The 144,179-nt window shown below is 37.8% G+C and overlaps 1 long non-coding RNA gene across 2 annotated transcripts; it reads left to right on the top strand.

The window, feature by feature from the left end:
- The first annotated feature begins 28,718 nt into the window (after window positions 1-28,718).
- LOC121647850 lies at window positions 28,719-129,659 on the top strand. Of its 2 annotated transcripts, XR_006011896.1 has the most exons (5): window positions 28,719-28,807; window positions 29,919-30,000; window positions 32,333-32,400; window positions 94,508-94,614; window positions 129,349-129,659. It is a non-coding gene; the product is annotated as an uncharacterized LOC121647850 (long non-coding RNA). The 2 variants fall into 2 exon arrangements; XR_006011897.1 differs by lacking the exons at window positions 94,508-94,614; window positions 129,349-129,659 and adding an exon at window positions 64,079-64,385.
- Window positions 129,660-144,179: the final 14,520 nt, after the last annotated feature.

Raw genomic sequence — 144,179 nt, 5'->3', positions numbered from 1 at the left:
GTTTTCAGACTTTTGTTTATCAATACACATAGTAAATTCTGTGTGAGTGACAGAACATTGCAAAATGCCAAAGTCAGAGAGAGCTTTCAAGTAGAAGGAAATTGAGTATGCAAGACTGACACTGACTGATTTAGCAAATGTCAAGCAGTTATCTTCAGCTACAAGAGCCACAATCATAATCGGAAAGGCTCACTTTCAAGTAGCTGTTGAAAGAGAAGATTTTTTTTTAAAAAAAAAGATGTTTCATCTATTTTCCTGTTCTGCTCGATTCTATAATTCTGAAGATTCTTGCACCTCTATTTTCATAATGATAGATATAACCTTGATATTTCAGATTCCTCGAATCACATGACTGAGAAAGAAATCTGCACAAACTTTGGATGGCACTGAAAGGAATGTGCACAACAACATTCTTAGTGTATTTGAGCTGTCACTGAGTTGTCAGAGTACAGTGATGCTGACAATTGATTCATGTGCAAATGTCTCCGCTCCCCGGATGGCAGTCAGAGTATATAAAACTCACTTTTCCCTCTGTGAGAATGACAGGATGCAGTGAGTCAAGACAACAAAGCTGTCACAAACAGCTGTCGGCGCTGACAATTATCAGATTTATTTATTGACGATGATCGGGCAGAACCACTTCATAAAAAACAACACCATCTGAAGACAGGGACATCCTCTCCTGTTAGACAGGATGGACAACTATGATAATACACCACACACTTACACTGATAGGATGCTGTCAATCACCATGGCTTTGAAAGGCTGTAGACTGATGGGTGAAACATTCTTTGAGGCACTCGTTCATTACCTTTCACCATCCTTTAAGAGGAAAGTGCTGCCAGACAAGTCAATGTGAAGTACCAGATATTGAGCTGGGTCAGAGGAAAATACTAGTCAACTAAGTGAATTCATTGAAAAATAGCCTCGATAATGAAGATCTACTGTGTTAAGCCCATAATGATCAAAAGGCTAACACCATTACAGAGACAGACTCACCTCAGTGTTATACTGGCTCTCTGAGCACAGCTACACGTGCATCTCAACAAGCACAGAGTGTAGGCCACCGCCCCAGAGTGGCTTATGTACTTCTGGTCACAAATGCAGTGCCCTGCGGTTAATTTAATGATCTCTCCATCCAAAACCTTCTCTGAAAGGTGAGAGTAATAATACTTGCAACCCTCCTTGTTTTGCAGAGAGCAGCGGATGCATGTGACTTGGCTGTGGGGGACGTGTTAATCCTTACAGCCCGACGCCACTTACCTCTATCCAGAGGCAATGGCCCTTCATGTCTCATCATTTTTTTTGCTGTGCCCCACTGCTACCCATTACATAAAGAGGCTGCACTGTTTGTTCGCCACTGTAAGTGTCAGACCTATCTGGAGAAGTTCATTTGTATTAGTGGATGCACACAGCATGCTCTGGCACTCACTCCTTGGGATAGAAATGGGATAGATGTATATTGAGGGCCACCAGCTGATTTGGGTAACAAGGTTTTCCACAGAGCAAATATTTGGTTTGAGGTAGTTTCCAAGAAGAGCTGAATGATGAGTATTAGATGAGTTATACGGTATTGGATTTTGGATTTTGGACATGATAGCAGCAAATCCTTCTTATATTGTTAAACATATAACGTATCCAGCATTCCCTAGAATATTTGCAGCTAAAAATAACATCTAACTAATGATTCCAAATATCTGTAAAGCATTGCAGCTCATTTTTAAGATAATAATATATGACAAGAGTTTAATAACATCTTTGCTAATCAAAGTACCTCTCTCTTGATAATTTACTCTCATTTGCCATCTGTTCCTTTGAAATGCAGTACAAATACTACTAAAATTAGCAGTTAATTTTTTCTAATTGTTATTATCATTTTCTGGCCCAGGCTAAATACAAGGCAAACAATGTGGAACAAAGACAGATATATGAGACTCAATTTCTTTATTCAAATAAGAAAGCATCAGTTAAAGGAGCTATTTTTCATCTAATACCTGTTTTCTGTCACAAGAAGCAATTATTCCTCAAAATGCAAAGGACACCTGCATGTGGAGTCTGAACATCAAATTGCTCTTTGAAGAAATGCAAGTTGAAGAACTATTATAACAAAATCTAATTTCTGCTATTCTTCTGTATTTACAGAAAGTAAAGCAAATATCTCAAATGAGCTGTCCCTAACCTGGCTCGAACCACTAAAGGTCATTTGGCCACCTCAGATATTTTCACCATCTTGAAGAGGTTGTTTTTGCACGGAGAAAGAATATTTCTCAACACAGAGCTGGTACCGAGTGCCAGCAAACATTTGACTGTTTCACCACATCTCCTGCACCGCTGAAGTACACAAGTGAGGTCTAAATGCCCTGAGAGGATAAAGTGATGCTTTGAAGCCCACGCAAGAGCAGAAATTATGCCTGTGATCGGTATATAGGCCATTTTGTGTGTGAATAATCCCAGGTGCTTGGAATGCAAATGTAGTGTTGAAAGTGTGACATTTTAATGCATATTCTTAGATCACAAGCAGTTGATCCATCCTGACTGTGGACCACATACCCATCTTTACAATACTGTTTTAAATTTTTCTGTTTTATCCTGAGAGCAAAATAGCTTTCTCTAAAAATTCCTCCTGTCATTCATCTTATTCTATATAAGACATTATTCCAATTATGATGTTTACATGAGTCGTACACAGGATAACCCATCCATATTCCAATTTATATGACAAAGTATAATTTTGATTATTGAATCGCACTCATGGTAACTTCACTTGCACAACTGCAACGTTTGTGCTTGTTCAAAGTTTGTTATATTAATGGCTATTAATCAGGATTCCACCATCATTACCAAGGTGTGATTGCTTTTTAACCACAGCAATCCTGCTCTGCCTGGCTTTGCTGCTGAAGCAGAATTTGCCAGATCTTGTGACAGAATCAAGCAGAACTATTAAAAATAGTCCAAAGCAAATTGTCTGGGTTCCTAAAAAGTAAGGCCAAAGCTGCTTATAATAAGCCGACCTGGAAACTATGGAAGGAAAGCATGCTTTGTGAAGCAGCAATGTATGTCACTAGTTGCCATGAAAACTGATAGTTTTTAATGTTGTTATTAATGCAACTAAGATTGGCATAGTCTACATATAATTTGATTATTGTTTTTGTTAATTGTTCTAAATCCTACTATTATTAGAATAGTGCTATAAATGTAGAGATAGCTAAGAATTTTTTTTCTTTAAGAAAGCCTAAGTACTTTTGGTTAGCTGTAAGACATTCTAGTGAAATGTGGTGCAGATTGCAGTTTTATTTGCAGCCACAAACCTCTAAATCTGATTTTCAAGAGAAGAATATTGCGAATTCTGTTCAACTTAATTTAAAATACAGCACATCCTTTAAAGAATGAAGTAATTACACATCATTGTTCAGTCAGGGGCTTCTTCAGCTCAGCTGCATAGAAGACCAATAGAACACAAATTCCTGCCTAAATCATCTATACCTGTATATCTATACCTATATATATATATATATATATATTTCATTATGTGATATTGAACAGAGCTGAATATGTCAACTAGTAAATCCTAAAGAAAAAATGTACTGTAGATTATATATATATATATATATATAATCTACAGTACAATATCACATAATGAAATAAACAAGTGTTGGTGCCACAATGTTGAAGAAATAGAAACTAGTTAAAGGAACAGTAAACTCTAACAGCCAATGCTTTTAGAAAGTTACTACTTTATTTCTATTAACTGGAGTCAATAATGATTGACTACTGAGAAAGTAAAGAGTTTTTCAGGATTTTTTAATATTATTTTTCATCATGTATGTTACAATTCTTCTGTTCATGTCTTCTCTGAGGTCAGAAAGAGCTGATCCTTTCTGATCAGTCAGGTGAAAAACATGTTCAGCGTCTTTTAATTCAGCTTCTGACAACTTTTTCTAAGGTATTACTTCAATTGAAAAAAAAATGATGCTGTGGAAAACATTGTGCACAAAACCAGGACCCGTAGACTGAAGCAAATGAATAGTCATACTGGCATCTGTGTTTTTCCTGCAGTAACATGGTATGACCCTGGTGAAGGAGAAGTGTGTATAGAATTTAGAGATACTCTACCAGCAATGTTGCTGTTGGCATTTAACTAAAAAAAAGCCTGCAGGTGAGCTATTCTTCAATTAGTCTTTTCTGAACTGGTGTAGATGCATAATGGTTCTCTGTAGATGATGACCTGTAGATATAACTCAGTCATCTTAGGGTTGTTAAGATACAGTTCTTATTACCATATGATTCCACACTCATGAAAACATTCTTTATTTTTTTTTCTGTTGTTTGGCTTCCACCATGAGGCTGTGTTATCTCCCATAACTGTAAACATTTAGGGTCTAAATATGTAGGATTGTCTTAAGCAGAACAGTCCGTAGGCTACATAAGAAAGTTTGAAGTGAGGGCTTAGTACATTTAATACATTGCACTTCAGTGACTTTCGTCTACAGGTGTATGGATTGGAAAACAAATCATTCTCAAATTATGCCAGGATGGCTCATTTTCTTATTGAGTCCCAGGTGCCGCTATTTTAATCATTACCTAATTGTCTGGCTGCTCTATCGACAGCATGGAGGCCTCCCACTCTGATTCTGCTGACACCGGCAGGGCCTCCAAGATATGGGTTAACCTTTCGATGTCCATTGACGCTCCGCAGGCTGATGATGATTGATCGAGGTGGCCCTTGCTGTTAGATAATACCTAATCAGCGTTCGGAGTAATTTGTGTAAATGAGACCTCATTATTGATGGTAGGCAACTTTAGGAGCTTTCATGCACGCTGAATCTAAACAGGGATTGGATCAGCAATAAAACTTTGCTTTGTGCCTCCTGCATCTCCAGCTTGAGATTGAGGGCAGGCCGGCTGGTTGAACTGTTGAATGGGAAATAAGTGGAAGAAGATGAGCTGACGGAGAATGAGAATGAACTGCATGATATACTGTAGACCTACTACAATGCTGTGATGCATTCAATGGTCTGACTATTCTTACAGTGGCAAACAATTTAGCAATATGATGAGTTGACAAATAATTCTTGGTGCTTCCTGGAATTTTGCTTTTCTATGTATTCTACATACTCCTATGACTTAGATTTTTTCCTTCTTATCTTAATTAAGTAATCTGTAATGAACAGGAGGAAAATAATTTTTTCTTTCCATAAAATGACAGACTGCCAGAAACTCTTCTGTCAGCACCTTGGCAGGATAAGTCCATGCAGGGTATTAAAATGGTAATAGAGCGTGTGGGTGCTTGACAAGGTGGCTCTTATGGAGATTATGAAAAGTAACTATTATATTCAGCTCTTTGCAAATTTAATCTCTGGTCGAAATGACTGCTAAAAGACAGACAAAAGTCAGCATCTGGACAGTCTCCATGGATAATGAGCATACAATGAATATACAACAATATAATCATACACGGTACCACTAATTATATTTTGATAAAAAAAAAGAAAGAAAAGAAAAAGAGAAAAAGAAAAGAAAAAAACCCATCTGTTCCATAATGTGGTTTACTAAGGTCTGATCTTATCATTAAGTGATTATCTTCAGAGCGTTTTAAAAATCAAAGTGAAAGTGCTGCTGTTTTTAGATGTTGATGCTGGAGAATGGATGACTGCCCCAAGGACATGGCCAGTCCTGGCCCCTGCAGAGGGGGCTCTGCCCCACTACTAACAGCACGAGGCTCGGACTCTGACATGACGACACCAGGCCTTGATGATGATTGATCATGTTGTTTTCTTCATTACTTTAAACCCAATCAGTGCTTGCTGTAATTTGAGCGATGATAGCTCATTATTGCAGAGTTTAAGGGCTTCTTTATTTTACCCCACCAGTGGACCCTTTGGGACAGCATTACAGGATCAATGACTTTCTTCTTTTTTGCATAAGCACAGTCAGCTTGGAAATCCTACCTCAACTGTGAAGTTCAAATGAGTAGCCTGTGTAACACAACACATTCAGACAACTTTGTTAGTTCACAATGATTAAATAAAAATACAGAAAATACTTTGAAGCTTAAAAATCTATGATCAAAATGTGTCATTTACTTTGAAGAAATGCAAGATTAGGGGGTCATCACACTGTTTATGATAATCTTCTTTTTTTAATTGATTAATACATTATGAATAAGAGAAAGATGCAAACATAGCAAAAGATAAAGAACGCATATTTTGATATCATTTCATTGTAATTGCAGTAAACAGACCATAATAAGAAAAAATCATAAACAGACAGCAAAGCAGTTATATTGATAACTATTACAAATGTACTTATTTCAAATCATTTAGTTAATTATGCAATTATGTATTATGATAAATAAACTGGTTCAGCTCATCATTTTCTTCTAATTTAACTTCTAATGTTAAATCACTGCAAGCAGACCTTTTAAGTAGATTTAAAATATTTATCATAAACACATAATACAAAGGTATTTACATGTTTTAAGTTACATCTGGATCCTCATAAACAACCCAGAAAGAGCATTACCATTTTGAAAGCTGGGTGTAGTCCACCACTGTCTACGGTGGCAGCAGCATATATAAAATGTCTAAATGAAGTTGTTTCTCCACTAGATTAGGATCATATATTTTTAGATGGGAAGCCAAGGCGATGTGACCTTAATAATAAACCATATACAGGATTTTAACAAAACAGTCACAGCAAAGTGCATTTCCAATTTCACTCTATGCCAGCAATCAATCATATGGGTCCAAAGATGGGACATAGCAATAAAGGCACCTGCAGAACCATTAATGAGTATTTCTAGTGCTGACGGACACAGATGTAGAGAAAGAAACAAGCAAGGGAATTGTAAAGAAAGGTCATGCCACAACTTCAAACGCACTCTGATCAGAATCAATACAAAATTTGGAGACAGAATATCAGCAATCCTCTAGGAATCACTGGCAGATAGGGTGATTAATCATGCTAACACTTTTTTATTACTCATGTCTCTCTTAAGGTCACAGCATGTGCACATGGAAATTTCTTCAACACATCAAAAAACAAATACATTAGAATAAAATGTGCTTAGAGGACTATTTCATGTCTTATTCCTTCAAAGTGTTCCCTATCTCTTTGATGATCCACAATGACCCTGGTATAACACACTGTTATGAAATGTACTGCATATGAGAATGCTGTAAGACACATGAAAGAATCTACAGAAGTGAAGTCTGTAACAATTCTTGTTTGTAGCCTTGACAATGTTGATCCTGTGAGGCACTAATGCCCTGAATTAGAGCAGATGAATGGGCCACTCTGCTGGTCATGACAGGGTTTCACTAGCCATCTAGCCTCTCCCTTTTCATCTTATTCCCTTTGCTGGATCCCTGGTCCAAATGTTGTCCCCTTTATTCTGGTCTCAATTTCTGATCATCAAAAGGTAGGTGAACATATGTTCAAATTCTGTGGCCTTAGCCTCAACATACTGTATTATTAGAGCTCAAATGGGTGGGGGATGATGCAAAAACACTTAAAAACACATATATGTACACAGACTGAAATGTGAAAATACACAAATGTAAAACCCAACCCCGCACCCCCCAAACAAAATGAATAAATAAATAAAAAATAAATAAAGCACAAACCCAGTAGGTGCACACACACACACACACACAGGTATTTGATGTTCCCTCCGTTTGAAGCCAAATTCTTGTTATCACTGCTCGCTATATGCCGTGCTCCATTTCCAAGGTTTTTGAGGAGAGTCCATGGCTTTCATCTGTGAGCCATCGTCTACATCGAAGCCAGCAGTCTTAGAAGCAATGACATACTGACTGATGGTTAACATTTCAAAACCCTCACTTTAAATTAAAACATGACAGGTAACACTGAAATACCAGGTGAGCAGAAACCACACGCAAGCACTCAGACATGACAAAGACACAAGGATGTGCACCCTCACTTTCATGAAGACCAATGAAAATCCAGCTATGTCTCTCCCTGATGGTTAAATATGTTTAGCTGTTAGATGTCAAATATCATCACTTTTTGTCTTCCTACCCCCTTAAGCACTCCTCTGCTCCCTGTGCTGACACCAACTCCGTGAAGCTCTATAAAGAGCCACTTGCCTGAAGAGTAGGCAGATATTAGCTATTAAGCCTCGTTGCTGCCAATTTTCCTGTCTCATGTTAACAGCATGTTGGGCTTTGAGCAGCAGAAACATGGAGAGGGAAAAGGTTCAATTTGTCTAAAACATGAGGTGTGAAAGTTAGTTTTGAGTTCAAGAAAAACAAAAGAAAGAAACAAGGATAACAAAATGAATGCGAAGCTAAGTGAGCTAATATGACTGCAATGCTAAGTGAGCTAATATTCCAAGAGCGATAAAATCAATGAGAAAAACAATGCTGTCAGCAAATAAAATAAATAAATAAAACGATATAATAATGTTCAATCACAACAGTCCTATCAGCTACTAAAGACCTTCACATTAGTTCATATTTTTGTTGTTTTGGTCTTAAAAAATGGTGCGCTTGTGTCCCTTAAGGGCCAACATGTACCTTGATGGTCCTTAAAGTTTGCTTCCTACATTTTAAAGTTTTTAAAGCTTGCTCAATCAAAATAGTGTGTACTTACAAATCAGATTAACTAAATGTAAAAATGAATTTACAAACAAAATCCATTCATTCTTATCCACTCTAATGGATGTTTTAGACCATACTTTAACATGCTTTGGTGTGTTTGTAAAGGTTTTCATTCACATTTTAACAATACCCAGTTATGTACAAAATACTGAATGTACCTTAATAGGTCGCAATTGGTCACCTCAGGAATTTTTGTGACAGTTTTAAGATCATTTTGAAGAGGACCTAAAGCCAAGGAACAAAATTATTAATATATATGTGACTGAATTTAAACTATGTGAGCTAAGCTTCTGCTGTCTTTGAATGAAAATAGGAAGAAAAAAAACAAAAAAACCCCAAAAAACAAAACATTTACGTCTTTAACTTAGAAATATGAGAGTCAGTTGAAAAAGTAGCAATCCAGCTGCTTGAATCCTTCTTTCTTCTAAAATGATGCACAGGGAAGCATATATCAAAGCCAAAACCCCGAAGTACTTATTCCCATTTTCAGGCATTAAATGTTCTTTTTGCAGGAACATCTGTTATTATTATCTATACCTCATGTTTCTCCTGGTTCTACTGCCTGCTTTGTGTCTGAAATAAGGACAGAGAGACAGAGTGTGAGGACAGGGTGTGGGTTGAGGGTGTACTTAACTCTATTGTTCTAAAAATGTTCATTTCCTTTTTGAACACATATTTGATTTACTATTTGGCAGGATTTCAATGCACTTTTACCCTCCATTTTCAGCAGAGGAGGAGTTAGTTGACACTCTCAATTCAGAACTCCACCAAAAGCTGAAGGGATCCCTGGAGGATCGCTCATTCATTCAGCATTCCCATCAGCCCATTAGACTGGCTATCAGCCAGTATAACTGCTTCCTGTTTCTCTAAGACACCTTTTTTTCATCCTCACTTTACTTCAGTTGTTTTTCAAATTTTGTTGCAAAGAGGGGCTAGATTACTTCAGCCTGAGTATTCTTGTACATTTATGAAAATAAACTAAATATAAGGAGGATATGGGTACATTTCATCACAATTCATTGCCTGTACAAAAAAACAAAAAAAAAAACATAAAAAAAAAACAAAGACTGGATGTAGAATCTATGGTAAGAGCTATACTAGAGTTGTAAAGTACTTTAATAAGCAATACAAGTGAAACAGGAAAAATTCTGCATTCCTAGTAGAATTTCACTGATGAAACATTTCCACACTCTTTCGCTCTAGTAGCTGAAAAAGGATGATTAAATACAAACACTCTGTAATATGCAGGAATATCATCTTATTCTGGCTAATTATGACGAACATGCATATGTTGTATTTTGTGAAAGGTTTAGACAGTCTCTTTGGAAAGTTTTACTTTAAATTGACTTTTGAATAGTATCATTTGCAGCTCCTGATCCTATATTAGCTGTGTAAGGAAACTTAGAAACATATATTACATGTACACATGTGACACATTAACAAAACCGAAGTATACAAGGTGAAAACGCAGAAACAGGGAAGTGTTTTTATACATGTAGGGCATAAATTATGTCTGATTGTGCAAGCTTGATGCCACCGTTGAACAGCCAGTCAATGGAGAGGGCAGGGAGAAGCAATGGAGCGATGTAATGTGTAATCTTACTACTCAATGGGCTGTGCCCAGCAACGGGCCTCTGAATGCTGGAAGTGTCAGAGAGATAAATAGCAGAGTGTCCCCCTCGAAAAACATGATTAATACCCCGCCTGGTGACGCTGCTGAAGATGAAGTGGGAGCAGCTGGCTCAGGCAGCGTAGGCACGCAGGGAGAGGTGGGAGGGGGGACGGGAGCGAGCGCAGCGGAGCAGAGAGGGCAAAGAGTAGGACACACTGGCAGCTAGGGGAAAGGAAGGCAAGGCAAGGGCAATCTGGGCCACCACAGGCACCGGGACCCTTACCTCCCCTTATCTTCCCATGTATGCAGCTTTCTCTTTTTTTTCCCCCTTCTCGTTTCCATCAGAGTTTAACACTTAAATAATCTTCAGCTACTTACTGCACATAGTGTCTGTACTCATTAACACAAGCGCTCATTGCTGTGTTTATGTCATCCTATAAAAGTTCACACTTGTATCCTTCAGTTATACAAATCATGAGTGTTAAAAACCCGAGGGAGCACAAAGGTGAGAGCTGAATGCAGGAATATACTGTATATCATTAATACAGATTTCCATACAACTTCAAAGAGCTCTTGGGTTTATTTTCTATCACATGTGAGCATTACAGTCTTTGAAGTATTTGCCTGGAAAAAAAGTTTGCCAGTTAGTAGAAAACTGTACTTACTGTTCAGTAAAAGGTCTCCTGCAGAGAGACGCCCGTTTCGATAAATTGGTTAAAACTCTCAAAACACAGAACAGAACACACAGAGTTTTTGGATCTGTTCTGTTGTGGAAGTAAACATGTCGAGGGGTGGGCTACTTTTTCATGGTTCAGGGGCCCCAACCCTCCCCTCACACAATTAACTTTTCCACTGTAATGAGATGATTGATATGCTGGAAGTGTGTGCTTTAAGGAGATATTAATCATTCCCTCTGGTAATTTTAATCATGCGTTCCATCATCCCCAGCTGCTGAGGATCACCTTCCTAGCAAACAAAGGGCGGCCATGCCACTTGCATAGTCATTCTGTTCTAGTTTAACTTTATTTTATGCTGGTTCCTCCCATCTGTTCGCACAAGCCTCCACAGCCCACGTTGCACGTTGACAAGCTGGGTAAGCAGTGTGTGGGTGGGTGATTGTGTGAGTGTGTCTGTGTGCATGTATGTGTGTAAACTTTAGAAACACAGGCATCTTTGAAATGGTAAATCTAATCCTCCAGGTCCGTGACTGGTTGGTACATCGCCACCAGCCACCTCCACTAACACGCACAGTAATGCATACAAACAGCAGGCACGTGTGCACACATAGTCTTTGAGACACAATCAATGTGACACACATTCTGACGCACACACAGAATCATACACAAGTGCATATACCACATGGTGTGGGCAATATGTCAGAGCAAAGCATAATTTGGCATTTGAACTAGTCACTATTATTGGAAGTCTGAAGAATGCTGCAGGGGAGATTTATTTAGATGACAAACAACTTGGAAACTCTCTCCCTCTCCCTTGACTACGTTGAAAGTCAAAGAGACTTATATATTCCCAAAGCACTGATTAGTTCATGTTGAGTGCCTCCATTGTGCTGTGCTGTACGTCTGCATTGTTGTTCCACGTTTTCCACCCAAGGCTATGTAAGATTTGAAAGGGTATCCCAAAATCAAAGGCATTTATCCTGACTCTGGGTCAGGTGCTGTGTTGTAACAGCCAAGGCCAAAAGGAAAGTAACAGTGATCCAGCCAGGCCTTTAAATACAAAACAAAAGCCATCTGAGCTTACAAAAAAAAATAAAAAAATAAAATAAAATGCATAAAAAATTAGCACTTAAGAAAAGTAAAAGAATAAAAAGTATATATAAATGAGAAAGTCTTAAAAACAGACAAGGTTAGCCAAAAACTGCTGCTTCAAAACATGCTCAAAGTAACAGCTTAAAACTTCCAGTTGACAAGAGCCACAAATGCGCCTTTAATCATGTACAAAATTAATGACATCCAGCTGACAGATATTCCATCATCAATGCAGAAGTTTTTGAAAGTTATTGAAGGGGGCTTGTCTGGGTGTGTGCAGATTAGCATTGCCTGCATGCAGTCAGAGGCCAGTGCAAAGCAGTTAGGTTAATCCCCAGGACGAGTTGATAGGACACCTCCCTAAATGCACAGAGCCGCACTGCTTCTAAAACCCATTAATTGCGACCAATATGAAAAAAGTAATTTAATTTTACATCAAGCCTCATCTGTTATCTGTGGCACACTTCTGTAGAGTACATAAAGGTAATAGAGGTTTTCAGGGGCTATTCCCCACTTATTATCAAATAATGATGAATGAATATGCCAGGAAATGACAGCTGGTAGATGTTTTTTTCCCCCCTCTCTTTTTAGAGTGGTGGAGGGGCTGGAAAAGCATCCAATTGCAACTTTTCAGGAAATTTTCTCCTTTTCACTTTGAGGAAAAGAAGGAACTTTGGGGCTTTGTGTGTGTTTCAATGAGAAGAGGAAATCCTTCCGTTTACTACTGCTGATAACATATATCTGCTAAAAAGTGGTATCAGTTGTAGGAATCTGGAATCAAAATTTAGAAATCAGAAAGTTTTTCTGCAATAATTTAAGATGAGTTAGCCTTTTGTTGAATTTATTAGGAGATATGGAAAAACATCAGGTGTAAAGAATACCTGAGATTTGAGGCCAAAAATAAACAAAAGCAAATGATGTAAAACCTTTCCAACCCGACAGGTGTGTTTTTAAAGGCTGCATGGTATCTATCTTTTAAACAAGCAAGTAGCTTGTCAGCACGGCTGATAGACTGAATATCATCCATTTAAAAGCATTTTATATTTTATTATGACTTCATGCTTATCTATTCTAAATAGTGTTGATAGCATGAAGTGCCTTAAAGGAAATGTTTCGTGAAAGGTACTCGTAAAGAAAGCATGACGACTGCTGGCTGGCCCTCATTATTTCCACCTTGCTTTACCCTGGCACCCCTGCTCCACTGCATGACTAAGAGACAATTAATCCTAATAATCAGGGCCTTAGCCATCATTCCTCATTCTGGCAGGCCTTTTTTTCTATAGGGGCACAGAGGGAGTGCCTGAGCCATGGATCTCTGCTGCACAGATGAACCTCATACAGATGTTGAATGAGCAGCGTGGTTAATGGCTTAGCCTTCTTATGGCCTTCACACATGTACAAAAATGGAAAACTGAAGGTGGCATTTTATCATGTCATGTCTGCCACATAATAAAAGACTGGCCAGACTTCTCAGTGTTCTGAAAGGTGTCATGCTTTCTGCAAAAGAGAAAACCCGAAGAAATACAATAATGTGGGCGTCTTGTAAAGCTTGGAAAGCATCGGTCCAACATGTTGGCACTGAACATTTTAGCCAAATTTAACCACACAGATCAGCCAAAGCACTATAAAAACTGACAGTTGAAATGAATTGAATTCTACATATTATGACAAAACAATATAGACTGAAATCTGATTTTCCTGGCCAGACTCTGGGAAGAGTGAGCTGAAGTGAAGAAACAAAAACTTTTTTCTAATATCTGAGCTTCATTTCTCACTACAGTTTAGCTAACAACACTGTGCATAACCTCATGATCTGAATTTAAAAGTTAGGTCCAAAATGTTGAGTTTATGTAAAAAATTTAAGCACTTTCTCTGCAATGTATAAATCTAATTCAAGAACTTTGTTTTTTGTTTTTTTTTTTTTTTTTAATTTCAGTCAAGTGCATTTTTAGCCATCCCCAAGTATTGTTTTAAGCTCCAAACTGCCCAGTGTAAAATTTAACCAGTCCTGCTGTTAGCACCAACTTTATAAGATAAGAATACACAAAAATAAAAACAAAAAACATGTTGACTACAAATCATTTAATTTCTTTTTCTTTCTCTCCATATTGCATCTCTTTTTTCCTGCTGTGTGGAATTTTGAGTTGCATTGGTTCTCAATGGAAACTTTTTTTCACATTCTGTTTATATCAGAATTTTATGATACTTACCGGAACTCACTTTTGTGCCGTCGCTGGCGCCACGCAAGCACAAACTCTAACACTTTGGCCTGCGTGCATGATGGTTTGATGTGTGATTTCCATCAAATGGTGAACTTTTTTTTTATACAGTACCTATCAACATACTGTTTCACATGTCTTTGGCAGAAGAGCTGGGTTTTAACTTCATCTGTCCACAGCTTGTCTCCAAAAACCATTCTGGCTTATCCAGATTTTGCTTTGCATTCCTGAGACACTGACTTGTGATGAGCTCACAGGTAAGGTATCTTTCTGATGTCCTCTTTAATGCAGATTCAGTCAGGGCCCTTAGAAGGTTTTATTTTCTTCCTGATCCTCTTAACTGCAGTTTCTTTTTGATATTATTCCTACTGAAGATTTAGAACTGGAAGGACTTTGGTTTAGTTTATAGCCTTCTTCTGCTTTGCTGACATCAGTTCAGGTCTGCTGTTGATGTAGCTGCCAAGAGGATTACATGGTTAAGCATTAACACAATATTTGAAGGTTCAAAAAACTTAATCAAGCCCAAGAATCTTTTAAAGTTCTAAATGACATACAGGTAGAAAGGCTGCCAATACTTTTGCATATAGCACTGCTACTACATTTCTTAAAAAATATATTAAGCAAATGAGTAATCAACCACAATTTTTACATGGAACCATAATCACAGTTTTTGCTCTAAAAATAAATACTCATGCCACACATGTCCACATGCTTTTGTCAGCAGTGCCAGAGCATTGCAACACCCTTTCGTATCACAGCAGAAAGGCTGTGATGTAATGTTTGACTTATCAGCGTGGGGACCTAATCTTCTCAAATTAGAGCCCAAATGACTGGTGAGCGCTACAGTCCCAGCATGGGGAGGCAAAGGGAGCGCTATGACCGCCCCAGACAGGAGGCCCAAGCAAACAGCAGATGCTAAGGGGCTGTTTTGGTGCCGAAGAAGAAAATCCCTATCACAATACACCAATTATGGCAGTCTCAAATTCACCAAGCTGGAACACGGTGTGTCCTAACAGCTTCTCGGTAGCACTCACAACATTCCTCACAAAGAGCTCATTAGGCCTCTACATCCTCTCTTTGATTAAGGGTGGAGGAGTAATTGCACCAGCACCTGGTCTCTAAGAGCTATCCATCCTGCCATCCATAGCCTCCAATGCTCAGGTTATGAATTATCTTCTTTAAAAACACACAATGTGGCCACCCCTTTCCAGTTTTAAGTTACTCCTTTCTTTTTCCAGGGTGCTATGTGAAGGGCAGACTTATTAATCATACTCACAGCCACTAAAGCTAACAGTCAGTCAACACCGTTGGCCAGGCTCTCCATCTTTGGTGACATAAAGGTTTGTGCTAAAACCGGTAGATTTGTCCTGCAATTCTACATGTAAGTGAAAATATATAACACATACAGTCTTTTCCTTCAGCAAACCGTTGACATCATAGTCTATAAATTAGATTTAAACCTAAAAATGTACAGTAAATCTAAGTGATAACCTCCTTGTGCTTTAAAATATGCTATAATTTTCAAAAATAATATAACGCAGGGGCAGATAATAGTTTGGGAAATTCTAATTTGTTATTGTAGTGATTTTCTACAGCATGGATACAACATATGTCAAACAGTCAAGCTTTGAGAAACAAACAGCTGGCTAGTTCAACTGAGAGGAAACTGCCTACTGAGCAAGAATGATCTCTCCCTGAGTGTCATCCGCCACCAGCATGAGGCAGAACCAGCATGTTTGGATTCCTACTGAACAGCAAGAATATGGCTCCTCTTGTCAACTTCACGCTGACAAGTGTAACATTGACACAAATTAATACAAAAGCTGCACAATTAATTTCATCCTGAGTTCCAGTTAAACAACAAAAGAAAAAAAGAAGTTTGCAGGAAGTCCTGTATTTGTGTGTTTGTGTGTATTAGGTTGTTTATGCAAATCTTATGGTGTTCTTTCTTTTTTTTTTCATTGCTCAAAAAGAAATGCTAATTATTGGGCTTCAGGTAGCGTAAATTGTACAGCTGTGGCGACTGTCAGTGCTCGTTGGACTATTGAGCTGGTGTACAGCATGACAGTGGGTGGTGTCTCTTGCTTTCATACCAAGAATCACCCGGCACTGTTGCCATCTTTTGCCAACGTCAATCAGCAAGTTTCTTTTGAAGCAGAAGGGAGAGGGAAGAAAAAAATACTGTCTACATGTAAAGATTAAATGTATACATCAGGGAAACAAAAGTAAGCCCTAACATTTATATTAAGGGCAACACAAGCTATGGTACAAGTGTACAGAGAAATAAGCTTAAGACTTGATATTTATATTTTCAGATCACCTCACATTCATTATTAATAGCCAGATGGCAGCAATAGTCCATGCACGTCTTTTTAAAATAGGGTCTGCTGACAACAGCTGCATACTACGTTTCGCTGCTCTAGATAGCCACAAACCATAATGAGTTAATAAATAAGTGTTTCTTTACACTTTGTATGAATACTGGGCATAATGCCACCACTTCAGAACAAATTGGGGTATAATAATATCATGTAGTGTATCTCCTAATTTTTATAATACACACTATATGTAAAAGAAAGTGACTTTCATATATGAATGGTTTAAAATGACTATCACCTGCAGCTCCTCAGCCAAAATGAGCACTTCTAGTCCATTGATTCAGTTCTTTGGAGAAGTTTTGTTTCCATTTGGCATGATTTGGCCACCATTTTCTTTTGTTTGTTTATTTGTTTGTTTGTTTTCAATCTTTAAAGGATCCTGTGTCCATGGTACTCACACTTTCTAAAAGAATTGAAGTTTACCTCAACTGTGTCAAGAGTAAAACCAAGGAACAAGTCTAGAGTATTTGACTACGTAACCACAGTCTTGCAAGACAGTTAAGATTTCACAGGTGTTCCTTTGTGTGCAGATGGTAGCATCAGTGTCTCTGGCTACTCTGTAAATTTAGAGCCCTGAGGAAGTGTGAGGTCAGATGTGACACATTTTCCTCTGGTGTTGCAGTCTCTATTTCAGTGATCCCTGTGTGGCAACTCTTGGCTGAACCCTGAGGTGTGTGTACGTGGTTGAATGTATGTGTGTTTGTATTTCTGATGAACTTGCATGAGAAGGTTTTTTCTTATTTTAAAAAAAAAAATCTTTATTTAACCACAGTGAACACATTTCAATTACCATTACATTTTATCCCAAGACTATTTGTTAAACTTTAACCTAATTTGGATTCAGTTGTAACACCCCTGAAAGTGCGAGGTCAAACTGGACAACCTTTAGCTCCACTGTTACTGGACACTTATTAACAGGGATTAAACACAAGTCTCCTTACCCTTATCCTAAGAATACAATTTGACTCTACCAATTCTCTACCAATAACAATTGCTCTGTAATATTAGTTATGTTTATGTATCTCAAACCCTTTGAATGCCAAAATGGTAAATGGTAAATGTTCTGTATTTATATAGCGCTTTACTGTACCTGGAATAATACCCAAAGCGCTTAACATTATATATCACATTCACCCACTCACACACACATTCACACACTGACGGTTGAACCTGTCATGCAAGGCGTTCAACCATGACCCATCAGGAGCAATTTGGGGTTTGGTGTCTTGCTCAGGGACACATCGACATGAGCTTGACAGGCTGAGGATCGAACCGGCAACCCTCAGGCTACAAGACGACCACTTAACTTAATGATTAAATTAAACTTTTTAGCCAGTTGAATCGTGTGCTTCTTAGAGGGTTTCTTTCTTAGAAAACATCTCAGGAGCTGGTGAAGTGCTGGAATGTTTAATCAACCTCTTCGATGATTGGTTGATCTAACACCAGGATCCACCACCAGGAGCAGCACCACCAGCTCCAGGGAAGCCACCTGAGCCACGCCGCCCCAATGCTCAATGCTTAATAATTCTTAACTCTTTCAGTTTCCAACAAAAATTCCTGTTCTGTTTTGCCCTTTTTCAAATTTCACCCCTCATGTGGTTCAAACATGCGCCGAAACAACACAGAAATGAGTGGAATGAATGTATACATGGTTATTTTTCCTGCTGATCCGATTGTGAAAAGGTTTAAACCACCCTTCTCTATCGGATTGAAAATTCTTTTCGATCGAGACTAATCGAATAAGCTGAGGTGTTGACATTCGGCATTTTTATTCTGAGATGAAGTTCAGTTGGATCAAAAGTGCTCCATGTAAACGCAGCCACTGAGTCAATCATACTGAAGATCTGCAGTGAAGGGCTACACATTGCATTACAACATAAACAAAGGACAACAAATGAGGGATTACTCTTGTATAATAAATTTGAATGTGTTTTTGATTACAGTAATAGATCAATATCAGACCCAGCATGTGTGGTGCAAAAAAGGTTAGACTGCCACCCAGACCTGATTCTGAAACTTAACTATAGCTGCGTTTCCATTATCCTTAGAAGTGTCCAAAACTTTAATATCACAAAAAAAACTGGTTATGGAAACACCTACAGTAAATTTAGAAAAACCTCTCAACTTGCAAAAAAAAAAAACAAAAAAAAAACAAACAAAAGAAACAAAATAAAAAACCCCTAATGAGTTGGTTGTCAGACATGTATAGAAGCATAACTCAAAAGTGTAATGGAAACACTTTTTCATATTTACACATCACTGGACATGATGTAAGGGGTCACGTGACCAGTACATGTCCAGTAAAGATGGTACGGTATGTATGCATGGAGGAGGAGACAGAAATCATTTTACAAATGAGTAAAGAGGAAAAATATAACCACCATCCTTGATAGCAAACAATAGCAAAATGCAGAGTTTTACATGGAATTAGAAATCTCCATCCTTCTCAAAGTAGTCTCGCCAGACGAGATTTTACGAGAATTGTGGCGATAATCCCCATTCAGTGGAAACACCTGCAAATCGCAATTGTACTTGTCTTAAGAAATACCACTTTTATTTTGAGAATTGAAAGGAAACACAGATTACGACACATTTTTCTTAAAAATGAAACAATATGGGCACAGAAATGCTTCTGTCCTGTTTGAGACCAGAGATAATCCTAAGTATTTAACATACTATTAGTCTGAAACTAATAACCAGGAAAGACACTGTTGTGATGGGGCGTTTGCATCTGCAAATGCTTTTCATTGCTGCTTTAAATTACCATGAGAAATCCTGACAGTCAAAATCACCTTCTAACTCTCTGACTCACTAATTACAAACTTCTAATGAACTGTTTTGGCTCGACTAATTGCTGGATACATGTAGCCTTCTTCATTTCAAATGTAAGTATCAGATAAAAGATAACAATAAAAACTTTGATGTTAGGAAACATCCCCCAAGGTGGTGGCGAATGAGAGGGCTAAGACCCTGTGGGATTTACAGATACAGACGGACAAAATGGTGGTGGCCAACCAACCGGATATTGTGATCATGGATAAGCAGGAAAAAAAAGCCATAGTGATCGATTTAGCCATCTGAAACAATGGAAATATCAGGAATAAGGAACATGAGAAACTAGAGAAATACCAAGGACTCAAGGACGAGCTGGAGAAAGCCTGGAAGGTGAAGGCAACAGTGGTACCAGTAGTCACTGGGGCACTGGGGGGCCGTGTACCCCACACTGGAGAAGTGGCTCCAACAGATAATTGTAGAAACATCAGTCATCTCCATCCAGAAGAGTACAGTCCTACGAATAGCTAAGATACTGCGTAGGACCTATATACTGTATATATATATATATACACTACCATTCAAAAGTTTGGGGTCACTTTGCCATGGGATTCAATAGGGAAGTGACCCCAAACTTTTGAACAGTAGTGTATATATATATATATACATATATATATATATATATATATATGTATATATGTTATTATTATTATTATTATTATTATTATTATTATTATTATTATTATTATTATTATTATTATTATATCTTGTCATAGGACAACACTATAGAAATTAAACTTGATATACAGGATATAGATATATATATAGATCATGTTCTTAAGGTGAGTTATGCTTAGTCACACTTGCAGAGTCAAAGAGCATAACAGGGAAACATCAAAGCTAAAATAGTATAAAAAATAAAACCTAAACAGAAAAAAAGAAAAGAATGTGATAGATGTAAAATCTAGCATATGTAGTTGAGCAGCACTGAGAACTCACTTGGCTGATTTTGTTGCCTCAGGGAGAGCTAACACTAAAATGCTCTTTGACCATGAAATGGCCCTGCCCTGTAATGGTGGTTAATGGCTGTATGGTGCAGGGGAGCTGAGCCTACGCAGAGGGGAGACCTAACAGGGGCATCCTGCCTGCTCCAATAGACACCAGGGAAGAAAAAGGGGAGGGCTGGGAAAAGAGTAATGTTTTTGCTTTAATTTATTACTATCAATATGCCACTTTTAGGAGACTGCATACAAAGGTGTAAACAAGCTCAAAAAGTGAGAAACATCACATTAAGCAAAACTCACATAAAACTAAATTAGATAATAAACAATATTTAGTTATTAAATAATTATGTTTTGACTGATTTACACAAGTATATTCTAACAGTGGTCTTCATGTATGGCCATTTGTAGGATTATTAGTCCTAATTTATTCAAACAATACTGATATCATGGACATAAATCAGTTTTAAGATATGCAAAGTGAATCATATTTATTTAGTTTCTGGGTTTCATGTAGACAGAAATATTGCATATATGCACTGATATCAGATATGGGTTGACTGTGGTGACCTTTCCATATTATAACATATATTTTGCCATTTGTCCTTTGACTCCATGACTTCTGAACTACAGATGATGTAAACATAACTGTCGAGCTGTGCTATGACTGGAAGCACTTTTGACTGATATATTGCCCTCATCACTGCAAGGTTTCAGCAATGTATCCTCCAGCTGAAAATCCAAAAGAGCAAAAGCCACCAGCAGGATGCAGTATCAAGACTCCAGCTAAGGAATGGCATGCCATGGGTCATCCAAGGCCAGATGATGTTAGTATTTAAATTCATATAGCAATATAGTATGTGACAGTGTAACCTAAAAGTGTCCTTTTTTTATAGGTCATTGCTAATCCACAAGAAATGATACCACCAAATCATGCTGTTGGACTTTTGATAATAGATTTTCTTTTACAGATAACTGTTTTTAATATTGTTTTAAGGCATATGACAAATTTAAACAGTAACTTAAAATAAATTAACTTTACTACCGTCATTTAAAAAAAGCCTTCTCTTTAAAACATTTGTTCCATAATTTTTCTAGAAGATTTTTAACAAATGAAGAGTTGATACCAGAATTATTCCAGCTGATAGGAGGCAGCTAAACATTTTTTCTGGCCAAGCAGTGAAGAGTCAACAAGTCTGATATTCACGCTCTCTTTGTATTTGGTTTTCATGATTTCTTTGGAAATGCACACTTAGCAGATACCTGCTAAAGGACTTGAATATATTAATGTCTGGTCACTAAAATATCTTTTTGCCCAGTACCTACTTGGCTTTACTCTATTTGACTTGACTGAACTGGACTCAACTCTAGTTGGTTTAGGTGATATTCTATTACAATTGAGTACCACCTCATTTTGGGTGGGGTCGTTACAGCAAGGTGGTCCAAAATTCCCATGATTTTATTTGCACAGACATGACACAACAATGGAGGACATAGAGGCAATCATATACCTGCTGCTTGGTCTATGGCTTTTTGTCAGACTCAAGGTGAAAAAGCAGAGCCAGAAAAAGGCTCCAGGTGATGAGACTAAGTACTCTAAAAAAGTACCGGAGAGTCTGGGTTAGATTCTTATGAAGTATTTCTTCTCATGACATCACTCCCTGGTCAATCTGTGGCCTGCAATGTGTAAACACTACATGTTTGGCTCGACTCAGCTCATTTGGAAAGTAAAAAGTACCCGGCAGGTGCTACTACTGAATGGGAAACCCTGAAAACAGAGTCCAGTCAATTGGAGGTGATATGACCTGAGTGGGTAGTAGTGGGAAAGTTAAATTAAATTTGTTAAGTTAGGTTAAATTTGCTGTTGGGTGCAAGATCAACTTAGACCTCAGAATTAAATATTGGCACAATATATTTCTTCTGAAGACATCCACTTAATGTTTCACTGAAAAGCGTAGTCTCACTTCCAGATCTCCATCTTGTTCTCAGAACTGTACTTTTTAACTCAGCATAAGCTGTTGTGAATTGAATAATTTAAGCTAAGCCATGATCTATAAAATAAATCTGTGGTTATCAAAATGAACCATCCTATCTAGTCGTGGAGTTCGTCACTCACTCATAAGTCCTACACTCCCTAATGTGCCAAAACATTCAATCTGTTTGTCAAATATTGCATGACAACACAGGAGAAGTAGGACAGCTGCACAGCCTTTTTGCATCCTGGGGAGGAATATTGACAGGGTGGAAAACTGATTATACCTGGATGTAAACATCGACAACAGACTGGACTGGAAGACCAACAGCCTGGCTGTGCACAAGAAGGTGATGAGCCAACTCTTTTTAATGAGGAAGCTCAGATTGTTCAGTGTGTGCAGCAGGATGTTGGAGATGTTCTACCAGTCTGTTAGTGCCAGCATCTTGTTCTTAACAGTGGTCTGCTGGGGGAGCAGCATCGAGGCCAGAGACAAGATTAGATTCTGATCAGAAAAGCTGGTTCTGTAGGCCGTGGAAGAGAGGAGCTGCAGACAAACTTTTATCTATCATGGATAATCCGACAACCCTATCCAGCACACAGTGGACAGACAGCAGAGCTCCTTCTCCAGAAGACTCATCCAGTTCTGCTGTCACAAATAACATTATCTAAAATCTTTCCTGCCACAGGCCATAGCACTTTTCTGTCAGATAGAGACTTCGGACTCACTATTTACATAGTTAAATTTTTTCTCTCTGTCATTCTTTAACACAGAAATTTCCCAGTCTGGGATTAATAAAGTACATCTGATCCTGCTTCTGAGATGCTGATGGGCATCTTAAGTTCATTTCAGGGGTTCATAAATGGCTTCCAGAAAAATAAAGTGCTAACTATTTACCTCGGCGACTCAGATGTGCTGGGAATTGCATGGTGGAATTTCAGAGCTTTTCTTTCCTTTTTTAAATTAGCATTGTTGCCACACTTTCCATGGTGAGAAAAACATAACATAGATATCCTTTTACAGTTTTCTGTAGTACAGTTTTTGCCTCTTTACTGAGTTGCAGTAAATTAACTCATGCACATACAGTACATGCAAAGAAAAATCTCATTTATATCATTTTAGATAAAATAAACACACAAAAAGACATTTACAGTACATAGCCCTTAAATGAAGACCCAGATTTTCTTTTAGCTCTGTAGAGCAGATCTAGTTTTAATTAGATCTGGCGATGAGTCAGAATAAGTAGCTGAATCATCAGCTGTGGAGACAGTAAGCAAAGATGAAGACAACTGTGGGTTAAGCTGCAAAATTCTTCTGACAAACCTTGTCCGAGAAAGCTTTAGGTGACACAATGACAAGTGAAATATGGGGTCAACTATCAGTCATTTATCAATGAACCCATCCTGTCATCATTTAAATTTTGAGCACTAGCCGATATTAACCTTCATAACCCTGAGTCACGTCAGACAGCTTGGCGATTCCTGAGACTGACAGGCACAGTATCAAAGTAACTGTTGGGTGTCAGTATAATAAATGCTTTCAGCCACATAAAGCCATGGATGAAATGGTACCAGCATGATGATGGAAGAAGTAGCTCTTCATAAACTCTTATTCTAGTTGCTTTATGCTGAGACTTTGTGGCTGTCTGAACTACAGCAACACAATATTTAAGTACTTCTTTTTTCTTTCTATTTTGTGAGTATATTTTAAAATAGCTACTTTTGTCTGGCCGACTGTAACTTTTGTCTCAATGTTGCATGTCCTTAATGCTCTTTAAGATAGTTCTGCCAAGTAAAGCAGCCGGGGGCAACGTCAAAGCTAAAGGCTATTTCATGTAATAATTATAATCAATTTGTGTGAACAGAACCATGTGCCCTCCATGTATAGAAGGTTTCACTGTGACCTCTGCTGACTTAAAACTTCTATGGCCTAAAGTAAGTCTGACCTAAAGTAACATCTTGGTGATATCTGCTTACTGACACAGCCTGGTGGAAATGACTGTGACTGACACATGGAACTCAAATTTTTAAGCTGTACAATACTTCCAAAGATACACAATCATGTGGCTCCAAATATACATGACAGCTTTATCACATTTGTTATCTTTTAAAATAAAAACATTGCACTATCATGCTTAAATTTAAAATGGCTGATCCTTTTTATAGAATTTAGCTGGATTATAGTCTCTGTTGGTAAATTGCTCCCTTTGGAGAGGAAAATTAACCTAGATTTCCATATCAAAGCTTTATGAATTGAGCCATTTTTCCCTTCCCACCCATTCTGGTGCAAAGAGAAAGTGGAGGGAGTCTGAAGAAGTAGCCTGCAGTGATATACAGGCCATACAGGGCTCCTTTCTTACAGGAGCAACACTGTAACACAGAGAATCAGCAGCTTTCATCTGAAGCGAAGAATGAGATCACTGGGCTTTTTGTGCAAGGTCAACTTCGAAGCAAGAGATGACGTGCTTAAAATTCGGTCATATCCTCACCAAACACTTGAAACACACTGTGCCAGCCAGGGGACCTGCTTGCCATTATGCAAAGAAGCGGCGGGCTTTGAGTAAATACGTAATCTTAATGAATGCTGAGATCTATGGAGGTGTGAACCCAAGTCAAGTAGAGAAGAGGCAGAAACACAGGGGGAATAATCCTGCATGTCAACAAGACAAAGCTGGCTATCTTAGACCTAATATGTAGTTTAAAATGAATAGACATCAAAAGTTTTCTGACGCTATAAAACCAGCAAGATCATACTAAAAAATAAAAAAATCAGTTTTAAATATTTTTATTTAGATAGGTGGTGTTGAAAATCAACAAATTACAAGATATTTGTAATAAATCGACAGATGCTAATGGACCTTGGTGCTGGAAGACGAAAGTGGGGGTTTGAGCTTTTAATTCTAAACTATTTCACTCTTTGCTCATTTGTGCTTTTAAAGAGCTTCTTTGTTTATTTTTCTTGTGACCTTTGTCACTGGTCCCAACTGATTTCTGCAATGCAAAGATCTAAAACAAAAGGACAGTCATTAGATGACATGTCACACAATATAGGGGTCTTATTCTGGACCCATGCCTGCTGGCTGTGTCCTTTACTTTGCCCACATTGCTCTGTGAGGCTGCCAGGACATTGAGCCTGACACATCAGAACTGCTGCTCTCTTGGTGCCCTCTTTCATTCGCGCTATCACAGAGTCAAAGCCTGCAGAGACGAAGCTGTCCAGAGACTGAGCCCTGCTGGGTTTGACTGGGCCAAGATCCGATCAAGCCTCGAGGAGAGGGTCATCCTCTTCTCTGACTTCTACTTGCTATGATCTATGAACCGGTTCTATAAAGGCCTGTGACTTGATTTGAGCAGACAGTCCCCCTTGAAAGCTGCCTTTGGTTTGGCTTCTGTAGCCTGGAACGGGAAGAACAGGGTCAGGCTACACAGAGGCAGGAGAAAGCTCAAGCAAAAAGCACTGTAAGGGGGGTGGTGTGTGGAGGAGGGGGGGCTCAGAACAGAGCTGATAGTCATGCTCCAGGTGCAGATGGCACACTGTTTTATGCGTGGCCTCAGTGGATTATGTCAGCGAAGCTACTGGAGGCATATAACATGGAGAGATCACACAAAAACATTGTCAACCAAAATTCAAAGATTCATTAACAAAGGTCATTTCCATGACAGCAAACACCTAATAGATGGCCAAGCCTTTTGAAACCAGAATGAGGATAAAAGCAGGTTGAACAAAGACAGCTTAAAATGGGGAGAGAAATTGTGATTTTGCAGATTTTTAATTTGGACAATAAATGCCAAAACATTGTTAAAGAGGTCTCATTTAAATTAAATTTAAGCAAACAATTTTAGAATTGATCACTTTACATAGATCTTTACATTACAACATATGCAATTATTGACATATGCAATTTATTTTTGCAAGAAAAATACATTTTGAATAATTCTACAGACTATTTTATTCAGGGGTTGTATTATTTACTAATGACATGATGACATGATCAAGGCAGACACTACCCCTAAGGAGCTAGGGTTGCAGCAACCCTAAAAACCAATAATGGTCAGAGGTCAGACAAGGGGAAGCAAAGATCCAAGTCCCATCCTATTGTGTGACATGTTTCCTTCGCCTGTGTGCCCCAAAGGCGTAGCATCAGGGTTAACACTTCAAACACTCAATATCTTCACAAAACACAAAGGACACAACTGCTTGCCATCCACATCGTTTCTTCCAGGAACAGAGATATGGATCCTTCCCAAAGGTCACTGTCAGCTGAAGTTTTAATGATTTAGCAACGCTTTGTTGTTTGACTTTTTTCCCCAGTGCAAATCTACTTTTAGGTGCAAATGAACTATTTAACTCAATATAGTGAAATAAAATTGAATCATGTTTTATATGTCAGTTTCATAAGTTAACTGGTCAGCTGTGACTGATAAAATATTATAATTTAAAGATTATAAAATCAAATGTCAATATGTTGAATATTCCTCTCCAGAAAAAAAAAAAAGATTCCATCAGTTTTTGGCATGAAATGTTTGTTTGTTTTTTTCATAAAGAATAATACAGCAATGGTGACTCAAACAGTAATAACGTATAACTATGCAGAAGGTTATTTTAGTGGCTGACTGTTTAACACACCTACATATTTTTCTTGAGTTCTTTTTTTTTTGTTTTTTCTATAGGAACTTTCTTTTTCCTGCCCCTCTCGAGTCCTCAAATGTTCTGCCTGCAAGCATTTCAGAAAGCTTTCCTGCTACTGAAGGAAGTCTTTAGAATAAATCCAAAGACAGCATTGTTACCAGACAACAGTCCAGGATCTACTCTGTTACACATTTATGAAATCATGCACCAGAGCACAGACTAATCTCACAAGACCGGGATCTGATTTCCAGAAGATGATTCAAGAATCAATCTGGTTAGCTTCCTGTTTTCAGCCTGCTGCAGCTGTACTCTGGGTGCAGCTCAAAGGGAGCTCCACTTTCCAGGGATACGTTTGTGCTGGTGATAGTAAAACACCTCATGTTGTGGGTCAGTGAATACCCACTGTCCCTGATCTGGCTGTTGAAACTGTTGCAAGCACAAATTATAAGGAGACTTCACATTTTAAGCTTCCTCCAATTTTGTATTCTTCCCATTTCTCTCTACAACCACAAACATAAGAAAATAAATAAAAATCTCACATGTGCGACGGATAAATATATAATTGTTTGTTCAAGTGTGTTTTGCACAGTATGAAACCTTCCGTTTGCTGCACCAAGTAGAATGCACTGCAGGCAGTCTCTTGAGGGAAGGTCTCATTTTCTGCCTCCTGCCGTGAAATATTCAGTCCGGCCTGAAATAATATGGGACTCGTTTCAAGGCTTAGCACTTTTCAAATATGCTGGCAATAATGGACAGGGCATCAAATGAAGCACAGACTCTCACAGAAAGGGGAACAGAGGTTTTGAATCCACAGCCAGGGTTTCTCATAACACCAAAGACAGTTGAAGTGCGCTCTGCATATACAGTGTAGTGATTATTATAAGGGGGAACAAGCCTACAAATTCTTGCCAACACTTGAAATTCTGTCAGATTGCAAAAAATCTGTTTGGTTTTCAAATCTAAACATAACAATTATATCCCATGTTGCTATATTATTTTAAAGCACTTAAGTTTGTATAAAGATCTTTAAATTAAATTTTCTTATTTCTCCCTTACTTTTTGCATGTCATCAAGAAATCTGAATTTCATTTGGCTCTAAGAAGGAAAAGAGGCGTAAATCAAGAGAGCACCATAAATGCACAGAAATAGAGTGCAGAAGAATGTTAAAGGACAGCGGGGCTTTGGTGAAAGGATTCAAGAATTTAACAATTCCACATCCTCTCAGACTTTGTCCTTCGTCTCTAATAACCAAGCTTGGCCGCAGAATATCCCTCTGAATAGAGAAAAAAAAAAGCATGTTCCCTGTCCGCCTCTCACTCATCTTTAGACTGCCAGTCTTGGGTCTTTTCTCTTGAAGTCTTCTGGCACATTTATGGCTTCAAACACAGAGCACAGCCTTTTCTTTTTTAACTCACAGCCATGTCTTTAATGCTGGATATTTCTTTGTATTACATTAGCATGAGATGAAGGGGAGTGTGTGTGATCTATCTATCTATCTATCTATCTATCTATCTATCTATCTATCTATCTATCTATCTATCTATCTATCTATTATCTGTCTGTGAAAACTTAAAGAAGATTTACTTATGTCTTTCAAGCCTGGAGGGCTGCAGGGACTGAGAGCCACCAGAAAAGAAGCAGAAGCTCCAGACACCGAAGCGGCCACTGAGTGGCGCCGCAGCCCGCAACTTCCACGCAGCACCGGCAGCCAGCCGGCGTTTCCTCCCCGCTTCTCTGCCTGCGGGCTACATCCGCTCACTCACTCCCTCCGTGTTGGGTTACGGTGACAAGGCCCCTGTCTGAACCACGACTTTTCGAAAGATATTATTACAGGTAGGTGCGAGCCACGGACCGTGTCACTATCGATAGACAAATTAAGCATTGAAAAACAAGACCATGACCCAGAAATTCTCGCCTTAATCGGGTCACCGTGCTCGTTTTCATCACTGAGTGATAATGGCACCTCTCACTGTCCTTAACATTGGAAATCCCCTTTACCACAACCTGTGGCTTTTCGGGGGAGCAGAGAAAATTGTTCACCTTTGGTGTTTGTTTTGTGCCAGTCCTGCCTGCTTACAGCTTTAATAGTTTTCCTTTAAAAAAAAAAGAAGAAGAAGAAGGAGAAAAAAAAAAAAAAAAAAAAAAAAGAATAATCTAGTTGAAGGTCAGTTTACTCCAATAATGAGCTGCAGTGAAGATTTGTATTAGCAGAGATAACCAAGAAGTAATATTTTGCTTTATCCTTTAATTGACAAAGCAAAACGAACTGGCAACCCTCCAGGGTGGTTTTTTTTTATGTTAAAAAAAAAAAGCTACAGAATTGACCACATCATCTTGTGTGTTTTGTCATGTTTCTAGGATTATGAACTCATTTATGTCGGTGACTTCCTCTTGCCATCTTTATCTTCTGCCTTTCAAACAGCTTGAAAAGTCCTAGAAGGCTTGTCAGGTCCTGAGACAAATGCTGAGATGCAAAGAGAATTTTTTTGAAATAGGCCAAACACAGAGTCTAGCTCCAACAGGGTTTTGTTCTTGGTTCCACTGAGGAAGCCCAATGCAAAGTGGGCCTACAGCCAACTGGGATGAATTCTGGGGTGGAACCTAAACAGATGGGAAATAGTATAAAGGTGAATGCAAGGTCAATCTGAGCTTCACTGATAATGCTGTGGGCAGTGCTCATAGCAGTGTTTTAAAAGTTGACTTAAGAAAACAGATTGTGTGGTCAGAGTAAACTCTTAAGACCATATTGGGCCATTTTTTTTCCAGGCTCCCTTTGTCTGGATTGCCACAGGCGGAAGCAGCAGACACCAAATGGTCAAAAAATTGTTATCATTATGTTTGTCTGGAAATCAGCAGAACGGGGGTGCTGATTTCCAGCGGGTGGGTTTTTCTTACCCCCCCCTCCATTTTATTCTTTCCTAACCAAGATTTTCATATCTACCAGGGCTCACAGCTGATCTGTTCTCTAGTGTACAATTGAGACAGAGAAGGTTAAAGCACTCTGAATGCATGGGACCATACTGCAGGTAATTAATTTGTCAGCTCACTGATGAACTTCATTAATACATCTATCACCACATTTATTTGTAACTGGAGTAGATTATGTGGGATGTTTCAGAGGACACAAACTGGGAGTACATTTTGTCCATTAGTAAACACTTCATGGCTTGTGTTGTGACTGAGGAGGTAGCCTCAGAGTTCCTCTCGGTCCAGTTGCAGTCATTTTCGCCCGTCACCTCCTCATCGCTGTAAAAACACTCGCTCTGGCTTGGGTAGATTAACAGAGAGCCCCCTAATGGAGTAATTACACTGAGCCAAACATCTATTTTTCACCTGTGCTCTGCCATTATTCTCTGTCCCCTATCCACTCCATTGGAAGTCACTTACTCTCCTTACAATGAGTTATCATTGACTGCCATTTAGACGTTCTGGAGCAATTTGTCTTACTGAGGCCACGCGCTGGCCTCATTGCAAAGAACAATCATTCTCCCTCCAATATATAAAACATTCATGGGGAAAAAGGAAGAGAAAATGCCCCACAAACAGATAGTAGAGAGTGGCTAATAGATACTATAAAGGTGACAGACAAGGAAAATAATGTAGGCGATTACTGGAGCAGGAACGTGTGCGCACCACCAGTACAAAAGCTACAGGGACTGTACTACTGGAAAAAGAAATCCTATACGAGACAAATGTGTTAAATGGCTAGTGTGTCAGCTAGTGGTGGTGGTAAATGTTCTTTTTACAAACAAACTATACATCCCAATCTAAGCTCATTTCTCCATTAAGCTCATTGACATTTTTAATTAATACACACCAATAAAATGACAGAATAAAGTCTATTTAAGTGTATAACAATATTTTATTGTGAAGTTGAGATTTTTTATCTTTTTTTTGTTGGTATTACTATGTCTTTATGTGTGTTATTGATTACTATTTTTTTCATACAGTATGTGCAGAAGAACCTTTCTCTCGCCTATAGCTCACTACAGGCTTACTCAAAGTCTGAGCACCACATAAAACACGTAGTTATGAATGGAAAACCACAACACACAAACAATGTAAACTATATGGCTCTTTTGCATTTATGTACACTGTCCTTTTTAGCTTAAAGTACACGAGTAAAGCTTTGTCTTGTACAGAATCATATTTATCTTATGACCCAGACTGACGTGACTCTCCTGAAGGCAAACATTCCAGACAGAGGCATTGCTGCTGCCCTCAGACCAGCACAGATCCCACTCAGTCTCACCAGGAAGGGTTAATAGTGTTCTTAACTGAGTGTTTTGTTAGATTAGTCTCTCCCACTGCTTAACACAATGACAAATAACCATTATTCTTTTTCTTGCACTGATAATCAGGACAACTTGAACATTTCTTACTAGCAGAAGTGAAACCATTAATCCTCAGTGATACTGCTGATAAGTGGTGACTTTGGAGTAATGGCCCTGTCACCTTAAAAAAGGAGTAGAGAAAATTTGAACAATTAAAACAAGATGCCCATTATATTTGCACATCCCATCTGTTCATGTCATCAGGAGGAATCTACCAGTGGTAATAGACTAAATAATGGAACAAGGTTTTGTTCATTATGAATATTAAGAAAGATATCCTTTGTGCTGAAAATGATCAGTTTGAGAACTTGCAAGCAGCAGGAGGCATGGCTTTGTCAGGAGAAAAAAAACATAACCCATTTCTGATGTAGCTCTCTTCTGGTGCTGGCTGATAAATTGTATAATCATTACAATAAAGAAATATGCATTAACAAAGACTTTCTGAAATGTAATGATAAGAGAGTAATTTTATTTAGATGTAACATGCATTCAACCTTAGCATGTAAAAGTTTTACCTTATCTATCTTGTCTTATTAAAGTGGACAGACTGGGATTGGTATAGCAAATAAGACTCATTTTAATTGTGAGTCTTATCAGTTCAATATTGACTAATGTTACGGAACATTGCGGATTAAAGCCAGTGATCAAGGCTGATTTGAACCCTGGGTGTTAGTTATAAAATATGTATCCCAACTTAAAGTTTGTGTTATACTTTAAGTAAGTTACACATCTTATATTTTAGTTTCTAGTAGTTTCTCTTGTAAAAGCCACTATTAGTTTGTCCTCAGGACTTGAAGTTCATTATTAACTGTGTATTTTTAACAAAATTGCATAATTTCTCACTTCCTTTTCTCACTTCCCACTTCCTTCCATTTCAAACTAGTTGCATGAACACAAAAACAAGCTGTGAGGGCATCATCTTTGGCCCCAGGAACTCGTGGAGATCATTTTCAGTTTTTTGATATTACGTAGATCAAAACATTTTCAAGAAGGATTTCTTTCTTTCTATTTTTTTCTTTTACAGCTGAAGCTACAGAGTCAATGAGGCAGTCAGAGTAAACATAAGCATCATAGCTAGCAAGAACATTAAAGGTAAGTGCTGGAATTCATGAAAACCACAGTCGAAACGATTGCTAGAAGATAACACTACCACTGTAACTGCACAACTCTGTAGAAACAGAGGTAGACAAGGATTTATATAATTGTACAGAATGATCATATACAATACTCTGAGTAGTACAGCTCTGCTTGAAATATCCTGCTCCATATACAGCAATTTATGTCCTTTAGCTGCAGTAGCATTAGAGCTTTCTGAATATCAGTGTGTGAGTGTTTCACCAGACACACTGCATGAGTCATCATGCACCTTTTGAGTATTTTTAAAAGTGAACTGAAAACAACGTGACAACTGTTTAACTATGAGCTAGTAACCAATACCACAGGGTCATATTCAGAGATATTGTAGACTAAATAAATTTCTTGCAATTTATTTATTCACAGGCACTAATCAGTTATTTATAGATCCCCAGAGGTCTAACACTGTAACTGGCAGGATTCATCTTTTTGTTTGTAATTTGAGATGATTTGCTTCTTATTCAAGGAACAACTTCCATTCCTCTTTATTCAGCATAATTTTTCTTAAATACATCTTTCATTTCAAGAACTGAGATTTATCAAGTGTATTAAACAATTGTTCTGGTTTTATTGTTACTCTATCATCAATTTGGTAATAATGACTGAACACAGTCCGATTCTCCAGGAGGTAATTGATTTATTAAGAGAAGAAGATGAAAACATGCCTATTTAATTGCTCATTGCTGCTCAAGACGGGAAAAATCTGTTCAAGTTTAAGTTTGAGTCATTTTTCTTGTTTGTTTCATCAAGCACATGGACATTGACTGAGAAGCAAAGTAACTAATTAGGCAGTTGAATGTTTTTGAGTTAGCCCTTAACGTCTTTAAAACAGATGGTGAAGAAAATCTTGTTTATCACAAGATTTGATCTTTATATGTAATTAGTTTAAGATGCAAAGCTGTAAAGAAATTATCCAAGTATTAAAACCAAAGCAAAGAAAGTCTGAAAAGTATAACATTTGAACAGCAGTGAGTTTTATTCGGCTTGCTGCATTTCTGCCCTGTTTTTTTTAAAAATAAAACAGCCTTGCTACTTGTACATAATGCTCTGTCATTAAAATGTCAAAAAATATCTATCTTTTTTAATATCATCTTCTTACCTTCCTTTTGTCATATATCATGTTTATGTGCTTTCAAACATACTTTTTTTGTGGCAAACACATGATTCTTTGGCAGCAGTGTAGTCTCAGCCACTGGATACTTAGTATTTCTATGGCTGTATGTCTGTTTTGATCAAAGGGGACCAGGGGCCTAAGTTTCAAATCCTCCAAAGCCCATTTTGGCTACTCTTTGTTTAGCCCATTGGCATTCTGACCCCATGCTTCTCAGACTTTGAACTCAAAGCTTGGAAAAGCCGTATCGCTTCTTTAAACACATTATCTGTAGGCCAGGTTTTAAGAATATCACTAATCATCTTAAGGTTTTAGTGCAGTGTGGCAGTAACGCTGAAGCTCCTGGGTCCACTTACACATATGGGCACTGTAAGGAATTTTCTCCTAAATATACGATAACCTAGTAGTAGCAAGTCTGTTGAAAGTTTATGTATTTTGAATTAATTTTTGTTGTGTTCGTAGTTTAAGTAAAATACTAAAGCAGAATCTTAAAAATGTTATATACAAATTTTTAGTCATCTCTGGAAATAATGGCATTAGCATTGAACAACTGCCACATGAACAAGATGCTCCTCTCATATTCAGCAATAACAGTGATCATAAAACTTTTAAAGTTGAGAGATCTTTGCCTGAGCCCATCTGTTTTTTCTTACTTATTTCCTATTTTATCTTTGATCTTCAAAATGTAAATTTCCAGTCCCCTGAAAACAGATTCACTGATACATATTTGCTTGCATAAAAACTCAAGTTAACATTTAGTCCACTTTGTGTTTCGGATGAAAATGTTGTGCAACTGTACACATCAGAGAACTCAGTATAGAGTTTAATGTCAACTCTTAATGCCGCCCTTTAAGAGATAATTTCACTGCCACGGTCAAGAAATTGATGGACCGCATACCTTTTGAGATAATAATACTCAAAAGAGAGAGTTTTGTAGAACTTGTGTAACGGTAAGCTTTGCATAGTGTGTTCATAAGTTCATTTGTAGTTTTTGAAGAGATGCATTGTATTTCTAAAGTCATTAATTGTGTTTTTTGGTAGCTGTTATTTCAGAACCTCTTTTGGTAAGGTGGTAAAACATGAAAAAGTTCCCCTACCACAGCTTGTTTATTCTGTGTGAGTCCAACATTTTAAATAAAGCAGTATGAATTTTGTGAATATTTGATCACATTTAAATTTAGATGTAATATTATGTTTTTTTTTCCCCTAAATGCTGTCCAAATTTACTTTAAGGTGAATTTGCCACATCCAACCGAGGACTATAAACTTGCTGCTAGGCAGCATTTAATGAATATTGATGATAATAGCAGAGAAAGCATCTAGCTTTATCCTCCAGGTTGGATTTAAACTATCTTAAAGGTTTGTACACTCTTGAAAATTTGTGTATGCACATAAGACTGCATTCAGGTTGGTTTGTGCCCCTTTGCTCCACTCACATCTCAATCCCATCAGTCCCCATGATGAAGATTTGGCACCTTGAATATTGGTGGCTTCATCTGGAAATATTTCAGTTGCATTGCTGCTTCTCTTAATAGAGATGGAGATAAAGCAAAAAGAGGTAAAAACCCATCCCGTTGTGTGAATCCTAGAGAAGGCCTTGAACCCTGCCATTCATCCCTTTCACTTCATCAGCTGAGTCTAATTGCAAGAGAGGACAGGATACCCAGGGCCCAATTGTTCTTTATCCTCTTTGGAGCCTCTGAGGCATGAAAAGCGAAAGGCCTGCTTTTGATCTTTTTTTCTGTTAGTTTTTTTCTCTGTCATCCCCTACTATCCTTTTCCTTAGAATGAGACACTCCTTTCACACTGTGCCCTCTTCTTCATCTGCGCAAAATAATTATCAAGCTCTGCCTCATCAAATAATGGTGGATATTGGGGGTCATGATAGGGAGGGCCAGAGGTCTGCTGGGTGGCCCTAGGATGTGGTGAAGCCTCCATCTAATCTTAGAGGCAGTCTCCTTAGCCGTGGCTACCTTTATATACCTTGACCTCGGTTTTCATTTGTCTGTCCTAATGAGACCCTCTCATGCATCCAAGGCAATAGAGGTCTTGCAATGGCAGGGTTGGAAGGCCAAAGTACAATGAGACACAGAGCTGTTGTGAGACAAGGGCGCATCTGTGCCATCTTATTAAGCCTCGGAAAAGAGCTCATGTGTTTCAACGGCCCACCGACGCTGAGAGCAGATCTATTGACACTTACTTGTCCTTTGCGGTCAACACCTTTCTAGGAGGAGGCAGGCACACCCAACTTCTTGTTAGACGCAATTCTTGGTAGAGCATTTTGATAGCAAAGTACTTAACATGGTTTAGGTGACCATGTGGAGGGAAGATAAAAAGTGCAGCTTTGCATAAATGGAACATTGCATTGATTTACAATGGATGTCAAAAATCACTTTCTCAAAAGAAGGAGCAAAGGCCACCAAAGTTTATTTTAATACTTGATTCCACAGCCACCCCCCCTCTTCATTTCATATATGTATTCTTCTCCAAAGGCAGGCTGTAGGGTTTTTTTTTTCCCCGCCAGAATAATAAAGAAATTTTTTTCTTGCACTTGCTACAATTAGTCAAAAATAAATAATAAATAAACAAAATAAAACAAAATTGACAAAAAAGAAAATAAAACAAACAAAAGAATAAAAACAAGAAACAAACAAAAACCTAGCTACCCATCTAACAACCAGAAGGTACAGCAGGAAATAATATAAGTAAAGAAAAATGACAAACAAAAACACAAGTATGGGCAAACAAAAACCTTTAAGCAATCATGTTAAGCACGCCTAACATCTGAGCACTGTGCCAGAACAAAGCAGGGCCCCTGTCAGAGCATCGATCCACTCCTGAAGGCATACATCCACAGCTCTCTGATTGCTCCCTGCCTCTCGCGCCTTTCTCCCCCGCGCCTCTAACGCTCTACTCTGGCTCCTTTCTGAGAGTCTTCTTATTGATCTGGCCTACTTGCTGGAGTTAACTCACTGATAAAACCAGACCAAGGGCTTCCCATGGCTAGAAAGAATCTCGTGAGCTGTTGATAAAGATCATTGAAGAAAAGAAAAAAAGTGTTGATATGACAAAAATGTTTTTTCATAATAGTCATGGGTTTGTTAAATGTTCATTTGGAAGTTGTGACGTTTGTCATGAGTTATTCTCCTCTCACATGATGATGTTTTACTGAAGGGCGCTTAACAGCATAGTTACTGAGTTCAGAATATTCTTCACCCTTTTTTCTTTTATCTACAGCATTATACCGTATTTCTAAAGCAGCAAATAACCTTCCAAACTGAATAGGGCTGCAAAACCTGCTAGACTGGTTAGACCTTGAAAATATTGAATGTAATGTATTGCAGGGCATGTTTTGAAGGTAAAAACAAACTAACAAAAAACATAAAATCAGTGCTCTGCATTGCAAACAGCTTACATTTTTTCATTTTGTTATTTGTATATAGTTATGTATTAAGAAATTACATAATTTTTTAAAGAAATCCATCAAGCATGAGTATATACTTGCTCTCTCAAGGACCAGTAACAGCACATAAAACATCATTTCATTCATTCATTCATTCATAAACTGTAGCTTAACAGTGTAAAGCAGTATATTATGCCTCTTCTCACAACAACACAAGAACAAACAAACAAAAAAAAAAACACAAAAAAGTGAACTTTCAGTCAGCCAAGTCCAGCTATCTGATACAGTTTGCAGTTGTGTGAAAACATTGGTTTTGTAGTATCAAAGTGTATAGATGCTAGCAAAAATATTGTGCTGGTTTCGGTGGACTGGGTTTTTATGCGTTTTCTTTACTCTCATATTATATTTACAGAGTTCTGACATGAGTGGTGCAGTGAGCTGTTGCAATGATCAGAATCTTCACATTAGCACAGATAGATAAATACAAGACTACTTCCAAGGAAACGTTCATTTTAAAATCAGAAATATATCTGACAAAGCTCACCTTGAACCATTCTAATAAAATGTGATGATGGTGAGCAAGTAAGTAGATGCATTTCAGTGCTGGTAATAAAGTCACTGAATGTGATAATTTAATTGGCTGGATCACATATTGATGCTGCAAAGCAGTGTAGTTACTGTAACTTTACTACAGCTCTGTTATTCTGCAATGAAATTTAGGGATTAGGGATTGTGCTACTGTAAACAGGAAGACTTTTTTTTTTTGTAGTTAGAGCAAAACTATTCCAAGTTTTTATTCTACAAGGTTTCCAGAATCAGATGAGTGTGTTATTGTCATGAGTCAAATTAGTCTATTTACTTTACCAGGAGTTTAATCATTGTTTTATTATGTCATAAATCCTCTGGGATCAAATGGGTCAAGACGCATGAAGAAAAAAATGAACAGTAATGACAAAATAAAGAATTTTAACTTGTGCAGTGTATTGAAGATCTTAATAATTGTTTACTGTATTTTGAAGAAAGCTTAAAGAATCATCCCAAAAATCAGCGTATCCTAAAAGAAATTACTCATGTTTGTGTATCAGTGTGTGTAATCTCATCTCCAGTGTATTATATTGTATGTCAGTTTGTGTATATTTTTGCAAGTGTGTCGTGCTGTCATGTTTGTAGCATTCCATGTGGGAGGGTCTGTTGATAAGTAAGCCATCTGTAGTGTTCTGCCGAACGACATGTTGTAAAGTGCGATTTGAGAGTGTGGAGAGACTTGACTTGACAAATCTTGGCACATAATGAGACAGAAGGGAGTAAAGGCAGAAGTCTGTCCAGAGATAAACAATTAGATTTGTCCCAGAGGTAAAGGCCATGCAATGTAAGGACTCTCAGACTAACAAAATCAATATGGCTTCCTGTAAGAACACTCAGGGGGTAGAGTGATGAAGAGGTTATCATTCATTTCTCCGATTAGGACACACATACACAAAGAGATCTCACTTTAAAAATCAATATAATCACTAGCATGGAGGCTGCTTGTCAGTGATGTATACATTCCAAAGTATGTATTCAGCTGTCTGTCAGATATGACCGGTGTTCTGAGACGTGATAACATAGACCATCAAGGATGCTGAACTGAGCTATACAAGCCAGTTTTCATCAGCAGCCAATTGTGAGAGAAGCTTAAAGGAGACAGCTTTTGGGAATGATATTTTCACACCCACAGATAAAACCATAATGGAGCATGAGCCATAGACGGAGTGGGCAGTCCCTATGCGTTGCATCCCCTCTTAGGCCCTGCCCAGACTTGCAGGTCTAATCTAACATCCCACCATTGTTCCCAGCAGGCCTCACATGGGTAGCACTGCCAGGGCAAGAAGGGTTTCTCTGTTAGGGGAAGGCTGTCCTGTGCTGTGCTTTAAAGGAGACAACAAAAACGGAGAGAGAATGAATGGTTTTGGGGTGGGAGTGGGGGCAATTACAACTTGTGTGCAACTGCTGTTAGGCAGGGAAGTCTCCTTGGAGACGCTGAGTCGCTGACCATGAAGGTGTGAGTCTGAGCCGCGGCCGGCCTCTCGTCTCATCTCCATGGAGACAGCGGCGTGGCACCCCAGTGGGCTTGTCTCTGTTGTGGCCTGAAGCAGCAAGATCACTTGGGGATGTGTCCTAGCCATCACCTGGGCTTCAGGGGACCAGGAGGCACAGCTTTGATGACCTTCAACAACCTGCCAGTCTGTCATTATGGCCTGGGGAATCGCATGAAGAGAAATCGGCAGGGGATTTGTGTGGTGACATTGTTCACTGGGCCATTGTATCTTTAGAGAAGGCTCTTTGTTCCTGCGAGAATGTACTATAGTGGAAGACATATGTTTCACAACCTTAACTCACTTCATGTTCTGAAATTTCTTATATATCATCTCTTTTATTGTCATGGTAGATGTAAAGGCTTCAAGATTAAACTGTTGTTATTTTTGTACCTGGCTGAGGTAAAAAGAAAAGTTCACACTGGAAAATTTGAGTTTTGATTCAGATTTTATTTTGGACAGGACAATAGAATTAACATTCAGACATAACCTACTATTCTGCTCTATTCTACAGTCATTTAGCAGACACTTTTATCCAAAGCGACTTACATTTGAGAGTAAGAACCTGCAAAAACAGTTTAGTCTTCCAATGAAAACTTGAATGAAGTTTCATTATCTTCTAGTCAGGTGGTATTGTCTTGAGAAGGAAAGCCTCTGTTAGGGAAACATCTTCTGTGGTGGGGGTATGAAGCCAACTAATGTTGCATCCTTGTGCAGCTCACATTAATTGCAGAAAAAGATATTACCCCCTTTCTCTCTGGAATAAACATTTGAAAAATGGTTATAGGAGAAACTAGCAACACATTAGGTGAAATAGGGAAGAGGCAGAGGGTAACATAGTGGAGACAGGAGGTAATATGATGAACATTAATGCTTCAGTGTGATTTATCTCAGTTCATGAGAATTCAATGTAACAAAGCCCCTTTATGGGTCTTTTAGAGGTAGTTGTTAAAGCTGCACTACCAGTAAAAAATTTAGACACACCTGCTGATTAGCTTTAATGGGAAAGTGTGTCCAAACTGGGACTGTACATCTGAAGACGGAAGGTGCTTGTATTTGTACTTATGTTGAAGGTACTTCTGTAACATTTGTTTTTAGAATAACGTGCAATTTTGTGTTTCCTCAAATAGACACAAATCTGCAGATGGCATATTAATTTTAAGTTAACCGACTCAAAAAGTACAGTGAAACCATACCTGACATTTTGGAAGCGGATAGTCAGAAACTATCTTAAATTAGTCTCAACTTTTATTGCAACAGAGATGTGAACAATATTTTGTTAAATCCTGTTAAATTTTATCATGTCCCTTTAGTGGATGCTGCTTCTTGACTGCAGATTTATTCAGTTAGTGTCTTCATTACAGTTGACTTGTCTGTAATTGCAAATAGTATGCAAAACAATGAAGTATCCAAGTTATTTTTAAGTGCAATGTATAGAAAGATTTTTTTTCAGAATTTACTTATTTTCATTTTTTCAACTACTTAGAAATATGATAAATTAAAATGATTAAGTTGTCCAGTTAAATTCCCATCTGTTCCCTAACATGTAATGCTAAAAAAAAAAAAACATTGTAAAAAAAGTTAGTGTACAGATACACACTATGGCGTCTACAGTTTATTTTACCCTGGTAAAATTCAGTAAACTTTAGAAATAACTAAACTGAAATTATATGAAATGGAGAAAGACGTTTGTCTTCCCCATGAATTATTAAAAATAATAGATTGTTTATGGTCTAATTGACAAGTTACTTTAGTTTCTCAGTACCATCACAGTGTAATCCACATAAGTATCTGGCTATTGTACCAAAAAAAAATTAAAAAGCTGATTATGTTTAAAATACACATTAGTGTGTCATCTATACCTAATTTTAGCATTATTTATGTGTCAGCTGCAGTAGTGGAAGGATTGTAATGTGGATTTGTAAAGTTAAACAATCAGAAAAGTTAAAGGCAGAATTAATTTGTTGTCAAAAAACATAAAATAACAGTGACTACATACAAAATCAGGGACATCAAAGCAATTCCTCAGTAGTGGTATAGACTATTGTTGGTAACATTGTGATAAATTTTTGCCAAATAGGATCTCAAATCTTCTTCATTTGAGTGTAAAGCAGCACCATCCAAACCATTCCCTGGAGACACTCGTGTTGCATTATCTGACAAACCAGTACAGGAGATTGTGTGGAAAAATCTGTGCTTTCTTCCTTTCAGCCAAAAAGAAAAAGAGGATTTTGAATGGAGTGGTGATTCTTTATGCAGAGCTGAGACGCGACACCTTCCAGACGGTGAGAGATGGCGAGCCCTAATAATACAGAGCTGTACAATGGTTCTGACAGGCGAGCAATAAAGCAATCAGGGTCCCAGGCATTCCAAATCTCTTTACCGCCCACCCTCTAACAGACTGAGAGATGGGCGGCTGACCTGTGAGCTGTCAATCATGGGGGATACCTGCTGAAGCCTGATCAGGGAGAGCTGAGGGCACCAGTCCATCAGATCTGTTTTCACACTCCAGACACTAACATTGCAAGCATAACCACAGACACAAAAAAGCCCAACCGCCTCACTCTTAATTAGGATATGTGTGTGCATGTGTTGGTTTGGGGGTAGGGGGGGTGGACTTGTTTGGTTTAAATGGGTATGGGAGGGTCTTAGATAAATGAGGATAGTAAGTGGAATCCCAGTGGGATGGAAAATAACCTTTTCCCTTGATTTAGGAATCAGACATTGATCTGTCATAGTGTTTAGTACGAGCAAGCCCTCTCTCAGCATTGCCTCTCAGTGTGTGGATATGTGGTGTGTATTTGTGATGGGGTTGATGGGGTGTGGGTTGAATGAGTGTAGGGGGTTGAGTCTTGTTCATTAGCTGTCTGTAGCCCATCTCAGCAAATAGATCACCATAATTCTGTGGTTAGTTAATGGCTTTCTGGTGTTTCCTCTAGAGTCCTTCTGTCTGAGGGCTGCCTGCTAAAACTCCTCCAGAGTTTTCTCCTCTGTCTTCCATGTGGGGAGTCTTGTGTTCTGCTGCCTAACTCAGACAATTGGCTTCAGCCAGTGGCCCAGTCTGCAAGCAGTCTGCCTGCATGGACTCGCATTAGAGAAGTAAAAGCAACATCACAAATAATATGCTGATTTGACATTCTGTCTGACTGGAACTGTGCTTGTTCTCTTCAGTTAAACCTTGTCTGTTACTGGAAAAGTTCTTACAACAAGAAGTTTTATTTTACTGCTCTGTCCTCCTTTCTTTTACACATTTTTAGTAAACATTTAAAATCATTTGAAGGGAATTTTAGTCATCCTGAAATTATTTGTCTTAGTTATTTCCAAGTGGAATTACTAAATGTTTGCAGTAGATGTAACTTGAGCGCCACTGAAAAGATAAAAAAAACAAAAATTTTTAATTTTGCTCTGAAATTCAAACTTCAGTTAAGTACTATGCATAAGATGTCTGAACAACTAGCTTTGATTGGATGGGCATAAATTGGTACATTTAGTGAGGTTTTCTTATACAGTTTCAGACCCCCTTTAGGAACATGTTCTGTTTTTGGTCACTTGATGAGCTTTCATGTAGTTTAACCTAAAGGTGAAGTGGGATGCCAACCCATATTTGGTAAATTACAGCTTGTCTATTTGTTTTGGATGTAAAGCTAATTAATTTTTTTTACATCAAATCAAATGACTGTATGTTATGGCGATATTTCCCTATTTTTAATCAAGAGTGTAATTCTTCTTTTAAAAAGGAAGATTTCTTGTTTTCTTGCTTAAATATGATAGTGCTCTCTCTTTAAAAACTCTGCTCTGACACTCAAAGTCCCTTCTTACTCTCAAATAAATCGTTCTTCCCTTCAAAACTCTGCTCCTCTTCTCAAGTTTAGTGTTGCAGCTTCAAATCTCCAGCACTCAAGCTTGGTCTCAAACCAGAAACTAAAAACTCTGACCACAGATTTTCAATAGCATTATTGTTTTTGGCTTTGCAATGCAGTCTGCATATAAAAGATGGAAACAGCCTTGTTTCTAATGAATAAATAAATGCATACATTTCTAAAAAAAACAACAAAACAAAAAAAAAATAAAAAAAATAAAAAAACAAAAAAAAAAACCACTGCAAAACTTTTGTATCTAAAAGCAAACAAGAGATGACTTTTGGTGTTAAACAAAAATGTTTTTTTTTGTGTAAACATGAATGACAAGGAAATCTGCCTCTTGTTTGATCTGTTGTCACTCAGTAAACGGGAGTTTAGGCTTTTGATAAATTTGATAAAAAGCAGTATGCTTGGGGGGAAAAAACAGTTTAGCAAAAAACTCTTGCTTCTCGTCTATCTGGGAAGGCTTTTAGCAAATTTCCCAAAACTTTTAAGTCCATTGGTTTACACTGATGGGTAAGAGATTTGTAGTTTGTTATGAAATCCAGTTTTATCTGTAGACCACTAGAAACACAGCAAATGTAAAAACTCATAATAGCTCCATATTAAACATATTTAAACATTAAGAGTAACAATAAAAGCCAACATCTCGGTTAACAGCCAATTTGAAATTATGTGTTTTAAGAAAAGATGTAAAAACAGGAAGTGAATCGGCCTGTGTTATATGCAACAGTAGATCATTCCACAGTGACTGAAAATGCATGCTCCCTTCTGAGCTTCTTCTTGGTCTTAGGGACAACTAACAATAATTGATCTGCCTACCTGAAAGAATGGGAGGGGGCGTATGGGTTGGAGCAGATCAGACAGATATCATTGAGGCCAAGAAGACATTTAAAAACAAACTAAAAGGATTTTAAAACTAATCCTAAAACTAACTGGAAGCCAATGAAAGGAAGCTAGAAGTGAACTTCAGAGCATCATGGTAAACTGCATCAAGGGTAAGTCTGCTTTGGAAAGAGCATGGCAACATGGTTCAAGATTCTAAAAAACTACAGGACTTCTGGAACAATGTCCTTTTGTAAACCAAATGTCTAGCATGTAGATATATATTAGCATATAGATTATACCAGCATATTAGGAGTGTATCATAATTTAAAGTCAAATTAAATTTTATCAGATTTGATTTATGCTGTCATATACAGTTGATCTTGAGAGTCTGTGCACCCTCAAGAACCCCCAGTCATATGTTTCTGCTCAAATATGACTTAGCAGAAAATTAGAGCTCAAGAAAGAGTTTGATATTCTGGCAGATTATGAGAAAAAAGTAAGAAAAAATGTACACAATACAAGCTAATCATATTATATAATTATCATATAATTATTTTAAAACTCTTGACAATGGTTTTCTTTCAAAATTTATAAATGCTAGCCATCTTTTTAAACTTATATAAAATGTGGTCAGCTGTTATGTTGTTTTTAAAGTGCTTTACAAATAAAATGGTATGGTTTCACAGGTTTACCCTTTTCTGGAACACAATACAATGGACATCAGATTTTCTTAAAGTCCTAAACGTAGGTAAAGAGAGCTCAAATATACAAATGGTACAAGACCTCACATTTTGTCTTTGATTATTGGGACTTAACGATCCTTATTGCACATCTGTAACCACTAACTGTTTATTCAGTATTTTTCTTCCCATGTCCAGTAATTAGATAAATAGATAGGGACAGAGAAAGAGAGAGAGAGAGTGACAGAGAGAGAGATACCCAATGGCTAAGTGTTTCCAAATATATATATATATATATATATATATATATATATTTATGTGTCCAAATTTTTCACTGTTAGTTTATATCTGTTACAGTTCTTTGGTTCTATGATTTGTGTATATTTGTGAATTTTTTTAGTTAGACATGCTGGATTTTCCTAAACAATTTACTGCTCAGAAGTAATTGTTTCATCTATGTTGGCAAGCCATACTGTTTAAACTCGTATGAATCAGTTTGGGGATTTACATTACATGTATGATTTTTACTATATTGTACCCAAGAAAAGCTGTACTTGCTGTATTTTTGTGATAGTAATATCAGCATTCTGTTGCAGTGTCTTTTCTGAATGAAAGAAAAAAAAAATGAAATCTTAAAACTGAAGCTGTAAACTTGCAGTGATAGAAGATGAAAAGAAGCATACTGTGTTTTAAGGTGTTTTATATCTCAACCACATTTGACAATGAATAATGAGTAATGCAGCCGTCTCTCCTTAAACTGTCCCTCAGGGGTGCTTTGTAGATCCCTCACCTCCCTGCATCTGGGAAACTAGCTGACTTCTGAGGCCTGACATCCAAGTCTTCCTTCCAAAGAAACGTTTGTCTTGTTCCCTCCAGATCTCTGATGTCACCCTTTACTCAGAACCTGTATGTGATCTTCTGCAGCTGGAAGAGCAGCCCCATATGCATTTTACACGCCATTGAAAAGCAGGGTTTACTGGGTCATTCTCCATCTGACATCACAGTTGAGTCTGGTTGAAACTGGATTTTTCCTCCAGTACGTCTGTCCTTTGACAGCAAAATCCCCAAAACACACTGTCATTCACATTTTATATCATGCTGTATGACTAAACTCAGATGTCCATATTCAATGGTTTCACCTGACCGGCAGACTTATGGTTTGGTTGTCTGCCAGTGTATGTGGATCGTTGCATAAATATAAAGATCACTTCTTTACAGCTAAGTGATTCAGCATATTTACAGAGGTTTAGTTCACATACTGTAGATCAAAACATTGACTTTTACATTCAAAGATTAGGGATGTTAATATCTAAAAAGGAGCTGTTTTCTTCATATTTAGCTTCTTTGTCTTTGGCATCCAGTTAGACATTGGGATCTCTAATGTCTCACATGTGAGCTATAATGGTCCCAATGGTGTCCCAGCTCTTTTCCAAATATGATTAAGTGTCCATAAATGAAAAAGGTGAAGAATGAAAAGGAAGTACACCATGCAGTAAAATATTGGTTGCTATCTCAGTGCAGTGTGAGTAGCACTTTTGTTTATTTTCCCATTTTCCAACTTCAGCGTTAATAAGCAGCAAAACAAACAAACGGAAAGCGTGCCTGGACAACATCTCCTCTTTATTGGCAGCTGATACATGAACAAGAGGTTGTCTTGGCTGAAAAAAGCAACTGCTAAGGCGTTTCTGGACCTCCAGACCTTTGTGACCAATGGCGTGTCATCCCTCACTTTGTCATGTTTAAGAAAAACCAATCCCCATTCAAAGCAGCATCCATCAGTGTTAGTTGAGAACAATGACAGATTGCCTTTCTGCTGCACTCAAAGCATCTGGATCCTTTCTCTACTCCCCCTCTTTTGTTTATGGTACACAGCCTGAACAACAGCTGGGCAATGGGAGTTTACAAGTTAATCAATTGTTTGTTAGGGAGCCACATCGTTGCCCCATACCCAACCATCTGGGTATTAATGTTCATTTACCATGCTAATTTTTCCACAGGCAACAGAATATCTATTGATTACCTTGTAAGAGATTTGTGCATATTGAGCACTGTGAAACACATGTTAAAAAACTGCATTTTTTTAGGTGGATAGATTACAGTTGTGACCTCCTATGGCTTAACTAAAATCAAAAGGAAGGATAAATCCATGTGTTGCTGATGAATACAAAAGCAGTAACTTTGTGTTTCTCATCTACATTTTATTCTTGCAGTGGGATTCCTTGAAGTCGTATTAAGTTTCACTTTTTAGTGGTGGATTTCGGTAAACTATGTTTATCCTGGACACTGTGCTTCCTGTTAAAGAGAAGTAACCTTTGTTTGTCTTCCCAGGTATTTGTTCCTTTGGCAGGGTTTTGGCCTTTTATTCCTTCCTGCTTTTCTTCAGTTCTACATGACAAACCTCATGATCACTGCCCTCTGAAAGGTCAATCATGATTCTTTTTTAACATATGGTCGGCAGTTCACTGTTCATGATTAACTCATCTGAATTTTGCTCAGATTCACAAATCAGCAAATTTGAGAACAAAAACAAATAAAAAACATTAACATGAAAAGTTATACACGTTTTGCTTGCTGACAAAAAATGAGCATCCACTTCCTTCTGCCTGCAACCTTGACAAAGCAAAAGACAAACAACAAAACAGAAGAAAAACAAAACAACTTGTTATTGCAGAAAATATTGTTACCAGTCAATAATCAAGTAATAGAATATTGACAAAACACACAAACAGTATAAAGGTAAAAAATGATAGGTGGTCTGTTGGATCTCGTGGAGGTGAAGGTGAAGGCGAAGGCAGCCAAATAGACCTGGTAAACTCAAATAGATTGTGAACTGAGAATGGCTGGTAGAAAACCCCACCTGTGATGTCTTTAACACACACCTCTGGGATAGTTTTCACATGTTATGGGGAGAGTATTGACATAGAGTCTGGATAGGCCATGTTTAGAGCCTCCCTACTGTATGTTGCTTCCAGGAGCTGTGGCTAGAAAGTTGTTGGTGCCTATTGTGGTGGCAACTGGAGGAACCATTTGTGGACACCAGTGGTGAGGGAAACTGTCACGCTTAAGAAGGAGGACTTTCAGACTTTTTTGGGGAGGGGATTTCCATAAGACCCTTAAAGGGCTCAGAAAATGAAACCAGGATCCATCACAGGTATTTATTGGCCGTGATGGAAAACTGTTAACCCAAAATGGACATATTAGCAAGTGATGATAGGAACAATTTGAGGATCTCCTTAATCCGGTTGCTATGTCCTCCTCTGAAAAGCCACAATTTCCATGTTCTCCCTGTGTATGCATGGATACTCTGGATTCCTCCTACGGTCCAAAGATATGCTATGTTAGATTAACTGCTCACTCTAAAGTGTCTCTAGAAGTGAGTGTGAACATGAATGGTTGGTTGTCTCTTTTTGTTGACCTGCCATAGACTGGCGACCTGTCAAAGGTGCACCTTGCCACTTGCCTGCTAACTGCCAGCATAGTCTCCAGCTTCTCCACGACCTTGAATTGGAATATGTGTTGTAGGAGATGGATCCATATTCCAACCCTCACCTATGGTCATGAGATTTGAGTAGTAGCCAGAAGAAGGTCACTGGGCTTAGACTGAGACATTGGGTGAGAGGCTCATAAATCTGGAGGGAGCTTTTGAGCAACGTCATTATTACTGCATGGGTGATTATCTTTCAGATGGCAACAAGTTACCAACTGATGCAATGAGTAGCTTCTAATTTCTTAAACAACCATGATGGAAGACATATCCTATAGTCATGGAAAATATGTTAGTCTTTTTAAGAAGGGTCCAATCACTGGCATGCATGCAAACAGAGAAAACATCTAAAGAGATTTCAGAAACTACTAAAATTGGGTAAAGACCCAGCTCCATTATTATACTGAACTGACTGCATTATTAAAAACTTGAAGGGTAGTGGTGATCCATCATCTTTAAGGAAAAATTGTGGTTTGCAAAAAATCTTAAATGATTGTAATCGACAATTACTTAGTCGTTTGGTGAAATCAATTCAAAGTAAAACAACAGTAGAACTCAGGGCTATGTTTAATAGTACATGTGAGAACATTTCCACATGCACATTATGAAGAAAACCCATGGAATTGGGACTTAAGACTGTGGACTGTGTAGCCATAAGAAAACCCTTAACCAGTGATGCCAACTAGGGAAAAAGGCTTCAGTTTGCTAGGGAGCATAAAGATTGGACCTATTGGAAGCAGGTCATGTGGTTTAATAAGTCCAGATTTATACCCTGTTCCAGAGTGATTGGCACATCAGGATAAGAAAAGGGGCAGATAAAGTGACACACCCATGATACCTAGTTCCTTCCGTTCAAGCCTTTAGGGGCAGTACTATGATCTGGGGTAACTCCATAAATAGATTTTTCCTTCTCTGATGGCACAAGCATGTTCAAATGTTGAGTGGTTCAAGGAACACAACACATAATTTTTACACTCGGATTGGCCACAACAGCATCCAGACCTTAAACCCATTGAGAATCTTTGGGATGAGCTGGAGAAAGCTTTGTGCAGTGGTCAGACTCTCCTATCATCAATACAAAATCTTGGTAAAAAAATTCATCACTGGATGGAAATAAGTCTTGTGACATTGCAGAAGCTCATCAAAACAGTGTCACAGTGAATGCATTTCAAAATCAAAGCTAAGGGTGATCCAACAATCTGTGGAACTGCCACATACACTGGCAGAACCAATATATAATATGTGTATATATATATATATATATATTATTATTATTATAATTAATTAATCTTGATTATCATTAAGAAGTGTAAGTAAACATTACATGCTTTCATGTCAGTCTCTAAAAGTCTTCAAAAACCCGAGAACAGTTGCTCGACTTGTTGCTAGTGTCTTCTTTTTCCATAAGTCACTAGTGGGATCTGAAAACTTGGTAAATATAGTGCCAAAGTCGCTAAGTTGTCTGCCAAGCTCTGGCGTGTGCACCATTGCATTCAGTTTCTCGTGCACTGAGAAACGTTCAGCATTCTTTAGAATTTAAATGTAATATTTTTGTAATTAATTAATCATAATTACCGTGTAAATTTATGTATATATATATATATATATATATATATATATATATATATATATATATATATATATATATATATAGAGAGAGAGAGAGAGAGAGAGAGAGAGAGAGAGAGAGAGAGATAGGTAGATATAAATTTTCTTAAATTTACTATATTAAAGTGTGCTTTCTTGGCAGCCTTGAGCCAGTGTTGGACGGGGGCACCATTTACAATTGTGCTGTAAGCACTGATATTCACCTTTCCTGTTTGCCCGGCTGCAGCTCAGAAACCACATGCTACTTTATTTATAATCCAACCAACCTCAATCTGTAACTCTTGCCCCATACTCTTGCTTGCATCACACAGCGAGGTCACTTCCCTCTGCACCTCCACCACTGCTCTTGCATTCCAACATGGCTCTAGGACATCAGCCCAGCAAAGCTCTATACTCCTCAATCACAAAGAGGCCCAGATCAGAGCCGTGCTGGACGGGAGCCAGGATCCTACCCTCACAGTCCAGGCAGCTGGGGGCAGCCTATAATAAGTGGGAGACAATGAAAACTAGCACACCTCCCACGCTTTGCATTTAGATGTCGAATCTAAATTGAAATTAAATGGCTTCATAGGTTTTCCATAGACCGTACTAATTACGAAAACAATGTGAAAACCTCCAGTGGGTTCAGAGGATATGTAGAGCACATTAAGGAATACATTTTAACATTGAGATAGAAGAAAATATTAATTATTCAGTTAACTGTTGTGAGTTTGAAAGTGCAAAGTTGTAAAGGACAAAGATTAATAAAATGCACATGGGCATGTAAAACTCTTTCATGAGGTTTGGAATTTTAACTTAAAAGAAGAGCAAAATTATTTAGTAACCTTTATTAATTTATGTTTAACTTACTAAGACCTGGGCATCTAGATATTTTTCTCTATTATTCTGCAAGAAGAATGTAACCTATGTGTACATTTCTTTTTACGTGGGAAGCTAGAAATATTAAAGCATTCTGTTTTAATGAATAATAATGAACAATTCACCATGATGTAGATGGCTGTGGAGCTTTAATGGTCCCTTGTAGCCTCTTAAGCCTCTGGTGATAAATCTTACACGGGCTCACTCATATAACTAAAACCCAAACCTCATTCAACTTCACATCCATCAGTGTTTGGCTCAAAGCGATGACAAAGCACTTTCAATTACACCAGTAACTGACTCTGGAAACAGTTCATAGCAGGCTTGAAGACTGCGGGAAAAAGCACAAGGGGGGGGGTAGGGCTGGTAGGGCATCCGTTTGACTCGCTCCCAAATAATAAAAAGGGTGGTGTGACTCGAGGACACAAGGGATGCCGCTGGCGTCGCGAACCCAAGGACAATTCACCTATTTTGTGCGCTGTCACCCCTGTAGTCTGATTTATGGTTGAGACATCCTTCCTATGACCCATTCGTCCATCAGCTTGGCTCTATAAGGATACTCTGGTGATTAAAGGCTGAAGTATCAAAGCGTCCTCCGTCAGGGCCCTTGTCTAGTACCAAAAGGGCCCTGTGCTTCTGAATGGGAAATGTGGCATTTGGGAGGGAGAGCGATGCAACAGCAGAGGAGAGCTACTCTTAACCCTGAGCAGCAGAGGATAGAAGGGCTTTTTGAGAATCCATCAACTGTAAATGCGTCATTCCATAATGTTGGTGTTTTCTTTTCCATTTTTCCATTCCAATTTGTAATTATATTACGCCGAGTGTGTGCTCTCTAAAACTTAACATGGCACTGTTTAATTGGAGTGATTTTACTCATAATTGGATGATCCTCTCTACCACTTTTGGCTTCCACTTTGTTTGAATAAGCAGGCTAATTTCAGAATCCATTCTCAAAATTAATCAGTATAGTGTACTTAATATTGAAGTTCAAAAAATGAAATATTTGGGACATTGTAAAACTGCTGTGAATATAGCAGGAGTAATCATCAACAAAAACAGTAACCCAGCAACGATGGCACCAGTAAGGGACAAGGCAACAACAGATAGTTGATAATAATTTTTTTTTTCCCTTTATTTAAAATGCCTCCATTACATAAATAAAACAGAGTTGGATCCTCCAGAGTGCCTGATCTTTGAAAGCACCTCTGACTCCAACCCCCCTGATGAAAGGCCCATACTAACATCAGGAGTCTAGAGCCTTTACTCTCTAACTTCAGGCAATTATGACACAGAGGAGCTCTCTGCCTTCTGCACTCCAAAAGAAGAAGAAAAAAGGAATTGCTTTTTTTTTTCCCTCAGCCTAGTTGTAAAAATAAGCTTGCTCTCCTCAATTGCAGTCACCCCATGCCCTTTGCAATAGCAGCAAGGATGTATCGGAACAAGCCATGGGGCAAAACAAATCACTTGTGATTTACAGAATTATAAAGATTTTAATAGCGGCAATGTTTCTCTCTCAGATTGGTCTTTATTTCCAGGAGTCAAAGTTTCCTGGGTGCCCCAGGCTTTTGAAAAGCAGTAATTGGCCAACAGAGAGACTTAGGATCTCCCTGAGTGATTGAGGGTATTTGTTGCTGTGAACTTGAGGGCATCACTCTAAAGATCACAGGTCCAGGTTCTGAGAGACTACAACTTGTCAAGCACAATTCATTTTGCAGCTGTGGAAGTTGGACTACTTTTTCATTCAGTTTTGTCTAAAGTTTTAAGCTTTCTGTTGAACTTCATCAGATTATTTCCATTTCTTCTGCATTTTTTCCTTTTCCTTATTAATTATTTCTCTATACATTAATTAAGCCAATATAAGGGCCACCAGTTTGTGAGTGGTACAGTTAAGGTACAGTCGATTAACTGTGTTGTGGTATATGGGAATGTTTGAAAAAAAAAACAAAAAACAAACAAACAAAAAAAACACTATGAAACACAAACTGTATCTTTGAAGTATAACATAGAGGTTTGAAGATGATTAAAAATATTTTTTTTTACATTCTGGCTATAAAACTGCTTATTTCGCTTTTGTTTTAAAGTATAAATTAACACTACATAAGGATGTTGATTTTTATTTTTTAAATCATTACATATGATCCTGACATGACTCACAGCACTGCCCCTCTTAATATACATCATATCAACCAACAATGTTAATTAGTTCAAACTAATTTTGATTATTAATATTAAATTGTCTTTTTTCTTCTTCATTGTATTGCCGTTTATAGCTTGTGCTTTCTGTGTCTTTTATAATTTGATTCACTCTTCAGATAAAGCACAAAATGTTGTCTCACACTGCAGAGCATGTCTCATAATGTTGAAAGCATGTGCTTTCTATTAGAAAAACAAGTCTGGCAGTAGCTAAGCTATATTAAGGAAATCCACCAGGGAGGCATAATCAAGTTTGACTCTCTACCGGTGGTCTCCTTGTTAGTGTTGCGAGTGTCAGAACTGACAGTGCAGGTAGCTCAAATGCCACTTAAGGTTTTAGCTTCAGTGGCTTTTGGAAAGAAATGACCGTGACCTGTGTAGCTTGAGCCCACATCCCACACCCTTTCTGCCTGACAGCCGTTCAATGGCAAGTGTCTGCCAGCATGCCGAGGGGGAACGCTGCCAAGCAGCCGGAGATAGAGATGATTACCACATCCCTCTCTCCCTCTCAGCCTGCTCGCTGAAAACTGATACCTACTAACAAACTGCTGTCAACATGTTAGCGAGGCAGAGAGAGTGAGAGCGGTAGCATGTGCTGAGAGAGGAAGAAAGGGAGATGTGTGGGAGAGTCAGCGTGAGGAGTCCAAACAAGTTGGGATTAATGACACTGAAACTATTTTTTTTTTCTTTTTTTTCTTTTCTTTACTGTTTTGAGAGCTAGCACTGTTGTGGCAGGCTTGAAGAAGAATGCAATCAACACTATGAGGAACAGCCTGGTTAGGCAGGCACTTTCCTACAAAAGTGACAATCAAATGATGAATGTCAGACAATGTAGTCATAAGGTCACTTGTTTTCAGGCATCTGTAGCTCATCATAAAAATGCAGCCGTGAGTACAAATGCAGATAAACTAATTCCTTCAGCAGAACTTTTTTTTTTCTTTTCTTTTTTTACAGTTATAATATATGCAGAATAAAGGCTGCATTGTCAAGAGTTTGTATGATGTTGTGCAGATATGCAAATGACTTTGGACCTTTTGTCCACTCATTTAAATCTTAAGCTTTCCTGCTGTGCGCTAAATGTACTTCTTCCAAATATGAGTTGTAAATGTCATTGTTTTTGAATAAATCCCCCATTGCGCGCACACACTTTAGAGATGCACATTTAAGTGAAATAAAGGCAAAAAAAAAAAAAAGTCACAGCTGACATATACTTTTCTAATTGTTGAGAAAGACAGGAGGCAGCATGGAATATCTTGAATCACTGGTAATTAGAATATCACTGTGCTAATTACAAAAGATTTTGATTGTCTGATTTTCAGCAGAAGCCATATTTTAGCTACCGTCGTAATACACGTTTGTTTTTTGAAGATTGAGAGTGACAATTATGATAATGTGCATCTCAGCATGAAATACTTTTTTCAAACACAATAAAAAAAGAAAGTTAAGTAATACATGAGAAGATTTATTGAACAAAAATGCTAATTGAGGATACTGTAACAATTTAATTTACATGTTTTTTTTTTTTTTTTTTGCCATTTTGACGTTAAGATATTTCTTTATTGAAACTGAATCAGCCAGCCATTGTTCAAGTATTTCTAAATCACAAATCATGAATAAGTACTTCATACTTAGCTAATACTCACAAGTTTTTTGTATATACAAAAAAAAAAAAAAAATGCTGATAACTGTAACTGTAGGCTAAACTTTTTTGTATAGAGTTATGTAGCTTAGCCTCATTCTGCAAAATTTTTCTATGGCGACATTAAAAGCCACCACCTAAAAAATAAAAACAGGGACAAAATGAAAGTGCTTACAATAACACACTCTGGAACTTTGTTGGGCAACAAGATAAGTATTTGTCTAAAAATCAATTTTCGAGAAGACACGATGGAAACAAACCTAAGTGCTAGTTTGAACCAAACCCATAAGGCTTCCAGGGAAACCACCAAGCCTAAGAAGCACTTTATTAACCAGCAGGGGGGGGGTCAGGAGGACCAGCCCTATCATTGATTGAGGTTGGAGGATGCATCCACAGCTGCACTTTCTCTAAATTTCTAAGAGTAAATATGCACCTTTTGAAGTGGGGGGTGCCTAGGAGCACTCCTCTGCACAGATTGTGTGGGTTTCTGTGGGGAGCCTTAGTTACGGGAAAGATCAATGGACAGGGCATTAGGGGGGTGGGGGGGGCACACTACTCTGTCCAGCCCTCCAGCCTGCAGAACAACTCGGCAGCTCCTACATGGCCAGAATTATTGAGCTCAAGGCAGTTTAATTCTCTGTGCTGTTTTGTGAAACTGAAAATCTTCTACAGATGTGAAAAGTAAAATGCATTGAGAAAAGGATTAAATGTACAACAAACTTTATTTTTTTAATTTAATATGGTTTTGTTACTATTTTTGTTTTTCCTAGCAACTTGGGCTGTGGTCATGATATCTTCAAAATATCCTAACAGTGATGTGAAGAAGACAAAAGGTATATTTTAAACCATCTGTAATGAAGTGTTTTCACTTTGCAGTTCTAGGTTAGTTTTACGTGTAGGACTTCAATCGTATCCATATGTGTAAACATATGTCAGGTGATATACAGCTTACCTAATTTACAGTTTTTTAATAATACTTTTTAAACAAAACTAATCTTTTTTTTGTGCGTGTGTTTTTTTTTTTTTTTTGTTTTTTTTTAATGAAAGTTATTGTTATTGTAATAAATGACTTGCAAACGCCATAGTCCACTCTGTGAAAGAATGGAAAAACCCATATCCTGCTCATTCTGTGGCTGAATATGTGTTCTTGTGGCTGCCTGTAAGTGCATTAGATTTGTGCTGAACACACAGCTTCCATCTTGTGGTTTGTAAAGACTATGGAAAACCCTTTTTGGGTAGCCACACTTCCAGATGAAGCTAATCTGCTTGTGGTTGGTACAAAGTGATAAGTGAGCAAAGATTTCTTTAAGCCCTTTCTCTCCAACTTTTACCTTCGATTAAGCCTCAGATTCAGTATATCATTAATTTGACTATTTTGATAGATTTATATTATTGTTCCAATTTTGAAATTAGAATTAAACATAGATTATCTGATTCTTGCTTTTTGCCAATTGTATTTAACAAGTCTGATTTCAATTTGTGTTCTGCCAGATAAAGATGACAAGATGGTATTATCATTCCCCCACAGTGTCAAAAGTGTAGATCCTCTGCCCTCCCAGGTGTCGCCAGAGTTTTCCTCTGCCAGGCTTGGAGATTTAGCCAGTGAGAGTTAGCATTTACAACCCCTGTCACACTCCACAAAACACTGTGTCACTCAAGCTCAGCCTGTGTGGCAGCTCTGGCATTAATGGAGACGTTGACATCTTCCGACAGAGTGTTTATCTAATACTAATGCTAAGCAACCAGAGCCAGTCGCCCCCACACTGAGCCATCCAACCCCGCCGCAGTACTCGGTGTCTGGCAATCACGCTACTTTTCTCATTCATCCCTGTAGACTCTTTGGATTCATAACAACAATGTTACTGCTCGGCTGTATCATTTAAAGTCTTTCAGCGATATATCTTGTCATCATCTGCAAGGCAGCCCCACTGCATCACAGGTGCTGCAGACAAAGTAAAGTTAATTTTTGAGATATTGCAAGAAGCATCACCTGTGAAGGCTGGCTTAAAACTTAAATGCTGGGCCTCTAACAAAAGTTGTTTACACATTTTTACTGCAGTGTTATTCCCAGGCATTTTTCTTCCTGCAGCTCCTATTTACACCAGAGCTGTCACATAGACTCACTTGTAAGGATTTGAAAGTTGTGCTGGTAGATGGAATTGGCACATTTTATGAAGGCATATAACATACTTTGATTTAATTCACATATATAATTTAGATGATGCCATGTGTTGCTCATTGTTTATTAAGATAAAAAGGAAAAAAAATAAGTGCACAAAAGCCATGTACTTTGAAATAGCATGTGATGGTAAGCAGTACTTTTTTTGAGACACATACCGTGCAATATATAATGCACAGAAGGCCATAAAAATCCCTATACATTACTGTATGTATCAGAGACTGATGATGGGTTCATGAAGTGTATGGAGCTATCTTTAGAGGATTGATTTCCCATACTGCCACAGAGTTGGCTGCATTTATATTCCATGCCTGTGGCTCTGTGACCCCTGGTTCTCCTTTGATGTGGCAGGCAGAAGCACAAACCAGGATGAGGCAAAGAGAGTGAAGGCTGAGGGATGGCAATAGGTGAAGCAGTCTACAATGGGAGCTGGGGGGGTAGAAATTTTTCTTTAGGTGCAGATTTCTAAGAAGGATGAGAGGATAGGAAGAGGGAGTGTAAGAAAACTGGTACGAGTTTGCAGGGAGCTGTGCGAGCCAATGAAGCCATCATCTGACAGATCTGTGAGAGTCTGCACTAAGGGCGAGTTGGTGGTGGGTGGGCAGAAAGGATGATAGGCTGAGGGGAAAGGGATTGGCTGGTGGTGGTGGGGGTGTTGAGAGAGGGCATGACAGTGGCGCGAGCTGATAGAGACGTCAGCACTGCTTCAGTAATCTCTCGACGGCTGGCCACAGCAAGGGGCCAGCCGAGGGGCCCGCGAGAGCAGAGGCATGATAGAGTAGACCACCCCGACAACACAAGCAGGGGGCCAGGCAGTATGGACAAATCAAAGCGGGAAGAAGTAATTTTTGAGAAATTACAGAAATCTCCATGGAAATTAGCATGAAACACTTTCTAATCTCTTGCTTTTCACCATGGACGATAGGGGTCAGTGCTTCAAGTTCTCCAGCCCTTGCTTTCCCTTTCTCTCTGGCCCCATCCCTAATTTCATTATTCCCTCTTGATTTTTTTTTCTCCCTCCTGCTTCTTATGTGTACTCATTTTACTGCCTGACACTCTGAAATAGCCCCTCCCTACGCTCATATTCTTCAACCATTCATTTGCTTGAACCCTTTTCATTGACCACAATTAAACGTTTAGATTTCAAAAGCAAATCAAGGGAGAGCCGAGCCTTGCCCTCTGAGTGACACAGGATCAAGCTGCTGGGTGCTTTGGAGCCTCAGATGGGGTGAATCCCTCAAGATGTGTCCTCTACACCCTTCCTTTCGTTCATGTGGTGTCTGTCAGAGCTCAGAACAGTGGTCAAATGAATGGGCAGAGTGAGGCACCCCCAGTTGTGATGATGGGGTTATTGATAATCAACAGCATTTACAGCAATACAATGACTGTCTAAGCCATTATTCTTGTCATCACAATTGCTCTTAATTTCAATAGTGCAAGATGAAATGCACTTTAAGAAAATGACAATGGAACATATTCTAGATGTGCATACCAGATTCTTAACATACTGCAGTATGTTTGGATCTTTTCAAACTTTTGTTTGCATTTAGTTATTTTTAGTTTTATTTGCATTGTGCCCCTAAATTATACGTTTGATTAAGAGTGTAAAATTTTATACCAACCTCTTTGGATATTTTCATTTATAAAATGAATAAATTTCCATCATATGTTTGGGATATAGTTATTTTTCTCTATTTTGCTTCTTTAAGAATGCTGCTATGTTTCTGAAAATAGTTTTTTTTTAAAGGGAGTAAAGTTGTTTTTTTTTTCCTTTTTGCATCCGTGAAAACATGGTATGTTCTCTTCTTTCATAGTCCGTCGTCATAAAACTAAAAAAGGCTGCTTCCCCTTTACTAAATGTCTTTCACAAAGAGCAGGACTTATTGTGTAGTATTTTTGTACAATGTAATGAAAATTTTAAATTATTTTAACAAAATAAAAAGAACCATAAAATTCTCACTTTGAAGATTTTGAGAGTAACACAAGTATATCCAAGAAAGAGAAAATAAATTTGACTTTATTTTAAATGAGTAAAAAAAAAAAAACATGAAAAAAAATCTTTCAGTTAAATGTATTATTTATGATAAAATCTATTTTTATATGCAAACTTATTGTTGATATCCTTTGTTGTTTGCAAAGAGAAAGGGCTGCCAGAAAATCTAACTGAGGCAAATCTCAGACTGGAGTCAGCTGAAACCCGTGAAACACACAAGAAGAAATTAAAGAAATAAACTGAGCCATATTTCTGCCATCTTATATGAAAATGTCGGACATAGAAATTCTGATCTATTTGATTTGATGTTAGCTAAATTTGTTTTGTAATTTTATCAAGTATTTGCATATTTAATTTGGTTTTACATTTAAATCATCAAGATGTGTTGAGTAATTCTTGCTGCCATCCTGACATGTTGCTGAAGGATTTTCCTGAGCTCATCATGTCCACTCCCATCCACACATCTCTGCAGCATAAAATAAAGATGCACTCAAATTTACTAATGGGCACAATAGACAAGATGGAAATAATGAGCATTAGGCCTGAAAGTAAAATAGTGGCATTTGATTAGCATTACTTTGTGTGCTGATTCATGGGGAGTAGCTCCTGTGGAACTTTGGTGGAGACTTAATTAGAGTGCTTGCAGACTTGGACATTGCAATGACAAGCAGTGGAAATGTGTGTAAGATAAAGAAACCTTTCTGACCTCAAGTTAAACCCTCTCTTCTCATCTAATAGTTCACCCTCTAATTAAGCTCTGAAGTTGGATTTTCTAGAGGCTTCTTTAAAATAATTTACACACAGTTTTGCTATCTGCAGATTTAGAAAATGGACCATTTTCTTGAAAATTAAACTTTCTGCACAGCAAGATAAGTCCCCAAAATGACACAAATTAGATAATAATTTTTTTTCCCAAATGCACTCTTAAATTTAAGAGGTATGTCACAAAAGGTGTATGATTAATAACAAAATCCTTTTTTAAAATTAGATCCGCATCTTGCCTTAACCATTTTAAAGCATGGTTTAGTTGTTTAACATGGAGTCTAAATTTCTGTGCATCTGCAGTTGTTCTTTTCTGAAGGACTATAACAAGGAATTATAAATAGGAAGCTTGTGATTTCTTTTTTAACCTAGACATTTGACAGGCCCTGGGTGAACCTGCTGTTTGTTGCGGTTCTACCAGTAATAGATAGATGGCACTGCATCCAAGGTAGAGCAAAGGGCCAGAGACTTCTCTCAACAACCTTTCAGGGACTTGGTCTCATTATCCAACTGAAAATTAACCTGTCAATTTATCAATCTGCACCATCTCGAGTTTTTGCCTCCTGTTTGGTGAATAGCATTACAACGACGCCGACACACTGATAACCAGAAGGTATGTGTTTGTTAGTGTAGTGAATGAGTGCATTATCACTTAAATGACTCCTATGAATCACAATTGCTGCTAGGCAGTTGATAAGAGGTAAATACACAAGCAATTTGATTTTAAAGTCTATAACTGTTTATGTATTCTTTTATATGTCAGGGAAATAATGTCAGGGCCAGATGGACAGTTTTTCTGCTTTTGTTGCACAGTTTCTGTAGTCCTGTCGAAGGAAAGGTTCTGTTAACTGATTTCTTCAATTTACCACCGTTTTCACCAAACTGAAAAGGAATGTGTTTACACTAAATCATAAGACTGTATTTAGGTTGAAAAAAAAGTGAAAATATACAGTTGCAGTGTAATTCTTACACACACAAGTACAAACGCATACACAATAATCGAATGGTAAAAAACTATTTAGTGTTTTCTCAAAGAAATTAAATAAACTTAATGCTAGGTTTTTTTCCCACTCGTATTTATGGCCATTTTATTTTTTATCATTATTTATTATCTTTTTTTATATATAATTAATGGCATTTTTCTGTTAGATTTTATTTTTTTAAGAAATATTATAGAACGTTTTATTCATTTCAATCCCAATCCAAAATGATCATTTAAAGCTGTTTCAAGGACATTGCACACAGTTTAATTGTTCTCTATTGACTCTGGAGTTAATGTTACATCTGCTCTTATAAATATCTAAAAAGGAGTCAGATTGAAATATGTGTTTGCATTCTCAGCATGCTACAGAGTTATATCAAGAGGTGGGAAAAGTCTTTATGTCCAAATGGGTTTTGATGTGGTAAGCTAAACTAGACCCTCTAAAATCCCCAGCAAGAGCAACTGCGGGTGGGGGACCTTGGTTGCTTCGGCTCATTCTTCTTTACCACTCATTTGTTCACTGCAATGTGACTGGATCATGCAAAAATGGGAGTATATGGACAGAACCAGATACGGTTTGTGAATAGCAGGAGGGTCTTTTCCTTCTCTAATTGTTGTCATTTTTAAATGGCCTTATTGTGGAGAGGTGCTGGAGTGGAGAGGGCGCTAGTGAGGAAAACTGGAGGAGAGCATTTTAAAATGCTGACAAAAAGATGAGAGAAAAAGGAACATAACATCTGGTAATTTGTTTCTGCAAGCTTAGCCTAATGATGTAAGCAGATTACTTTCCAACAGAGTGAAAAAAGTGGAATAGGGTTTTCTTTCTTTTTTTTTCCCCCTTGTACCCCTTAATGGCTCTCAGTTACCAACTGAGACAGAGGCTATTAGCACTCTGCACAGCAACTTCATAGTGTTGACTTTATTTGTGGTCTTCTCTGCCATTTTATAATTCAAACACTAAAAAAAAGTGTATTTTGAGCAGATCAGAAAATTGCTTGGTGCGCTGTGGGGGCTCAGGACTTATTTTGCAGCCTCAAAAGGAGGAAACTCTGTAACTATTGCATGTAGCATGTAAGCCATGCAATTCTGTAGGTGTTCTGAGCCTGATTTGCTCCCTCTCCTAGGAGAGCAGAGATCAGTGGTATGCCCAGATTGAAAGGGAGGGCAGGAACCTGGCGTGATGAAGGACACTGGCTCTCAGTCAATGTGTGGAGGAGACTGGAGGATGAAACACACCATTAAGACCAATTTAGAGTGTTGCTCTAAATTTCAGCAGGACTGATCGATCCTGACAGGAGGGCATCGTACCGCCTGCCAGATCACTTAAACCAATGCCCCTTGTCTCACGTTGCTTAATGTCATGTCATTGGCTATCATTCCCAGTCGAACAGTGAGCTGCTGGATTTCATTTCAATTACTTCTTGTAGGATTACCTTTTTATTTTTACACATCAGTAATCAATGAGGATTTTGATAATGTCATAATGCAATTTCAGCATTGCATTCTCTGCCTTTTCCCCCCCTATTCTTAATCCAAAGTGAAATCCTCTGAGACTAGCTGTCCTGTTGGTTTATTGATTTTTCTCCTTTGCTTTGTGAACATTGGACAGAAACTTGAGAGCCAAGGTAGAAAAGAGACTATACCATACTTATGGGTATAACCACCAGACAGGTAGTTTACAAAATAATAATGCTAACAGACAAAAATATAGTTTAATCAAAATTCGACTAACCAGAACGGAGTCCTAGTTTTATTTTTAAAGGAAGAATAAACTGATAAAATGTGAAACATAAAACACACATCATGATCTACAATTTCATATAAGAATAAATTACTAAAGGCTTTTTATTCATCTTTTAGTATTTAGTACTTAGCACTTTCTACAATGCATTATTCGACAAACATACCTAATAAATGTCCTCATGCTTAGACATCTAGAAGTATACCTTGTGCTACAAGCTGTGTATTATTAATGCGAGGCTACTATTCGCTTGCGCTATGCTGACATTTTATATGCCATCTATTTATTAGTTGGGATGTTCATCGAGGCAGCTCAGGTTAAGTATCTTGCTCAGTGTCTGACTGGAGATATTGAACCTGCAGCCCTCTTGTCCCAAGTTCAGTTCCCCAACCACAACCAGTTTGCCCCTTTGAAGGATGGGGTCTCAGGAAGAGTGGTGCAATGTATACCGCACAGACAGTGATCTATTCTGTGTCTGATATCATGTTGCACCATGTCACTGACTGATGTTACCTGCATCCCCCGTGATGATTAGATCCATGACTGTGCCTACTGTTCGCTTATAAATTTAGTTCCTTTCTTTTAACCCTCAATGTGCCGAGCCCTTTATTAGAGAGGAAAAAGCGAGAGAGGGAGAAACAAGTTATTTTAAGGATGTTATTGGTCTGTTGTGAGCTGTCATTCCACCCTTGACAAATGTTCTTCATCTGAGCTGGTGACAAGACCCACTGTATAACAGGATTATGGGCTAGGGTATAAGTTATGTAAGTCAGAATGCTTTGAGACATCTGCTAAGCACATTCATATGTGATGAAACACAATGTAATAAAATAAGAGAGCCTTATACTGTATATATCTGAAGATTTATGGATTGCAAATGTCCTTGCTCTGCCTTATTGTAATCCGCCACCAAGTCTGATGGTACAAAGATATATACACACACTTTTTCTTAGAATATGGATAATTTATTTTACTAAATTAGAAACTAACATTATGTTATTTTTACATCAGTTTGGTTTTTGTTTCAGTTTGTGCTTTTTCAAATTTTTTCTATTGCTTATACAAAATTTAATTTGTCTTTTTTATGTTTATTTGTGTTTTTTAGTGTTTTAAATGTTGACATATTCCATTGTTGTGATCTCATTTTTTGAACATTTATTTGTTGTTTTTTTGTTGTTAATTTTTTACTTTTTTTAAGAACTTATTTTAAACATTTGTGTTTTTGTGTTTCTTGTGATGTGTATTTTGTAAAATATCCTTTGTTCTTTTTGCTTTCGCTGTTTTCCTTTTTTTCTGGTCTGAGGTGAGGGTATATTTTCTGCCCAAGGTTATTTTATTTGCTTTGTTTTTTCAGATTTTGGGTTTTGAGGTTTTTCTGTGTTGTTGTTTCATTATATGTTTAATTCTTCTTTTTCATTGGTTTTGGTTTTGTTACTTTTTTTTAAACGTGTTTGTATATTTACATCTGGATCTTTGTCTTTTCAAAGTTTTAGATCTGAGGCTGTGCATTGATAATAAAATAATATGTTAGTAATCTTAGTCAAAATTTGTCAGCTGATTCATCCTAAGAAGTATCCAGATATTAAACACAAAGTTTGCTTTCCTTAGTTCACACTAAGGAAAGCAAACTAGCAGCCCATTGTACCTTTAATGATTTGCTTGGTGTGTATCTTCAGGGGCTGTCTGTGCCACCAGCTGAGGCGTTAATAAAAATATAGCAGATAATTTGTGGACTAACCTGTTTTTAAGCAGCTTTCTCCAAAAGTGTGACAGGCAGGTGGGGGAAACAAGGAAAAAGTAATTAGATGTTCGCTGTTACTGAACCATACTAGAAAATTCTTTTTTTTTTTTCTGATAAGACAAAATTTAAATCTTTAGATTCTACACCTAAATTATTTCCATTTTAAATCACTTATTTATCTTTTGTACATCTATCCAATATTTTGCTACAATAAGTATGGATAAAATAAGACAACAAGTCATTAAACAAAAAGAACATCCCTTTAAATAATCTCATTAGCTTTAGCTGTTTTCTCTTAGAAAAAGAAATGCTAGGGCAATTGATAAAGCGTAAGCTCCACCTTCACCGCCTCTCCATTTTGTAATCACAGGCAGTTTGGCAGCACAACGTAATTAGTTTGCACGCCAGATTTCCCATGAGTCCCAACCCAGCTCAAAGCCAATCCCTTCCTCATCAGCAGCCCAGAGACTAAACACCTACTTTATCTGGTTCCCCTTAGGCTGTCCATCCATGGGGAGTCAGGGTGCCCTCACAAACATTTTCAGCGGAGGCTCCAAAGCCTCAGGCTGATATGGGTGAAACTTCAGATGGCAGATGGCACAGGGAAGGAAGAAGGCTCTATCTTTAAGGTAGAACTGCCAAACAAAAGTGGAGCATCATATCATGGAGCCTTGCATCCTCAGGCTGAGATTAAAGCATGAAATGTATGTTTAGAGGAACCACAAATGGCTTCATTTCAACTGGAAGTGTAAATGATCAAAGTGTCTGATTTGTGGAGGCGTGCCGCAGGGTATTTTAATGTTTTCACCAGTTGACAATAACAGCAGTTGAAATGTTTCACAGCTTGTACAAATGTCATAAACAAGAATGCTGAAGTTGAGTGTCACTTATTCTAAGAGCTATGCACAGTGCCTACAGAATATACACAGTGGTATCAGAACATGATCTCTTTAGTCTTTATGACAAAGAACTGTATTTGAAAGAAATCGTGAAGTCCAGTCTTTGTTCTCTATCTTATCCAGTTCACTCTTTTCATTGAAAGTATTAGTACATGGGCATACATCTGATTTACCACTGCTAGTCAACAAGAAGTGATCGGGTAGTTTTTAATACCACAAGGCCCATCTGGGAGAAGGACCCTTTTCATTCGACATACTTGGCTGCTTGTCGCCTCACCATAATGGGCACGCTGAACGAGCTCTGAAGCAATAGCCAATTAAATGCCTTGAAGGGGATGCCTCGAGGCCCTGCATGAAAGGCTTCAGGTGTGAAATGCTTGTTTTTCAAGAGTGCTGCAAATGTTGGCTGCTTTCAAGTTTGCTGTTGCCCTGCTGGCTTCCCCTTCTAGCCCACCCCAGCAGCCCTTCTCATGTGGAGGAGGGTAGAGGCTAGAGGTGATGGGCAAGAGAAGACCACTTAAGTACAATTTTCTATTCAGCGTTCCAAGCCTGTGCACTCTCATGTTTTTCACCGCTGCCTCGTAACAGTGAACAGAGTTACAGATGATGCAGACAATAGCTTTTTAGCCCACAATGAAGAGAAGAGGAGAAGCAGAAGGGCAGACAGGGGGGAAATATGGATGAGACAGAAAGTCTATGCATGAATCCAAACTAGACGCTGCAGTGGTTGGGTGATGGTGGGGTTGGCTGGGAGGGGGCTTAAAAGGAGATGGATTGTTTGCTAATTGTGGTCATTTCTGACCAGAACATGATGGTTCAATGACTACTTTAATGCCTTATTGAATACAGCAAAAACTTGAATAATCATTGTTAGAGAAGATGCCTTTTTAAAAATGAGTTTTTTAGCTCCTTCAGACGAGGAAATAATGCTCATTCACAGTTCAAGCAAAAGAATATGCTGTCTCATCTGTGCAGTAAGTGGTAGATAACACTAACATTTACATCAGAAGTGTTGTGTTCATCCTGTGTTCATTGAATTTTTTAAAATGCATTATTCACTTCCTGCTTTACCTTCTAAGACCATTGAAGAGTAACATTAAGGGATGTCTGTGGGCACTAAGAGGAAATAAATTCAGGGGATATTAATCTTATTAGGATCATACATCATCACAGTGTCAGGTGAGGAGACAAATGAATGGGCGCCTGTTTATCTGAGCTAAGCTATGTGGTTTACCTAGCCATTGCTCAGGGCACCATATTGCCACTAATAAATTGGTTAAGTCTGAACAGCGTGATTGTAATGAAGTTAAGGCACAGGCTCGCCCGAGCTCTCGCCACTACAGGCAGCCATTCCTGCTTCCCTCTTTTTATCTGTCCAGATTGGGAGAGGCCTTTCGATAAGATGAAGAGAGGAGAAATCAAAATAAATGGAGTCCATTAAAAACCTAATGAATCAACTGCTTGATGAAGTGATTAATACACAGACTGGGGTGTTGATTGATTAAAGCATTTAATCAAACTGTTAAAAAAAAAAGCACTGTTGGCAATGGCACATAAATGTCTAGCATAGACTAAGAGTATAAAATATTAGCATAGTTTTTTAATTATTCTTTCTTTTTGTTTATATATATGTGTATATATATATATAATATATATATATATATATATATATATATATATATATAATTTTAAATGGTGCTCTTTGATTTTACATAATAATCCTGTCATGATTTGTAGGCCATGCTGTGCTCAGTTTTTGCTGATTTTTTTTTACCCATTTTTTAACAAAAGAGCAGTGATTGACTAAGTGAACTCATTAAAGCCGTTTTAAATATGCCTGAACACACTTGCATGAGACTTTCACTTAACAATCAATGGTTAAAATCCCTTGCAAATTCTTAAGGTGGTGGATGAGTGGGCAGTGGCAAGCTGGTAACAACATTTGTGAGACTTAAATGTCATTCAAACTCACTAATGCAAAGGGAAATACATAGAGCAGATTGACACCTCGAGCTCTGTAAAGTTCAGGCTTGATGTATAGTACATGAAGACAGGAAATTACAGATGTTGTAATTATCAGCAATGAGTGACCTCATGTGCTAAATGGTGCAGGGTTAAAGTACTTGTACTTTGCTTTTAAGGTGTGTAGCACATGAAAAGATTGGCATCTGATTTGGCATCTGCAAATGGCATGCTTTTATTAAAATGAAATGGGGAAAATTGTGACATAGTTATGCTGTGAATAATTTCCAGTCTGAGTGAATTTAAGTTGTTCACTCACCTTTATGAGCTGCAGTGTAGGATGTAGCTGCAAGTGTTCTCCTAATTACTTTCATGCTTGGAAATGATCATTCATATACAAAATAATTTACTGTATCGCTAATACATAAGTGCTCTGTTTATCTGTGTTATTTTACATCTGGCTTATTTGTAGAACTTAACTGTACATTCTTCTTTGAGGCATTTTTAAGTTAATAACATACCATGTTTTATCTTTTTTTCTTGTTTTATTTCTTTTCAAAGAAAATGCCAGAAAAAAACTTTCTTTCAATTTCAGTGGGTGCCTATAACATCCACTGAGGTCCATTTCTCTCCCATATAAGACAATTAATATGCCTCAAGATACAGCATGAAAAGCATGCTTCCAGTTATGTTGCAATGTGCTAATCTCCTAAACCAAATCATGGTCAGTGGTAATGTTAGAGCTACTGTATATACAGACCTTTTAGACTGATGTAAATTTGTGCCATAGGTCTAAAACTGAAGATGCAATGCAGAGCAAAATACCATCCAGTTAAATCTTTCATTTCAAAATCAACAGTTATTATTGAAAATAAACATTTTTTTTTCTTTTGTCTGTCTGACAATAAAAAAAATAAGATTTTATAACCTGAGTAGACAGTATGAACATGATCAGATTAATAAATGAGCTCTACAGTTAACAGAAATATTCAGTCAAATAAATAAACCGCTGACTGAATCTCATGGCGGAGCCATATCCTTTGCAGGTTTTTCGCTGATTGCAACAGATTGGCAGCAGACACAAAAATCGCTTTGTGCATATTATCCTCATTTGAACTAATCATAATAATATGGTCTCCTCATCTTATAACAGACTACCCATGTTTACCCAAAGGGTCGCTATCAGACCAAACACCCCGGCCTCTAGGTCCAAAAGAACCCCGATCTAGCCCTGCTGGAGCATATTGGATAATAATAGAGATGCTATTGGTCCAAGTAAGCCCTCTTGCCTGTTTTTGTCCCGACAGAATTAATGTGGGTAATTTCATGTGTTACTATTTATCCTAGCGTGTGCTATGGATTTACCATGACCATCAGGTGAGTGTTCAGATTTTTCATGCTACTCTTGTACTTAATCTGTGCTCTAAAGTTTGAGAGCATCCCTTCCCTCTTACAAGATCTAATTAATTTCCTGACATTAGATTTGATCGTGCATCACCACATCAGTCAGCATTGGTTGTCAGAAATTGCTTTTAACCTCACAAGCAATGTTGGTGGGTGGATTTGTTGCTTTCTTTGCAGTGGGGCATGTGGTGGGAAGACTGGTTAATGCACTGGTTAATTAAATTAACAGTGAAATAGCACTTACATTAATACATTAGGAATTTTGATTAAACTAAAAATATTTCTGTAAGGTAGAGAATATATGAAAGAATGAATGAAGGGATGCGATCAAAATACAAATGCATACTGGAACTACATACTCCTGTTCTCAGATCACAGCCAGAAAATTTCTTTGCATGTACCTTCTGTCTGGCATTCACATATACTTGTTAAAATGCAGTATTTTTCAAGGTACACACCAGAAGAAACAATTAAATGCCTCAACTTACTGTTAGTGGTTCTTAATGCTTCATCTTGAAAAGGTAAGACACATCAGTAAAAGATTTATTTGACCAATTTATGATTTTAGTGTAATAACTATGTGATACTGCCCTGCATCCTGTGACACAATTATGGTCTGCAGTGCTTGCTTCTTAATCTGAAGGCTTCTACAAATGAATAGAAGTCACATGAATGGCACATGAATCACTTGTTAATTATGCAAATGGTGTGCTGCAGGAACCTAGTAAGTTGCGGGAACTCTGTCATCTAATAGGGTATGGCAAGTGTGATAATGTTGCGGCTTGGCATGGCTCTCTTGATGTAATGACAGGTCAATTTGACTGGCTTTATGTTTTTCACCATGGTTCCTTTTCTCTGGCTGCGGTGTGGCTTCCCCTGTCACCCCCCTCTTTCTTGTGTCCCTTGGACTTTGATTTCTTCTTTGTTCCTTTGGCTCCTCTACTGACACTTCCTAAGAATAACAGATGCCACACAACCATGACCCTTTCACACCACACCGATGACCTCTGTCTCTTCCATGCATGACCCCTCACCTAGAAGCTGACAGCTTGATTAATTGAAGAATGTTATGATTTATGAGTATCTTCGCAGCATGATTAACAAGGCAACAGGTGGCACAAACCAAACAGCTAGCAAGATAATTTCTTAGGGAACAGGAAACAATAGAGGATTATATTTAGAAACCATGTTTTGTCCAGCAGTGACTGTCAGTTTGGTATAGCCATATATCATTTTGACTTTTTTGTCTACCTCTGCAGTTTGGAAATTTTCACAGAAAGGTTTCTTTTGTGTCTAACTTGTCAGTCCAGTCACAACGTATAGGGTGATGTCACATCCCCACAATATGTTTAAATAAAAAGCTCATCCAGTGGCCTGATGATGACTTCACAGTTGCCAAGGACAAAAACTCAGCTCTGTAGTTGCCAAGGACAGTCAAGAGAGTGGAAGCTTGAAAATCTATCAGAAAAAATTGCAGTAGGGTCTTCTGGGAAATAAAGAAAACATAGTGATGACTACTGTGTTACTATTGATGCCTTTTATAAGTCAAGATTACAGATGACAGTCTGTTAGTGCTTGACTTTACATAGCAAAGAGTGTCACCTACAGAGCAGCATGTTAGAGGGAACTGTGTCATTCGTGACACTGGGACACATCCAATTGTCTAGCCATAGCTTTGCAGGTTAACTCACCTGACAGCTTCCTAGATAAGTCTGTCTTGTAGTCAAGACACTTAACTGCCTAATGGAAGCTGGTGGTCCAACTCAGGTGTCAAGGGGATGGGGGGTGTTTAAGAGGTCAAATGAGACCTTCTCATTGACTAAGTCAGTCACAGAGAAGGACTATAGAGTGGGAAGGCAGTCTCTTGACACAGTGTCACTGGCAGACTGTCCAGCTGAGCAAAAGCGCATGGTAAGATGTGGCCTTTTCTTTTGACATGGATTTGTTCTGACCTTAGCTTCAGGCTGTGACAACTGATGGATGATTGATGGTGCTGTTTCAGCAGTGTCAGTAGAAAATCCAGGCACCTCTGAGAAAGCTATTCCTGTCACCCATTGTGACCTATCTCTAACTTGTGTTGGCCAAGAAAAGATGGTCAAATACAGTTTGTTGCATTAATAATCCCAAAAAGTATAGTATTCATCATCAAACATAAGATAAACTATAGAAAAAGTGGCAGCTTTACAGTTCCATTTGAACTGAAGCCAAATGCTTAGAGACGTGGATGACTTTTGAACTTATAATACAAAAGCCACAGCTATAGCATGTTTGATAAGTGCAGCTGAATGGCATTAGGTTAGGAAAATGTTGTGTCTACAATGAATGGCCATCAATGAAACATTAATTATCTGAGAGTCAGCAAAGGTTAATTTTGGTCAGGAACCTTTCGATCTGGTGAAGCTGACCCTAGCAGTTCTGTTGACCACATTTGTGCAAAGCTGAGGTGAAGCATGCGATGACCTGTGACAACGGAAGTGACAGCAGAGTAAACTGGGCTGTAGTCTCCCAGCTTCACTGTGCTTGGGGAGCTTAGAGGGCTCCCAGCTGAGAGGAGCAGGTTAACAAACAGTCTTGCTCCCATGTCACCAACCCGGCCCATGATCAGTAGCTCCATCCTCAACAAATGCTCCTCAGTCCTGCCACCCACCTCTACTGTCTCCTAGAGACGGTGCTGCCCACCGCTGGTTGCCCCATATGTTTGGGCTGCACACAAGGTGGTTTTCTCGGATACTGTGGTTGCTAATTATAAATTTAATTTGCATTTTAATTAGAATGGTGGAAAATTAAAGCCTGCCAGCTGGAGAATTTCAAAACGCTTTTCCCTCCCTCCACTCTTCCAGTTTAGACTGAGCATGACTCTGTCCTGTACTCATTTGTGCGAGCACAGCAGTGGCACCAGCACCTTCGTTGCGTGGGACATTGTGTGGTTTCACCTCTTTCTTTCATTTCATGTAGTGTTTTGCTAACTTTCTATAAGTGTGGTATAAACAGCTAGCTTTATTATTCATATTTTCCCTAATGAAATAATTCATGGCTTATTTTAAGCTGCACATAATTTAGTTATGATCATAAAATGCATTGCTTTTTTTTAATGAACTCTAATAAGTTATCAAATACCTTCCTCTTTGGTAGTGTGATTAGTAGAACAGGTCCAAATCCCTGTCATGGTGCTCAATTGACTCGCTTTCACATGTTGGGGAAGTAGGCGATCTGCTTGTGTGGGCTGGTAATATCATTCAGTTTTGGTCATTATTTTCCAATCTCCATAATTCGTCCCATTCCCTATGTTGCTCCCCCATGGTCATTCTCATTCCCTCTCTCACCTCCCACGGGTGTCCTTGCTCAATAATTGTCATTAATTGATTGACAGCTCTGATAGACCCAACTAACCCCAGTTCTGCTCTCATGTCTATGATTTAAATGAGAGCTTGTACATCCAGTGACCTTGTCTGCCCATCAGCTCTCACCAAATGTGAAGCCAATCCAGAGAATGTCTCACCTTAGCAAACGAGACCATCCTAAATGATTGTAATTGGTTTCTGAATCTGTCTTGTGTGGTATTGTGTTGTGCATGGTAAAACTAATGCAAGTTAGGTTTCAACTCCTTAAGTTGGATGTGCATTTAAAGTATGCTTTTTTGTCTTGCAATCCAAGTTATGACTTTGTCTTTTTACAGTAAATCCTTTCAGACTTTATCACTTATTTCACATGCTTGAAGGAACGTTACCCAGAATTTTGTCTTAAATCCTGAAAATCCATCACAGCGGGGTGTCCTTTCATAGCATAATGTATCTGTTAAAATAAGAAATACCTGAGGTTTTTTATTTTACAGGGATGTAAAGAGTTGTTAGCTCCACCAAGGCGGAGGTCATTTATTTGGCAGCGTTGGTTTGTCTATCTGTCTGTTAGCAACATATCTCAAAAAGTTATGGATGGACTTTGATCAAATGTTTGAGAAATTTAAGAAATGGAAGAAGGAACAAGTGACTGGATTTTGGGCGTAATCCAGATCACTGCCTGGAGCCAGAAATTTTTTTAAAGGATTATTTACTATTGGGAGATAGAGATAATTTTGCAACTAGAGCTTCTAACTCAAAAATCATGCTCACAATTATTGTCAAAAAAAAGAAAAAAATGCTTTGGCTTTGTGGAGGTCTGCACTCTTTGAGTGCTTCTAGTTGAATCTTTAAACATCAACACATCTTTACAAATTTCTTTTATAATATTTTATAATGTTTTGCCGTAAAAGAAATTAGAAGATCCAATCTATTGTCTGGACATAGACATCAACAGTTTTCCAGGAGGCAACTATGACAGTGTTAATAAAGTCTTTATAGTGTCTTTCTCTACAATAATCCATGCATGTACGCTGTCACAGGCACATGTAATGTCTGACATTCTTCCAGGTTGTTTTGGTTTGGGACGCTGCCAGCCCCAGTTTTGCACCTCTTTGCAGGCCCAGTTTGATGTGGTGTGAATAACATTCAGACATACACACACGCCCTCATTAGCATTCATTCAGGGAAGCAATGCAGGACACCCTCTCTGCTCTGAGGGTGGCATTTGGCAAGGGCCAAATACACCTGGCAAAAAGACTCCATAATTCCCTAGCCCATCATCTTCAGCACATTTGGTTTTCCATCATGCTCACAAGAACTTGTTGTTTGTTCAGATAAATCCTAGAGAATTTTATGGCTTGATAATGAGAGTGCACGTACAGTTATTTGTTATTATATCAACATTAGTTTAAATTTTATGCTGTCATAATGTAAATACAGCAGACAAACAGTATACGTCGAGTCTTTGATGTGAGTCAGTGGGGAAATTAAAGTTACAGTTAAACAGTTTATTAAATAAAAGAATTAAATTAAAAGTGAACATCCTATTTTATGACTATTGTGATAGTGGAATTAAAATAAAATAAAAGAATTCTTGGCAAAAAGCATACTTCACATCTGCACCTGTGTTGTTGTGTATAACAATCGCCCCCTATGCACATATCCACTCTCCTACTTGAGCTTTCACATACTGTCCAGATATGTTGTAGTACCATTGATGGTACTGCCCCATGCTGATCTTAACATCACAACAAATTGTTAGATGATGCCCCACAGTTTATCACCTCAGAAGGGTAAAGTTTTAAGGCAATAATTGAAGATTTTTTGGTCTGCATGAGAGTCTTTTTATCTTTTTCCAACAAGTATATAAATGCACTGAATACCTATCCTTCAGCTAAAAAAAAAAAAGAAAAGAAGAAAATGTCTTGGCCATTTGCTATTGAAGAGTCTTTTTAGGTTTATCTTTTTGAATACTCAAATATTTGAGCGTATGAAGTGGTGTGATGAGGTGCAGAGACAGATATTTGAAGGGATTTTAACTCATTTGAGCAATTACATGCTTAACTGGCCCAAGATAATCTGTCATCCAAAGCTTCTGTCTCAGGCTCTCCCTCTCTTTTACGATCCTCCACTCTCTCATACCCTCCTACGTGGCAAAAGAGAAGCTCAGAATAGTGGGATTTAGAGCACAAAAGCTTACCCTGAATGGAATGAAGGCCTTGGAGAAATTAATTGCTTCTAACAAACAGCATGACTGCTAGCATGTTTTGTGTCCCTTTCTTATCAGCCACCAGAGGTAGAGGGGTGGGCGACAGGTCTGGAAATGGTGAACCTGCAAATGAGGGAGGCAGTCTAAAGGAATATGTACTAACAAGTTGCTTATTACTTTTAATTTTATTTAGGCATGTAGCTGTCCTTAAGCAAAGGTTTCAAGCAGTAATATGTGCTGGGCTGAAGAAAATACTTTTATTTTTGTATTGGAGAAGCAAAATACTGACATTAGAGACTTGAAGGAATATATTGTTAAGGAAAAAAATTATTTTTGGGTTGTATTGTCTTTGGATAAACTTGCTTTAAGGTCTAAATAAAATATATGCGGAAGACAGGGAAGCATATTTTTCCTCCTACATCCAATCCAGCATTGTCATCACATCAGAGTCTTCTGTTTCAAAACATTAATTGAAAAAAAAATATCTGCAACAATTAATTAACTGTATAGATTTGGAGAACATTCAGGGAAGCATTAGCAGGGGCAGTGATGGGATTTACTCTTGTGAGGGTGTGTGGCATATTTGCCCCACTTCTGTTCTCTGCTTGCTCCCACTCCCACTTGTCACCATTCTGTCTACCACCACCAGCGTGGCATCTATCATCCACACCAGACGCCGCGGTTGCCCACAAAAGGAGGCTGGATCGTGCACAAAGAAATTAGCATTTTTGCATTTCATTATGGTTATAATTGCATGCCGGTGTAAGCAGCTCACTCGCCATTATCTCGCGTAATTTTATCGGTGACGTTTGAAACGTGTGTTTAAATGTCAATTGTGGACTACAAAAAAGGAGTGACCTTTGTGGAGTCATTGCACTCTCTTTCTCTCCTCCATCCCTGTTCAGTCTTCATCTTTCTGTCTCAGAGTCTCTCTGTCCATGATATTAGTTATTCCTTATGCTTCCTCTTGGTATTATGCTGCCTCTATGTTGACTAGCTCAGCCAAGTTTGGCTTATCACATGTTTGACCACAGTCAATGACATAAATGATGTTAATCATGTAAATATACCTGCTATCAACTTCTTCTTTTTTTAAGATCTCATTAAAACAACACCTACAGTAATGAAGGCCACAACAATGACAGAACATCATCAGTAACAAATAATGAAGCCGGTGCTAGCAGCTCTACTTGTATTTGACATTTACACTGTAAGCTGATATATTGGTAGCGTAATGGATTCGTGCACTATGGTATTGTTGTCATGAAGATATTGATAAATAAAAGCAATCAACTAAATCAATGGAATAATCTGCTTAATTAGTGGGGCTTTCTAACGAGTATTTGCATTGATATCTTGGCATTATATTTGCCACCAGTGATATTAATATGGATAGTAAAATTTCTCTAAAATATCTCTTTATGACTGGAAATTTTTTTCTTTTCTAAAAGAATTTATAATAAAAAAAGTTTTTTCACAATGTTGGGGAATATGTGTTACCTCACATCACAAACTATACAAAATCATGAGCAATATTAACTGATACAAGTCTTCTGGAAAATAAAAAAAATCTGTGAAATTAGCTTTCCATGACATTATATGCAGCTCCTCAGAGAGATAATCTCAGTAATCTAGTTTGTTTAACTAGTGATAAAGTTATATAGAGAATGTGTCAGTATTCTGGTAAATTGTAATGCTTGTAATGCACTTCTTGTGCAAATGTGGCATCAAGGAAAAGTAGAGTTTCATGCACAGATGAGTAATGATGTCCTTTATTTGTTTAAAAGATGTTTTTGTTGTTTTGTTGTTGTTTTTTTACATGGGTGTTTAAAACAAAAGACAAAAAAAAATCTAGCTTAAATTTCTTATCTTTCTTTGAAGCTTTTGAAGAATTCAGTTACTTTGTTTCCCTTCTATTTAGAATCACTTTAGTCTCCTCATTATATAAAAGGTCAATCCATGTTTTTTACCTGAAAACGAGCATTCTTCATTACTTGTGGGTACTTTGAGTTATTATTGATGAATAAAGGACCTACATTCCTTTATATTTATGTCCTAGCTACACACTAGCACTGCATTGTTGGTTGAATGCAGAGTGATGTATAGACAAACATCATGAACTGCATGATGCTGCAGCAGAATGAACATACATGCAATTAGCTGACAACCAGACATACAGGAATCTTTAAGAGTTTTATCAAACTACTTGCACCTTCTAATTAAAGAAAGTACAACCCACCAGGATACAGTTTCATTTGATCTGATGTGAGGCAGAAACTCTCCCCATTAGCTTCCTCCTCCCTATGAATATGACAGTAATTGCAGACTCACTCTGTTCCTGTTGTCCTTCTTTACTTGAACACATTTAGTAAATTTACCTCGTTCTGTAGGTTATTATTGTGCCATACAGTCTAGGGAATCAAATAAATCACTTAGGTTATCTTATTAATTAAGTCAAAATAAATGTGCTAGAGCTAATTTATTCCCTCCAAATACCATGGGATCTCTCTCTGCAACTAATGGCATAGTCTGACATTTCATAGTCTTTACAAATAACCCAAAGTAATTCATTTAGATTTTTCCAATTAGAGATGATTTCATTGTGCTTGTGACATAGTAAATGTACACATGAATTTGAATTGTAAAAAGCACAGAAATGCAGGCCGGGCTTCACAGTGTTTACATTTGAAGTACTGCTCATCGTAATTACCTTACATTATAAAACTTTCATCTCCATAGTTGCATCCAAAAGTCACAATAAATTTGTAGCTACTTTTCTTAACCAAACATGGCTTTATAGCACACATTTCTCAAAGATGATATTTCAGTTTCTAAACCAACAAACACAGTCATAATTTATTAAATGTTCTGCAGCAACAGCCCTAAGCAGGCAACAGGACTTGGAGCAACTGTGGAACTGAGGCATATGATGGAGCTGAACCACAACAACCCTTCCTTCACCAAACCCCGCTGGCCCTCAGTGGAATAACACTCGATCCATAGCTCTTGAGTCTTTGTCCACGCCTCTTTTTTTATGGCCCGTGGGCATGTGAAGACCCCGAGCCAGCCGTGCTTATCTGACCCTAACCTTGGCGTATGGTGACCTTGACCTGCACCTCACCCCTTCCTCATCCTCAGGGCTACATCTGTTCCTTTCCCTGGGACACCCAAGTAGTTAGTGATATTGAAACATCACCTTGGGGCTCCATTTGTTTTCTCTGGAGAGGTCAGTGAAGGGTTGTCATTAGGACTGAACTTGATCCTCTGCTTCCCCATAAATTGGTCCATCCATGCAAGCAGTGCGCACACTGTAAATAATGAGCGTATAATGCTTAACATGAAATGGAATCTCAAAATTGACACACTATACTTTTCCTTTTTATATTATATAGATTTGCTCCTAGTGAAATGTGTCATGGTTGCAGTTCTGAGCGAGGATCAACAGATGAATGTTGCCTTTAAGACAGTGCTTTATTGATCTTACTCAACCCTTTTTTATTTCAATAATAAATTGTTGTAAAAGAAAAAGGAGGTTACATTTTGAACTGACTTGAAGTCAAGCTTAAATGGTGTCAGCCTTACAGGTGTTTTAGGTGCTGTCATTTCAGCTGTATCTCAGTTGTGATGCTCTTTGTCATTGTGGCTAGTGTTTCAGCAGTTCTGTGAATTGGCTGACCTTTTTTGGGAGCCTTCCTTTTATTCTCTCCAGACGAATCAGACGTTCTCGTCACACGGCTATGCTGTGTGAAATGAAACTCATATTAATATTAATAAAGATCCACCTGACAAAGTCAGATTTTAATAGACAATACTCCTCACTAATAACTGACTTTGTATAGGCTGTAAACATCACCTAAGGCAGGGTTTCATCTTTGTAGGGAATTATTTGTGATGGATCAGAAGAGGGATTGAACATAATTCATTCTTGCTTGTTGTGCAGATCAAATTCATGCCAGATGCTGTAAAGGAAGCATGCGTGTGAGAAATTAAGGGGAAGCAGAAAGCCCTCATAGTGGTATCATATTCACTGAGTATGTGAAAATGTATTTTCCACCTCTGTCACTCTCATGGTATCATATCGCACAAGAGTCAAGGGGGAGGCTAAAGGTTACAACTCTAAAACATGGCATTGATCCTAACACCTGACTGCATCTCCCAGCGTTTCTTGTTTCATTGTGTTTTTTGTAACAGTTTTTGATTTTGCTTTTGTTATTATTTACAGAAACAAAGATGCATAGGAAGAAAATCAAAAAAAAAAAAATGTCATTGTTACTTGTGTCATGGTGTTATCAAAGACAGACATTCAAATTTTTCTATTTTCTTATTCTCTACATTTCAGCGGTCTAAACATGAGGCTGAAACCAATGGGGTTGTGGAGTCTGGTGTGCTCTGCATATCATAAATCAGACCTCACTGACATTTTTTTAAAGAGAATGAATATCCACCCACACTCTGTGGAAAGGCCTTGGTATTTGTATGGCCAATGTGACCTTTCTCTATACCTTCTCAGATTAGGTGGACGACATAGAAAATTGTGCTCTTGCTGCAGTCTATAAATCATACGAGGCCATTTTTTTTCTTTAAAGAGGTATGTAAATACCAGTGTACTACCAAGGTAAACAACGCTAACCCTGATACAAATGGCTTGAAAATTGAAGAAAAGCACCTTATTTTTCAGCTGAAATTGCTTTTGAAACCCAGTTCTGGCACATGGGATGAAGGAGCCATGAAATGATTTGTGCAGGGGGAATAGAAATGGGTTGATGATAACCACACTCGACACAGTTCCTGTGTTGGGGAGTTCGAGCAATGATCAAAGATATCATTGTTGCACATTATTTCCCCCCATGCAGACCCCAAATGCATCTGTATCTGAAGTGACATCCACCCACATGCACACTCAGAGTGTATTTTGTTTTAGGGTACAAAGGCCCTCTACCACAGTACAAAGATGGCTGAGCTTAAACAGTCAGTCCGGGTAGCTGTGCATTACAAGAGAGGTTGTACAGCACATTGCTTAATCAAGACATTTTTATGTGATTATTTGTGGCACATAAACTAATAAATTCTTGTAATGAATAAAAAGTATCAGATTAAATATAATTGGTGTTATTTTATTTATACCTAAATAGGAGAGGCCATGCTCTAATAAGATGCAGTTTTGCTTAGAAACTAAAATAACCCAAAAAGAAACTTAAAGAATCCTTTACAAATTAAAGTCTCTTGGTCCAGAAATACATACAGAAGAAATGGTGTAGTTCAATGAATATATAATATATGTATAAAAGTGAAGTCTCTGGGGCTTATCTTCAGGATTATTAGAAGATGAAAATGGAAAATAATAAATCCCAGGCTGTGTAGTTTATGTACAAACATGCTAGAGGTGCTACACTTGTAAACAACTGGTATCCACATATTCCTCAGTCTTCCACCTCTAATTCTGCTTCCACAACAGGCTAAATTTCTAATAGTTTTAATATCTAAAAGTGTACTTATCTGGCCAACATGCGGAGAATTAGCACCTCTCCACATCTCTGAGGACACTGTGACTGCCCCTAAGCCTAAAACACAGTCAAATAAAAGACAAGTTGTTTCAGTATGCTACCATTTTAATATGTTTCCATGCCCCTTTTGGCAAATCATCAGCACCTGCAATCCTACACAGTACGTCTCAAGGAGAGCTGCAGGGCAAAACCCATGATGGCCAAAGTGACAGCCAATTCCCAACATCTGGTACAAGCTGGTGCCGTCCATCTTATCCCAGAGATTGTCATATAGCCGTGGTGGACACTTCTTGGCAGCTTATAGCATCAGACTGTTGAAGAATTACCCCCATCGTGTTCTAAGCGGAGCAGGCAGAGAGCACACTGTTTCATTTCAGCACCGTGGACCATTGATGCCTGCAGTAGATCCCCTGTTATCTAATCAAACAGCACTGGTCAGTTATGATGCCAACTCCTAAATCCACAGCCGTCTGTAAAGCCATGGGGGAAGATTAACCGCTACAGCACCAATGTCCTACATTCAAAGACTTCCTCTTAAGATCTTTTTTCCTGGAGAGTACAGTTATCCATACAAGCAAACACAGACAGAGACATACAGACATACAGCCTAAAGTAGGAGTCCTTCATGCTGTAATGGGGCTATCACAAAGACCACACAGCTTGCATTTTGGAAGAAGACTTGATGCTTTCTAAACGCTCTTTGTCTGTGACCACTAGAATATCTCAAAAGAGGCTTGAGTCTTTGCCGTTGAACATTGCAGGATGTGTTGTTTTGCCTTGTAGGTGTCTAAGATACCCCATGAGTAAAAGTAGAGTAAGAACAAAGAGAGATAGCCCAAGACATTATCCTTTCTGTCGTATGGTCTACAGGAGTCCTAATAAGCCTGTGTGCTCTACTGTTACCCTGCTGTGTGGCTGCACTTCATTATAACCCAAGAAGCAGAAGCTCTCACATAGCAAGCAAAGAGCTCTGGGCACTTTTTTTAATATTTATATCACAGTCTGGTGTGGCAGTAATGATATTAGGGAGCTGACGGAATTCTCCACCCAGCTGGACATGTTAATTGAGAAGCCAGGATTTAAAGGCAAAGTTCACATTTGTGCAGATGGTGTGACAATGCAAGATGGCAGACCTGGGTCAGAGTCATTTCCAAGCTATACCTTAATGGCAGCATTTTTTCCTCTTTCTTTTTTCCCCTTCAAATTTGACACATACTAGTCCCCAAGGTCTGCAGCAGTCTACGGGGCTGGTCCCCATACCTCTGTGCCCTTGACGAGAAGAGCTACATTAGTTGGATTTGCAAAATATCCCCCTCCACTTTCAGGGGTTGAGCTGTGTGTAGAATAAATGTGACAATTTAAAAAAAAAAATAAAATAAATAAATATATATATATATATATATATATATACATACATATATTAATTGCTTAACCCAATTCAGGTTAATGAGGATAAGATAAACTTAGATTTAATAAACTTAATTTTACCAATTTAATATATATATATATATATATATATATATTCATTTGCACAGCTAATTTATCATGTTGATTTGCAATTAGTTTCCCTTGATGAAAGATGGCAAAAATAGTTGGATTGAGTTCATTTGTTACAAAAAAGAAACCAGTTGTAGGTCACAAGACTTTGTATGTCTGCTCTATAGAAGTGTATGTTAATGTTATTGTACATATATCACATGAGCAGGAAGCAATGTCGCTGGAGTCAACAGCCGTAGGGCCCAAGTTTGTCTCTTATAAATACTTGTCCCCTTGCTCAGGGTCATGTCCATATAAAGTATATGCAGCATTGTGTGGTCATAACGCAGCAATGAATCAACAGCATTTTCATGATTTCAAACAGTAATACATCGTTTAAAATAGATTATCTATGCTAATTAATTTTTTAAGCTATTTGACAGAGTGTTAACAGTAAAATGATTCCACTGTGTGGAGGCATTAGTAAAAAGTCATGTAGAGGTCTAACAGATTGGTTTATCTTTTTCAAAATTTATTCTGCCGCATCACACATCTACATCAAATTAGACTACACAGAATGAGCCCCCCACCCCCACCCCACCCCACCCCCCACCACCACCACAGCTACCACCACCCTGACCATACACCGGAAAGCAGGTGTCTGCTTAATAATTTGGTCAAAGATCAGTGAGTTAAAGGTTGAGGCCAGGGGCAGAGAGGAGCAGGGTCATCCTGGTGGTAGAGAGGTTGTGAGACATGATCTCCTCAAGTCTGGAACAGCCAAACCCCAAGGTCATCCATTAGTGCTCTGGCCCATTGGTGCTGGAGGACCCACAATAAATTTACTGTGCACCCTTAACCCTTTTAATACTCACTGTGACCCATATGAGGAGATCGGCTCCCTTAGGGAGGGGCACATTACATTATTAGCACTGTGCATCCATCGACAGCTATTATATTCCAACAGTGTGCTGTGGGTGACTTCATACTGTAAATACTTCAACACAAATAGTAGACAATAATGGGGATTGCAATCAGTCTTTTTTTGCTATTTTATTTAGTTAGTTGTTCCTATAATTTAATCAATTAAATTGCTAGACTAAGTCTCCTTCTGAGTTCTGTTAAATGGGGATGAGATTACATCTTTAATTTAAGTGACTGCATGATATTTTAATATCTAGAATCCCTCCCTTGGCCATCTGTGATCACTTTCAAACACACAGATGATAGTGTCAGTGTCTGGCCAATATATATTTTTTTTTTCTAAGAAAAGCTAAGTTATGACTGATAGTTATCTGGTCTTTCAAACAATGAACAACTTATCTACCTTTTAAGGAGATGCATTTTTCTGTTCTTACAAGAAAAGGTGAGGCTGTAAGGAAGAACAAGAATAAAATGTCAACAGTGTCAACCACTCCCTTTAAATAGGACTCTCCTATGATCCCTTGCTACTGTGCTCGGTCAAACCTTTCCAGGTGTCAAGTCTGGGCGTCAGAAGAAGAAATTAAAGTGACACAGTGTTGACAGAAAGAAAAGACATTCCAGTTTTCACCCCTCTCTGGCCGATGAGCGAGCCATCACCTCGGCTCAGACATGGGCACTAATGAATCAAGCAACACCTTAACTTTGCCAGTCTAGAGGACTTTTGGCTGGGGGCACACATATAGTGTCATTGATAATGGGATCTTGTGTTGGACTGCTGTAGATTTGATGTCTACCTCAACCTCTCCCATGGCCTGCCATTTTGACACAGCTTAATTTTGCCCCTCTGCTCATAAAGACACCTTGTTAGAACTTTCACAAGTGTCAGTTCCTGTTCTTTACTGGTTATGACTCCCCTCACAATCTGTAGTCCACATAGTGTGTTATTAAACAAAGATGGCTCTGTTAGATTTATTTTACCTACAGGGAATGAGTGTATTAATGTAGGTGTGGAAGGCAGTTGCGAGAGCAGGTAAGGTTCTGCATATATTCTCAAAGATCAAGATTTTTTTTTTATATCTGTATCCACATTTCATGTCTAATATTTATTGGATTTATGTGTCTATAAATGTATAAAAGTATATACTTTTGAGATTACCAGAATGTACAATAGGCTACATGAATAGGAAAGAGTAGTTATTCTGAACAGCTGGAACACACCTTGACTTACTCTGGTGGAACTTTTACATTTTGAAAGTTTACATTATTGAACTGTTTTACACAAAAAGAGCTGAATGAGATGAGTATAGAATTTATGATGCAGATATGGTGTAGCAGGGAATAACTATTGTGAGTTAGTGGTCATCATGGCGTGACATTGTAAGATGGACAATGACAGAAAGGAATTTAATGGTCTATTAATTTATGGTTCATGACACGTTTTGATATGTCTTCCCTACCTCCTACGCCCCCTGGAACTTTTTTATTTTTTTTCTTGATAGAGCAAATCAATTTAGTGTATCCAGTCTCAGCAGCTTTCCACTACTTAATAACTATTATTTGGTAAAAATTACTTTCTCTTACTTACTTGTAGATAAATGTTTGTGTATCTCCCCCGCCTCCCACCAACCCAACCCCCGCCCAGCATGCAGGGCCGGTGGCTCCTTTGTGTGACCAGTGCTCACACTGTTCCATCTCCACATCATGCAAGCAGCCTTTCACCGTAGCGTTTCGGCAGCAACAATCACACACTCATGCCTTAAAAAAAAAAAAAAAAAAAAAAAAGAAAGAAAGAAAGACCTCTTGCTCCTTTTGCCAACAAATTAAGAGCCATTTGAGCTCAGTTGCAGTGAGAAAGCAAAAACAATATATGTTTTCATATTTCATGATCTTTTTTGACATGCAAACTTCTTAGTGTTTAAAAACAAGGCTGACAAAAAGTAGATGCTACACAAAGAAAGTCTGCTTATCTTTTTTATTTGGTTGATTTCAGCAGACCCAGTGGAGGGCACAACATGGTTTTAAAACATGACAGAACCAGCCATTGTTTTTGAAACTGCTACGCAAGTGTGTGATTTCCGATGAACTTGAGGTCATAGATTCCCAGTGGCTGCGTAAGGCAGGGAACGGAGAGCAGCAGGGTTCAAGCCTTGGGTCACTGGAGCTTCAGAAGTGGCCAGCCTGCTTTATCCCAGGAGAGATGATGGTGACGGATTCACTGGTGTATTCTCAAGGTCCACTGAACCCCACAGCAAAGACTCTAACTTAAAGCCTGTAGAAACACTCCTCTCATCTCCAGTTCACAGAACTCCAAAAGAGGGGCAGTCTGGACAGGCTCCCGGATGCCTCGAGATACACAAAATCCAGCCTCAACCTCACGGTGGCACTGCCAAACCTCATATATAATGTGGAGTACACATTAGGCCTCTGACATGCACTGTAACGGTTCATTTCCCCATTGTTGGGGGGTGTTGAACCACTGTGTAGTCAAGTAGGCTTTATAAGGCAAAACAGAAAAGAATAGAAACTCCACCCTTTTCTTACCTTTTTTTTTTTTTTCCTTTTCAATCAAACTCTGTTAAAAGGCTTACTTACCCCTAATCATAATGGCAAGCCCACAGGCATGGCTTGGCCCAGCTGTGGACCTGGCGCAGCATTACTGTTCTCCCTGCATATTGTTCTGGGCAGCGTATCCAAGAGTTCTTGCTGCGCTGTGTACTTAACTAAGGTCAAAGTTCTCATTGTCTGGGTCTTGTTGGCATTAAGGCCTCCACTGATAATAGGACTCCTTTTTTAAAACTGCCACTTTTAGTACTCCCTAAGAGTTAACCTCTGTGAAGGCCAGGCAATCGACCACCTGCAAATGTAACCCAGGGCTGGAACTGGGCTTAAAGGAGTAAAAGCAGTTTGGTTTTATGACATTTTTGCAACACGTGTGCAAACTCCCCAGGTTTTTTTTTTTTTTTTCTTTCATCCTTTCCTTCTGGTTGATGGGAATGGTTAAAGTGTACGTTTGTATGTAAACAGGATTGACCTTATGTTTAGATACAAATTAAAAGAGAATTGACTGGAGACCAAAGAAGTTTTATGCAAGAAAAATTTTAAATCCTGTTCTTGGACTCATTAAGGAAAAACTGAGAATTCATGGACTTTTTCTGTGGTGTTTTCTAACATTTTACAATTAGAAGACTTACATGTTAGACATTTGATAGTTATGATTATAGTATCATGGGTTAAAATGGGAAAAAAAATCTTTTTTCTTGAAAAAAAAATGTTTTTCTTGACTTGAGTTCACTTTAGCAACTTGTTTTCATTCATGGCAGCCTCATGGTATTACTGAGGTAAGAATTATTTGTCTGAATATATCATCCACACCTCTCCTGTTTCCTTTCCTTTAGTTTGTGCTTTCTCTTATTTCACTCTGTGTTTTGCAAATGCACACACATACACTGCAACATGCATACAACCAGACATGCACAAACCCTCTTACAACCAGCTCTCTCCCATAGCAATTTTGTAAGAAGTTGACAATGTCTTGATTTAGTTGTCTGGCTGTTCCGGCCAGTTTTCCCTGCTGTGCTAATGTGAACAGGACATCCCGCTGGGCACCAAAGAATACCACTTCACGGCAGCCGCATAGCTGGCAGCTTTTATTTATGGCGCTACCGAAATGAATGGGTATTAGTGTCCAAACATTTCACCATGCTCCTGCAGCCACACACAAAAGCCACTGATTTCCAGCAAATCTGCACTTATTTTATTCGGGAAGACTAAAGCTAGGGACAGGGAGAGACACAGACAGGGAGAGAGAAAACATTTATAATGACTTAAAAGACCTCAAAAGAAGAATGGGAATTGCGTTTGAAAAGGATTTACGAGACAGAAATCGAAAAGAAAAAAATGGCCCCTCTATTTCAGCACATTTTTGTCAGAGTTGAAAATGAAAAATATCTATATCCCTAAAATACTCAACTTTAAGTGCTTATGTTCACAAAAAAAAAAAAAAAAAAAAACTTCCGCTTCAATCACCCAGTTTTTTCTTGCTGTGTTCTTTCTTGTATTGTGTTTTCTAGGACTGCACAAAAAATGAAAACCTTGATTTTATCGTTGCTGTCAATTGAAAATGTCTTCACAAATCACTCTCTACAGTTAGCAATCCAGGCTGCCTGCTGTCTTGTTAACCTATGAATTTTAAGTGGATGGCTCCCATTAGATAGCAGCAGCACTGCTGACTCCTCTTGGCTTTTCTGTAGGGAGCAGGCTGAAGCAGGTTGCACTCTTGGCCCGGTATTGCACTTTGCCTGGTCTCTGTGTCCAGGACCTCATCAGCACAGAGTCTGCCTGTCCCTGTGTCCCTGCCACTCACCTCCCTGCTCTTCATCTGTCATTCCTGCCCTTCTCCTAACACACACCAGTGACATTTTGAAAAACTCTGGCATTCACCCTCAATATGGATTCTTGTTGATTATAGCTTTCTGCCTGTGCAGATTGCACGTATTATTGACTTTGCAATCCCATGACTATTTGCACAGCTTTTTCCTCCCCTCTGCATTTTGCTGAAGTCCTTTAGTAATATTCCCCTGCTTTCTTATAACCTCTTTTCATTATCCTTTCTTTTTCATATTTTCTTTTTTTTCTCTCAGTTTTTCCATATATATCACTAATCCCCTCTGGCCATGACCCTTTCTTTATGCCACCAGAGATCAGAGTTTCTGCAAAGCTTCGGTCACTGATGTCATTAAGATTGGGATCTGATACACTGGATGTCCATTGGTTAAATGCCCCTGGCCTGAACTCCCTATTGTCCCTTAATTCCAAGCGGCAGCTCTGTTTCACTTGGTGCATAATAGCCCATAGGTTAAAGTTCTGCTGCTTTTGCTTTGAATTTACATCTTTCACAGGCCCCAGTCTCCTGTTCTTAGCTGGCATTTTCTTTTACCTCTTTTCATTTCTTACGAGCCTCATTGCCCGCAGGCGGCACGGCCGTTTGTGCTGTAGCTTTTCTGACAATCTCCCACATCCAGGCATCTTTGGGAGGGTCAGAGGAGAGCAACTTGACTTAACAGGTCAACGCAAGTGGGTTCCACCCTTCTCCAGAAGGGAAGCCATAGAGCCCTCCATTAGGAGCTGACCTCCGCGTTGCACTGGTCTGGCCCCAGCCAGGGCATCACATGGCTCTGCCTGAGACAGGCGGCTCATTAAAGCCTGCTGCCCATAGCAGGATTAGGCCTTTTCATAGTTTATCCTCTTCTCTGACAACTGACAATGGGCGAGGCTAGCTGCTTCAAATGGAGTGTGCATATGAATCATGGAACTTTAATTGCTCTTTCATCATGAGAATATTGGAAAATCTATACATATGCACAATGCAAAGAATTAATTGGGGTCTGTTTTTCAAGGGCACATAGCTACACTATACGAGGCAAAGAAAATGTGAATGGTAGTAATGAGGTATTTTTGATACGGCATAGCATCTTTTCAGTGCACCTGTATACAGGTAGCTTTATGCACAAAAAGACCTTCTGGCTCTAACCTTTACCCAACGTGATACTTTTACTCAAACTTTCACTACACTTAATACACATTGTAGTGCCCTGTTTACTTGTGTAGCAATGTTTTCAAAGAGCAACCCCATTAACAGTGGTAGCCCGTTACCCATGACCCAGTGTTAGCTTCATAGTGTTGTGCAGGTTATGGAAGGCAGTAGCCTAGACACAGAGAAGGAAACCAAGATGACACTACCTCTTGATCTGTGTGGGAGGAAGAAGGCTGGTGATGGCAAGGCTGCTATCTTCAGTTCAAAGCCCCAGTCATGCTTCATGTTTACACCACAACTCTGTCTGTTTTCATTATTCATATTTCATGTAATATCAAGGCAAAGAAAGGGGGTTATTTCCTTGATGGTAGAGGGCAGGTTATGGTTGACTCTTGGGTTGCACCACTCATAACAAGTTTGGTTAGGGGTGGGTTTTCCAGATTCAGGCATCAAAACAGCTTGAACAAATTGAAAAGAAATATTTCCATGGAGGCATGCTAAGTGGTTGCCTGTAGTTATCTACTACATGCATTCTTAACCATTAAGTGCAAACCTGAAAAAAAAAAATTTAAGGCAAAAATATCACTTTAAATAATTACCTAGAGTTCCGCTGTGAACAAAAATATATAATCCCCTCATTAAAAGTGTGAACACCACCACTATCAGTCACATATGTAGTGAAGCATCTGCAATAAACACAAAGGGATAAGGACCAGTTACTTTCAAAAGGTGTTAATGACCTGCTGGTTTAATTTATCTGTATTGAATTATTACCCTATGATAAACTACCTTTCCCTAAAAATATTAAATAAATACTTGGTAAAATGTGTTTATTTTATTTTTTAATTGATACCAGAGTTTCCCAATTTTGATTTTTTTTTTTTTACAAATAAGAAATTTTTTTTATGAAATATAAATAATTATTTGTGTGTATTTATAACTTAGGGACATTAATACAAAATAAATAACTACACATTAAAAATTGTTCATTCGATTTCTCATTGTTATGTATGTATTTATAATATTTGATATCACTTCTGCTTTTAGGCATATGGTAAATTGAAAAAATAAATGATGGAAATTAATTAAGTTTTGTTGTTCACACAGAAACTCTTTGGGGGTGGGGGGTCCAAAAACAAAAGGAGGCCAGAGAAAAGAAGAACTGAAACTCTGTTAGTGACACAATTAAACTCTGGTAATGAGGTCAGACATCAGATCCACTGCAAGTGATATCATTACACAGGCAGAACGGATGGCCTGCTCCAGCTGCCTTGCTCTTGCTGTGGGATTAGAATCACTGTCCTGAGGGCAGCGCTTTTACTAGGCTGACCCCTGCCTGCCAGTAGGCCACCAGCCACCCCCTGGGTTCCTGGGGGCTTCAGCCCCCAGTCCTGGTGCCGGTCGCACGAACAGGACTGCGAAGAAGTGAACTGTGCTGCCACGTGGGATGACAGGACTTGCCACTCTATTAAGAAGCACAGAGACAGGCAGGCACCAGCACACAATCCGCCCTGTGTTGCCAACCATGAATAACTGGGTTCCTCTCTTTCCATCAGCTCATTTGTAAAAACCAGCCAATGACAAGGTGATAAAAAAGGACATTGTAACAGTGATTAGAGTGTTGCTTTTGAACCTGTTGATGATAAAGATATGGCTCTGAAATAAAGCACAACTTTATGATGTCTTTCTGGAAAATGAATCTGTTCTGTTTAGTTAAAATCATAGTTCATACTTGCAAACAAGATTGAAATAATGAAGCATTCAGATTGGTAGCAGTCTAATTTTCTTCCCTCATTGTCTGAAGCCTCGTTTGCAAAGTCCCTCACAGGAGTCTGCTTAATTTGTCTTTTCTTATTTGGTCTGCCTGTGTGTTGTGTGCTGTTCTCTTTTTGTCCCCCATGATTACTTTGAGGATATCGTTATGACATTCGGTAGCAACAATAATTCTTCTGTTTTAATTCATATCAATTAGTAGGGAATGGTAATTCAAACTGACGGCACAGCGTATCTTGAAAGGCTTGCGAGGTTGTTGGCGGCAGCATCACCGTGCAGCCAAAAGCCACCCTCCTTTCCCCTTTCTTCCCCTTTCTGTCTTTCAGTCCACAACAAGGGGCTCCGAGCAAGGGGGACAATACCAGTCGGAGCCAGTACTTTGATAATTAGTTATTGATTAAGAACAATGGCATGGTGTATACTGTCGTATTAGCTAGACGCCAGTAGGTCGCGACACCAAGAGCAGCCATCAAGAAACGAGGGCCAAAACATGCCTGACTTCCCTAATAAGATATTCCCTCATGTTTTCCTCTTTCATTTCCCTCCTCTTTTTCCTTCCTCTGGCATGTTAGTGTTCAGGCTACATAGGGTCAAAAGTATTAATGCTTGTGCACAAACGAGTGCCTGATGAAGGAGAATTTAATTAGAGAATACCCACTTAAGCTCTTCGTACCACAGTGTTCAGTCTAACTTTATTTCTTTGATCGTGGGAAATTTAATAAAGCAAGTGTTGAGAAAGACATTTAGAATTTTCAGGCACTAGAATTGTTGTCATAACATAAAAAATGGTGAATGCCAAATAAAATCTGTAAAACAATGGTACATATTGGAACTTTTCACAAGACATATCTCAGACGTGTTTATATTTCAGGCAAATGACTATAAGTCTTATCTCTGCTTGAGTGCAAATGAAATAACTGTATATACGGTGTTATTTTGCACATGTTAATGAGCAGAGCTGTGTGTGTCACGGTTCTGTCTGACAATATGGAAGCGTAAAGTGAAAACAGATGCAGTAAGCTGCAAATATGGATTAGCAATATGCTCACAGTGGGTGATGCATGTCCGAGATGGTGTCTTTTGGTGAAAGTTTGGCTTTTAACAAAAGCTGTTAGAAAAGAACGTCCTCTTTGCTAAAGATGTGTCAGGTTTGGCACAAGAGTGAAAAAAAAAAAAAAAAAGAAATCGCTCTCTAACTTGCCTCACCTGATCTGAAGTTTGTAAAGATGCACCTGGCATTAAACAGACAGGGCAGGAGCGTCAACTGAACAATGGAGGACTGTCAGGACCGACAGCAGGGCACGGCTCTACCATCACTGCTGTGACAGGGAGGGCCTCAGAGGGTAAACTGCTTTGCTGGAACTAATTAAACAGATGAAGTTATGACATGAATATGCAGATGTTGTTTACATTTTACCATATGGTATTATTTCAGGTAATAACGAACAGGAGATCCTTCCCACTCATTAATGTGAAGGGATGGAGTGAAAACACTGTCTATCAAGAGACACTCGGAGCGTGTTCAAGAAATATGATCAGACTGACTCACGGGTGCTGAAAATCTATTTTAAGCGATTCAATTAACATACATGTTGATAGCTATTATGGTTTGATTTAAATTGTTAGCATAATATATGTTGGATGATATCTTCCTCATCAAAAGGTGAACTCACACTCCGGTAGTGGAGAATAAAACTGGTTTCAGTTTTCCTCTGATGTAAACATACATTGTTTTCTTATCTTATACAATAACATTTTACTTTAGTACCATACAGACACTTAAATATTTTTTCACTGCAGACATACAGATTTTGTGTGATTGCAACCTCACTGCAGTGACCATAAACCCAGGATAAATTTCAGTGCGGTATCTGCATTTAACTCAACTTCTCTCTCTCTCTTTTTTTTTTTTTTTTTTTTTGTGTGTGTTGAAGTGTTGGAGTTTTCCCCCAGTTTTGTGTGCAGTCTTACCATTCCCCTGGAGCGGGTGCTGAGAGGTTAAGAGGGAAAGGGCCGATGGAGTCGCGTTTAGTAAGAAGTGTGGGATCACGGAGGCCAGCTGGTGGGGTGATGGGGAGCGTAATTGTGCCCGCTGTGTGGATATGGGTGGAAGGGGGAGGCGGGGTAAAAGGATGGGGTGAGAAACCCTGGAAAAAAGGGAGGGGAGGGGACACCTCAATTACCTGTGCTCTCACTGACCCCTCTCTCCCTCTGTCTCTCCACGGACGGACCCGCTGTCTGAGAGGCGGGGTGCGCTTCCACAGGCAGATGCACATCCCCCTCCTTTGTTCAAGATTGCATTTGCTCCTTTTCCCAAAATGTAGAAACTTATTTGCAACAGTCTTTTTTTTTTTTTAATGTAATGTAATTCTTTATTATTTGTCAATAATAATAATAATAATAATAATAATAATAATGATAATAATAATAATAATAATAATAGAAAAACAATTAAATTTTTTATTGGAATTTTAAAAAATAGTCATTGGAACTTTTTTTTTTCTTTTTTTTTCTGTTTTTAGGTTGGATCACAGAACTTGGCCAGGGGATGTTAGATTAAAGAAAATAAAACGCAGCTTCATCTAAACTGAGTAGTTCTCTCAAAGATATTCAGCAGGTTACATGCAGCTGTCATAGTATATTTTGGAGCTCCTACTTGGGCTAATACAGTAAGTGACAGAGACTGGTGTAAAATCAATACTTCACAGGAGTGTGATGTCTTAATAAACTCTCTGTGTTGTTCAGACAGGAAAGCTAGACATGTACGAGGAGGACTACAGCGCAGGCCATTGTGGAGCTGTCAAGTGTAGCCCTCAAAAGCAGATGAAGCTGTCAGATTATTAATATATTTATACTGACAGGCTCCAAGTCCACCCCTAAAACCCTCCCCTCTTTCAGCATCTCTCAAAAAATATGCTCAGCTTCAAAGACACAGGTCATAGGGTTGGATGCAAAGTCAAAGGCCAAATACATTTTGAAAGCAAATTCTCTTCCTTTTGCAACCTGTTTTTATTGCTGTCGCTCCCCTTCTCTGTAGCGACCATTCAGCTGAAACTTAGGCCGAATTGGCAGCAGCTTTCAAAGCGCTTGGCAGCCTGGTGAACCTCAGGAGCTCTCAGCTGACATCTCTCTGGGCTATTCTATGCTGAGGGGTCAGCGTGAGCCCTGACTCCCAGGACCCACTCACTCAGGCGCTACCATGAGTCAGTCCCGCAGACTGAAATTAAAATGTGAAAAGCTGCGCGACTGAAGGCATTCCTCACCCCCCATGGCATTTTCCTTTCTCTGTGACAGCTCCTCTGAGACTGCTTTTTCTTTCATGTTTCTTTTCTCCCTTTAGATTATTTAACAACATGCGAACAGAGCTGTCAAGGAGAGACATGCTTGATCGACAGAGCAAGGGAGTGTCTCAGTCAACATGGGGTTAAATTCGATTTTCTGCATGTTCAGTATGCCATTCTCAAGCTAGTTATTGCCTTGGCTTGATGTTTTTTGATGGATCAATTATCCATTATAGCATGTTGCTGTGCCAAACATAATGGCAACTATGACACCTGTCACAATCTTCTATTAGGGTAAGGAAATTGAAATAATTTAATGACAGCTAATTTAGTCTTTGTTTTGAATCTCATTATGGCTGCAGTAATTGTGTTCTTAAAAAAAAAAAAAAAAAAAACTGAGGGTGAAATATTACAGCATACTCATAGTAAAGAACCCAGACAAGAAATAATATCTTTTTATCCAAATGAAAACAAAAGGAACAAAATTGTGCATTATCAGATTCAGACAAACACAAGGTTGAAGAGACTATAAGATCTTGGAGATGTATTTTTTCAAGCCTAGAACAAATTAAAGACAAAGATAGCATTTAAAATAAGGCAAAAACATCACAGTGAGGCATCAGTATTAAACACTAATTCCAAGATGTATTATTAAGAGAAAATATGATAAAAGAATCCTTAATTTATCACACATTATCCATATTCTTTGCCCAATATTTGCAGCACACATAATTAAATTTTTATAGCCTAGACTCTTGGCAAAAATATTTTCCTTTGCAGTTTGAAATCCCAATAAGATTTTAAAAGACATGATATTTTAACACCGCTATACCAAATACGTCTAATATATTACTTCACTTTTGGCACAAAAGCACCCGAAAGCTGAAAAGAAGTGACATGCTTTTCAATCCCATGTATGTGAGAAAGCTGTGTGGGAGCGTCTTATCAGTACATGTGTGCATATACTTGAATTTGCAAGTAAAGAGCCTTATTGGGATTACCCATGGTACATTCTGTTTGGTATCATAAAGAGAAAGAGGGAGTAGATGTGTGTCTCTTTTTTTCAGGGATTCAGTAAGCTCTCTGTCAATGGTTTGGAGTTGAATTGCCTTGGATAGCTCCCTTCATTCCATGGAATGATCTCAGACCTAATTTACTGGGCAGCTCAGGATCCAAAGCATACAAGGCTCTCCTCTTGCATAGAATGTGTGAAATAGATAGAGCAGCCATCCCTCAGATGTGCTGAAGTAATCTTCAGCCAGAGCTAGTCCAGCAGGCCTCACCCCTAAAGGGATTGATGCAGTGTCAAAACCTTTGGCTCTGGGGTCATCCTCTCTTCTTGCCTCCCCAATCTGACAAAAGCTGAATTTCTTTCCCTCGCTATTCGTTTCTCTTTTTTCCTTCTATTGAACTCATCAGCGAGGGAGGCATGAGATGTGAGCTGTGAATGAAACATTTTCATTAGAAGGGAGGAGAATCCTCGGTCAGAGACAAGGCCAGAGCTGATCTTAGCCAATGACATCCCCACCAATTCTTTTTTTTTTTTTTGTCCTTCTTCCTTTCCCCAGCTGTCACTCTCTACGGTATGTGGCAAGCTGATTGAAATCAGCACTGTGTCAGGGCCGTCATATCTCCAGAAAGACATAAAACATGCAGAAACATCAATAAGCAACAGGCCGCTGACAGCTCTCAGGCACCGGTGCTGGCGAGAAGAGATGAAGGGAAGGTTAGGACTCAGGGGGGATGCTGTGCAGTCGAAGTGTCTTCTTCAGACTTCACTGAGACCCAGGAAATACAAGATAAAGTCTATCAGGTTATCGCCTAGTTCAAGTTGCTTTTCGGACAGCGAGGCCACTGGGACACTGGATGTCAGGAGATCTGTGTCTGTCTGAGCTTCTGTGTGTGTATACCATAATCCTGCTTTTCTGTGGTTATGTGTATGCCTTCATGCAGGTGTGCAGGATTTTTTTAAAAATGACAGAGAGAAGATGTTTTTATTTTTTGCGTTGTTACATAGTTAGATTTAGCTTAAGGAAAAAATGTCCTTATCTTCAAAGGAATACTGGAATCATGCTGATTGTTAACTAAATTTGTAAAATACAAAACAAAACAAAAAAAATCCTCTAAAATGTTGCCAATAACTATTAATAAGAAACATAAGATAGACAGCATACTAGTAGTACACACTTATGATGGCCAAGAGATACTTTGGGATTTTCAGTGTGCATTTATTTCACTAATGGGAGGTAAAGGTGATACTCTGTTAGATCGCAGCCTGACACTACCTCTTACCACGTCTAATTAGGCAAGTTTTTAGCCCTGCAAAACTGCTGAATCTCATTTCTCACTCCTGATATGGGTCATCCAGCTGCCCTAACCTACCTGGTTAGAATTGTGATATGGGACAAATTATCACCTCGACAGCATCCTGACTTTGAAGAGGTAAATTCACCAGTAATTAGTATGACACAGACGTCAAAGAAGGAAGCAGAGTTTTGAATGAAGCTGAAGTTTCCCCAAAGTTGTGGCTTATTATTATTGTGTTGCTGGGTTAATGTTGTGGACAGGCGCCCATCTGCATATCAAATGTGACTCCCATTATTTTATGTTTGTCTCCGCTAAGAGCGCCTCCCAGCACTCCTCAATGTTCTCTTCCATCTGCCTCCTGTCCATTGATCAGCCTTCCAGGGCATCAGTCTGTTTAACATCTGCTACAAGTTCCAGCAGCTCAGGTAACTATCTTGCTGCTCTCCACCGCCTATTGATCTTCGCATCCACCTGCAGGAACATCTGTTTCGGCATGTCGTTTGTCAGCACAGCTAGCTACTTTGTTTCGCTTCACGTCCTGTCCACTTTCACTCATTCTCTCACACAAAGCAGAATTACTCCCAAATGCTTGTTATAGATGTTTGCATTGCTTTAATAATAAACAGTAAATTGCTCTCCTATTTTATCTTTGCAAATAATGAGTGTCTATATTTAATTTAAAATCAAATCTTTAATGAATATGAATTATAATATATGAATTTGACTGTATTTAAAGTGCAATTTTATTCTTTAATGTAAAAAACAGAAGTAATTTTACATTATAAATTCTAATTATAATTGGAAATATTATTTTTTAAGAAAATAAAATTTGAGTAAGAACAGTTCTGCAAATCACATTACAAAAACTGTTTTTATTGTATTAAAATTATGAATAATTTTACTCAAATATTGCTATTTTGTCTGTAAAATATGCTGGAAAATCTGTTTTCAAAATTACATGAGCTCCCTAAATTACCTTACAAAACCCAAAAGAAAACATTGTGTGTGTGTGTGCGTGTGTGTGTGTGACGCTTTACTGGAAAGAAGGCACAAAACAAAGTCAAGGGTGGAGAAGAGCTTGCATCTTTGAATTCATGTCCCACACTGGCTTTCGGTGCTTGGAGGGACCGTCATTGCCCACTTTAATTTGTTCTTTTGTAATGACAGGGCGTGGGTTAGTTAATTTCATTTTTTGATTTCTAAAGCTATCAAATACAGCTCAGATGAGAAATCAATTTTCCCAGCTGCCTTGGCTTTGTGGTGAAAAGAGCTCCTGCCATTGGTGTGCAGCCAGTCACATGACCGAGTCAGGGATTAGTTCTGTAGGCCCATGTTGCCACCACCTCAATTACGGACTGCCTCTTGTCATTTACCTCAATAACATCTCATTCTCAGACACAACTCATTTTTAATTCATGAAAGCCTCCACAGGAGTAATTGTTATATAGTTTGTTTTTGAAAATTTGGCCACTTTTGAACACAGCTTTCCATTTTACATGATTGCAGCTGTGATGGTGTCATTTGGGATGAACAAAGATAAAACAGTGAATGTTTAATTCAGAACAAATAAAGAATATCCTCTAACTTCATCCAACAGTGATGTGTTTATATTCTAATTTCTTTTCTTTTTGTTGTTTTTTATTTTTACATTATACAATGTAAGAAATGGCAATGTTAATTTTAATTGAGACACTGGTGTCCTGTGTCATTTTTTAGACAATGATAATCATCAATGCCTTTATTAAGACTGCTGTGTGATTATCTGCACCAAAAGGTGACTGTGCAAGGCTCGTCTTTTAATAAGCACTCACCTAAATAAGGCTTATTTAGTTTCAATTGAGTGCAGACTGTGGAGAAGCCTGTTTGTTCTACAGTAAATAATATTGCCACAAATCAGTGTCATATAGACTACTGTGTGCTTGGAGCAGATGTTAAGTGTAGGCCTGTTTGCTGAAGCCACAGACTTCACAGTGAGCTAAATGCATCTTTATGACAATAATTATGAGAAACTCCTTTTTGATAGTTTTGAGTAATTACAGATACTAACCATCTCAGCGTTTAGGCAAATTTTACATTTTTTGAAGCGTTGGTTTAGAAATTAAATCCATTCTCAGATTTCCTTTTCCTCAAATGCGCTCTCTTATCCTGAGCGCAGCACAAATTGACAATTTGTTCAGAAATCAAAGAATCTCTCTTTTGCATGCATTGGTCTATAAACACAATGTAGAAATGAGGCAATTTCTTGACATATGAGATTATATTAGCTCGACAGTTGTGTTATTCTATGTGGTTTCCATGACAACTGTTTGGGTGAGGCCCCCAATAAAACCAACCTCAGCTGTCATCTCTTCACCTAAAAGCTTTGTAATTGCTCTCATTTGCATACTACAATTAAGTGTGTTAGCTCACAGCAAGAACAATCAACCTCCACTAAGGACTGGGGATAGTATAATTATTATATCAGTGGATTTGTATGAAACATTAGTGACAAGGCTTTGTTTGACGTCGGCATTGAACTGTCAGGCTGTTACCACATATTCTCATTAATATACACATTTCAGACACTGATGAGTGATGCATAGGAATGGGTTAAAATATTGTGATTATCATTTTTAATCAGCGTTTCTACATGTCTGTTTGATCATGCAACAGTAGCTGTTTTATTTTGGTAATTGTGATGTTGGTTCCTGCTAGCTGGTCAGTTCATTGAAAGATATTTTTATCTGTTTCTGATAGGAGGCTTTTTTTTTACTCTGTTGCACTTGACTAGCTAGAAAGAGAATGATTTGCAGTAGTGGGAGACAGTTTGAACTGTTGATTGAATGGAAAGGTTATGTGCAGTGGGCTCTAAGCATTGTTTCTCTTTTCTCTCAGATGCGCAGAAGCTGTAATGAAGAGCTCTTGAACTCCCTGTCAGAGAAGCTGTGACAGGAGTTCAGGAGGATTCCTCTTTGCCTGTGCTGGACATATGACACACACACCTGTACACACATTCATGCACAGGCACACATGCGCTCAGAGAAAGCAACAAAAATATTTACTGATATCTAAGAGAGATTAAAAATTATTATTCCTATTATTTATTATTAGTATTAAATTTTGAACATATATCATTCACATTAAATTTGTCCCTGTAAAATTTATGGGTAATTTTTTTTCATTAGGGCAAAACTCAAGTTTCAGAACTTAAACATATTTTCAGCCTTCTGAGTTCTATCATGAGCCCTGTGATACTGCAGCACATCTTTTGGCAGGTACATTTTATTTGGTGTTCTTGCCTTCAGGCCCTGAAATGAAATGGAAGACTAAATGGCATAAATGGCAAGTGTGCCATTGCTAGCTCTCTGCAACCTCCCAACACAAACTGGTCAAGCAGAAATGAGACCTGCATCAATTTTAATTTGTATTTATCCTGCCAATGACCTGCTCCTTTCAGTCTGCCATTGGAGGCACAAATTACACCCATCATAACTCTGATTCCAACGGCCCACGGTGTGCTATCAGAAAATTAACATGGTTATACACCACCGGTGGGTTCAAGGTGTCACAACACAATTATACAATCATGCAACCTGACGAGCTCTGACTGGTCGCTGGTGTATGACAACTAAGCTGGAGGGCTACACTGTCTGTCACATCCAGGCGGGTGAGATAAGTTCAATAAAGAGTAGACAGTGCCTCAGTGTCTGCCTTCCTCTATCTTAATCAGTTAAATATCACAGGGCTGCTGCAGACTAAGGTGATTTTTGGGTGGAAGTAAGAAGAGCCATGTCTGAACTTATCACTGACTTGTCAGGCTTGTATTTAGCACAGCCAAACTGAGCCTACAGAATCAGTAAAAACACAGTGAAATGGCTAATTCTGCTTCTGTATCATCAATAGAATTAAGCCATCAACAGGAAAAGATTTTATGTTATAGAACAGCAGTGCTATGTTAAAGCTCACTCTGACTTTCAATCAACGCTAATCCTTATATCTTATAAAACTTGTACCAAAAAATGAGGGGAAGCACCGCTGCCTGGATCCCCTGTGTGCTCTCAGTGTCAAGCTATTAGGCTGTGTGAAATGAGGTGCCACTCATGAGTTATAATGCTGCACATCTATAGATGCAGTGGTAAAATATAGCCCTTCAATGCTCAATTCTTAGCTGGACTTGTGGAAATAATTCAGCTCTGATAGTAGTCTATACAGCAATATCCCAATTCAAAGTCACAAAGATATGAAGAGGCATGTTGGATGAATTCAAAATAATCCACTTCAGAATAGCTTTGAGATTAATGGAAAACACGAGTGATATTGTGTATTTGTATCAGTGTGAAAGTGATGACAGATGAATGAAATATATCAAAAAGCCAGTGTAGAAAGAAAATCCTTTATATACTGTAGAATGTTATTTGTAATGAGATTATCAACCTTGGTGATGAAAAGAAAGAAGGTGCCCAAACTTTTCCTCAAGAACCAACTGAAGCATTGAATATGAGCTTCCAGAACAACTGCTTTTACTATATATTATTATTATTATTATTATTATTATTATTATTAAAACTAAATTAAAAACACAACAAAAGAAGGCACATAATTGTACAACCAGTTAAAGAGCAGTGGAACTCAATGAAAGTTACTCACTTCTGCCTAACAAAAGCAGGCCAGCAGCAGTCTGCACTTGTGAAATATTTACCCAGAGGTACTGCAGATGTAACATTGATAAGGAAATAAAGCTAATAAGTGTCACTTTGATGTGACAACAAATTATACATGGTTCTATCAGATCTCATTTCCATTCCACAACAGAGAGACAGAGAATACCCTGAAGCATGGCTGTTAATGGGAGCCTCTATCAGCCATCGTGGAAAGCCTGCCTCATTACTCACTCCAGCACAACTGTGCCCAGGGTGGTCGATTTCCCCCAACAGAGGCTGGTTCACAGACCAGAGAGGCACTGTGAGACATATGACTTGATTTTCAATGCACAGGGCACAGATGCCGTCATGCTGTTAAGTGTGTGAAATTCTGTTTATCAGTAAATTAATTTAAGCTTGACATAAAGAAGAGATTTAAAATCATCTAAACATGAGTTTAACCCATATGTTTTCCTCTAACTTTGATTTATTTGTGTGGTAAATTTGTAACTGATTCTCTCCAAGGTCACAAAAAATTGTCCTCTAATGCTATAACCAGCTAGAGCTCATCTTCGTTTTCATTATAGGACCGATTCTATGCAACCGGCTTGTTGTTCAGAAAGAATTTTCCATTTGGGAAGGTGCCAAATTCTCTCATAACCTTTTTTCCCTTCCAACCTATGCAATGAATATTTTAAAACCTTAATGTATATTGGCTGTCTTGAGTATTTCTTTTGTCCACATAATCGTAGGAACCTTTTTCCCACTGCGAGAACGCTGACACTCAGGTTATTTCGCTTCACATCTTGTAGTCGCTGCTGCTCTTTGGTTTTACTCTCGCTACCCCTGTTTCTATCTTCCCTTACAAAGTCAATAGGGGGCATCCCTCATCTGTCAAAAACAAACATCAGAATATGTCTCCTCCTTCACCACCACCACCCCCCTCGTCTGTCATCTAGTCTTTTTCTGTGTAGTCTCCCTCTCCGCCCGTTAGACCTGCTCAAGATTCCTAGTTTGTCAATCTGTGCAGATTCTAATGTTGGTGGAGCTACTTGGCGAGTTACAATCAACACATGCATGTGAAAACAGTTTAAAGTATAAAGGAGAAAGTCTAGGAGAAGTAGCTGACCCTCTGGTGACTCTCTCACCCAGAGGGGAGGCAGCAGCACTTGCTGTGTGTGTTTCAGTGCAATCTGTGGAGCAGATGGTTGGAGTTCTGGGCAGAGAGCAGCAGGTCTCAGTCTGCATGTCACCAGGATGACGGGAGCTGGCTCCCTCCGAGCTTTAGTTAATACCTTCCTGTATCACAGACTTGTTAAGGGTCTGGGCAAAATTCAACTATTTACAAAAGAACAATGCACTATGTATATGCTTAATTCTCTCTCCCCGTCTTGCCTATTCTGGCTGTGGTTTTATATATTTACTGTTAAATACTACCTTAACCTCTTTTTATATGTGGACATATTAGTATTGGATTTTTTTTTTTTTTTACTTTTATTTAGTTAAATAAACAATTACATACCTGCCACATAGGCATTTTTTAGCATGTATACATACCTTACAGTTTAATATGAAACTATTCTTATTTGCTGATTTGATAAATTCCTGCAATAGTCTTAATTTTTCACAGAGAGGAAATGCAGTTTATTATTACAACATGTGAATAGGTTCACATTTACTAAAGAGAATATTTATGCTCTCAAACTTCTGTGTTAAAGAATAGTTATGGATGTTAATATCTCACTATAATAAAAAAAAATTAAATCAATAGTTATTTCCTTAAATGAAAGATTTATACATTTATACACACATATATACACATATATTTATATACATACACACACACACACACATACGCGCGCGCACACACACACACATATATATATATATATATGTGTGTGTGTGTGTGTGTATGTGTAAAGTTGAAGCATGTGCTGTGAATTCATGTTTAAAACAGGATATACATGCATATGTTCTATCCTGTCTTAATGTGTTCAAACTTAATTGGCAGTGAGGTAAATAAACATTTGCTTAACTTTTGTTCACTTCACTCTGCTTCTGCCACTCAGGCTTTAATCTTGGTTACTGGCAGGTACAGCAGGGTAGACGGTACTTTGTGAGGTGCATGTGCTGCTGCCTCTCCTCTTCTCCCTCCTTCTTTCTCTCCTCACATTATATAAAGAGTGGCAGCAGGCAGAGTGACAGACTGCCCCAAGAGATGACACCTGTCACTGAGGGGAGTGCTGCTAATCTACAAGCCTCATTTTGTTTGAACTCTTTGTCACCTTGCCGTCAAATCCTCATCTTCTCAGTCACTGCCAGCTTCCCTCCCCTCTGCTTCTCTGCTCGCTCTGCTTTGCCCATTTCCTCAACAAACTGCAGCTCCTCTAGCATCACACATGAACCCTTCTCCTCAGATAAACATGCTCCTGCCTACATTTATTTATCTATGGAGTTTTGCATGTTTGCATTTCGGTCTCATGTTTGATTAGTTAGTTACAAATAAATCCATTGTGAGTTTTTTCGACAAAGTCAAAAACAAAGTCTCGGCAGTTCAGTGTCTTCTTCTGAGGTGGTTGGAATTGCTTACATGCCCTCAACGTATGAGAAGATGAGGCGTCCTTGTTCAAATGTTTTTATTTCCTGAACAAAGCCCTATTCATTGATATTGAGATTTGTCTAAGTTAAAGTGATCTGAATAGAAATGCAGTCTGGAGTGGCTCAGTCTCTGTGGAGCAGCACACTCCACCCCCTGGCCAAATATCTATATTGTTCACTTCTACAGACTGCGCTTTGTAATTATAATATAATTCATTATGTCTATGCTGCATGTGTCACAAAGGACGAGTCCTCCCCAAAATCCTCCTGTGCTGTTCAAGCTGACCGAACACATTCTTGTTCTCATTTTAAAGCCCGCGGCTTGGAAATACCCTCTCACACCCCCATAAACAATAGATTTTCCTTTTTTGCTTAATTGAGATATCACCCACAAATCGGACAGCTCACACCAGCTCCTAACTTGGAGAGAAGGGACTCTCTGTAGGAAAAGGAAATGGAAAGGCAGAAGAGCTTAAAAAGATAAATAAAAGATGTTTAAATGCACCAATACTATATTAATGTAAAATTAAAATATATTAATCTTTATTCTTTTATCAATTTTATAATAGGATAAGAATAATCTCCCTATTTACTGAGTCAAAATTAAATTATGGTGTTATGTAAATGTTGAGTTTCTCCACATTTTTCAAAATATATTACTAAAAGCACAAAGAAAGAAAAGAGTGGGCAAAAGAAAAATGCTGTAATCCAAGTTGGAGCAGAGGCATCAGCCAACTTCTTTAAATTCCTTCCATTAAGTGGAATTATCTTTTCCAGACACATTTTGTATGAATGCATCCAAAAATCCCCAATTCATTTGGATTGCATGAGATTTAATTTAATCCTTTTTGCTTATTAAAAAATAAGATGCCGCATTTTTAACAATAGAAAGGCCAGCCTGCATCGAGCACAATGGTTAAGGTTAAATTGAAGGTTGTGTATACCCTTTGCTGTTTTAGAAGCATTCACATTCAAATAAAAGCAGGCATGACTAGTTCATACTGCACGGTAGTGTGAAATTGTGAATTTGGACACACAAAGCTAAGCACAGCAATGAGTAAGTTTCTGAAATTTCTGGTCTCATCTTTAATTTTCCATTAGCTTTTAGCTATTTCAACTGTGAGCTATATTCATTTTTCTAAATTTCTATGTGTTTTACATGCATTTTGAAATCATACCCAAGAACAGACCACAAAAAAGACTAAAGGGAATTATACTTGTATGTATTTATTCAGTTTACAACATTTGGTAAAAATATTTAATATGGGATCCACCAGTTTCATCGCAAAATTCTTTAACATTTTCAGAAGCATTAGCATTAAATGCTCCTAATTCAGGAATCGAGGGAAATTAAAATCTGTCAAAATCCAGAAGCTTCTTTTGAATCCCGCTTCATCGTCAACATATCACAACACTTGTATTTTGGAAGCATTTAAAGGTGTTCTTCCGTGTATGGAGAAGCCTTGATTGCTCTACAAATATAGACGACATGTTAACCACATTATGTTCTGACATAAATAAATAACCAATAATCATTTTTTTTCATGTTATTAAGTCTATTAATTATAGTCAACAAATACAATCCTACATTGTTAATGATGGCAACTCAGATCCTGTTTGGTCATCGGTTTGAAGAAAATAAAAAGGCTCAAAGCTTTTTGTTTTCACAGATTTTTATTTATTTATTTATTTATTTATTATCCATTTTCAGGTACAACAGACAGGGAGAAATGTTACTAAAGGAGTGCAAATGTTACTTTTAAGATCTGGAGTCAGATGCATAAATGGTACATACTTAGAAAAAGCTTTTCCTATAAACTGGTATTTCTAAAGATATAAGGTGTTTTTGAAGCAATTCAACCCTGGTATGAAATTAAAAAAAATATAAAGTGGTGACATAATCTTACATTATTATATAGCAGTTTTGCAGAGCTTGCTCATGAGTTATTTTTGTCTGATTTTGTCAAACCAGACTTAAAATATAATCTTTTTTAATTTGAGGTTGCAAAAAATAAATAAATGGAAAAAAAAAAAAAAAACTACAGTCATGGATCACAGTTGTGTGTGATGGCTGCAGAAAGGGCATGCTGTTAAAAAAAAAAAGAAAAAAAAACCATGTTTTAGAAATTGTTGAATTTTCTGGCACAGGATTTGCTTGTAACTTGTTACAGTTGTCCAACGGCTGCTTATGAAAACAGCAAACAAACAGTGTTACATGTGTAAATCTGTCCTGCTCACTCTGATCCTTCCCATGTATGGCTGTCAGAGATGGGGACTACAGGCTGGGACTTGGACTCAAGTCACACTGAAGTCGCATTTCCTAGTGACTTGAGACTCAACTCAGACTCGCACTCTAAAAACTTGATTCTCAACTTGAACTTACAATTTGAGTCTTGTGAACAATCTTTTATTTTTAATTATTTTTTTTTTTGTCTTCAAGATCTCTGTCCGATCTCCTATCAGACATGTCCGCACAATCAATTAAAATAATGGCATCACCATTGAAAACAATTGTAGCTGCAGCAACCGAACTGAAAAAAAAAAAATAAGAGACTGGAGACGACGTGAGCACGGACTTTATATACTTCCTTGTTCCCGAGCCATGTCGCTCTCTGATTGGCTACATTCCATTCCATGTCACCATCCACACAGTCACAATTCACGAGTCGTCAGCTTTCCTCACATATATGAAGACATCAGGTTGTAAATATTGAACATGTTCAATATTTCCGATTCTCGGCTACGACCCGTTTCGGATTATCGAGTCAAATCTGCTCGTAACACACCTCAGACCAAATGATAAGTGTACAGGAAAATCTTATAAGACTCATGATAATCAAGCGATTGCTGTCCTTGGTTGAGAAGAGGCAAAATGGGGACAAAAACAGCCCGAAAATCCTTATGTGTGTACCAGAATTAACACACATTTCACTTTCTGTAATTCAGGGGTGCCCAAAGTCAGTCCTCGGGAGCTGCTGTCTTGCAAGTTTTAAATATATCCCTTCTCCAACACAGCTGATTTAAATTAAATAGATCCAAGAGCTTATTCAATTCTGCACAAAGACTCATTGATTTGAGTCAAATGTGTTGGAGTAGGGATACATAGAAAACCTGCAGCATTGTGGCCCTCAAGGATCAGAGCTGGAAACCCCTGCTCTAATTCATTAATGTTTTAATGTGTGTCTTTGTAATGTGTTAGTTTCACATTTGGTAAAAATACTCTTCTTCTTTACTGCTGTGTTCGTTCTGTAGTGCAAAAGATGATTTATAGACAAATAATTAAGTAAGCGAGAGTTTTCCTAAAATTCATGGCTAAAAATAGGAATGGAAGTCAGCCTCATGTGTATGCATTTCTTTTCGTGATGACTGAGATTTATGAAACAGAACCACACATACGCACAGCCATATAAGTATAGTCTTTGTACGTTCATTCATTTTCAGCAGCTCACAAATACATACTTTCAGGCCACAGTTTTATAGTTTCATTCAGACGTTGTAAATACAGACTTGTGAGAAAATTAAAGGACATGAAAATCTCTACAAAATATAATTTCAGTATAGTTAATAAACTTCTAATCCAACATGTTTCAATACTGACAGATTAATTACTGTACGTTTATTAGCCAACTCATCACAAATTGTCACCTGACAAAAAGTTTTTTGACATTATTTCCTAACAAAAAACTTGTCTCCAGCTCCTATAACCTGCTTCCTAAACTGTTTTCTTGATGACTGAGTTTAGACATTATTGCACGCACACGCTAAACTCTTAGCAATCCAGATAACCTTATTTAAAGCTAAGAGAGGCTTTACCATATGATGGTATTTCCCATCCCCCAGTCTTTGTGTCTGGGAAAAGTCACATGGCAATTGAGAAACAAATGATTTCATTGGCTATATTCAGAGCCTCTATAAGAGAACAGCAGCTTGTCCTGGGAGTCAGAATGTAGGTACAATCTTCTCTGTGATGGGATGGCCAACACGAAAGGGCTGGTGCACCTATCCAATTAACACCCTGCCTGCCAATCCCTGTCAGGTCACACTCTGACTCCCATGGCATGCTCTACCTGTCTCTGCTGCTCTCAACACATGCCCAGCTCCAATATAGAATTAACGCCACTTTTCACCTGGTCATGCTGACGTGCCATAGATTAGACTGGTGCAGCATGGAGATATGCAAGGCACTCCAAATGAGGGCACCTGGGGTTGAAATTTCAAATGCAGTGGGGCTATTGTTTTGCCACTTCTTTAATATTAATTAAACTCTGAGGTGAAAATGTTCTTTACCAAAGTACAGCTTAATTCCTTCATGAGTGAATACCTGATAAGAGATTTTATTTAATGATCTCCTGGATGTTACAATTTATCACACCAGTTAAGACCTTAGTAAAACCAATAAGCAACTGGGGCTAAGTGCTTCTTTTATGTTCTACAATTTCTGATAAATATTCATTTTTACAAAATAATAATAGGAAGGAAGATTTATGGTATTTAATTATTTATTTTGCATCTTACCTAATCCCTTGATAATACCAAATGCAATTAAATACATTATTAGTTTCCCTCCCATAGAAATATGTTATTAAGCAACTTCTTCTTCTGATATTTTTATAGCACATATTTTACATGAATCTATGAATGTTTGCATAAAGACTTACAGTGCATGGTGTTTATGATTTTATTATGTTCAAAATGTTGATAATGCCTTGTATCTTAATTAATTACGGAAGAGAATCTTTTCATTTTCATATGTTTTTGTGCAATTTCATATTTGCAGATACAGCTGCTGTACACTTAAAATTGTATTACACAGTTTCCAAAATAAAAAGAATAGCGGTCAAGTAGAGTTTGGAGCTGAACGTTATGTTCTAAATAGAGTTTGTGTTTGGCCACACAAAAGGAAACAAGGCTGAGTATAATGCAATAGTAGGAAGGGCAGCTATGGCCTACCTGCTGTTTGCTTTTTTTCTAAGCACCACATCATGGTATCACATCTGTCAGTCTGCCACACACTGAAGTGTTCCCACTGCATGTTGCACATTACAAATAGTTTTGGTATGATTCCTATCTTATAGCTGGTATGTAGTGAGGAACAGTGCATCGGTTCCTCTCTCTGCCCTACAAGGTCCTTACTTTCCTTGGGACTCTTTTCAATGAATTACAAGGTTATTTCTGTGGCCCTGACATGGCTGTATGACTGTATCAACAAGGGAGCACCTTCTTAGACACATCACAAGACCTGCAAGTAAGCTGGTCTATTGGACACAAGTTTGCTGTGAACAAAATGATCATCAGTGAAACACCTCTATTATCCAGGCCACTGATGTTTTAGAAACTGACAACAAAGTTGCTCCTTTTTCAGTGTTTCTGTGTTTAGATGCAGGACATGAACAAAGAGTAATGAAGCCTTAGGGCAGGGGTGGCCAACGTCGGTCCTCAAGAGCCACAAACCTGCAGGTTGTACATGCATCCCAGCACCGACACACCTGACTCAAACTAATGAGTCATTGTGCAAATCCTTATAGGCTGTTGGATCCATTTAATTTGAGTCAGGTGTGTTGGTGCAGGGATGCATGGAAAACCTGCAGGATTGTGGCTCTTGAGGACCGACGTTGGCCACCCCTGCCTTAGGGGCTCTCCAGAAAATGTGTAGTGATTTTGTTTGTCCGTATGTCAAAAACATGGTGGTTTTTACAGTCCAGGGTCAGAAATGGTGAGATTACAGTGTTTTGGTAGGTAGTTGTTTCATATAAAGCAGTGTTGCATACCATGACCAGAGCTGTGACCAGTGAGAATTAAGCTGTATTTTTCTATCACTATCTGTATATTTTTTAAGCCATCCATTTTTGAAAATGTAAATTGAGACACGTACAGTGATTTTAACGCTTATCATCACCTCTGACCCTAACCATTTGTTGGTGGCAGCCTTGTATAAAAACCAAGTGTTCACAAGTCCTTATTTGCAAGTCCAAATCAAGTCCCAATCACTTTTTGTTGTTATGAGTATTCTGCCATGTTGGTCTGCTGTCTGGTCTGCTTAGGAGACTGTATTATAATATCAAAGGAATTTAAAATCCATACTCACGTTTTATCTACCAGCATTTAGTAACAGCACTGATCTGTAGCTTAAACTGATAAATGCTCTGTCCTTCTCCTCTGGACAGTTTCTTGGCTTTAATGAATTTGGAAAACCTGTAAATGAGCATTCACATTTATTCAGATCAGTAAATATGTCCTTAACATAACTTATCCATGAGTTTTTAATGTGAACCAAGGTCCATCTGGACCCACAGAGAAATTTAAAATACTAATACTACTATTTTTTTTTTTCCTGAATGTAGAAAGAAGGGCCAATATGCTTTAGTGCAGGATCACCAACTGTCCTGCAGGTTTTCCTGTTGCAACACACCTGATTCACATCACAGCTTGTTGTCAAGTTCTGCAAAAGAATCTTAAGGACCCATTAATAATTTGAGTCAAGTCTATTGCAGCAGGTTAAACTTGTAAAATCCGCAGGACAGTGGCTCAACAAGTCCACACTTGTTGCAGGTGATCCCTGCACTAGGACATCAGAAAAATCTTTATTTTTTAAAAAGACTGCGAGATGAGTGCAGAAAATATTAATTCTAAACTTTTTTTAAACTGAATTAAAAAAAAGAAAAACTCAGTAATTTAAACAACTTAGATCCAAATGCTTGCAGACCCAATACATATTCCTTGCATTCCTAAATTAGCTGTACTTTTCTAAAAAAAAAAACACCCAGTGAAACCACATTGTTTGCAGTGGGTCTGATCCCAGTTCAACGTGATCATGGCAGCGTCAGCCATTTATAGTACAATGACTAACCTCTCCAGATGTGTTTTAAGGTGAATTAAGGTGGATGTGGTGGATCCAGCGTCTTGGATTTTTTACCACGGATGTTACAATTAATTGCTCTTATATCTGTCCCTTTTTATTAAGTTTTAATACCCAAAAGTTACAATGGCACTGCAGGAACAACTGTGATTATCAGTGTTGTCAATGTTTTGATAGATTCCGTGTGCACTCTGGGCGCCAGTGTGACATTACACAGTATGGGGAAATGACAGTAGACAGGAGATTGGACTGAATGATCATTTATAAAACAAGATTGTTCACAAGTCTAATCACGAGTCCAAGTTGAGTCTTAAGTCTTTTGATTGATGTTCAAGTTGAGATTCAAGTCATTGGAAATTTGACTTAAGCGCAACTTAAGTCCCTGTCTCTGATAAAAGCATTCATGTCTTGGGCTACATTCACATTAGAATTGTTCAGGGAACTCTGTTCCAATGAGTGGGGAATTAAAAAAAAGTTGTGCCTTCCTATGGTTTGTTTTGCTTTCCTCTGCACTTTACTCAAGCCGACCAAACCACATGGACAACATCATGCAGTTACAACAACTGCTTCCTAGAGGGCCGATAATCCCTGAAATGACCACTAACAAAAAAAAACAAAATAAAAAAAAAAAAACAAGAAAATCTGGCTCATTGATTGGCCAGGACCGAAAACAGCTGGTTTACTGCAAGTAAACAATGGAGCAACAATAAATTTATTCATTCTTGGGGTTTTTGTTTTTACTTTGGTGTTCAAATCTAACACAGTTTTCACAAGAAAATGTGTTCAGTATGAGCAGCAAAAAAGGTAGAGCTATGTAGCATGTTGTGCTATGATGCATCCTATGTCAATTCCTCTCTTTGGTTCACTGGATGGTCCATTTGCTTTCACACTGTCAGCGAACCGCACCATGGTTTATGGGGGTATTTTTCTATCTTTAATCAAGAGCGTAATTGTTTGCTTTGAGAGCAAGATTTCTGGTTTTCACGCTCAAATATCATCTTGCTCTCTCTCAAAACTCTGATCTCACACTCAGAAAGTCCCCTCTTGCTTTCAAATATATTGTTCTTCCTTTCAAAACTCTGCACTCAGACTTGGTCTCTTTCCCTCACACTCATACACATTCTCTGCTCTCTCAAAACTTCTGCTCTTGGATATTTTTTCCTCTCTCTTGGGTAGCTGAAAGAGCTGTCAGTCAAACCTCCTCCAGCCAAGAGAATATGTGATAATTTGAGCAACTAGCCCTGGCCTTCTTCAGGGTGCGCTTGTTTTACTTGACACAATACTTCACACAATGGCTGCAAACTAGTTAAGTTTTTTTTTTTATTATTATTTATTTATTTATTTTGTTTATTATAATCATTTTATGCTTTTCCACTTTACTTTTAAAGTATACACTTATGTGTCAGTAAAATTATAACTCATTTGGCCCCTGGTGGATCTATGTGATTGGCTTCTGCCTCAATAAGATGACTTCGTGAAAGCACATAAAGCAGTGTTTGGCAATGGCAGCCTGCAGTCTGCCAATAATATCTGGCCCACCAGATTACCTTGATTAAATAAAAAAATAAATAAATAAAAAAAATAAGTTAACTTACCTGGACTCCGATTTTGGATTTGTTGAGCTTACTAGAAAGTTTCATGGAAACCCTGTTGCCTTAAACCAGGGGTGTCAAACTCCGGTCCTTGAGGGCCGGTATCCTGCAGGTTTATATTGTTTCCCTGATCTAACACTAGATGATCTAGCTTCTTTGGTCTGCACCAGAGTGCAAATGCCCATTCACACTGCTGCAACAGAACCATACTATCTGTAGAAGTGGACCAGGGTTTGTTTAAAGCGAACCAAACAATGCCAGTGTGAAATTGTCTTTAGTGTGCAATGTAATTTTTGGGCAGGACAAGAAATGTCCACAGTAGCATGACTGGAACTGTACATTTATAAATGCTTTATATCAATGGGATTTTTCATGATCTTTTGTTTTGCTTTGCTTTTCACATAAGGCAGCTTCCTGTGGGGTCTTAAAGACCTTGCTGTGGTAAAACATCAAAAAGTAATAATTTATATTTCTGTTTCAATCACAACTTTGATGTTGGAATCAGTTCCTCAGTGTAGTCACTCATTAGCTCAATTACTTCTTCATCCAAATGGTATTAAACTTGATAATAATCTTTTTTCTGCCTGATTATTGTTATTATCAGCACAAATTGTTTTCCTCCAACTACCGATACTGGGCAGTAAAAATACTGTCAGTGGAAAAAGCTCTGCATTCTTTAAAGTACCAGGCTGACGCACATTGGTTGTAATAGTAATAGTATCATTGTTTAAGCTTAGTAAACGTAAAGCTGCAGCATGGGCAAACAACTCTGTGTGTGAAGTGTGAACCCTATAAATAGAGCAGCATTTTGGGATGAGTAGGCCTTAAATGGCACACGGAGGAAGACAGTACAAATGTACACAATTCAGAGGCTGTGGTGCAGTCGTCGCTGAACCTGAGGCTGAGGCTACTGGATCCACTTGCAGATGAAAATATGTTCATACAACTGGCCACTAATGCAGACTGATCATTCACAACTGAGCTTTGCATTTGAAGTAATTTCTATGCCAATTTCTGCCTCTGGATTATCAGTTATTCTTACACATTGTACTTCTAAGCTAGCATGCTGGCTCTGAGTAAAGTTTCAGATTACAATCCATTAGCCTTATAGCATAATTTCCCAAGTCATTTTAAGGTTTTATAGACAATGATGCACAGTGAGTCGGCAGGATTAAGGGAGTAGAGTTAAACAGATATCACAATTTGGCCAAAATAAAGCAATTATGCTATGAGGTTAATGATATGTGAAAAACATTGGATTGTGAATGTCCATTATCACTTTATTACACCATTTGTCGGTGTAGAAGCTAGTACTATTGAATATATACTGTCCATCCACATATGCAGATTTCATCCACATCGTTTTGCTTTTAAAGTAAATTGTTGCTCAAGGGAGACTGAGCAGATCCAGTGAATCTAACATATTGATAACTGCACAGTGGCATTTTGCTTGAGGAAATCATCCCATACATTTTAAAAATAGCTTGAGCATCTTGACATTTGGGTTTAGCTCTGTGGATTTGCTGAAACCAGTTATGTGCTGCTGCTAACCGTGAGAACATTGATACTCAGCCATAAAAATCATTATGATCAAACTGCTAAACTACAACATTTAACTCAAAGCTCATATGTTGGACTCAGAATTATGTTTTATGGGCTCATCAGTTTAGGCTAAGACTGTAACATGTGACTATTTGATTAAAATGGTATTGTCATATTTTTTTATATTTTCAGTAATATGTAACCGTCTCATCTATACAGGTGTTGATGACTGTTAAATGCATTTAGAATACTTTAGCACCTTATTGTTTAACATTATTTGAAGCTTTGATCATAACTTATAAACACTTTTCCTCCTTAGAGGAACAAAACTTTAATATTTCTTTGTGTGTGTGTTTAGCATAAAGCATTGTCTTCATGCTGACTGTCAGCATTTGCAAAGACAGAAATGGGTTTTTGTATATTTGAATATTGTTGGTAAAACAAAACAATTAACAGCAAATGTACAACCGTGCACTTTCTGCTTATATTATTTTTAAAAATCCTGAGTTGATAAACTGTCATTGTCTGCAAAACAGGTTACGACTGTCAACAGATATAGCCTCCAACAACTGGCTGAGGATCTTTAAAGTGATGTTAATTGATGTCGACAGAGCAAGGAAATGCTAGAGAAAGATCAGTCAATTAGGAAACTGAAACTATAAAGAGGCAAGCTGATACAACAGGATACAACAGGACAATGACCCAAAGCAGACTCTAAAATCCACCATGAACTACTTCAAGAAACGCATCCTGAAGCCTTTGGACAGACCTTCAGAGTCAAAGGTGGACACTACTGAATGCTGGATGTCAAAACTTCAACTCACACTTTTTTTCAGAATTTTCTAAAAAGAAATAAACATTTAAAGTGTTTTTCTATTTTTCATTTATTTTTATTTTGAGCACTTGTGACACAAATAACCCACGTATGACAGCATCTGACAATCCAATTTCACTCAATAGAATAAATGCAGGCACAATATTAAAAAGAAAGAAAAAAACATCCTTAATGCTCGAAAAGGAAGGAGAAGAAAATAACTTATTTAATCCCACCCCATACCTCATCAAATAAAGTTTCAAATACTCACTCCTTTTTCCTAAACCTCAAACCAGAACAATGAAGAAGAAAGAAGAAAGTCCTGAACTGGATTACAATAACTTATTCAACAGTATTTACATTATTTACCAAAATATGATAAAAATAAAAATAATGTACATTAACCAAAATATGTGAAAAATAGATGCAAGGTACATTTACAGTAAGCAAGGGTAACGGTCAACCATTATTTACATTAAATGATAATATCAACAAGGTAAGAAATGACAATACTAACGGTAAAGAACAAATCCATCCTTACACTGTCACCATATAATTAGTTTAAATAGAGCAGTTTAAATCTATAGATATTTGAGCATAACTTGTGTTGGATATCCAGACTACTCCACATACAGACACACAAAAGCGCTTATGAGTAGTATGAAATTTAGGTAATATGAAATCACCATATTTTTAACAGTTTAGATTAAATAAACAGATTATGATTGGGTCCTAGAAACCCGGCCTTATGAATAATCTGGACTGCTCGTTTCTGTAGTATAACTAATGGATTAATTGTGCATTGTCTGTATTTTCTGGGATATAATTCACTTCACAGAATAAGTCATATTAGTCATGAAATGCTTCACGAAAAAAAACAAAAAAAAAAACATATATTTATTTGGAAATTTATTACACAAAATCCAAGACAAGGAACAAACATTTAATCTGGAAAGGCAAGTTATTCAACTACACAGTAGCACACGGAACAACAGGCTGAATATGTGTCCGGTATGTTAACGTAACACGAGGGTTTCCTCAAGGATTATATTAAACTGAAGGAAAGCTAGTTTTCTTTTTCCTCCCAATTTACACTGGGTACGTGTACGGCACATTACGGCTGCGCCGCAGCCTCCACAGCTATTCGCAACTGTTTTAGTCAATGCTTTGGTTCACACCTGGCGTGCTGCGGTGCGTGTCCGAAGCATCCCAGAAGCGCCTTGTCATGGCTCTCCGCTAAACATACGCATCAAATCTATTTTTCATGGAACGCGCATCTAGAACCCATCAAACTGAACAACTTCACCTACTGTTGCTCGACCATTTTCGTATTTTACTACCTGCAGTTTGTAATCTGTAAAATAGGATTTTCTTTTCGGGGGCATCTTGTTTGTGTTCACTCTTTCTCAGTTGTCTTTAAATTAATGTTTTAGTTAATTTTTTCAGCGGTACAGGAGCAGCAAATACCGAGGTTATCACAAGCCAAGCGCTCAGTCACGGCTGTAGGCTGTAATGTTGGTTCATGTCAGTTGGTATAAATTAACATTTAAAAACAAGTCAAATTATATATATAAGTCGCACCTGACTTTAAGTCACAGGACCAGCAAAACTATGAAAAAATGTACGACTTATAGTTCGGAAAATACGTTATTTCCCCAAACTTCAACACAATATGTGAAGTATGGGAGTACCAAATAACAAGGCAAAGTACAGCGTGCATTTGCATCAAGGTATAGTTTCACTTTGTCATGATTGAAATGCTTTTGGAGATTTTGGTTTTATATGTCTAAAATTTACTGTCTATTATAACTCCTAAAAAAATATCTATCTTTATTTATTTTTCTTATTATTCCCCCAAAATGTGTTTGATGCATGGGAAAATTGAAAATAACTTTTTTAAAAAATGAAATTTTCATTCACCTTGTATACTAGCCACACAGATACTGTGTGCTGCCAATCTGTAGTATAGCTGATCAAATGTGAATGAGTAAAACCTGCCTATTCACAAGTTTCTACAAATACGTTAGGGGATAGGGGATCATGCTGTGGTTTAGAATATTGTGTTTCAAAGCGCTTAACTGGAATTGCAAACTGAGGCAAAGTGATATCCTCTGGGTTGATCTGTGTAACAGAGGGGTCCTGGCACAATGGCAACATGTGACACTGATAGTGAGATGGGGCTTGACCAGCCAACATTGGCATTTCTGAGCACTGACTGTAGCTGCACCATCAGTCGCATGCAGTTCTGTTCAAAATGCTCAGTGCAATAAAAATAACTCTGCAGTTTACTGCATTGATCTCTTTTGTTTTTTAGCAAGCCTCTGTTTTATTCCATGTTCTTAATATTGCTCACAAGTACAGTTGATTAGAATAGTGAAATCTTGAATAAATAACTTGATTTGTTTTAAACCACCTACTTAAATCATGGAAGATCTTTTAGTTCCCTTAATGCATCTGTAGGAAACTAGGAGCTGGGAGGGTGTTTGGGGAGTTGCTTAAAGTAAGATAACATTGTTATATCCAACATGGCGGCTCAGGATTGACTTTTAGATTCTACGCTGTGCGCAGCTCACAGTATGACATGTATTAGAACTGATACTGTGGAACCACTGATTATAAATAATTAAATGGTCATACCCATCTCATAGGAGAAGTTGATGTTTCTTTAATCAAAGCCTGTTGGAACCAGGCATCTATTGCAACCAGAATCCAGTTTCTGTGGTTTTGCATTCGTCTACATAGTGAATGACTATGTCCACCACACATTTCTAATTTGAACATAAAGTAAATCTGAAGGCAGACATTTTCCTTTTTTTTTGTTGTTGTTGGTTTTTCGTTGTTGCGTCAAATGTGCAACAGTTAGAAATTACATATTTTTCAGGTCAATTTTACCACTTTTGGGTGAAATGAATGTAGGGAGACAGAACAGTATTGGAAGTATGGATATATGTTAAAAAAGTTGTATGTAAAAAGAATCACATTACTAAAACCGCTTTTACAACAGTAAAGCAATAAAAAGTACCACACTGGATCACATTTGGTCCTACTTGGTTGAAAGTAACTTCACAGATGAGCTGATGGTTTCAGCACAAACTGTTGTCATCTTCATGTAGTTGCTGCACAGGTTTCTGTAAATACAGAAACTGATATTTTCTGCATGGAATATGTGATTAAACTAAGATTACAGTCATTACATTGTTAGACAAGTTAGACAGTGCATTATATGGTATATAACACTACATAGCAATTTATCTGCTGCTTCACATTTGAAGCTGTATTTATTTTAGTAACTGTCTTTTTACTGTCACAAAAAAAAAAAATTCAAAGTTGGTTTTGATGTCAAGTGTTAGCTAGAATAGAATATATATATATACATACATATATATATGTATGTATATATATATATTTATTTATTTTTATTTTTTTACTTTATTTTCCATTCACGTGCTGAAAACAAACATGTACACTATGTTTTAAGGTTTTAGGGGGTTAAAGCAATAGAATTTTTACATTTTCTTCAATTTTAATATATTTTACTCATTTATATAATTCCCATTTTTTATTTACAGTTAATATAGTATCCTAATGTTTTTAGAAATATGAATAATTATGTATATAGTTCCTAAATTATTAATTGTACATAAACTTAATCCAATTTTTGAATAGATACAGAAAACAAGTTGTATAGAATAATTCATCGTCACAGGTTCATTAATTAAACAGTGCTTTTAATTGTTATATGGCTTTGGTTGTTATTTTTCCTACATTTTATTCTAACAAACATAAATGTAGAAACCTTGCTGTTTCTGTTTGTTTTAAATGATGCATGTGTTGCCCATCACCATGCAACAGGTAAAGCAGGTTCCTTTAACCCTGACACCCCACCCTGCAACACAGAAACATCCTAAAGTGGCTTTCTATACCGATAAGAGTTGGTAGAATTTGATACATAACTCCATGTGTGCAGGTGTGAAAATTCAATAATACTTTAAACATGAATTATCTCTCTGTCAACTTAAGCAAGGGAAATACCATTAGGCCAGGTTTTCTACAGATAAATTTTGCCATCTGGGGATGTTATAAACCATTAACATCAAGCAAAGACGTATCACTTTCCAGGGATGAGCATTGTATGTGAAAGGCTACACTCACCTCAGTGGATCCCAGTGGATATTAAGCTAACAGTTGTGGGCTCCAGTGGGCACCTTAGCAAAGAGATCCTCTTTATTACTGCAAGTCAATGGCACAAAATATGATCTGAGTGATGTGAAGCTCTTAAAGGATCTCAGCCCAGCAGCCTTGTAGGAAGGAGTACATCTTGTCTACACTGCATGTAATTTGCAGATTCTTTACACTGCATTGTGTACACTGACAGGTTTGTGATTTGTTTGCACTTCATGGGTGTCTAATTGATTAAGATTAAAGGAGAACGGTTTGTCTGGCTGTCTAGGAAAATTCCTGGCACATTTGTATTTGTATGCGCCCCTCCTTTTTAAGTGCAAGTAAACCCTCGAACTACACACCTAACATGAGCCAACACAGGCCACATGCTGGCCTGCATGCTGGTTCACATGCACTGCATGACACAGCAGCTGAATAAAGCCATCACTTACTTACTAAACAACTGGGTTAGTGGCTTTGCTGTCTGTTCCAAGGAGCTGTGCCAATCCCACATACATTCACAGACTTCTACTGCCCATATCTCGCTCCTATTGTTATTGAAAAATAGATTATTAAAGAGGAAGAAGTTAAACATTTAAAGCCCTTTTAATGTATGTAATGCTCTTTAATTTAAAAAAGAAATTCAGTGATAATCAAAGATGAAACTAACTTTTGATGTTGCATTAAATGTCAGGTTTGTAGAAAATCCAAAGTAGTTCAATGTCTTCACAATATGCACATATGCAATTAAGTTTCTGTGATGAAATTATAATTAAATTAATTAAAACTCCGAAACTGTCACTTGCTTTAATTAAACCTTAAATTTGAAAGCTAGAACTGAGGCCGATTGAATGACAAAGAGAAAATATTATGTCAAAGTCAGAGAAGTGGTTTTATTTTCACTGGAAGCTAATGCAATACTACAAAGTACAAGGAATGAATCCTGTCCTACTCCACTTGCTTTGATAGTGGACCAGAACGCTATAAATAATGTATTAAAGGATTTACAATACTGGGAAAGAGAGCTGCTTTCATAATAATGAAAGTTCCTTTACTAGTGCATGAAAAAAAAAAAAACGTGTTAACTCCTTGCAGCCTGGACTAATTTATAAAAGACTTCATATATTTTCTTTTGTATTGTCCAGGTTAAGAGAGTGTTTGGCTTCCTTTTTACAGTTTGTGGTAGCTTATTTTTCTGCCAAAAGGTGTTTGAGGCCTACTGGGACCACTTAAAAGTTTATGCAGAGCACTAGCCAAGTTGGACAAAAAAGCCTTGAAGTATACACACACTGGCCCCTTTCTCAGAACCTCTCAGCTCTGGCTTGGGGGAGTGTTGTTGGTTTATGAGAGGGAAAATAGCCCCAGCCTTCTGCAAAAGTGAAATGGGATTAAGGCCTTTGTTCAGCTCACAATGGTGAGGGGAATTAGCAATAGTTGTAGGCACTTAGAAGAGCTCTCACACAGAAGCTTATCCCAGATTTTGCACAATAATCATTTGAATATCAACAGTGTTTTGCAACTACAGCGCTAATGTATAAACCTCTCTCCTTGGGATATCGAAACCCCCAACAGGATTTTTAGCACTGGCTACATCACAAATATTCACACTCTTTATAAAGAAAGAAAAAAAAAATTACACTAGTTATGATGCAAGTTTGATGAGTTTATTTGTTAAATATACGAATCCTTGGTATGATTAAACTACTATCAAAACTGGTGTCCATATAGGTTTTTCTGTTCATTTGTCATCATTTAGCATTTCTACATGTTTTGGGGTGTTTTATCACCATGTTCTATCATTACTAACAAATCTTTCCAATACATTAAAATATCAGTTTGATGAGCATTATCAAATAAACTTTAAAGATAATATTCTATCTGCATGTATCTATTAACATTGTAGTATTTCAAAAAAAGAATAATCTTGGAAAGCAACAACTTCAGCAGTGCGGCTGCTTTTTATATTGTTTATAAAAGTGTGAGCTGCAGAAATAACTGTTATTCCCTAACTACTTTACATGCTTCCATATAAATTGTTCTGGTGATAAACACAATGCTAAACTCTGACAGCAGTATTAGGCTCATCAGGGATGTGGCGGATCCTCTGAGCTGAGCTCTCAGAGGAGGCAAATTTGGGAGCTTCTGCCTCAGTTGAGTCTCACAAGACTGGTTTCAAGAAGTGTGATGGCCTCAGCATTTTTGCCCACACAGTGAAAACGTATTGTCCAAATCACAAAACATTGAGTGAGATCAGCAGACTTGTCAAGAGGCCCTGGCTTGAATATGAATGATGAGAGAAGAGCAGGGTGGTCCTAGTGCTGTTTTGGTGTTAGGCAGGTGAACATGAGCTCAACTGTCCCAGCCAGCTGTCCATCGTTAAATCAGCAGAGTTTACCAAACTTGGAAAAAAAAAAAAAAAAAAAAAAAAACAGGGGGAGGACAAAAAACATGGCTGTTTAGTACTTTTATGTAAATTAGCACTAATAACTCAGAGAAATCAACTGCAGGCACTGGTATAACTCTTTCTTTTTTGTTCTTATTTATTTTCCATGAGTGCATATTTTAAGTGTTGATATACAATTATAACATAATCTTCATCAAATTTGATGAACTCAAAGCTCTCACTGTGAAATAAAAAGGCTGATGGTGGTTTTTCCAAAGTGAGCCCATCTATAAATTTTCTGTCAAAATGAAGAAATTAAGACATAACACTTCCCCGTCTTCCCTGCCCTTAACACATTCACGCACACTAGTTCAATTCACTCACACTCAAGTATCTGCATAGTTCCCGCATTCAGCTGGATACAATGATGCACAAGATGAATAAAGTTATCTCTGCGGCTGAATGGGATGTTGCTGGTGGGAGGGAACAGGGAGGTACCCTATATGCCGGAGCTGAAAAGAGCTCAGCTTTGAGGGCCAGTGCTGCAGAGGTCAGGGCCCCAGCTGCTTTTAGGGGTGAAAGGGACACCAGCGGGCTGGACTGGCGCAAGAAACCTAACAAAACCCAATCGTGTCAAATAAAGACATCTCAGATTGGACGTTGACAGATCCCTTCCCAATGTTGCTGAACACACTTTGCTTTGGTTTGTATCATGTGTCACAGTCAGTGTCCCATCTCACTTGAGTATGACATATAAATCTTTGGGTTTTTTGTTTTGTTTTGTTCTGTTTTTTTTTTTGTTTTTTTTGGTATTTTCTTTTGATTTGGGGTTCTGAAAGCAGCATTTCTACACAGGTAGGATATTTCCACTTGTTTCATGACACCAAAAGTTTACATTAAAATTCAAATTGATAACAAGGGAACCTTTAAACCTTTTACTTATTGCTTTTTAACATATTTTTGTTACTCAGTCTAATAGTTAATGGCATCTGGAGTCTAGAAACCATTTGAGGCAGATTTAGCTTTTATATATTTGAATTTGGGATTTTTCTGTGTGTTGATGAAACCATCACACCTTGCTTTGAAAGTAGTTTGTTGATAAGATTATCAATAAACTCATTATGTTACTCTTTCTTTTTTTCTTTGTAAAAGGAAAATAGGCCTTCCTTGCCTCTGAGTTTAGAGATTTTACAGGGCGTAGAAATTCAGTCGAAGTTTAAATTCACAGGGGGTAAGTAGGATAATAATCAGGCCACATTATAAGGACTTGATGGTTCATTTTCCTTGTCAGCAGAGGCAGAGCTTTGCCCAAAGATGTGCCGACCTGTGCAGATGGGGTTCAAAGCCAATTTCCATGTTAAAAACTCCACACGCCTCAGAAATCCCTCTGACTGACTCTCGCTGATCAGAGTATGTGACAAGCCTGTCTTTTAAAACAGCTCTGCTCGTGTAAGTGGATGGAAGTGTACAACTGTACAACAAACAGTCTGGCCAGGTTTGAGTGTAGTAATAAGTTGTTTTCATGCATGCCCAGAGGCAATGACATAAAGACAAAAGATGGCTCTGGAGCGTGCTGTCAGAATGTAAAATATGGGCCATTATATGTGTCATACAGTAATTACACAAACTGTAAAAAGTAGTGCTTTTTTTTCCTTCCTTTTATCCAATATGTGTCAAGTGTCGTTACAAAGCTTTAATTCTTGCCAGAAAATCAGTTCAGCCATTCATCATCAGCTCACATTTAAATTTGTTTTCCTTCAGGCTTCTTTTTTTCCCCCCTCTGTGCCGACGTTAGTGAAAGACAGAATCTGCAAGAAGAATAAAGAGATCACTGGGATGGCGAGTATTTGTTTGATGAGATATGCAATGAACAAATTTTAAAAAAGGAGGCAAAAATACATCTGCCAAATATCATCTTTAGCATCCTGATGACTGCAGTGTTTACGTCACTCTTTATCTTGCTGTCAACTGCTGCCTGAATATTTTGTTTGCACAGACACAAACTAGTAGTGTGCCTCGTGTAGGAAGGGAGAATTATACTTGTAAGTTCTGCACAGAATTAGCCTGTCCTTTTTTAAGCCATCTATCTTAATTGCGATCATATATTCTTCAAAAAGAGAGGCAACTGGAGAACAGTCTCATTTTTTAGACATTGTTCTTTGTTCACTGTTATCGTACGACTCTGTGTAATGGTGTCTGTGCTATAAGCTGCTAGCCCTTGCCGCTGTGCTGGATATATTATATCCATTGAAATGCCTGCTAGCTGCAGAGTATTAAGCATGGTGAAAACACAATCTTGGTGGGCTCCGTGCAACCAACAATAGATAGAGGCATGATGACTTATTAAACACAGCCGACCTGCAGCATGGCTTTTCTCATTATCTTTTAAATTCTCAGCCTCTAAAGCCTATGGGTCTAGTGACAAAACTCTTGCCATGTAATTCTCTCTCAGGCTCCTTTCATCAGCCGATTTTGCAGAGAAATATGAAGCTGATTTTATCGTACTCTATAAATTCACAAAAGGCCCTCAAGTTGCCCCCATGGAAGACATACCTCATCTCAGTGATGTGCCACCACTATTGCTGATCCCAGCCATTTGATAAGAGAGTCTCCTTTTTTTAATGATTTGACAGACATCAGACATGGGCCCTATAGATACAGCATTTTTAATACATTTTTCTTTGCTTGTTTACACCAGGTGTTCAGATGAAAGAACATATCTATCAAATCTTTGTCTTTCAATGTGTGACATATATTAAAAACTACAACAGCTTTCAGATGTAATCAAATGCACAGCATTGCCACATGCAAGGATTTGCTGTTGTCGCAATAGTAAATATTTTACACTCTCTAGCTTAAATTATTTTTATGGGGAAATTATAAATGTTTCATTATATTAGCTTCAACAATGCTCCAAAACAAGTAAATAATAACAGCTCATTGTCATCAATTCATTTAAAATAACAAAATGACATCTTATGCAAAGTACAAATTAGTTACCAGGGAACCAGAAGAAAATAAGCAATAATAAGACAGTTACTGTCATATATTGTAAAATTCAATGTGCTTGAATTTGTGTTCACTTTCCTCTCATCTCTTGCTCTCATGTGGATTCTGGCATATTTGCAGTATCCTGGCATACAGCAGGGATTGTTTTCTTTGAAATGTTTTGACTATGGTGTCACTTTTAAAAACTTTCATCATGCATGGATACCTAATCAATTGAAATGCAGCTGCCTTAGCCCCAAGCCTAGGTGTAAGTTCGACCAGCTTTCATCAGCTCAGTCTTTTAAAAATAGAAATCCTGCTATGATGAAAATTTCAGTTTGAAATGGATATTCAGCTTCCCCACTGAGCTGCAACTGCATTTAAAGTGAGAGCGATTCAGGAATATGATTGTCAACACAACACATAGTTTGCTAAAATGTATGTAATTAGCCCTGTATGGATAAGTTTGTCAAAATGTGTAAAAAAATATGATAATTGTAGCTTCTACTATTTTTGAATGTTAACGTTATTGCTTTATGTGTCAGTCACTTTAAACCCCCTTACCTCCCTTCCCCCCTTTAGTACTAATTAGATTTCCTACATTATGATGTTTGATAATGCCTCAAGGTTTGGTTCCTTCTATCAAAACATTTCTGCAAACATTTGCTACTGTTAACACTTTATGGATCTCCCTTACGTAATTATTTCGTATTCACTATTTTCACCTCCATAGGGAAAATATTATCTGCAATAATCGTTGTCATCATCATGATTCTCTCCGTGGTCTGTTGGCTCCAAATAAGTAATTTAGTTGTAAAGCAGCTTCATTTATTTTGCCTATTCATTTTTCTTCCTATCATATATCTAAATACAAATCTTCATTTTATAACTGACAGCTTATTACCTCTGAGCACATGCTGATAAATTTAATTCCAATGAGTTAGCTTCCATTTTCGGATCCCATTATCCACTAATATGACAGCAGTGTGTAGGAGGAAAAAACTTGCAGGAAAAAACCTGAACATAAACTTATTATTATTATTATTATTATTATTGTTATTATTATTATTATTATTAGCAAATAATTACAATTTATACTATTTTTTTATTTACATCTAATTCATATGATAATATAATTAATGTGTATTTTTTTATTATTATCACAATGTTTTGGCTTATTTTCTACTATTCGTTAACAAAAGTTTGACTCTGATCTTTTTAAAAGTAAGACTATACATTTTAGATTTGGAGATGCCATTTTAAAATAAACATTTTTACATTTTAGACACATTTAGTTCATTTCAGTTAAATGCAGCATTTTTTAACATCCACACATCATGAACAACACAGGTTGTGAAATGAGATTTTTAATTACCACACTGTTTTCTGTTTTATGTCTCAGTTTATTTAAAAATATGTGTCCCTTTATGAACATATACTTTCTAATAGAGCAACCTTTTGCCTCAGTTGGGTCTATTTTGCTGAAGCAAGTAAGTAAGTAAACAATTATTATTAGCTTTGATGTTGGCCTGAATAGCACTCAATTAACAATGTGGCTAATGAGCCCATTAAGGATGAAAGTGTTCTCAACAGGTATGAGAGGATACTGCTGTTTTTTGAGTCTCAGTTCTCAGCACTGAATGCAGCATGAATAACGGTGCTCTTTCTCAATCGCTTCAAAGGCCAAAGCTCTGCAGCCCAGAGAGCAGAGTTAAATAAAGGTTTTCATGCAACTGAAAAAAAAAATCGCTGCTAAATATTTAAAATACATTCAATAGCAACAAAAATGTTTCTAAAACAACATAATTGTAAATTGTCATTCTGTGAAAAAGAAATTCTCCACTTATGTTTAGATTTTAAAAGAGACATTTAAATATTGTTTAATCTTTCTCTCAAAGCTCAAGAAAGCCTGAAAACTGTTTGTGTGTTTTTTACATTTTTGCAAAATTTGCTTCTGTCTTTATTAAAGCAAATTTTTTACTTAATCTAGCAGTAATTACTTCATAGTGCAAATAAGACTTATTTGTTGCAGTGAAAGCAAAGTAAAAAAAAAAAGAAAAGAAAAGAAAAGAAGGGGCTGTGAGGCTTTCTGCTGCACCAGCTTTTCCTCTGAAGGACTTCCCACTGAAACGCACAGAAAGCCTCATGCATGGATTATTTCCACATTATTTGCTGCTGGATTCCAAAAGTTCTTGTTAACTAGCAACCGAAGCTCTGTTTTACTCACTGTGTTATTAGTTTTATTCACAAGAAACTATTTTTTACTTTGCAAAGCACAATGAAAAAAAATAAATAAATAAAAAAAACACTGAACTGCCACTTCTCTTCATGAAAACAATCACCAAAAGTGTTTTCCATGTTGTGTAAACATTGTCAGATTTTACTTTTGGTACGTGTGATGGGGCAGATCTGTCATAATGACTTTTTTTCATTCTCTGCTGTCAAATACTAACTAAATGTTTAATTCAGCTTTCATTTATGTGCAGGTGCAAAACTGAACAGAATCATAGAAGAGAAAAAAAAGAACCCTGCAAAAAGATGGACAAAATGGTGTTTAAGTACAGCCATTGTGCACCAAAAACTAACAATAAGTAAATATATGATACAACAGTGGGTTGAATGAATATATCTATTTGTAAAACCTGCTTGTCTGCACAAGTTTCAGAATGTTATCAGTAGTTTCAGCTGAAGAATACCTTGAGGTGTTTTGAGTGTAAATCCGTCTAAAGCTGCCAGCACTGACATACACAGCATATGCTAAATACAGATAAGAGTATTTTTAATAGATCGGCAAAAAGTCTCCCCGCACAGCTCAATGGATGTGCTTTGAATGTAGTAGATAAGTTGGCTTAAGCTGAATGCTGTATCCCAATGCAACATTGTGCTTCTGGGTGAGCCCATCACAAACTAGCCTTCCAGTAAAGACCACTTCCAGGGGAGGGATTATAGAAAAGCCTTCGAGATCAGCTTCATGTCTTACTAGAGTTTCTGATTATTAATAGTGCTATGTGACAGCAAAAAATAGGCGTTGGCAGGGATCATATTGAAAAATATTTTTAAGCCATTTATTTACCTACAATGTCAAACTAAATCAGAGGAACTGTGTTTGGGACATTTGAATGTTTTCCTAAATTTTCTGTTTGAAATTTTGTTTTCCTCAAACCAGTCATCCAGTATCCAACTTTTACTTATTTACAGTATTTTCTTGGTTTGAACTGAAACAGAACATCAAAATACTTTTTCTCTCTCTCTCTTTAACGAGAGCATGCACATTTACAATGCAAAGTAAATAATTAAAATGTGACAGAATTTAGTCTGATTTGTTTTTGCTGTTATGTAAAACAGAGTGGTCACACTTCAGTTTATTTATTTATGCCTGAACTCCAACATGTGTGAACTCAGGTCGCAAACTTTACCTTTCTGTTGTTTGAAAGAAACAGAATTCTCTCCAGTTAATTTTCTAATGACAATTAGTCTCGTTTTGGTAAAATACAAACTCTTTAGATAGATAGATAGATAGATAGATAGATAGATAGATAGATAGATAGATAGATAGATAGATAGATAGATAGATAGATAGATAGATAGATAGATGGAGTAGTAAGTGTTGACTGGCTTTGTTTCTTATAGCTCTTATAGGTCATCTGATTGTGTGGCTGAAGAAATGAGAGGTCTAGATAAGCCTCTTTCATGCTTCCAAACCACTTAAACAGCTGAAGCAGCGGCTTCTGTTGCTGCACTATGAGGCAAAAAAACAAGTCATTTGCGTAAAACAAAATTGCTTCTCTCTAAAATGTGTTTATTTAAATCGCAAACACATGGCTCACTGCTTTGATATAGTCTATCTGTGTGGGTTTTTTTTTTTTTTTTTTTTTTGATGAACTTTGCCGTTTCATAAAATAAACATGTTAAAATAAATAGTGTTTATTTAATTTCTATCCAGTATGTCATTGCAGACTCATGTTGATGTCTCAGCCTTTTTTCAGTGTAATGAAATAATCTCTCTAAAATTTACATTGCAGGGATTTTTTTTTTTTGTTTTTTTTTTGCCTTGATTTTTGGTGCATGACAAATAAAATAGAATCTAAAATTGCATCTCATTCAGTAATATTGAAATGTCCTCAGTTCCTACTACATGTCAGGAGGGCATCTCTTCTCTGCCTTCTTAATAAGGCAGTTGTGCAGGCCTCTACTGTAATATATTTCCCCAATAAAGCAATTCCAAAGCCAGCCTGGCCTTTTGACCAGCACTGAGAATGTGGAAAGCAGCAGGCCGCCTTTGCTAACTAGGCTTACTCTCTAATATTAGATACCTGTCCCTTGGCTTTTCAGAGGGGGGCTTAGTGGTTGATATTTTCATTTGGTCTTGCCAAGATGCGACACCCCCGCTTTAATCTTGTGTTTGACGTTAAGCGCTCTGTTCATGAAGAGTCTCAGTGAACTTCAACCTTAGGGTGCTGCTGTCATACAAAAAATGATGCGGTGGGGGAGCGAAGCTGCTTGGTGAATCCTTGACCTCTCCCATTGGCCTGCCAAAGTCTTTCCCCTGCCCTTCTTAATCAGGTGGGACCCTCCTTTTCAGAGTGGAAGATTGTATATTCCTCCATCCAGCTGTGTCTTTTATACTAACCTGAACAGATGCCTACAGATAAAGAGATGGTAGAGATTTTTTTTTTTTTTGCTGGGGAAAAATGTTGCTGAAAATGATCAGATATCCATTAATAAAAACTGTAAATCATTAAACATTTATCATATAAATTGTTTTTTTAAAAAAACAAATTCATTTGATTCTTTAATTTAACCACTGATAAAATATTTATTAACAAGGAAACTAAATTTAGAGTTTGAGTTTGAGAATCACTTTACATCTGTAGGTATTGAACAAAATATCAAAAGGAAGATCTGGGCGAAGTAGGTGTGAACTAATGAATTTCTCATGATGAGTAACTACCCCATCACTCAGCTGCTGGTATTGTGCACTGTTTCCATGTTAGCATTTATCGAGATGTTGAGGACAAACAAGCCACTTCTCTGCAATCGTTGAGGTGCATTTCCATACTGATTGATGCGTGGAATCAATTGCTCCCCATAGCATCCATGTCAGTCTATTACCGCACTGCCTGGTAATGACAGGCTTTTCTTCACAAGATTATAGTGCATTATCACAAAACAACAAAGACTTTGCTTCCCTGTATCTGACCTGGTCTGTGATAATTGAAAATAGCTTTATTTCTTTTTTGCAGGTACACAGGAAAAGCACACTGATGGAGGGATGCTTGATTGTTGTATATTCAAAATTGGGATAGATTTATAGTGTGATAAAGTTAATATAATGATTAAAACTTATCAATAAAAAGCCTTAAAATATGTATGTAATCACAATTTTATCTTTGAAATGTTCCCTGAAGGTTGTAAAATTCTTACATTTTTTGTGATTCTTGTATTTTACCATAATACCGAAATAATTCCATCAAAGACAAAGCTGGAATTGGATTAGAATTCAAGCCCATGCATTCCAATGCAAACATATTTGAAGTCATCAAAACAACAGGTGTTTTCCTCTCAAAATGTCCCTCTGAGTAACTGTCCTTTTTTGTCACGTGAATACCCTGCAGCTCTGTTACTGCCAAGCTGACTACCATCCAAACCACTAAGTGCCAGCAGCATTGCAACTCATTTAGTTTATGGCCCAGATATGCATCACACAGCCCTGATCCTGATTACACATGATCAAAGATGAGTTCTTCAACAATTTGATTATGTTTTAGGGCTTGAATAAGATCGACTAGCCTGCTGCTGCAGTGTCCCTCTGAAACAACTAATTGAAAAGACTTTCGAACGTTTGGTTGGTTTAATGCAACAATTGCCATTTCCCTCAGGTTGACCTCAGTCATTGGAGTAGGACTACAGTGTGTGCTGCATTTAATTACCTACAGTGAATTTGATTATCAGGAAATATGGTGCATATCAAGTGATTCCATGGCCTAAGTAATATTATTCTGTATGGTTAGAGTTGGAAAAAAATGACATGAGAACTTCAGTCAAGACAAAAGGCTGTGGCTAATGAGACTGGTTAGTGATTCAAATTTATGGAAATTTTATTAATTACAGACACCTATCTTTCATCTGTACCATTTGGTGGTGAAGTAATTAAAACCAACAATGGCAGTCCCTGCAGTAGAAAAAGCAAACAAGATCAAAGAAAGTGGAGGAGGCAGGAGAAAGTCCCATATATCCTGAACTGGGCCTGGCCGTGGGCAACATGGCCTCATTAAAGCCAGAACATGTTGATCATCAATTAACCTGCTTTGTTTTGCTTCTGATTTGAAACCTGCATAACAACACTTCTCCTCTGGCTCCTCAGTGATTAAAGTTTGTGCAGGAGGTGAACAAGACATTTAACAAGTGATACCTTAGTAGCAAAGAGTGACAACTTTCCATTAGTGTGGTTGGAATTGATGACTAACCCACACCCATCCTTGGTGCATAGTAGAGCATAAATCATGACATATTTTGCACTTTTATATCCATTAAAGTAATTTATCCATTACTTAATCATTATATATATATATATATATATATATATATATATATATATATATATATATATATATATATATATACATATATGACCTTATTTGGAATTATTCTAAGTGTTGACTGAAATAGCTTGAAATGTTCAAATTTTAATTGTATCACATTTTATTATTTATTTGTAGCTGTTTACTTTTATCTAATCATACTAGATCATAGTTTTAAACCTTGTGATGAATCATTCCTCTGTGTTTAAGTATGTGAAAAAGAACTGATGTATGTTTTTTTTTCTGAACAGAACACCTTTGTTGATATTTCATATGAAAGTTCACAGATGCTTTTAGAATATTGAATGCAGCATCTGACCAAGATATTAACGTTTTAATTAATTAAAGACGTTTTTCAAGGGCACAAAGGTGAATTCAAAATGCAGGGACTGATCACAAAATCTCAATGCTGACACAAAAAAAAAGAAAAAAAAAAAAGAAATCATCAGGCGCCCTCACATTCTATATAGACGACAAATGGATGGTCAGTCTTAGCTTCTATTATGTGTAATGGAGGTCATATTCAAAATGAGAGATTAGCCGCTCATCACAATATTGGTGGATTATCAACTACCTGCAATGAAAGCAAGCCCTGGCTGTGGGTCGATAAGAGTTTGACTGCATTTCGAATTAATTTTCTTAAGCTTAGAGAGCCAGCCTCCTATCTTGTTATTGATCAAAGCATTAATCCATAACCAAGCTCATCCTCTCCCCACGGAATGAGCAGGAAAATATAAAACCATCACTGTGGGGGACTCTTGACTCTTTTAAAGAACTGGAACCGACTTATAAAGCGATTTAGACTTCATTATTTAAGAGTTTGTTCCCAGACTATTGTATCACTCATAGCCTCAGTTTGTATTGATCTGCTCATGTTTATTGTTCTTTTTACACTTTTGGACCAACATTTATTCAGCTCTGTAATCCTTTGGTCTATGCTGTGTTTACATGATGATTGATTGATTTCCCAGACAGCAGAAACCCTCCACACCTTAGCTGCTTTCTCTGTTTGTCTTTTCCAACAGGGGGACCTCCACTGTGGATGAAATTTAGCCCCAACCCCTGACCTTTGGGTTCAGCATTTGTCTCCAGTCCAGTGACCACAAACAACTGCTGGATTGCTGTAAATGTCAGTGCAGCATGTCTCCGCCCTCTCCCCTGTGAACCACAGAACTGCACTCAACCTGCACTAACAGGACACTTTCATGAGAGCTCCGTTATCAGTTATGCTGTGTTTGATAATTCAGATTTCCTTCTTATAATGTCTCTTTGATCTGAACAACTGTCATCAAACAGACATAGATGAGTTTGGCATTTTTTATACTTCATTTATTTTTATATTTTTTACTTTGTTAAATTCTGTTTTAAAAAAAAAAGAAAAGAAAACATACAAATGAAGCCTAAGTATCTTCATGTTATTAAAAATGAAAAAGAATAATTGGATCTCATTTAAGAAATTAAAGATTTCAGCAGGAGAGCTAGTGTGAGCCATTTAGCATGCATATTAGCCTGCGCCATCTATCATAAGCCTCAAACATAATAGATTGTAATTCATGTTCTGAAGACAGTGGTTGTAATGCACCCCATTTTGAAGCACTTTGGCTTGCCCTTCCCCCACACATAAACGCACACACTTCCTTTCTCTCCTCCCCGGGCCTCCTGAGGTTGGTGTCTCTGCGTTAGGACTCTATTGTTGCCTACTGCTGGATAATGCCCTTATTAATTGTACCTCTTTGTAAGGTGTCAGCTGTAGCCTCAGATTGAGATGGATGGATCTCTGGAGTCTGCTCCCTGGCCCTCCACAGACGCTCTATCTCTGCACAACACACAGAAGCAACAGCAAGCGCTGCCACATATGACTAAAAGCTGAGATAAAACAGGCATTTTAATCACTCCCCATAAAAAAGGAAACATCTCCAAACAGAAAAGCCCGTTTGTCTCATTGCTAAAGGTGAGCTAGCATGTTATGTGTTTCAGTTATCTTGACTTTCTGAGTGTAGTATCCATAGCGGTGATGAAATATCATTTTTTTATTGATTAGTTCAGTGTGTTGCAGAAATACTGGTTAATTAGGTGGATTGAAGCCTTGGTGAGATGAACTGCATTAACATCAAATCCTCTCCCTCTCATTAAAGGAAAACAGAGTCAATCTAATTAATGCATATTAATCCCCACTGATGCTCATTTTAGCTGTAAGAAAAGTGTGACCGAGTTTGTGTTCACTCATTTCTGAAAATGTAGGTTCACTCATTTCTGAAAATGTAGGTTTGATCACTTCCTGCATCAACATGTAACCCCAGTTTGAACATTTTTTAAATAATTTTTCATCACCTCTAAATGAATTTATTAAACTCTAGGTGAGGCAACTGTGCATGATGTAATACCCAAGTATTAGCTGATGTTTGTTGGCTTTTTTAAAGGATAAATGATTAAATATGCCAAACAAAAGAACATTATAATTCCCCCCCTCTAGATAAATGCTAAATTCTGTTTTTTGTTACCTTAAAATGCTCTTCTCTGAAACATTTGGCTTGATAAAAAGAACACAAGGTCAACTTAGAGATTTTTTAATATCTTTATTTAAATAAAAAAACAACATAAATATCAATATTTTCATTCCGTTTCACAAGATTTTTTTTTCCATATCTCTCCCAGAAGCTTTCATTGCCTTCCCTTCCAATGTCCCCTGCTGTTCACACTCTTAATATGGATTTATGAATGTCAGCTTTAACAGATCCAATCTTCAGCAGTTGATGAAGTTAGAATAATGAGCTGATATTAAACCCATCAGGCAGTGTGTACTGTAATAATTTCCCAGAACAACATTAACATTTCACAAAGAGGATCTGGAGGGAGCTTTGTAGATGTTTGGGGTATTTCTTGTGGCTTGTACTATAATCAATGTTTAAGCCTATTTAAATTCTTTTACTTAATTTTGTTCCTACAATTGCTCAAAACATTCACAGATTATGATTCTCTAATCTAAATGGAGAAGTTAGATATTTTCCTTTACCACTGTGGATACATTTGTGCTCTTGAGCAGGGCACTTTAAATAGTTCAAGTCTTAATGTTCCTGATTCACAGTGGATATTCCAGTTTATGACACAAGTTAAAGTTGGAAAACAGATATGCTTTTAATTGTCAAATATTGCCAGATTATTTTCACATTTTCTGAGAGAAAAAAAAAATTTATTTTACTTCTTTAATTAGCAGTTTTCTTGGGACGCTGAAATTCTTTTAAAGTTTTATATCCAGCATTTGTAACTGAAACATTACAGTGGCGGCACAGGCAGGAGACTGAAGGAGAAGAGAAGAGAGCATGGAGCAGAAAATGAAGATCCATTCCCTTCAGATCCCATTTAGAAAGGCCCTGCACATTTTTAAAGTGTCAATTGTTTTTGGCTCTTGAAGTGTAGATGGAATGTTTGAATTCCAGTATTAACTGTAGTGCCTGCTGAGTTAAATTATGGTCCCTGGGCTGTGGGGTGGGAGTAATCAATAAGAATACACGAAGCAGTGTGTAATGTGTCTGCTCCTAGCAGCAGGGACACTGTCCCCCTTACCCTGTCCCCCAGCAGGTTAGATAAATATGATACTGAAACAGGGCAAACTGGATTATATGATATCAATGTAGAATCAGGGAAGTGCTATTACACTCCCCTAGCCCACTGTGAGTACTATTGACAAGGTTGGCTTTGAACACAGTAGTGTATTGCTCACTCCCTCTCTCTGGTTTCTCTCTTTTTCTCCTTCCCTCTGCATAATGTAAAAAAAAAAAAAAAGACGGATCTATATTTCACTTAGCTTTGAATCAAACGGTTATTTTATGCCTGCACCTTGAAGTTGTGTTTATTCCACCAGTTAATCTGTGAAATGTTCACTGTGATCATAATTTCTAAATTTCTACATTTTAATTTCTCTATCCAATAACATCATGTACAATCATTATACAGCTGATTTCATTTTTGCCACTCTGAGATGCAATCCTAAAAACATTTTTTCTATTGATAAGTGGGTCATTTTTTCTTTCTCATGTTGACCCAGTCAAATATCCAGTCAATTAAGTAATGTGCAGATGTTGTTGTTTGCCTGCTTACCAGTTGCTCATACAGTAACCTCACATCACCGTCTGCTCTGACTATTGATTAACTCTTCCTCTTCAGTGGTGAAAGATCAAACCTGGCAAGTCTAAAAGGCCATTATCAGTGTCCACTTCAGATAACCTGCTCCGACCTGATACAGGTCACAACCCCTCTGCCCTCTCCAGCCATCCGACCCCCTCCCCCCTGCCCCTCCTCCAGGCATCATTATCATTCTTGTGTTAAATGACATACAGGTCAAGAAAACTGCACATGTGTCACATGTGAATAATCCATGCTGCTGCCACACACACCACCTGCAAGACGACATTCTCCTGCTGTATCGGGAGTAAATGATAAATATTTAAAACCGTTTAAGATGCAGCATTTTCTCCACATATGTTACATTTAATGTGCTGTCGCTGTAGGAGATGAAAGTGCCATGTTAGTAAATATCTCTTCTCTGTTACGTAATACCCTCCGTTTGCATTCGAGTACTTCTGTTAAACCACAACTTGTGTGCTGTGTCTGGATTTGTCACACCGTTACACTTCTCAAAGCACGTTCACCAATCTAAGAGGAATTTCTGTATTAAAGCGTTTTTTAGGCCAGGTATTAATGGTACTGGTCGCTCTCACATAAAAGATTTGGCACAAGCTAATTTGCATGTAAGGGTCAGAGTCAAGCTCCTGATGGAAGTTGTGCAGCATCCCTGTCTCTTAGCAACACTCTTTCTCTTGTGGTGTCTGTGCGGAATTGACTGCTCCTTGGCACTCATCTTTCACCAGGAAAATTCATAATGAAATGCCGCCCGACATCCTGCTTCTATCACTAAAGCCGACACTCTTCACTCCCCTCTTGGGCTGCAGTCTTTACACTGAAATTCATAAATCACTACACTGTTTAATGACACAACTGAGAGGGATGTCATTGCTCAGATCTTCAGTAACTTTGTTTTTTGAGGGGGGTATAAACATGTTTGTGAAGAATGGTGCCAAGATTAGAGGCAAATTAGCAGGTAATTGGAGACACCTGCAAAATAAATGGGAGGATGGAGAGGTGGAAAGTGATAAAGGAAGCCCCCCCACCCATTGATTGGTGAGGACAACATTTAAAAAGAGGGAATTTGGTATGTTGAGAAAATGACTTTTGTCCTCTTCCATGGTGACAGGATCCAGATGCTGCCAAGAGATGTTAATAGAGGGTCAAATTTTGGACAATAGTATCCATCATCGCTTTCACAACTGGTTCCATCCTCCAAGCTCTGATTAAAAGAAGAGATGTACTCCAAATTACTGTTTTTTTTTTTTTTTTTGGCAAAGGCAGCCAGCCATAAACTACACTGTAATTACCCCTCTGATGATGATTTCTATCATCCCGGCCACCTTGGTCACATGCGGTCTGTGCCCAGCCCATTTAAACTTTTCTTGACAGGTCAGACCCATACACATCTATCGCCCACTCCTTCACATCCTTCTTCTCTTTTTTTTTATTTTATTTATTTATTTATTTATTTATTTATTGTTAATAGTCGCACAACTCTTCATGATCATCGTCATCATTCTCCCACTCGTCAGCAACATCTAGATCGTGACAGGTGCTGGGCGGACATTAAACCTGCTGTCTTCTGTTTCCAGGCGCGCCGTGTTTCACGACTCATTTACAGGCGGAATCTGGCTCTGAGGCGTGTGGAAGCGTGCCCTCGCGCTGGGAAATATTTCAGCTCCCACCGCTGCTGCGCCACAAACTTGCTCATATTTTTGCAATACTGAAAACATTATTATTATTATTATTATTATTATTATTATTATTATTAACAATAATAATAATCATTGTCGGGCAATTTTTTTTCATTTTTATCTTTTCATTTTGTTATTCTGCAAAGATTTATTTTCTGTATTAAGTCAGTTTGAAACTGATTTTTTCAAATAAAACGTTAATAAAAATGAATAAATGCAAAGGAATTAAACATTATTTTATTATTTTAACGGGGGAAATAATTACTTATGTGAGGACTATGCTGTTGCGCATCTCATCTCTAAACGGTAAAACCAATATTTCGAGCCAAACGGAGACGATGCTGCTTTGCTTTTAAGAATTTCTTTATCTCTTCATATGGCTCATAGTGTTTTATTTATCTATCCATATTCCATGTTTTAATTCTTTCGTCACTGTTCCAGTAAAATAAAAAATAAAAAATAAGCTGGATCTATCATAAAAGTTTTGTTGTTGTTTTTCTTCGATAAATAAATTGTTCTTTTGAACAATGCAGACTGTCGGTCGCGTGACACATAGACCAACCTCTGTGTCCGACATCAGCTTCCCCGGTGAAAGAGGAGGGATTCTGCTCCTCTTCACATCCCACTCTGCTGTTTCCAGCAGACAGAAATAGTCCAGGTCTGTCTTACGATTTTAGTGACTTCAGTGTAAACAAAGGACTAATTGTCACCTTATAATTGCCACTTTTTGTGTTTTCCGCCTCTGCAGTGCTCTGTAAAGTTGTGCCTATAAGCTGCTGTAAGATACAAACACTGCGTAAAGACTGACACGTGTGTCTGTGAGAAAGAGACAGAGGGACACCTGCTCTATCTGTCCATCTCAGATCATGAACACACCAAGTAGGTCTCTAATTTCTAGGACATTCAGCTGGGATATGTCTCAATTGGGACTGAGATCAGGGGCTGTGATTGTCTATTGGTTTAGATTGGGTTGCTCAGAGCAATTCTGGGAACTTTTATTGCAATCTACAGATTGCAATGATGGAGAGCCCTCGATGTGACAGCACTGATTACATCAGCCAGTCTCAGGGTCTACCTTTCATCTCAGGTATTTATTCGTCCTGTGCGAGACCTAAATAGCAACGGCCTCCATACATATTTGTCAATGTCCATATAGGAACGGATTCTCCATTACTGGCGGTAAGATTAACAATCTGACAGTTTCATTTCATCCATTTATTCATTGATTCCCGACTAGAGTCGGCGTCAAAGCATACTTTACATTTTATCACACATTTGCTTAAACTTATTGATTTTAGACTTATTTATTTATTTATTCATTTGTTTTCAAAGTTGAAGTTACTAAATTAATCTTTGATATATTATTATTATTATTATTATTATTATTATTATTATTATTATTATTATTATTATTTATATATAGATGTGTCTGTAGCATAGCATCAAGCTAATCAAGCTAATATACAAAAATCTTTAAGTCCATCTTTACTAAATTGTAGAGAAGTTTGTACAAATTTGTAGTAGATCTAATTAAAGTTGTCAAACTCTTTTCTTTAATTTTTTACTCAAACATAATAATTTCAGCCAAAATTTTGTAATTAAAAATGCTGAAAAACATTAACTGTGTATTAATAAAATGACACAAAGAATATCTGTATTTTAGTGTTATATACATATCACATTATTAAATTTTCATGTTGTGGCAGGTTTATAAGAAACTTCTGTATCTTTTTAGATGTTTTATTCTTATATTTTATTCTATTGAAACTGTTAAGATTATAACTAAAATCTGCATCAATCAAGGTGCTAAATAAATTAAACAAAGCAGAGTGTAACTAGGATACTTGTAGTACTCAAAATAAGTAAAAAAAAATCCGTCAGTAAGTTCCATCACTGAAGCTGACAGTATATCTCACTCATCTCTCTGCAGGCTGTGATCACTATCAGCGTGTGATTTCCAGCATGTTCTTGTGAGAAGCAGCTCTTTGACATATGGAGATGCTTCCTCCCACAGCCACACCTGACTGACTCTCCTCTGTCTGCACAGATGATATCACACAGCTAACTGCCACAAGATTCCCAAAAGGCCCTGCTTTGCAGTAAAACATGTCATCTGACCATGTCATCCAGCAAAACCCAAATATTGTGCATTGTTGGTAGAGAGAGGTCAGGCAGCTTGCAAGTCAAGTATTTCAGGCTGTGTTCTCTAATTAAGTATTCATGAAACAGCAGTGGGTGGAAAGTATAGGTTTACATGACACTGGTGGTTGCCGACTGCACCAACCCCCTCCAGCAGACAGGCCATCATTCCTAGTGTACTTCCAGCAATGATATCAAAAAGGTTTTTTGGTCAAGCCAAAGAGAGGTCACTCTAATAATACCCAAGGTCAGTGGTGGGAGCCAGCGAGTCTCCCAGTCATTATTCATTTGTTCACAGAGTTAATGACAGTTGCAGGGGGAATTTGGAGCCAGTAGCCATGTGATGTCACCAACACATGCCAAGGGATTAGGAGGGCAGGCAGGGGACAAGAAGTGAGGATTATACAGAAACGACAACAACTTTTACGGCTCCACCACCCAACTCTGTATGTTTACTGCTGGAGTTATCACAAACACGTGGGGAGACTGGTGAATGGCTCATACCGAAGGAGATGACACTGGCATGCAAAAAGCCAAAATAAGCCATCATGAGCTCTTGAAATATTTCTTTGGAAGAAATTAATTATGTTTAGTGCCTTCAGATTGATGTGAGAACATGTTTTGAATAAAAACACCCTCACAGCCTTTTGGAAAATGACAAAATATTGTGAATGTTTCATGGTGGGAGGTGATTTCAGCTTCTCTCATTTACTTCCCTTTTACAAATCATGCTGTATTGTAGGCAGAAGATTATTTGCAGTGTGGTAGTAAAGCACAGTAACAACACTGGAGCCTGTGGCTATCGCACAGACAGAGAATGAACAATGAACACACCTTATTCAGTCACTGGGCAGGCAGCACACAGCGAACAATGAACCCCTCCCTCCTGTCTAGCACCATGTCTGATAATGACCACATCCACCACCACTGATAGCGCTCCTCTTTTATGACCTACATGAGAAAAAATACAGCTCAGATAAAACATTTCAGTAAGGATATTGAGAATATTATCATCTCTACAAGTGAAGGAAGAGACATTGTTTTCTTTTTGTTTTTCATTTTGTTATGTAAAAATTCCAATAAGGGTGAAGACGTAGCTGGTTTTGCTCCTCCTTTCTTGCCTGAAAAAGGTTTGCTGAAGCTCTTTATTGCAAATAATCTGTGGAAGAAGCACTTGTTTGTTCTCTCAGTTACATTTGCAAAATGATTAGTCAGGAAATAAAATGCTTTTTGACAAATTACACAGCAGGAATCCACCAACTTGGCCTTTGTCTCAGCACCTAACATGTAGATACAGTAGATTCCCTGTTTGAGCATAAGGTCAGAGAATAAATATGAACTGCGTTTTGCATTACTTTCAGATGAGTGAAGCTGTCAGGCCAATAATATAAGCTTTCAGTCCTACTTTCTGCCACTTATCCCCCATTCTAGGACCACGGGGTCATGTGAAAATTGAAAGTGACAGTCAAACCAGCATGTTGAGCAGGCTGATTGGGCTAAGCTGTCATGGCCCAGATCAGAGCTCTTTAACACCAGGCCAAAGAGAGGTCTCACTGTTGAAACCACTGGATCCAAAATGCTGGAAAAAAGGAAAATATTACCACATCAACTGCTCAAGGAGTGGAAACTTAGAATCTGAGAAGCTACATAACAAGAAAATTATACAAGAGTCTGGTGGAGTGAGCTGTAAATGAGCCACAAAAGCATTAATTAGAAGGACAAAGTTTTAGCTGCAAAACAAAACTTCAGAGTTCAACAAAGGGCTTTTCTGTCAGAGAGGATTCAGTTCTCACTTCCAGCTTCAGATGAATGAAGGCCAGTGGTTTCCCTTTGTGGTCGTTTCAATGAAAATGTTTGTATCACCTGTTTTGTGGATGATTTAATGAGCCCATGATGCTGTCACATAAAGGAATTTTTACTTCATTGTAAGCATCGCCTGTCAATTTATATTAAGTTCCATATGCAGCATTATGTGAAGCTCCGTCCAAAGCAATAAGCTCACCATCATCTATTCTGATGATAATAAATCACGTCATTATCACTTTTACGGGGGGAAGAAATATTTTTGTCAGGTGGAAGAATAACTTATGATCTCTTTATGTCCTGCTGAGAACCCTTGAAAATAATAATACACCACAGTAGAAGCACATGAACAACTGAAGGGCGCTGAGCGCTATAAATCTGATGGGATTTGCATATTTCCCCCCTTCACAAGGAGCAGGCAAAAGAAATCACATGGCATATGAAAAAGAAGTGGTTAGAAAACACATTCAGAAGTTAGGATTCACATTAACATAGACATGATTCTCCAGACGTTGCTTGGGATAAAAAAATATATATCCTTATTAACAGTTTGTAGGTGGAAGACTCAATGTCAAGAAGATTATCAATCAAATAATCAGTCAGAATGTATTTATTTGAACTTCTTTTTTTTAACTGCTGCACTTTTCATTTGGTTCACTGCCCTCTTTTATCATCTTTAAAGAAAAAATCAATTAAAAAAATGCTTTAACAAACATTAAAATGCCTTAAAAACTTAACTGTCTAATATGGTAATGCACAAATTCAGAATGAAAGTGTCTTTTCCTTCCTTGTCATGAGAGTTTTTAGATTAGGATGGTAGGTTCATTGTGTGTTAAAAGTTGTCAGATTTGTTTAGTTCATGGATATGATAAAAAATGAAGCAGGCAGAAAACCTTAAAAGGATTTAGAGCTTTATTTGAATGGCATTTTCTCTAACAATGTTACAGAGTGCTTTAGATTTAACAAGTGAAATAAAACCAAGAAGAAATGATCATTTTGAAACACAAAAGTTGAGATTTTGCCCCAAATTTGGTGCAAAAACAACATATTTTTTTTAGCAATTGTATGGAGATTGTGTGGAAAAACCCCAAATTTCTTTATTTTGCGTTAATGTGTGAAGTTAAATGAAGATCGAGTTGTTGCTTTTGATCTTAGGATTGGTTGAAGATCCTTGACTCACTTGACTCAACACTTCCCAACAACTTCCTGTTGCACATACGTGTGTGTCTGAGGAAAAAAAAAGACAAAGCAGTGTGTTGCCCAGCCTCAAATCATCCAGTTTGTTTTATTTCACAAATTAATTAACATTTCCACATATTTTTACATTTTTATTTAATTAGCAGCATACACCTTTAACCTCCTCCTTCTTTATATTAGTTTGTTTTTCACAAGTAAAATGTATGCCATCAATTAGACATTATTGTTTGCCTATAATTTCCTTTTTGGGAGGAAAAAAAAAATCACAAATACTGTTTTTAATCTTTCTCTTCTTTTTACATCACTCCTTGATGACTTACCCTTCTTTCCTCTGCAGTTTGTTTGCTCAGCTCCTCATTTCAAAACGAGTTTAGTTTGTGATCATGCTGCCTCGGTTCCCATTGAATCCTCTAAATCTTGCAGGAAAAAAAATGTAATGTTTGATCATTTAACCAAGACTCCCAAATTACTAAATGATCACCAGAAGATATCAACCCAACTGCGGCCAGAGATCCTGTTTATAGCGCCGAACGTTTTGTAGTAACAATGTAGTAAAAATGGTAAATGTCGCCCTTAAAATAATGAATAAAGAAGAGTGACTTTTTTTATTGACTTGATTTGCCTTTTCGTACCTAAACTGTGCCAAAGTTATCCCTGGGTATGAGCTCCACATTTTAACTAGCTTTTGTAACAGCAACGAACTGAGAGTCATGAAACACTTGAGAGTTCAGAGTTGTTTTCCTTCTCCTCTGTCGATGCGCACTGCAAATTAGAGGCTAGAGCAGGTTTGTACATTAAATTTCTTTTACACACCAACACAGACGCTGTTTCTTTAACCGTACGATGAACGTCTCGCTTAGAACAAAATAGTCTGGTTCTTCTTTTCCCTCTGAGGGATCACGTAAAAAAAAAAGACTTGTCTCCTGCCTCCCAAAAAGCACTCCTCCCGTGTCCATCCCAACATCAGAATTCTCCAACCCATGTTCTCCCTTTTTTTTCTGATTCCACTGATCTGAGCTTGAAATGCGAAGACAGCAAAGCACTAAGCCTTCAAACGTGTGATTTTTTTCAAAAGATCTCTGGAAGCAATCTCTGCCTGACTGACCCCTGACAGCTGCAGATCTCTTTATTTCTCTCTCTGCTGGCACTTCATTTGGTAGAAAAGCTCTCAGATTCGCACCTCTGTCAGGCAGCGCAAGTGTTTATTATGTGCATACACACAGAAAATCCCATATACTGCACACCTCAAAGGTACAAGGTCTGCAGCATTTTAATAAACATCCTGGAAACTCGGACTACACAACAATAAAATTTGATGCTTTAATTTCAGTTGCGTTTTAGATGTATTTATTCATCTAATTTGTTGTTTATTATATATACATATATATATATATATATATATATAACCCCAACCTTTATATTCAAAATCTTAGAAGAAAAAAAAAAAACAACCCCTGACACAACTTGTCATAAAACATAACACTGATGTTGGAAAAGGACAAAAGCTGACTATAAAATACTTCATGACAGCATGCAGGATCTAAACAAATGCATACTGTGGGTAGCAGTTAAATTTAAATACAGTTTTTAAGTCTGTTAGGTTTTAAAAATCCATATAATAACAAAATTACCTGAACAAAAGCATGTGTTCTTATATGCACTTGTCTTGTCCAGTGTTTTTTTTTTTTTTTATCTCGGCAGCTTTTCCACCGGCACTCGGAGACCAGAGCTTTCTGGTGCCTCCCTCGCTGGAAATGAGACCGCAGACTCTATCATTAGATCGGATGGCAAGTCTTTATGCAAAGTGTTTTGCATAATTACATACCAAAGCCAGAATAGCCACCCTCAAATTTTATGGGTCACAAAGCATCAACAATTGCCGCATTATTGTCCACCAAAGTCCAGCCCCACCAATGAAAAGGAACGAAAAGAGAAGAGGAGAGGAAAGAAGAAAAAACGCTGTCTAATCTAAGTTTGGGAGATTGAATTTTCATTCCAATAAAAAGTAAAGAAGATTATTCCCGAACTGACAACTTGTTTACATATAGTTGTAAAGTTCAGAGGACTGGTCGAGCTTCCAGGGAGCTTGATCACTGAATCCACAGCATGTGACCGGCATGTAAAAGCTCACTTTAAGTCCTTCACTTTTCAAACTTGCTGACGCTACAGGACGTAAATGAATTTATAGCTTCATGTTCTCATGGGATTAAATTTGTTCACATTTTTAAAATATGTTATTTATTGATTGTTATTTGTATACCATTTGATTAATAACAATTTCATATGTAGCCATACAAATAAGACGCTTTTGAAATAATTACTAACAATGTTAATGTGGTAGCCTATTTAATAATCTTATTGATGGTCATTTCGGCATTTTTCACGTTGGATGCTCAGGTTTTAAACTTACCATCACAGACACTGGAACGAATAAAGATATCATTTAATTACCTATTTTGTGAGGTTTAATTTACATTAAATTTCAAAATAGCAGGAAAAATAACATAGAATTCAAGTGTAAATTAAAGTAAATAAATTCTGTTAATCACATAACACGTTTTGATGTGTGGATGAAGTTGTTTAAAACTGAAAATATACCAGAGACCCTTTTTTCTCACTTTATAGATAAATTATTTTATAAGAAAAATTGTGTCAGTTTCAGTAATTGATTAGTCTATAATATTGTGATATTTCCATTTTGTTTCATGGACAAATGTCGGTGGGTTTCAGGCCGTTGTCAATGTCCCCTCATACAGACAGAACAATTTCACAACGAAATCACGAGCTAGATTTCAAATAAAAACTTAAACGTGAGTGAATGAAAAGTGACGTTTGAGTGACAACAGAACACATTTAAACATGTAAAACATGAACATCCAGCGAGGCTGGAAAAAGGTCAAACTTGTTGAAGTACTCTCTTACGATGACATCAGCTGTGTTGTGTGGACTTAAAATAGATCTGTTTCAAGTTGTGAAATGTTTATTGTATCACACACATTATGTCAAATTTGTTAAAAAAAACAAACAAACAAACAAAAAAAAAAAAAAAAAAAAAAAAAATCGAAATTCCAGTGATGATAAAAGTCTTGGGGTCTTGACATTTAATCTCTTTTAAGTTTTCTGCACAACACAAGCCAAGTTATTTGAGCTGCATTAATGAGCATTGTGTAAGAGCATTCAATCATAACTGTTAATTCTTACTTTATTTTCTTAATAATCTCATTTTTTAACATTTAATATCTGTAATATGTCGACGGAAATAATTTCTAAACATTTTCTGCAAAAATGTTGATAAATATGTGGAATTTCCTGTCTCTCTATCTCTTTTATTTATTATTTTATCTGTCCATTTAATGTTGATAATTTTTAATCGAATAATTTTGCAGACAAAAGAAGAAAAACCCAGATGGACAAGAGACAGATAATAGCCAATAAAGAAGCAGTGGCGCACAGCTAAGGTTAAACATGCAGAACAGCGCCATCTCGCTGCTGCACACAGATTTTCCTACACATTTTTTCCCCTCTAGTCTGCGGAGACCCTCCGTGAAGATGTGTCCTCTCTTAAGGTTGACCGATTTCTGTGTGCAAAGCCAGCAACGACGACAGCGTGCATGCTGCTGTCTTTTGGCGGCCACCAGTTATATGTGTTATCGCTGTTGATTAGTGCCGGGAGTCCCGGGACCTGCTGGGGTCAGTGAAAGAGGAAGAGGGGTGAAAGCGTGTCTTCAGCAATGTAAGAACTGCTGTCATTTCACTGTAATCTAATTTAACAAAATAATCACAGTTAAAGGCTACACTGGTTTCCAAAGTGAAGTCCCATGGCTCTATGGGTCACCAAGGGATAAAAAATGGGGTCCTCGGAATTCAGAGAAATAATTTAATTTCTCTTCAGGGTCACGTTTGATTTCTAGTTGCACATTTACAGGATGTACATTTGTTGATGCTGATCCTGGGTTTCAGCTTCCCTGCTGATATCTGCTCTTCTGCAGTATGGACACTGTGTTAAAAAAAAAAAATCTCATCAAACCCCAGAAAATGTCATATGGGTCCCTGTGACAACATCTTATCAAGCGGGAATCCAGAGGCTGTAAGGCGTATCTGCGCGGGGTGTTGTTGACATGAAAAGGTCTGTGAGCCCGTGAATTGGAGGCGAAAGAGTCCGAATCGTGTGGCAAGAGAAGAAGTTTCTCTATGACACACACACACACACACACTATATATATATATATATATATATATATATATATATATATATATATATATATATATATATATATATAGTGGAGAAAGAAGATATCCCATTTACAGCTATATTAAAGCCACAGGTCAAATAAATGAAGCTTAACAATGCGTAAAAATGCAGGCCTAGATGTCTGATTGCAGTCAAGCCTTTATGTTTGTGCGCACTGTTCCCTATGATGCCCAGTAAGGGTGGTTGTACAGAAAAAGCAGCGGCACTTTATTAAAAATGCTTTGTCTTTTTGTCTATTTGCATCGAGTTGGGACACAACATCTAGACATGGAGAGGAAACGACGAAAACTTCTCTATTGTTGACGAAAAAAACTCTTCAAATTATTGATGTTTTCATTTCTAATTACTTTCAGCAACATCAGACTTCATTTTATTTGTCGTGTTTTTTTTTCACCTGTGGAATTTGTGAAGGTGTGTAGGCTGTTGATGGCTGTCTTGGTGCTGGAAATGATGATAGCGGGGATTATTGGTGGCGAGGATGAGGGAAGTGATGAAGACCGGACGAGAAATAACGCTCAGGGTGTGAGTTTCATTGTTAAAGCACCTTCAGTCTACCACCACCAGAATCGACCAGAATTACGCCAAATTAATTTCGCAGTTTAAACGAGATTTGCCAAGTGCGTGCTGGAAGTTTCAGCACCCACAA

Source organism: Melanotaenia boesemani, chromosome 10 (assembly GCF_017639745.1).
Source record: "Melanotaenia boesemani isolate fMelBoe1 chromosome 10, fMelBoe1.pri, whole genome shotgun sequence".
Classification (NCBI taxonomy): Eukaryota; Metazoa; Chordata; class Actinopteri; order Atheriniformes; family Melanotaeniidae; genus Melanotaenia; species Melanotaenia boesemani.
Note: the sequence above shows the minus strand (reverse complement) of the source record. Positions and strands in the feature narration are given on the sequence as shown.